This window comes from Semicossyphus pulcher, unplaced genomic scaffold, assembly GCF_022749685.1.
Source record: "Semicossyphus pulcher isolate SPU_LCO1_2020_fin unplaced genomic scaffold, fSemPul1.0.p SCAF_2, whole genome shotgun sequence".
Taxonomy (NCBI): Eukaryota; Metazoa; Chordata; class Actinopteri; order Labriformes; family Labridae; genus Semicossyphus; species Semicossyphus pulcher.
This window is the reverse complement of record NW_027211693.1, coordinates 2,621,573-2,765,751: the sequence shown is the minus strand read 5'-3', so window position 1 is coordinate 2,765,751 and position 144,179 is coordinate 2,621,573. Positions and strand designations below refer to the sequence as shown.

The window sequence follows — 144,179 nt, the reverse complement described above, 5'->3', positions numbered from 1 at the left end:
GAATTTTAAAAGTCCAGCTGGTGTTCTGAATGCTGTGTATGGGCGGCATGATTCCTCCAGTGGTACTTGCCAGTATCCTTTACACTGATCTAGCGTGGTGATGTATTTGGCCACTCTGATCTTCTTCAGCAAATCATCAATCCTGGGCATTGGGTAGGCGTCAAACTCTGATATGGAATTGAGCTTCCGGAAATCGATGCATATGCGATGTGACCCATCCTTTTTTAACACGATGACCACGGGACTGCACCACTCCGAGTTGGACCGCTCAATCATCCCAGCCTCAACATCTCCTCCACTTCCAGCTGCAGTTTTGCCACTAGCTGCTGTGTGACACGGAAGGAACGTTGGCGGATTGATCGTCCACCTTTCAGTCGAATGACATGCTCAACCACGGTGGTTTTCCCTGGGCTGGCAGCAAACAGAGAGGGAGCCTACTGGAAGACCCGGAGAAGTTGTGCAGCTTGTTCTGGGGTGAGATGTGTGGTAGATGAGGTCTACCAACCCTTTCTCAGCAGATCCAAGGGCCCCTGCACCTCCCTTCCTTGCCAGTGTCATCCAGAAATTTCCAAAGCATTTTCTACAGCGTCTGGTTGAACCTTTCCACCAGGCTGTCAGTCTGAGGGTGGTAAGGTGTGGTCTTAATTGCAGAGATGCCCAGTTGTTTGTACCAGGTTGTTCAACCTGGGGTGAAGTTGGTCCCTTGGTCCATGAGGATCTCATCTGGTATCCCCACCCTGGAGAACAGCTGTATCAACTCAAGCACCACAGCTGGAGCAGTAATGGTGCGAAGGGAAAAGGCCTCTGGAAACCTGGTCTGATCAAAAGATAAGAAACCAGGTGACCCTCGATAATGAGCCCTCCTTACCTGATCGGCACCTTGAGAAAGTGCCTCATTAAAATTTGTCTGGAATTTTTCTTCTGAAAAGTTGTAAGTGTGTCAAACGAAACTGAAAGGAATCAACCTTGGGGGCAGAGTGCCCGCAGGAGGTGACACAGGTCTGTCTTTAATGACACACTTTAACTAATCAGGCAGAGAAATGACAATGAGAAAAAGTGTGTCGAAGCCCAGCGAGGGAGGGGCTTCAGAGGCTAACCAGTGGTGAATATGTTTGCAGTCTCATCCAGATGGACTCGAGTTTATTTGTTTGTATTTATACAAGAATAAACTCTTTTTGCCACAGATTCTGCCAGTCTCCAGTGTCTGCTTGTCTGCTGAGCTTTTTTAAAGACTCTGACAATATTTTTAAGAATGCCCCTAAATACGTTGTGGCAGGGGGTTCTGGCCTCATCTGGCCCTTGGGTCCGGACTTTTATCACCAGGTCCACACAGCCTACTGGCACCAGACTGTGTTGAACCAGAGACATGAAGCTACCAGTGTCCAACAATGCAGTAGCCTGCTGTCCATTCACAGTAACAGTTTTATGTTGTGTTTTTACTTTCATCTCCCCTTCAGGTATGACATGGGAAACATTTTGCTTTTTTACATTGAAATTGAGAATTGCACAGTATGAAAATACGGAAAAATGATTGCACTGAATAATATACACCGCTCAAAAAAATGAAGGGAACACTTAAATCAAACATCAGATCTTGATGAACGTATAATTCAAGTTGAAAATCTTTACTGATGTACATTGTATAATTGTTTGATGTAACAACGGTCAATGGAAACCAAAATCATCAGCCCATCGAGGGTTGGATTCAAAATCAGAGTAAAACATTGAAATCACAGGCTGATCCAACTTCCGTGAATGTCATCATGGCAACTCATGATGTGACTCAGTAGTGTGTATGGCCCCCTCGTGCTCCCCCGTATACACACAACATCTGGGCATGCTCCTGATGAGTCGGGGGATGGTGTCCTGGGGGATCTCCTCCCAGACCTGGATCAGGGCATCAGTGAGCTCCTGGACAGTCTGTGGCGGTACTTGGCGGCGTCTGATGCACTGATACATAATGTCCCATAGGTGCTCAGTTGGATTTAGGTCAGGGGAACGAGAGGGCCAGTCAGTGGCAACAATGCCTTCGTCATCCAGGAACTGCCTACACACTCTGGCCACACAAGGCCGGGCCTTGTCCTGCACCAGGAGGAACCCAGGGCCCACTGCACCACCATGAGGTCTAACAAGTGCTTGGAGGATGTCATCTCGGTACCTAACAGCAGTCAGGGTACCATTGGCTATGACATGGAGGTCTGTGCGGCCCTCCAAGGAAATGTTACAGGCAGCATAACGTTCACCACGGCATCTCCAGACAACAGGAACAACAACAAGAAATACTAATGCACCATAATAACTAAGAATGAAACCACATCTTATGAACAGTTAATACTGTAACAACTGAAATAAAGGAAGAATGAAATGAGATCAATTATCATTTACTTTAGTCTGACACATACAACCAGCACATCAGCATAACAGTCACTGTGCATTCACTTCAGCTCTGTCTGCTTCAATAAACATAAATATATGAACTTGGTATTATCAAATAAAACTAAAAATATTGATTACTTGTTGTGATCGTGTAGTGTATCATTTTCTAGTACATTCTAGTGCATTATGAATATATTCAAACAGTATAATAGCATAAATCTGCATTGATATTACACAGCTGAAAACCCTTCAATAATCTGTTTTGTATTGATGTAATTCAGTTTCACAAAAATGGACATAAAATACTTCACATACGTGCACATCATGTGGCTAACCAACAAGCTGCTGCATTCAACCACAAGCTAGCCAACTAAGCTAGTTAGCTGAGACTGTTAGTCTGTTCCTGCCTGTGTTTGTTTGTGTGGCAGGCGTGGCTCATCACTCTCCAGTCCTGCCTCCTCGTTACCTGGTCAAGCCTCTCCACCTCCTCCTCTTCCACTCTTCACCAGGTCGTCTGCTGACCTACAGTGGTTGGTAGAGTCGGCCACTTGGATAGTGATTTCAAGTTTTGTTTATTCTGTGAAAAGTCTTTTTTGAAAGTCTAACACTTTAGTCTCTTTTTTGCTCTAGTGATTTTTGCCAGCCTGCCCGCCTGCCTCCACCTCTTCAGCTGGATGTTTCGAGTGCACAGATTGGGACATATTCAAAGACACTTCTGTGGATATTGATGAGCTGACTGATGTCCTCAGCAGCTATGCGACCTTCTGTGAAGACAATGTGATCCTTAAAAAGACTTTTAACATTTTTCCAAACAATAAGCCATGGGTTTCAAAATCACTGAAAACTCTATTGAGCAAAAAGAGAAAGGCATTGAGGGAGGGTAACCTCTCAGAGCTAAACTTTCTGAAAAGGGAGATAAAATGTGAAATCAGGAGAGCTAAACTGAAATATAAGGACAGGTTAGAAAGAGAACTCAGACAAAATAAGTTAGGTTCTGCTTGGGATGGTCTAAAGACCATCACTGGGGCAAAAAGGAGGAGCCACTCCAGGGTAGCGCTTAATGGTGCCATATCAGATAAACACTTGGCACAGGATCTAATTTTACCTGAGGTTTGATACCCATGATTTTAGCAATGAAATTTTAACTCTGAAAAATGAACTCCAGTGTACTGGCTCCCCACCTTTTGATGTACACTCTGCGGTTAAGTCCTTCAAAAAGACCAAAGTCAGGAAGAGCCCTGGACCCGACAATATCTGTGGCCGTTTGCTTGATTCAGGTGCAGAACAACTAGGCCCCATCTTCTTTGACACCTTCAAGATGTCAGTTAATCAGCAGAGGGTGCCAAGGAGCTGGGAAAACAGCATCATCATCCCAGTGGCTAAAAATAGATATCCAAAAGAATTAAATGACTTTAGGCCTGTTGCCTTGACCTCACTGGTTATGAAATCCTTGGAAAGATTAATGAAGAATGCACTTGTCCCTCACTTACAACCCCTGCTTGACACACTGCAGTTTGCTTATAGAGCTGGTGGAGGGGTGGAGGATGCTACTGCCACACTTTTAAACATGGTTTTTAAACATCTTGAAGGCAGCAGAACACATGCCCGACTGCTGTTTGTAGATTTCTCTTCAGCTTTTAACACTATTCAACCCCATATTTTAATAGACAAGCTTGTCAATCATTTTAGTTTGGACTTTAATGTTGTGCGTTGGATCCTTGACTTTTTAACCGACAGAACACAGAGAGTTAAGGTAAATGAGCACTTGGCAGATGTTTTAATCTCATCCACTGGCTCCCCTCAAGGCTGCGTCCTTTCACCACTCCTTTACATTTTGTACACTAACGACTGCCAGAGTCGCTATGACAACAGATTTATTTTAAAATTTGCTGATGATTCGGTTTTTGTAAGTCTCCTTTTAATTTAAGTGAGAACACTGATAAGCTGTGTAAGAAGGGTCAGCAATATTTGTTCTGCTTGCGGAAATTGTCATTCTTTCATGTGGACAGGTCCCTCATGACTAATTTTTATAAATCTTGTGTTGAATCTGTCCTGACATTCTCATTGATGTGCTGGTATGGGAACCTCAGCATCAAGGCAAAAAATTCACTCGCTAAAATAGTGAAGGTGTGCAGCAGGATTCTAGGTGTGCAGCAGAGCACACTCTCTGATCTGTTTGACAGACAGGTGGTGAGGACGGCTAATAGCATCAGGTCAGATGTTAGCCACCGCCTGTTTACAGAATTTCAGACCCTGCCCTCTGGCTCCAGGTTGAGGTTCCCCCCTGTTAAGAGCAACAGGTACAAACATTCTTTTAACCCCACAGCCATCTCCATTTTAAAATCAGGACAGAGGAGTCAGCAGGCTTTTACCTGCAGGCTTTTACCTGCAGGCTTTTACCTGACAGTGTTCTTTTTTTCTGTGGCCACAGTTTTAACTTATGTAATAGGCATATGGTCCTTTTAGCACTATGTATTTTATCCTTCACATATATTTATTGTATTTATTTTTCTCTTTTGTTGATTGCGGTTGATCTCCCGGTGTGGTGGACCTCTCGTATCATTGTACTCGGGTATGTGTTGTTATGTATTGTTGTTTTTGTTTTGCTGCAAAACAAATTGCCCCTTGGGGACAAATAAATAAAGTTGAAAGTTGAAGGATTATCCACCTGTTTTTCCTGCTTAGTTTTTTGGACAATTAAACCCCTTTAAACCTGCTCCTGTGTTTGGTGTGTTGCACTTGGGTCCAGCCTTCAATAATTGTAACAGTACGATCTGGCCTCCATGGACCCAGCACACTCCGACTCAACCCCTCACATGGACACAGACCTACTCCGCCAAGCCATCGCCTCTCAAGGAGCTATGGTAGGTCAGCATGACCAATTACTCCATTACTCCTGCTCAGCCAGTCAGCCAGCCAGCCACTGCAGCCACCTCAGTCCCCCCACCCCGTGAGTCTCATGTCCCTGACCCTAACGGCGATATTCTGGTGAGCTAGGATTATGTAAGGCTTTTTTGATGCAGTGTAATTCAGTGTTTGAGCAGCGGCCCTCCTTATTCCACTCACCGAGCTAAAATCTGTTACATCCTGGACTTGCTTAGTGGAAACTCCTTAGCTTGGGCATCTGCTGTGTGAGAAAATCATCCGGCTTTTAATTTATCTTATGTTGAGTTCACTGCAGAGATGAGGAAAGTTTTTGACCAGCCCGTTCGTGGTAGAGATACCTCTAAACGTCTCCTTCAGATTCACCAATGTCTCCATAGTGTGGCAGAATATTCAGTAGATTTCAGGATCATTGCAGCTGAGTCAGATGAGTTTTTCACAAGGGGCTTAATGATAACATCAAGGATGAGCTAACTGCTCGAGATGAGACCAACACTCTAAACTCCCTCATTTCCCTCGCTATCAAGATCGATAATCATCTCAGGGAGAGGCAGAGAGAGAGAGCGCTAGCGGGCTCAAGCCCACCCTGACCTCCTACCAGCCATCTCCTCCCTCTCAGAAAGCCCATGTAGCACTGCCATCTACATTTGCCCCTTCCACTTACCTCTCAACTGCAGTCTCACCTAGAGAGGAGCCCATGCAACTGGGCAGGGCTCACCTTACCTCCACAGAGCGTCTCTGCCACATGAGGGCTGGTGAGTGCCTGTATTGTGGCCAGACCGGCCATTTTCTTACCACCTGCTCTCTCCGGCCAAAAGGGGGGGCTCAAAAGCAGAGGTGGGAGTACTGGTGAGTCATTCTATTTCCTCTCCTTTCCTGCGTATGCAGTTTCAAGCCACTGTGTGTTGGAACCAGGAAAAACTGTCTCTGTTTGCTCTTGTTGATTCTGGTACTGATGAGAACTTTCTGGATGTAAATCTTGCTTTGCAGGCCGGAATAATCCTGGAACCCTTGGCTACCCCAGTAAATGCTAACGCTTTGGAGGGAAGGCTGTTAGCTTGTGTCACCCATCAGACTGTTCCGGTTCAGCTGATCATCATTGGTAACCACCGTGAGACCATCAGATTCCACCTCATCACCTCGCCCAGTGTACCCATCAGTCTTGGACAGCCTTGGCTCAGACTGCACAACCCCCATCTGACTTCTTCAATCGCTCAGTTTTTGTTTATCTTGATGATATCTTGATCTTCTTTCGCACTAAGGAAGAGCACACCCAACATGTCCGTAAGGTTCTCCACAGGCTGCTGGAGAACAAACTCTATGTCAAAGCAGAGACCAGAGGTTACCAGCACCACTCACCCGTCTCACCTCCTCAGCTATACCATTCACCTGGTCACCCTGAGCTCGCTGGAAGGATTACACTGCTCAAAAAAATTAAGGGAACACTTAATCGTCACATTGTTACACCAAGTCAGTTAAACTTCAGGGATATCAATCTGTCCATTCAGGAAGCACAAGTGATTGTGACAACAGGTGCAATGGAGAGGCAAAAGCAAGACAACCCCCAAAAAGGGAATGGTTTTGCATGTGGTGGCCACAGACAGCTGCTCTCTGATACTTCCTGACTGATTCTTCTTTAGTTTTGTGTTCTGCTCGTGTCCTTGTCTCTGCTGCTAGCATGAGGCGGTACCTGCAGCCCAATCAGGCTGCACAGGTAGTCCAGCTCCTCTAGGATGGCACATCCATGCGTACAAAATTACCTCCAGCAGGCTACTGGCCTGCATGTTGCTGACCAGTGTAATCCAGACTGGTGTCCAAGTTGGCAGATCTGGGACTTTCATCATCCATCTGCTGCTGGATCCTGGACTTCCTGAGGGGCCGTTCCCAGAGAGTGAGAGTCGGCCCCAACACCTCCTCAGCCCTCAGCCTCAGCACTGGGTCCCCATAGGGCTGTGTGCTTGAGACTCCTCAAGAAGAGCCAGTGTGTGTGGTTCTCTAGCTGCACAGCAGCTGACAGGAAAGCGCTCCAGAGGGTCGTCAACACGGCCCAGAACATCATCGGCTGCCCTCTTCCCTCCCTGGACGAGCTGTACAGCTCTCGCAACCTCCATAAAGCCCACAACATCCGCAGAGACCCCTCACACCCGGGTCAGCACCTGTTTGAACTGCTGCCTTCGGGCAGAAGATACAGGACAATTAAAACAAGGACAAACAGGTTAAAAAACAGTTTTTATCCAAAAGCAATAACGGCACTTAACTGCAAGTAATGCACTTTATTAGAACTGGAACATGCCCTGTGTGTGTGTGTGTTTTTATGTGATATATATATATTTTTATATACTGTTTTTTTTGTGTGTGTTTTATGTGTTCTTATCTGCACTAATAAGGATTGCACTCAATTTCATTGTACATGCACAATGACAATAGAGATATTCTATTCTATTCTATAAACTGTCAGAAACCGACTCCATGAGGGCGGCGTGAGGGCCTGACGTCCTCTAATGGGACCTGTGCTCACAGCCCAGCACCGTGCAGCTCCATTAGCATTTGCCAGAGAACACCAGAATTGGCAGGTCCGCCATTGGTGCCCATTTCTCTTCACAGATGAGAGCAGGTTCACACTGAGCACATGTGACAGACGTGAAAGAGTCTGGAGATGCCGTGGTGAACGTTATGCTGCCTGTAACATCATCCAGCATGACCGGTTTGGCGGTGGGTAAGTCTGAGGAGGCATTTCCTTGGAGGGCCGCACAGACCTCCATGTCATAGCCAATGGTACCCTGACTGCTGTTAGGTACCGAGATGACATCCTCCAAGCACTTGTTAGACCTCATGGTGGTGCAGTGGGCCCTGGGTTCCTCCTGGTGCAGGACAATGCCTGGCCTCATGTGGCCAGAGTGTGTAGGCAGTGCCTGGTTGATGAAGGCATTGATGCCATTGACTGGCCCTCTCGTTCCCCTGACCTAAATCCAACTGAGCACCTATGGGACATCATGTATCGGTCCATCAGACGCCACCAAGTACCGCCACAGACTGTCCAGGAGCTCACTGATGCCCTGATCCAGGTCTGGGAGGAGATCCCCCAGGACACCATCCCCTGACTCATCAGGAACATGCCCAGATGTTGTCGGGAGTGCATACAGGCACGTGGGGGCCATACACACTACTGAGTCACATCATGAGTTGCCATGACGACATTCACGCAAGTTGGATCAGCCTGTGATTTCAATGTTTTACTCTGATTTTGAATCCAACCCTCGATGGGCTGATGATTTTGGTTTCCATTGACCGTTGTTACATCATTTTATTCTAAACAAATTGTACAATGTACATTTTTTTTAAGATTTTCAACCTGAATTTTACGTTCATCATCGTTCATCTAACCTGGGAACACCTCAGAATCCCCCAGGAGGAACTGGAAAATGCTGCTGAGAAGAGGGACGTCTGGGTCACCTTGCTGAGCCTGCTGCAACCGCGACCCGGCCCCGGATAAGCAGAAGATAATGGATGGATATTTAGTGTACCAAGTATCATTAATTACACTTATGTTAAGTAAAGGTTAACTGAAGTGATGATAATCATTGCCGCGTTGACTATCTACTGACCTAAAACTGAATACGTAACTTTTCATACATGGTGGCTTGTGATAATCAGGTTTCACAGTTACAACTGTTACATCTGTTACACCCTAAATTGCTCCCGGTGGCATAGCCAACGGGTATGAATGTGACATCTGATTGACAGTTGGGCACTTCACGTAGCAGCATCTGCCATCAGTGTGTGAATGGGTGAATGTGACATGTAGTGTAAAAGCAGCTTTGAGTGGTCGCAAAGACTAGAAAAACGCTATATAAGTACAGTCCATCTACCATTTACATCTGTTTGAAGTGCGAATCCAGGCACCGTGAGGGTTGGTAACAACAATTCTGTCCTTTCTGATTTGAGGTACAATGAAGCATACATGTGAGACAGTGAATTTCAACAAGATGACAGAAAATCATCATTCTTGGTGATAATTTGTCGTTTTTTGGTCTTTTTCAAGGTGTTGTGTTATATTTCAAGAAACATTAGCAGCAAGCCCATAAATCTTATTTTGTTACATGGCCATAAATTTCAAGATACTCTGCCAAATTTCATAACCGCAAGACCATTTATGCAATTGTAGTACTTCCATATGTGCATTGATATCATGTAGCCAAAAGCATCTTTCAGCGTCAGGAGAGGTCATTTTCAAAGTATAGACTAAAAGAGAACACTGGGCCGGACCTGGCTCCGGGCCTATTACAGGTGTCACCCGAGTTCTTGGACTCACCTGTCTTATGATGACTTCACAGAAATCTACAGAAACAAAAGACTTTTATAGAATTCAATATAATTTATTTCTACTTTTACACATCTTATCAGGTAATAGAAAATAAAGTGATCGAGAAAAAACTGAAATATTTCAATTATGTACAAACAAACAATAAACAAACAATCAGTAAACAATCAGCGATGTCTTTAATTCAAACAGCTCTGACAGTCTGTTCCAGCAGCAAATTACTTCCTGATGTGATGATGTCACTGATGATGTCCAACAGCAGCTCAGTGTGTGATGATGTCAGAGCGATGTCAGACGTAGAGGGGGTGGTACTGGCGGTGGGTCAGTCTCTTCCTGCAGGTAGGACAGGTGTGTGAATATGTCAGAGTGTCTCTCAGACACTGGCTGCAGAACACGTGACCACATTCGGTGGAAACAACCAATCGGCCGCTCTCTATGATCTGTGAAGGAAACAACAGCCAATAAGAACGCACGATTCTGCCTGCTCTGTGTCCAACAGACATGCAACAGGTTCGAACTTGCGTTGAACAGGTGATAGGTGTGTTTGAGTCTCACCTCAGAGTATGAATCCAGACAGACCGGACAGCTGATGGTCCCCGGAGTGGACCTGAAACACACAGAGACATTACCCAGGGTTAGTTTTATGGGAGGGATCAGTCTATTACCTGGCTGTGACTTAAAGGGTCTTTATGTAACTTTCCGAAAATCCTCATTCCTAGCGACACGGTCGGCCGTTGAGGGAACTGCAGTCGACCTTCTTGTACGCGCTCACGCAGACACTCACACGCATGAACGAGCATCCGGGGTTTTTGCCGAAGACACACGACACTGAGCATGCTCAGTCTCTGAACTCATCGGCTCTGTTTACTTTTCACTGACGAGTCGTGCTCATTGAGCGGCATCATGTTGTCCAAAATCAACAGTTTGTCATCATACCTCAGTTAGTCTCATGTTAGCTGGTGAAGTTATGTGTCAAGCTAGACTGACAACACTGACATACACACTCAGGTAGTATTTTGGTTGTCATGACGTTAGCGAGCATGCTAAGATTAGCCAACTAGCTCCAACATAACTACACTGCAGGACTCTGGCATTGTGCTTCGTAACCAAATTACTCAATTACCAGATCAGCCCCGGGAGTCTGCGTGAGTTAGCTGATGTTATCGACGGTGTTTTGCTATGTTGCCTAACTGGCAAGTTGTCTGCGATAGCAGACAAGCTAACGGTAGCTTGTTGCCACCAGCTTACAGCTGGCTGGCTAACTTTAGCCCAGGCAGGTAATGCAACGATATTGGCTAATAGAAAACAATCGGTAGTTATACACATTTGCTTTGTTCTGCTACATAATTTACTAAACTTATTATTCTTACTAAACCAACACCATTTGTCATGTTAGCTGGTGAAGTTATGTGTCAAGCTAGACAACACTGACATACACACTCAGATAGTATTTTGGTAGTCACAACGTTAGCGAGCATGCTAAGGTTAGCCAACTAGCTCTAACATAAATACATTGCATGACTCTGTCATTGTCCTTCGTAACCAAACAGTAAATTACACCGGCAATCCAGCGAATCATCACGAACATTAGCGAACATTAGCCAGGCAGGGCGGGGCGACTGCTCTTGTGCTGTGAGAGAAAAAACGCTGCACGCGGTGAGAGAACGCTGCACGCGGGTTTTGTTTCTATGACAACAATAAGTTGTGGGTCTGTTTTGATCCCCAAAGCAATCGAAGGTCTCCATGAGTCACATGCCCTGCTGATGTTGACTCTAGTTTTCGCCCTGACGTCGGTCACTTCCTGTTTGGTCAGACGGCTTCACTAGATAAAACTTATTTTAGTTTTTATTCTCGTGTGTAGTTTGTGTTGGTGTTGTTGTTGGTGCTGTCGTTTGTTGGCATCCGTCTCCATTTCACAGCTTGCGTTGTCTCGTGTTGCTCACTGTTGACTGTAGTGGTGCAGAATGAGCTCTCGGCAGAGGTACTCGCGAACGCGCAGATACGTCACATCGTCTTGTTTCGCAGAAAAACCGTCCCGAGTGCTTTAACATAAAAATCAGCTCAGGTTGTTCGGACCAATGGAGGAAGTTGGGGAAGGTCTCAATTTATCAGTTCCTCTACTGTCCCTTCACACACTGGCAATAAAAAATGATATTTGATTGATGAATACATGTAAAATCTTACATATAGCCCCTTTAAAGATGTTAGTTCTATTAGAGGGATCAGTGTATTACCTGGAGGAGCCTTTGGCGTGTGGAAAGGACATTATTGCAGCGTTGAGGATGGGGGGCGTGTCCTCCTCTTCATCACTGCTGACAACATAACTCTCACTTGTAGCGATTCTCCTGTTCTGAGGACCTGATTGAGGACACACAGAGAACTGTTGGACTGTTCCTTTAATAAAACTAGGTAAACATGTTTTCATGTTTTAACTTCAACTTGTCAGACTTGTTCGCAGATTAAACTCGAGGAGAATCCTGAGTCAGATGATGTCAGAAATCGTGTAAAAAAAAAACTTGACACAACTTTATTAAATCTTAAATCATGACGCTACAGTCACAAACGCTTCATCTCAAACTTAAAAAAGAAAAAAGGTTTACCTTCATCCACCAGCTGAGACATCGCAGCAGACGAAGAAACAAACAGAAGAAGAAGAACAGTTACTTACATCGATTTTTCTTCATTAATTCTCTAAAACAGTGGACACAAAAAACACACAACTACACAGTATGTGTGTATTACTACTGAGCGCTGACACTGAGTACTAATGGGTACCAGTACTGAGTCGTTGTGGGTGGTCAGGTCCACCACAGCAGCCTCTGAGCCCTCGCGGGTGAGATCCACCACCTCCTCTACACCTGAACATACAAACAAACACTCAGTGACTGTTATGAGACCTGATGATGCTAATCAATACATATTGATCAGTACTGACTGTCCTCTGTGTTGTCCATCACATCAATGGTCTCTGTAGGGGGGGCAGGGTCACCAACAGACGGCATGCTAATGTTAGCTGTCCTGCTAGCAGTGCTGTTAGCAGTCCTGTTTGCTGCTCTGTTTGCTACTCTGTTAGCCGATCTGCTAGCTGCTCTGCTAGTGTTAGCTGTCCTCCTAGCGTTAGCCCCTCTGCTGGTCTTCATGATGGGTCTGGACACCAGAGAACTTCCTGTGGTCCTCCTTTTCCTCTGAGCCTACACACACACACACACACACACACACACACACACACACACACACACACACACACACACACACACACACACACACACACACACACACACACACACACACACACAGCCATGACATCACCACAGTGGGCGGGGCTTAAACCACCTGCACTGGTGACTAATTTTATCAATCCTTTACATATCATACCTGGAAGGTTTTGGTGCAAAGATTCTATTATTCAGACTCTTTAATAGATTCAGATCCAGAACCAGATCCAGCTGGTCTGATCCGGATCAAATTCAATGATGCGTTTTAGAAAAGAAGAAAACTTACTGAGCCGCTCATATCAGGGACGCTGAAGACCCTGCAGAGAAACAGACACACAGAGGGTTAAAGAGGGACAACCAGACCATATAAGACCACATCAGACCTCACGAGACCACGTCAGACCTCACGAGACCACGTCAGACCTCATGAGGTCAGTCAATCTTTAACCCTGTGTCTGTTTCTCTGCAGGGTCTTCAGTGTCCCTGATATGAGCGGCTCAGACCTTATGAGACCACATCAGACCTCATGAGACCACAGCAGACCTCATGAGAACACATCAGACCTCATGAGAACACATCAGACCTCATGAGACCACAGCAGACCTCCTCAGACCTCATGAGACCACAGCAGACCTCCTCAGACCTCATGAGACCACATCAGACCTCATGAGACCACAGCAGACCTCATGAGAACACATCAGACCTCATGAGACCACATCAGACCTCATGAGACCACATCAGACCACATCAGGAATCTATGAAACACTAACTAAGCTTAGATGTTCCAGTTAGTCTGACTAAAAACACATTAGCTTGTTTCCGCAGCTTTTAGCCTTCGCTTGGCTAGCAGCCGGCTGTAGCAGGTGTTATGTCAACATCTGTTCCCTTCGTTTCCCAAGCGCTGCTCTCCACACGTCAATGACGGGTCTTTGTACTAAGGTGAACTGTTACAGGTGACAGACAGAAAGTTGGAGATGATTTGTATCTTGGCGTTCAGCTGACGGTCCAAAGTTTCGACAGGAAAACACAGGAATTGACACAACACCGATCACAAAAGAGTTAGCAGTTAGCATCTAGCATCTAGTTAGCTGTGCTCACCGTCAGTGTGTTTAACTCCCGTCAGCAGTTAACTCTCGTGTAGCTCAGGAACTGTAGATATACTCAAACATTTAATCATCACAACTTCAGGACAAACTGGCAGATTTATCCCCGCCAAACAGCTGATGCTAATGTTAGCTTCTGCCCCCCTTATGGTGGAGCTTCTTCTTCTTCCCTAACGGAAGTTGGTAACCATAGTTTAGCAACATCGCCGCCACCTGCTGGCTGCTAGTGGGACGTCTGCCTGACCATTTAATCTGTCTGACTATATACAGCAGGGGTACTCAATTTAACTTGAAAGGTCCAGTTAGAGATTTTTTTTCTCAAGCAAAGGTCCGGAACATCATAATGTCTGACCGGCGTAATGATTCAGTAACATACATTTATACATTTTGAACGTCTGTCAAATCAAATGAAGAAAATACAATTAGGCTAAACCGTTTTTACAACAACGCCAATAACTTTAACAAAGAGCTCTCATAATTTAACAATAATAATAATAATAATGAATACTATACTGTGATGGAAGTGTCTTTATTTGTGAATGAAAACAAATAATATAATGTCTGGTACTACTGGTAGTATAATGTTGTCCATGCAGAAATCAAATGAAAGAGAGAGACAGCTTTACCGCTTCACTTAAGCTGCTGTCTCTCTGCCTCCGGACAGAATTATCAACATTTGACCATAACAGGGGGATTCACTTCATATTTTATTTCATGTTTGCCAAATTTTATTTTATGTTTTGCCGAAATGCAGTTGCATTAGACTTTTTCTCATGGTGAGTTTTAAAACAAGCAATGACTATGAAATAAATAACATTTAAACGCACTGTACACTGACGGACTGCTGGAGAGAGCGAGAGCGAGGGGAGAGAGAGAGGGCACATACCGATACGTATGAGAACAGAACTGCGGAAATGAGAGGAAAACTAGTCATGAGGATGAAGCCTGATGTAGCTCTGTGTAACTCTCAGGTTTATCAATGAACTGTTTGAACTAAACTGCAGCCTGGAGTCTCTGTTAACAGAGACAGACGGAGTGACAGTGTCAGACAATGTCCGCGTTTAATAATCGCCAAAGTCATGGAACATATACGAGTCTGTCCAGTCTTAAAAGCTCGGTTTAACAACGAATGCATGGGTCTGCGTGTTTCCTGGACCCCCAAATCACTACCGCAAAGACAAAAAAGTTGCGCAGGTTAAAATAGATGCACTTGTCAAAACTGTAAATAGGTCCGGGTCCGGAGACGACGGCAGTTGGGTCCCGATCCGGACCGTGGTCCGCCGTTTGGGGACGCTCACCGGCCACTTTATTAGGAACACCTGAAAAATGTAATGTAATCCAATACACCAGCTCAGCCATAAGATTTGCTTTCATGTTGCCTGTAATGTACGGGTACTCTGCCCCCTCATGTATGAAAATAGGGAGGACAAAATTAGAGACACATCTATATATTTAGTTCAGTACAACAGCACCTTTAACTGTGGCCTCAGTAATAAACATCATTGAATTTACTCACTTCAGACTCAACAAAACAAAATTCAACTTCTCACTAAAAACTAAACTTCATAAAAGCAGAATCTACGGCAGTGCTGTTGGATTGAACTGCATTAGATTGTACAGGTGTACCTAATGGAGTGGCCGCTGAGTGTGTATGTATGCATATATATATATATATATTTAATACAATATATAGTATGTTGATTATTGGTTTGTGATGGTGAGACAGAAAACAGTTCTGCTTATGTTGTTATGCACATGTTAACTCACAGAGACACACACTTCCTGTCTACCTGCACAGGTTAACTCACAGAGACTCCACCTGTTGCCCACCTGCACAGGTAAACTCAGAGAGCAACAGAGGTTGAGGGGAAAGCAGCGATGAATAAAATCAGGAAGTGGTTCAACAAACCAAAGAAGGTAAAAACTTTTTTGTTAAATTAAGATAAAAAATAAAATGATGGATTAAACTTTTAATCGTTAGAGATCATTTTTATTTTTTAATTGATCACTTCTGTTCTTCTGTCATTGATCAGCTGATCTATAAACTGAAATACATTTATCTAATACACTGGTTCTAATAACAATGATTATTATTATGTACTGTGTTCTTGTATATGATAACGTAGGTGTTATATATGACAATGCAGGTGTTATATATGATAATATGGTTGTTCTATATGATAACGTGGTTGTTATATATGATAATGTGGTTGTTCTATATGATAACGTGGTTGTTATATATGATAACGTAGGTGTTATATATGATAATGTGGTTGTTATATATGATAACGTAGGTGTTATATATGATAATGTGGTTGTTATATATGATAACGTAGGTGTTATATATGATAATGTGGTTGTTATATATGATAACGTAGGTGTTATATATGATAATGTGGTTGTTATATATGATAACGTAGGTGTTATATATGATAACGTGGATGTTATATATGATAACGTAGGTGTTATATATGATAACGTGGATGTTATATATGATAACGTAGGTGTTATATATGATAACGTGGATGTTACATATGACAATGCAGGTTTTTGGTTTTGTACAGCACTTTGGTCATCTGCAGCTGTTATTAAATGTTTTTTAAAAATAAATAAATAAATAAAATTAAAGGATAAAGATAATGCGGTTGCTATATATGATAATGTAGGTCTCACATGGACTGAAACAGAAATACTTCGGTGAAGTACAAGTACATCAGGTGCAGTTAAACGCAGCGAAACTGTGAGAGAACAGACTGTTAAACTGGGTTAACTGGGAGAGAGTGACTGGATACTGGTTTCTGAAGTTACAGTGATGAAGCTTTGTGTCCCTCCTCAGCTCCTCTCGCTCTCTGCCCTCAGGCGTTTTTTATGTATGAGACTCAGTCTGAATAGAAACCTTAAACCAGACACTTTGAGACCACAAAACACCAAGAGTCCACGTGAGACGACAAAACATCAAGAGTCCATGTGAGACCACAAAACATCAAGAGTCCACGTGAGACCACAAAACATCTAGAGTCCACGTGAGACCACAAACACCAAGAGTCCACGTGAGACCACAAAACATCAAGAGTCCACGTGAGACCACAAAACATCTAGAGTCCACGTGAGACCACAAAACACCAAGAGTCCACGTGAGACCACAAAACATCAAGAGTCCACGTGAGACCACAAAACACCAAGAGTCCACGTGAGACCACAAAACACCAAGAGTCCACGTGAGACCACAAAACACCAAGAGTCCACGTGAGACCACAAAACACCAAGAGTCCACGTGAGACCACAAAACACCAAGAGTCCACGTGAGACCACAAAACACTCAGCTTCTGCTTCAGACCATTCTTGGTTCTGGCCATAGGAGGACGGCGTCTCCACAGTCTTTTTGGGAAACAGCTTCTCCTGGTGGCCACTTATCTTAACAAATAATTCACTATTATGAACATCAATTTTATTATTTTTTATTATCGGATTTTAAATGCGATATTAGAAAACAGACATTTATCCATGAACAATATGAAATAATAAATATTGACGTAAAGATTTTATTCTGTTACACTCTTACTGTCTCTCTGTTTTCTCCCTCTCAAACAGGAAATAGAAAAGCCACTCATGATTCGACCTTTGACACCGGAGAGGACTCATAGAGCCCCTCATGACATCACTGTCATCATGGAGATGCTGAGCTCCTCCCCTCAGAGGCTTGCGGCTCTGCTATTGGACCTCAGGTGACAATGTTTGTAAACCTTTAATGAAATGATCATTCGTGGAGCTCAGGGAGTCCTGACCTCTGAGATCTGTCTGAATATATTTAAAACACTTAAGTGAGATTATTATGTATTATCCTCTCAGCTGTGAATTTATAATGTTATTAATGTTTTAATAATTTTATGTTTTAATATTTTACATACTGTCACTGTTTGCAGGGAAACAGGAAACAGACACAAACACAGAACAATGTTTCAGGAACAAATCCTGTATAAAAAGATGGCCGACATGCTCCCTAAAGTAAAGCCAAAACCTCTCTAGCTCCCCCTGCTGACTGGCTGCAGTATAGGTCATATAGCCCGCCTCCTCCATGTTATCAAATGGGACATGGGTCAAACTATAAAATCCAAATACATGGTTCTTTCCTGCATCATCGGACATCATTATGAGCTATACCTGTATGTACCTGTTTAAAAAAGAGTTTAAAACTTTTAAATCAGACTGATTAAAACCTTCTGTTAAAAAAAACAAAAGTAAAATAGTCAAAAATAAAACCGAACACTTCAGTCCAAAAAGTTTTTCCTCTCTTCACTCGGTCAAATGTTCCATGTCCAGACTGTGGCGCCCCCTGGAGGCTCAAAGATAGAAAAAACACCGCTGACTCAGGATCAAACTTGATTGAGGTGCTGGAGCTAAAAGTAGTAAATTAATGAAAAAGGCGTCCGCACACTCACATCTCTGCAAAAATCGTATTTAATTTGCAAGCTTTCAGTCAGAGACCTTCTTCAGGGCATGAACAGGTAAGGTTCATGGGCTGAAAATGATCCGTCAGTGTTTGGAATTGAGTCAGGTGACAGGTGTTTTCATTGTGGTTCTACTGGTCAAACTGGTGAACTTTGCTGTGATTCTGTTGTAGATATGTGGACGGAGGTTTGATCGGTCCCACCAGGAAGGACGGACCCAATCCAGATCTTATACTGACCACCCGACTGAGCATGCTCAGGTGAGACACAGGTAGACACATACACCCAGTTGATGATATAACTATCATTAGCTCTGGTATATAGTGAAGGAAATGGTCTAAATCAGAGGTACTGATTGGCCAAAAATGAGTGCTGTGAATCTGCACTCTCACGCTCTTCCTCATCGATCGTTTGTCTCAGTAAACTGAATTTTCAGATTCTCAATCCAGTTTCTACTGACACATATTTCTGCCCATAGACAGCAACATGTTCCACTTCCTGCTGAGGTCACAGGGGGCCTTTCTCAGACCACCCCCCCTACACCCTCTCCCCACACTTTCACTAGGTTAGCACACTCTGGTGGAGGCTCCGCCACATTGAGTGCCATCCAAACCTCTAAGCGTGGAGTGGGAGTGGGCTGTTAGTCCCTCCACCAGCGAGTCTGCACCGATGCTGACTTACTGACCAGGTGCAACGCTGTGTTATGTTTGTCATGAGATGAGAGACGTAAATTAAAGTTCCATGTTATGACCTGTGCAAAGAAACTGCTTTAATTAAGAGAAACATGAAATAATAAACTGATGTCAGCGTCTTAAAGTGAACGTTATATTCAGGATCTAATAAACCGTTGTCTTGTCTAGAAACAACACAGGTGAAAAGTTTTAAACGTTTTATATTAACAGGGACGGCTGTAAAAACTCAGCAGGTCATTGACATCAGATTAAAAATATATTTACAGATAACAAAAGGAAGCTCCAGGTTTATGTTCCACATGATGTGGAGTGATTTTAACAACTCTGCCTCTCTGGTATTTACGTAGCTTTTATTCTCTGTGTGACATGAAACCATGGTTACACACATTTCCTGTCTGTCCGGAGAGAGGGGAGGTCGTCTCAAAGCTCGACGCTGTATTTAACCCCTTCACCTAAAGGAAGGGTGCTCCGTTCAGCTGTGAGAGTGACGTCACACAGAGTTCACTCCGTGAGTGTGAGCGGGGAGGTTCTCGTTTGAGAAAGGCCCAGACTCGCTCCGGTCTCAGTTCCAGTGCTCGGCCCTTTGCTGCACCCCTCCCCCTCCCTCCCCACACTTCCTGTCTCTCTAGAGCTGACTGGGTCCAATAATAAAAAAACAGCAACAATCTGTTACCAAATATGGAATGATGACATCATCGGGTCACATGTTCATGTCAGGGAGTTAGTTCAGACTGAATTATTTTCAGGGTTGTGATGACACGCTCCTCTCAGAATGAACTCTACAGCGCCAACATCAGGTCAACACATTCCCATCAGCCTCAGCTGCACTCTGTGTTTACTTCTAATAAGCTAATGTTAGCATGCTGAAGTTGCCATGCTAGCAGAACAAACTGGACTTTCTAGAAGCCCTTCAAAATAAATCTCCATCCTTCACAGCAGTGATTGTTTGTTTGGTTGCCAGGGAGATGCTGCAGGGAGCGCGACGACAGGAGCCGGAAGTCTCTGATGTCCCTCGGACCTCTGCTCCACTTCCTGTATGGAATTCACTGTTACAGGTCAAACAACTGACAGGTAACAGGATGAAGGCGGAGCCTTCAAACACAGGAAGTTCTGACATTGTCAGTCACAGTCCTGCAGTGGGTGGAGCTACAAACACGTTAGCTACCACTCCTGGACTTCCTGTTCGATCTCTCCTAAAGGTGAGAGATGCCTGCTCCCTCCCATCCTCTCCTCATCTGGGGGGGAGGACGAGGCCGGCCTGCTCCCTGCCCTGCTCCCCTCTGCTTGGGGGGACACGCTGGAGGCCCTCCCCCTCCTCCCCCTCCAGGCTGTCCCGCTTCTGGGTGGAAGAAGCTCTGCAGAGAAGCAAAAACCCCCATCAGAGTGAACCCCGCCCCCCCCAGCAATGTCACACACAGGTGAGACAGGAGGGGGAGGAGGAGGGGGTGAGGAGCAGGCAAAGGGAGACAGAGGAGGAGGGGATGCAGGAGCAATGGAGTGATGAAGAGGAAGATCACCAGGTGAGGCCCGTGAGCACTGTGGGTATCAGGCTATCTGACACCGTCATCTTCAGGCCGACGACCGCGCCAAGCACCTGTGGGGGGGAGGAGGAAGACTCACAGCTGATGTGTGTGGACTGGGACATGTGGAGGTACTGCCTGCTGACGCCGTGTGTTTGTCTCAGGTATGAAAACCTTTTCATCTGTTTCAAACTCACTTCCTGCTGAGTCGACTTCTGAGACAAACTTTATTTTGTAAATGACTCATGTTTACACTATATAATGATTATTTACAATAAGAATATCAATGATAAGAACTAATATTAAAATAAATACATTAAAAAATAATGAAAAATAAATATAGAAATAGATAAAAAAGACAAAAATCCAACGTGTATTCCTACACTGACATGCACCATCATCTATTCTAGTTTACAGCAGCATAGAAGAGTGTGTGACAGAAAGCTTCTTCCATACATTGTTGAGGTTGGCTATGCTCGGATTAAAGACTGTAAATCAGATGGTATTTTGCTTGACGGAGCATTTAAAGGGGCAAGTGGGGAAAAAGTCCTACAGTGTTACAGTGCAGGTTTAGGGAGACCCAGACTTATAGCCTTCCTAACTTTATCGTTGGACGTTTTCTGTACATAAGAACATTTTGCAAATATGGTCAAACCTTTCAAAGTACTTCGAGGGTAGAGCAATAGGAAGACACTGAACCAAATACATTAGCCTTATACAGTTCATCTTAAGGTGACCATCTCTCTGTATGTAATGAAAGTAAAGGGTCCAAATTATTTTCAATTATTTTATTTATTTGTTTAAGGAAAAGGTATGTTATACCTTTAGAAGGCCACTGCATTACCCCTGCTTGAAACAGGGTTTGTGGGCAGAATGAGGTCAGTGAAAGAGCCTCAGACTCAAACCAGTTCACCTTATAACCAGATAACTTGAATTCAACATTATCTAGAAGTGCTGGGACAGATCTAACTGGGTCAGAGGCAAACCATGTGGACTCACCAGCTGTAATTCCCTGAATGTTTGGGTCCTTACAGATTGACAGCACCGCCCCCTGCTGGGTTCCTCCACCAAGTGTAAAATAGGATGAAATGAGACCATTGGTTTGCACTGCGGCCTCTGGGTCTTTATAAAGGATTTCTATCCATCTCATAAATGTGTGTGTGACACATACTGTGTATCTCCATTCTGTCCAATCAAACGCTTGCTCAGCGTCAAGAGACATAGATGCTGTTGGATTGTTGGAGTCCTGCACAGATCACATAATATTTATAAGGCGCTTCACAGAGTTTCTGTGCTTAATAAAACTCACTTGGTTCCGGATGGACAAGCAGGGTTGGGAGGGGTTACTTTAAAAATGTATTCCAAAAGTTTAATTACCTATTAAAAACGGGTAACCAGTCAAAAGGTTACTTCATCCTGCAGCATCTGGACTCAGCAGGAACCTATGCCAGGATCCTGTTTGTGGATTTCAGCTCTGCCTTCAGCACGATCATCCCGGCTCTGCTTCAGGACAAGCTCTCCCAGCTGAACGTGCCCGACTCCACCTGCAGGTGGATCACAGACTTCCTGTCTGACAGGAGGCAGCAGGTGAAGCTGGGGAAACACGTCTCTGACTCCAGGACCATCAGCACCGGCTCCCCTCAAGGCTGCGTTCTTTCCCCTCTGCTCTTCTCCCTGTACACCAACAGCTGCACCTCCAGTCATCAGTCCGTCAAGCTCCTGAAGCTCGCGGACGACACCCCCCTCATTGGACTCATCTCTGGTGGGGACGAGTCTGCCTACAGGTGGGAGATTGACCACCTGGTGACCTGGTGTGGTGAGAACAACCTGGAGCTTAATGCTCTGAGGACAGTGGAGATGGTTGTGGACTTTAGAAAGACAGCAGACACACCCGCCCCCATCGCCATCAGCGACTCCACTGTTTCCACTGTGGAGTCTTTCCGCTTCCTGGGGACCATCATCAGCCAGGACCAAGCAGCAACCTCCGGTGTTGAAAAATGAAGCCAATGCGGAAGTGCAAAAAACTGCAGTTCCTCGAGTGGCCACTTGAGGCTCCAGAAAACAAGAATTAACATTACAGCAGAAATAAACATGTTTACAGCCTGGTACAAAAAACGGTTTTGTTATAAATAGCTAATTTTATTGTTCATGATAACTGTACGGGGGGAATTCTTTATAATACACCCGTTTAATTATATTAAGCCTTTAATCATAGGGGCGTGGTCACTTGATTGACAGGTGGATCCTGCTGGCTGTCTGCTAGACGTCAACACAGACACTGAGCTTACCTTCACCTGTTTGTGTTGTTGGAGCCTTCAGAGGACAAATAATCTCTCTGTGTGTTTATGGAACTTTGTGTGCGTGCAGTCTGAGCTTTAAGTGAGTTAAATGTTCCTGTTATTGTGTTGATGTATTGTTAGCACTAAGTAGCAGGTAAACTGTGTTAGCCTGTTCAGTGTTTATCAAACATTTATTTAATTGTCGGTCAGTAAACAGGAGTCAGGAGTTGTTGGTGTTTCCCCGGAGAGATTACAGTGGACTGCAGTGATGAGCAGAGCGGTTATTTTAAGTTTCCCGTTACGTGTCGACTCGCCGCTCTCTCACCGGGCGAGCGAGCGGCGAGTCCGCTACTTCTTTAGTCTGATAACTAAACACCTGCAGTCAGTCACCGACAGAATCTCCTCCTGGCAAAGTCAAACTAGCTCATTCATTATTTATACAGTGTATGGCTAATAACCGTTAGCTACGCTGAGGAGCAAATAGCCTAGCTTCATAGCCGTAGCTGGCTGATTCATGCGCCCATAGAGCTCAGCCATAGGCTGTAGCTCGGGCGCGCTCCGCCTCTTTGCCCTTCTCTGGATTAGCCGGAGCTGGCATTTCCAATATGGTGACCCCCAGCAGCGGCGCAATTTGGGCTTCAAAACGCTTCTTCAGAAACCAATGGGTGACGTCACTGAGACTACGTCCATTATTTATACAGTCTGTGGCCAGGACTTCAAGTGGGAACTGAACATCGGCTCCCACTTGAAGATTGATTGATTGATTGATTGATTGATGTACTTCCTGCGGCAGCTGAAGAAGTTCAACCTGCCAAAGACAATGATGGTGCACTTCTACACCGCCATCGTTGAGTCCATCCTCACCTGCTCCATCACCGTCTGGTACGCCGCTGCCACTGCCAGGGACAAGGGCAGGCTGCAGCGTATCATCCGCTCTGCAGAGAGCGTGATCGGCTGCAATCTGCCATCTCTCCAGGACCCTAAGGCGTGCAGGTAAGATCGAGGCCGACCCCTCTCACCCCGGACACTGTCTCTTTGAGACCCTCCCCTCTGGCAAGAGGCTGCGCTCCATCAGCATCACCATCTGCATCTCCTCTGTTGCCTCCCGTAGGTGGAACGAGCTACTAAACTCCATTCAGTCCCTTTCACCTTAAAGAAGAAGCTAAAGACCCAGCTCTTTATCAACACCTCTGACCTTAATGATATTGATGACATTGAGGATGTTGTTGATGTTGATTAGGATATTCATGATGAAGATGATGATGACTATATTGACCTTGTTGATGTTGCTGATGATGATTATTATTAAAAAAACAAAAAAACCACCGTGTGCTCTGCCTGTCAGCACCAGTATCTCAACTTGAAGCTGTTTGTTGGCTCTCACTGACTCCGCCCCCTCCTGTCTCGATCGTTGCTTGTGTTGTATTCACTCTCAGATGTACGTCGCTTTGGACAAAAGCGTCTGACACATGAAACTGTAACACTGTTAAAGAATGTAATCGGTAACCTAATCCAAGTATCACAATTTTAAAGTAACATACTTTCAGTTACTTTTGGATAACTTTAATACTAAATCTGCAAATAAAGACATGAGAGAAGAAATGTCAATACTAATAATGGGCGAATGCACTTTTAATGCCCAGTGATGAGAACAGTTGATGTGTGCAGGAAAATAAGAGTGAGCATGCATGAGGGGAGTGTGAGCAGAATGGCATGAGATATGAACAATAGAACCAGCATGCACAATACAGTCTTCCTGACTGAACTCACGCTCGAGCTTCATGAGAAGATGACAGGTTAGCTCACGTTTTTAACTGGAATTCTGTTCAGCTGACGTTTGCAACTGGTGTTACCTGTGAATGTTTCTTTAAATCAGATGTCGAGTCCTCGGATAATGACAACATTTTCACATAACTTGTACATAACTGTACTGCGATATTTCTCCCATTTTCTCCTTTTAATGACAAAATGATGGCAAAATTTCCACCCAGCGAAAGCATTTTTTCACCACAGGTCATGGCAGCCACAGACTGTTGATGGCAACTTTGAGGAGTAGAGTTGTGAGACTTGTGTGTCGTTGTGTCGTAAAGTGTACGCGCAGGTGCATTGTAATATCAGAGGTGGTCAGACGGACGGTTTAGAAATGAGACGCCAGATGTTAAACAGCACTTGTGTCAAACTCAAGGCCCGATGCAATTATATCAGGCCTGCGAATATCATATGTATATTATAACTGGCTCACTGGTATACAAGCATACACACCGCTGATACTACAACTCCCAGAATGCACTGTAGCAGCAGGTGTGCCAATCAAGACTTGCGAGCACCAGCTGTGTGAGCATTTCTGTGTGACATAACGAAGCATCTCACTCCCCTAAACCTCCAGCTTCAGGAACAGCAGAGCTTAACAAGCCAAGCTGAGCCTGTGGGAGACTGCAGCAAGGAAACAATGACATACCAGGTCTCCACCACTGTGTTCCCAAATGCACAGTTTGCTGCTAAACTGAGCTCACAGTTCACACGGTGATTTGCCGACTTTGGAGCTCAGAAATTAAATGGAGCTGATAGAGCTCCGAAACAATGCCCCAAGCTTCGCCTACAAGCTGCTCGAATGCTCTGCATGCTTGGAAGCACATATCTGTGTAAGCAACTGATGTGCACATTCACTCCATCCTGAGTGTCCAGAGCTCAGAACCTGACCCCAAACATTAATGAACCTGCAGCCAAGAAAAGCTACGAAGCATCTGGCTCTGGCAAATAAGAGCAGAGTGCACTTAAATATGTTTTTTCTTTTTGCACTTTTCCCTGTAATCACAGGTAGACTGCTTATGGTTGAAATATTTGCACATTTTCACCAGAGTGATCACATTTAAAATATTCTTATTTTCTTACTGGTGTTGTAAATAAAAAAACAGAATATTTAAGATTCCTGGCTGTTTTTGATGTGTTGTACTTTTCCACCAAGGCAGTTTCAGGGCCGGTGCTCAATTGCGAACCAGTTTTTTGTGTTTCGACTGAAAATGAACCGGCTCCCGGCCAGGAAAACAGGTTCCAGAGCGGCCCAAACTCTTTGCTGGTCTAGAACCGCGAATCGCTTATGTCAGGGGCGAGGGGCGGCAAACCAAACCAAACGTTAGTGTCCGTTTTTCTACATTCAGCGACACAAAACAAGGAAGGTTATGGATACAAAGGCGAAGCAGTGGTCGTCCGAGGAGAGAAGCTGCCTCTTTGCAGTTTGGTGCCCGGTGACAGACCGGCGTGCTGACTCAGCGGGGCTTTAAACTCGGTGACGGTCAGGGAGTCGTTACACTTTCAGAGCTCTACTGATAAAGGTAAGTTTTTGTTTGCCCTGTTACCAGACTCATTGCTACTCATTTTCAAATCGATGTTACGTTGAACCCTGTAGTTATCTCTGGGTAATGTTAGCTCACCGACAGCTAGCTAGCTTGCTAGCGTTAGAATGCTACTAACGTGCTACATTTTGCCACTGGCTCATAAACTAACGTCACTTAACATTGACTCCTAGGCAAGCACTGTGTGCAGATGTTGCATTGGGTAAGCCGGCGGGCCACCGATCAGGTAATGTCCAACATCACAGCCGGAGATGGTCACTTTGTTTTGCCCCAGCAACTCCCCGTCACTGAGGGCATCCAGATGAGAGTGTTTCAGAACTCTGGCGTCGTGTACACTCCCTGGAAAACTTAGTAAGAGATTACTGATTTGTTTAATACCCCAGTTTAATCGATGCTAAATAACAAGCTAAATCGAGCTAGCAGGATAGCAGAGAGGCTAACGACATCTTACGTTCAGTATTGTTAAGAATAAAAATGGGTGGATCATTACCTTTCTTCTCATAAGAAGACAACAACGCCAAACGTGCCATGTAGTCCACCATCACGTACAGAGTGACGTCATGACGTGGCTCGTCCACGGGCTCCAGCAGGAGGAAAAACAAACTGGTTCAGAGTTGGTTCGCAAGTTGAACCAGCTCCGAACCAGCACGAGCACCAGCCCTGAACTAGAACCCGGTTCGCGTTGGTGGAAAAGGTGTAACAGAGAGGGAGACATGAACAGAGTAATGATGCTGATATGTCTTTTATTTTAAATTTGATCTCACTTTTTTTTGATACCCTTGGTTTCTTCTGAATTTTTCTCTGAAGATGTCTTTGGACTAGTTAAGACTCATCTGTCATAATGTCTCTGATAAACACCTCTGTGACATCCATGTTAAACCCCATGAAGATAACTGGAACTAAGAACTGTGTCAAAAAAACATTTAAGAACCAAACAATAATCCTCTTAGGTCCATGACTTACAGAGCAAGTCCAGCCTGAGCGCCCTATGCTTTGGGTGTACATATCCAGAAGTGTGTTTCGATCATTGGTTCTGGCCACATAAGTTCCATTAAATAATATCAACTGAAATTCCTTAAACAACATAAATAATACAAGATTACGAGGGTGGCATCTAAATCTATCCATTAACTCAATCATAACAGGGAAGAGTCACATCATTTATATCCCCCCACCTCATATACCATAGCCCCGTCAAAGAAGTGACGTGGTTTCCAGGATGCACAATAAAGCGTCAAACCTGTTTCACCTGTCAACCTTTGTAGCTCAGGTGTAGCAGCTGTGATTCTTGTCCCCATCTGCCCAGCAGTGGTGTCACTATTCTCTGCTCCCTCAAGTATCCCAATGAAGATGGGGTTACTGCGTCTGGACCTGTCTTCAGCTGCAGCAGTTGGAACATTTTTGAAACTTCATTATCAACATGAATGTGAAGTAAATCATATTCTGTGTGAAAAACGTGTATCCTGGTAAAAATGTGTCTAAGGATCAAATGCATTTTAAAATGGTAACAGAACACTATGAAATCTGATGATATGTTTTCTGACACCAAGTGTTGGTAGGGCAGCCTTGTAGCTGTGCCTGATATCACGTGTTGCACCTCACAAGGCCACGAGACAGAAGGCAGCCTTGGAAAACCACTAGCAACTGAGGTCATCCTTAGAACTGCTGAGTCAGCATTATGCAAATGAAGACGTACTTGAAATTTGAGACAAATACAATCCACATCTGTGTGACACCAATGATTCCAGGTTTAGGATTGGTTAGATTTCTTAAAGGGATGGAGGACCGAGTCAACATAGGGGGAGCTTCACAGGGTATAAAAACCCAAGTTTTAAACTGCATAGTTCGTAACTTTCCAGAGTGACTCAGAGTTTGTTGCTTGTTTAGAACGTCTGTACAGGAATAAACTCTCTTTGCATCACATCCGTCTCCATTGCCTGCTTGGCTTTTGAAGACTTTGACTATATTTTTAAGAATGCCGTTAATTACGTTGTGGCAGGGGGTCCTGGCTTTAATCTGGCCCTTATGGCCGGACCTTTTTGACACAACACAGCCAGCCTGTCTGTCAGAAGTTGTATGACTGTTATGTGGCTGCAGGATTAGCTTTCCTGCTGGCTTGTTTGTTTTCGAGCCAACTCACTTATTATTCTTTCAACTCTGTAATGCGAGAGATGAGAAAGGTTAGCTCTGAATCCACGGAGCATGAAGATTGTCGAATTTCTTTCAGATCTGCCGTTTCCTCCCAAATTTTACTTCCTTTAAATCAAACTGTGATAAAATTGAAATCAAATTCTGATTACATCATCCATTTCCGGATGATGAAGTCTTTGATTAATCACATTGTGGCAACAGAAAGGTTAAAGGTTCCTGTCGAGTTTGGTTCTCTGAGCAGTTTTTTCTTCAAGTCATTAAAATATTTATATTTAATCCTTTATTAATATTAATGCTCGTTTCAGGTGTCCAAGTGCTCCTCCGTATGAAGATGAACTCTTCTCAGTGGCAGAGTTTCAAACTGTTTCTTCATTCAGCTCTAAGGATGAAAAACAGTGTTTGATTCAGAGGACAGACGTCCAGAGGACAGATGGGGGCAGTGAGCTGAGTAAACCCAGAGACACAGCCTTACAGCTAGGGGAAAGTTCCTGCCTCTACCCCAGTCTGAGTCTGTGGAGGATCTCACCTGTCTGTCAGGTGAGACAACTCCTTATCAAACTTCACCTGAAAAATTCTTTCAATGTTTCTGTCTTTAAGTTTCAGCTGAGATCCTCCCATGTGACCTGGGAGCCGTCAGAACAGCTCAGATTCTGACATCTGCTGTTTGATTTTATCACCACACTTAAACTCACTGAGCCGACCTCCACTTCAACTGAACTCCACCACCGACACTTTAACTGATTTCATCTTCATTTAACTGATTTCATCTTCATTTAACTGATTTCATCGTTAACTGATTTAATCTTCATTTAACTGATTTCATCTTTAACTGATTTCATCTACATTTAACTGATTTCATCTTTAACTGTTTTAATCTTCATTTAACTGATTTCATCTTTAACTGATTTAATCTTCATGTAACTGATTTCATCTGTAACTGATTTCATCTTCATGTAACTGATTTCATCTGTAACTGATTTCATCTGTAACTGATTTCATCTTTAACTGATTTCATCTTCATTTAACTGATTTCATCGTTAACTGATTTCATCTTCATTTAACTGATTTCATCTTTAACTGATTTCATCGTAAACTGATTTCATCTTCATTTAACTGATTTCATTTTCATTCTTCATTTAACTGATTTCATCTTTAACTGATTTCATCTTTAACTGATTTCATCTTCATTTAACTGATTTCATCTTTAACTGATTTCATCGTTAACTGATTTCATCTTCATTTAACTGATTTCATTTTCATTCTTCATTTAACTGATTTCATCTTTAACTGATTTCATCTTTAACTGATTTCATCTTCATTTAACTGATTTCATCTTTAACTGATTTCATCTTTAACTGATTTCATTAACTGATATCATCTTTAACTGATTTCATCTTCATTTAACTGATTTCATCTGTAACTGATTTCATCTTCATGTAACTGATTTCATCTTTAACTGATTTCATCGTTAACTGATTTCATCTTCATTTAACTGATTTCATCTTTAACTGATTTCATCGTTAACTGATTTCATCTTCATTTAACTGATTTCATCTTTAACTGATTTCATCGTTAACTGATTTCATCTTCATTTAACTGATTTCATCTTTAACTGATTTCATCGTTAACTGATTTCATCTTAATTTAACTGATTTCATCGTTAACTGATTTCATCGTTAACTGATTTCATCTTCATTTAACTGATTTCATCTTTAACTGATTTCATCGTTAACTGATTTCATCTTCATTTAACTGATTTCATTTTCATTCTTCATTTAACTGATTTCATCTTTAACTGATTTCATCTTTAACTGATTTCATCTTCATTTAACTGATTTCATCTTTAACTGATTTCATCGTTAACTGATTTCATCTTCATTTAACTGATTTCATTTTCATTCTTCATTTAACTGATTTCATCTTTAACTGATTTCATCTTTAACTGATTTCATCTTCATTTAACTGATTTCATCTTTAACTGATTTCATCTTTAACTGATTTCATTAACTGATATCATCTTTAACTGATTTCATCTTCATTTAACTGATTTCATCTGTAACTGATTTCATCTTCATGTAACTGATTTCATCTTTAACTGATTTCATCGTTAACTGATTTCATCTTCATTTAACTGATTTCATCTTTAACTGATTTCATCGTTAACTGATTTCATCTTCATTTAACTGATTTCATCTTTAACTGATTTCATCGTTAACTGATTTCATCTTCATTTAACTGATTTCATCTTTAACTGATTTCATCGTTAACTGATTTCATCTTCATTTAACTGATTTCATTTTCATTCTTCATTTAACTGATTTCATCGTTAACTGATTTCATCTTCATTTAACTGATTTCATTTTCATTCTTCATTTAACTGATTTCATCTTTAACTGATTTAATCTTCATGTAACTGATTTCATCTGTAACTGATTTCATCTTCATGTAACTGATTTCATCTTTAACTGATTTCATCGTTAACTGATTTCATCTTCATTTAACTGATTTCATTTTCATTCTTCATTTAACTGATTTCATCTGTAACTGATTTCATCTTCATGTAACTGATTTCATCTTTAACTGATTTCATCTTCATTTAACTGATTTCATCTTTAACTGATTTCATTGTTAACTGATTTCATCTTCATTTAACTGATTTCATCGTTAACTGATTTCATCTTCATTTAACTGATTTCATCTTTAACTGATTTCATCTTCATGTAACTGATTTCATCTTTAACTGATTTCATCTTCATTTAACTGATTTCATCTTTAACTGATTTCATTGTTCACTGATTTCATCTTCATTTAACTGATTTCATCGTTAACTGATTTCATCTTCATTTAACTGATTTCATCTTTAACTGATTTCATCTTTAACTGATTTCATCTTCATTTAACTGATTTCATTTTCATTCTTTATTTAACTGATTTCATCTTTAACTGATTTAATCTTCATGTAACTGATTTCATCTTCATGTAACTGATTTCATCTTCATTTAACTGATTTCATCTTTAACTGATTTCATCTTCATTTAACTGATTTCATATTTAACTGATTTCATCGTTAACTGATTTCATCTTCATTTAACTGATTTCATCGTTAACTGATTTCATCTTCATTTAACTAATTTCATCTTTAACTGATTTCATCGTTAACTGATTTCATCTTCATTTAACTGATTTCATCTTTAACTGATTTCATCTTCATTTAACTGATTTCATTTTCATTCTTCATTTAACTGATTTCATCTTTAACTGATTTCATCTTCATTTAACTGATTTAATCTTTAACTGATTTCATCGTTAACTGATTTCATCTTCATTTAACTGATTTCATCTTTAACTGATTTCATCGTTAACTGATTTCATCTTCATTTAACTGATTTCATTTTCATTCTTCATTTAACTGATTTCATCTTTAACTGATTTCATCTACATTTAACTGATTTAATCTTTAACTGACTTCATCTTCATGTAAGTGATTTCATCTGTAACTGATTTCATCTTCATTTAACTGATTTCATCTTTAACTGATTTCATCGTTAACTGATTTCATCTTCATTTAACTGATTTCATCGTTAACTGATTTCATCTTCATTTAACTGATTTCATCGTTAACTGATTTCATCGTTAACTGATTTCATCTTTAACTGATTTCATCGTTAACTGATTTCATCGTTAACTGATTTCATCTTTAACTGATTTCATCTTCATTTAACTGATTTCATCGTTAACTGATTTCATCGTTAACTGATTTCATCTTCATTTAACTGATTTCATCGTTAACTGATTTCATCTTCATTTAACTGACTTCATCTTTAACTGATTTCATCGTTAACTGATTTCATCTTCATTTAACTGATTTCATTTTCATTCTTCATTTAACTGATTTCATCTTTAACTGATTTCATCGTTAACTGATTTCATCTTTAACTGATTTCATCGTTAACTGATTTCATCTTCATTTAACTGATTTCATCTTTAACTGATTTCATCGTTAACTGATTTCATCTTTAACTGATTTCATCGTTAACTGATTTCATCTTCATTTAACTGATTTCATCTTTAACTGATTTCATCGTTAACTGATTTCATCTTCATTTAACTGATTTCATCGTTAACTGATTTCATCTTCATTTAACTGATTTCATCTTTAACTGATTTCATCGTTAACTGATTTCATCTTCATTTAACTGATTTCATTTTCATTCTTCATTTAACTGATTTCATCTTTAACTGATTTCATCTTCATTTAACTGATTTCATCTACATTTAACTGATTTAATCTTTAACTGACTTCATCTTCATGTAAGTGATTTCATCTGTAACTGATTTCATCTTCATTTAACTGATTTCATCTTTAACTGATTTCATCGTTAACTGATTTCATCTTCATTTAACTGATTTCATCGTTAACTGATTTCATCTTCATTTAACTGATTTCATTGTTAACTGATTTCATCTTTATTTAACTGATTTCATCTGTAACTGATTTCATCTGTAACTGATTTCATCTTCATTTAACTGATTTCATCGTTAACTGATTTCATCTTCATTTAACTGATTTCATCTTTAACTGATTTCATCGTTAACTGATTTCATCTTTAACTGATTTCATCGTTAACTGATTTCATCTTCATTTAACTGATTTCATCTTTAACTGATTTCATCGTTAACTGATTTCATCTTTAACTGATTTCATCGTTAACTGATTTCATCTTCATTTAACTGATTTCATCTTTAACTGATTTCATCGTTAACTGATTTCATCTTCATTTAACTGATTTCATCGTTAACTGATTTCATCTTCATTTAACTGATTTCATCGTTAACTGATTTCATCTTCATTTAACTGATTTCATTTTCATTCTTCATTTAACTGATTTCATCTTTAACTGATTTCATCTTCATTTAACTGATTTCATCTACATTTAACTGATTTAATCTTTAACTGACTTCATCTTCATGTAAGTGATTTCATCTGTAACTGATTTCATCTTCATTTAACTGATTTCATCTTTAACTGATTTCATCTTCATTTAACTGATTTCATCGTTAACTGATTTCATCTTCATTTAACTGATTTCATTGTTAACTGATTTCATCTTTATTTAACTGATTTCATCTGTAACTGATTTCATCTGTAACTGATTTCATCTTCATTTAACTGATTTCATCTTTAACTGATTTCATCGTTAACTGATTTCATCGTTAACTGATTTCATCTTTAACTGATTTCATCTTCATTTAACTGATTTCATCGTTAACTGATTTCATCGTTAACTGATTTCATCGTTAACTGATTTCATCTTCATTTAACTGATTTCATCGTTAACTGATTTCATCTTCATTTAACTGACTTCATCTTTAACTGATTTCATCTTCATTTAACTGATTTCATTTTCATTCTTCATTTAACTGATTTCATCTTTAACTGATTTCATCGTTAACTGATTTCATCTTTAACTGATTTCATCGTTAACTGATTTCATCTTCATTTAACTGATTTCATCTTTAACTGATTTCATCGTTAACTGATTTCATCTTTAACTGATTTCATCGTTAACTGATTTCATCTTCATTTAACTGATTTCATCTTTAACTGATTTCATCGTTAACTGATTTCATCTTCATTTAACTGATTTCATCGTTAATTGATTTCATCTTCATTTAACTGATTTCATTTTCATTCTTCATTTAACTGATTTCATCTTTAACTGATTTCATCTTCATTTAACTGATTTCATCTACATTTAACTGATTTAATCTTTAACTGACTTCATCTTCATGTAAGTGATTTCATCTGTAACTGATTTCATCTTCATGTAACTGATTTCATCTTTAACTGATTTCATCGTTAACTGATTTCATCTTCATTTAACTGATTTCATCGTTAACTGATTTCATCTTCATTTAACTGATTTCATTGTTAACTGATTTCATCTTTATTTAACTGATTTCATCTGTAACTGATTTCATCGTTAACTGATTTCATCTTCATTTAACTGATTTCATCTTTAACTGATTTCATCGTTAACTGATTTCATCTTTAACTGATTTCATCTTCATTTAACTGATTTCATCGTTAACTGATTTCATCGTTAACTGATTTCATCTTCATTTAACTGATTTCATCGTTAACTGATTTCATCTTCATTTAACTGACTTCATCTTTAACTGATTTCATCGTTAACTGATTTCATCTTCATTTAACTGATTTCATCTTTAACTGATTTCATCGTTAACTGATTTCATCTTTAACTGATTTCATCTTCATTTAACTGATTTCATCTTTAACTGATTTCATCGTTAACTGATTTCATCTTCATTTAACTGATTTCATCGTTAACTGATTTCATCTTCATTTAACTGATTTCATCTTTAACTGATTTCATCGTTAACTGATTTCATCTTCATTTAACTGATTTCATTTTCATTCTTCATTTAACTGATTTCATCTTTAACTGATTTCATCTTCATTTAACTGATTTCATCTACATTTAACTGATTTAATCTTTAACTGACTTCATCTTCATGTAAGTGATTTCATCTGTAACTGATTTCATCTTCATTTAACTGATTTCATCTTTAACTGATTTCATCGTTAACTGATTTCATCTTCATTTAACTGATTTCATCGTTAACTGATTTCATCTTCATTTAACTGATTTCATCTTTAACTGATTTCATCGTTAACTGATTTCATCTTCATTTAACTGATTTCATTTTCATTCTTCATTTAACTGATTTCATCTTTAACTGATTTCATCTTCATTTAACTGATTTCATCTACATTTAACTGATTTAATCTTTAACTGACTTCATCTTCATGTAAGTGATTTCATCTGTAACTGATTTCATCTTCATTTAACTGATTTCATCTTTAACTGATTTCATCGTTAACTGATTTCATCTTCATTTAACTGATTTCATCGTTAACTGATTTCATCTTCATTTAACTGATTTCATCTTTAACTGATTTCATCTTCATTTAACTGATTTCATCTACATTTAACTGATTTAATCTTTAACTGATTTAATCTTCATGTAACTGATTTCATCTGTAACTGATTTCATCTTCATTTAACTGATTTCATCTTTAACTGATTTCATCGTTAACTGATTTCATCTTCATTTAACTGATTTCATCTTTAACTGATTTCATCGTTAACTGATTTCATCTTCATTTAACTGACTTCATCTTTAACTGATTTCATCGTTAACTGATTTCATCGTTAACTGATTTCATCTTCATTTAACTGATTTCATCGTTAACTGATTTCATCGTTAACTGATTTCATCTTCATTTAACTGATTTAATCTTCATGTAACTGATTTCATCTGTAACTGATTTCATCTTCATTTAACTGATTTCATCTTTAACTGATTTAATCTTCATGTAACTGATTTAATCTTCATTTAACTGATTTCATCTGTAACTGATTTCATCTTCATTTAACTGATTTCATCGTTAACTGATTTCATCTTCATTTAACTGATTTCATCTTTAACTGATTTCATCATTAACTGATTTCATCTTCATTTAACTGATTTCATTTTCATTCTTCATTTAACTGATTTCATCTTTAACTGATTTCATCTTCATTTAACTGATTTAATCTTTAACTGATTTCATCTGTAACTGATTTCATCTTCATTTAACTGATTTCATCTTTAACTGATTTCATCTTCATTTAACTGATTTAATCTTTAACTGATTTAATCTTCATGTAACTGATTTCATCTGTAACTGATTTCATCGTTAACTGATTTCATCTTCATTTAACTGATTTCATCGTTAACTGATTTCATCTTCATTTAACTGATTTCATCTTTAACTGATTTCATCGTTAACTGATTTCATCTTCATTTAACTGATTTCATTTTCATTCTTCATTTAACTGATTTCATCTTTAACTGATTTCATCTTCATTTAACTGATTTAATCTTTAACTGATTTAATCTTCATGTAACTGATTTCATCTGTAACTGATTTCATCTTTAACTGATTTCATCTTTAACTGATTTCATCTTCATTTAACTGATTTCATCTTTAACTGATTTCATCGTTAACTGATTTCATCTTCATTTAACTGATTTCATCGTTAACTGATTTCATCTTCATTTAACTGATTTCATCTTTAACTGATTTCATCGTTAACTGATTTCATCTTCATTTAACTGACTTCATCTTTAACTGATTTCATCGTTAACTGATTTCATCTTCATTTAACTGATTTCATCGTTAACTGATTTCATCTTCATTTAACTGATTTCATCTTCAACTGATTTCATCGTTTACTGATTTCATCTTCATTTAACTGATTTCATCTTTAACTGATTTCATCTTTAACTGATTTCATCTTCATTTAACTGATTTCATCTTCATTTAACTGATTTCATCTTCAACTGATTTCATCGTTTACTGATTTCATCTTCATTTAACTGATTTCATCTTTAACTGATTTCATCGTTAACTGATTTCATCTTCATTTAACTGATTTCATTTTCATTCTTCATTTAACTGATTTCATCTTTAACTGATTTCATCTTCATTTAACTGATTTCATCTACATTTAACTGATTTAATCTTTAACTGATTTAATCTTCATGTAACTGATTTCATCTGTAACTGATTTCATCTTCATGTAACTGATTTCATCTTTAACTGATTTCATCGTTAACTGATTTCATCTTCATTTAACTGATTTCATCTTTAACTGATTTCATCTGTAACTGATTTCATCTTCATTTAACTGATTTCATCTTTAACTGATTTAATCTTCATGTAACTGATTTAATCTTCATTTAACTGATTTCATCGTTAACTTAACTGATTTCATCTTTAACTGATTTAATCTTCATGTAACTGATTTAATCTTCATTTAACTGATTTCATCGTTAACTGATTTCATCTTCATTTAACTGATTTCATCTGTAACTGATTTCATCTGTAACTGATTTCATCTTCATTTAACTGATTTCATCGTTAACTGATTTCATCTTCATTTAACTGATTTCATCTGTAACTGATTTCATCTGTAACTGATTTCATCTTCATTTAACTGATTTCATCTGTAACTGATTTCATCGTTAACTGATTTCATCTTCATTTAACTGATTTCATTTTCATTCTTCATTTAACTGATTTCATCTTCATTTAACTGATTTCATCTGTAACTGATTTCATCGTTAACTGATTTCATCGTTAACTGATTTCATCTTCATTTAACTGATTTCATTTTCATTCTTCATTTAACTGATTTCATCTGTAACTGATTTCATCTTTAACTGATTTCATCGTTAACTGATTTCATCTTCATTTAACTGATTTCATTTTCATTCTTCATTTAACTGATTTCATCTTCATTTAACTAATTTCATCTGTAACTGATTTCATCGTTAACTGATTTCATCGTTAACTGATTTCATTTTCATTCTTCATTTAACTGATTTCATCTTTAACTGATTTCATCGTTAACTGATTTCATCTTCATTTAACTGATTTCATCGTTAACTGATTTCATCTTCATTTAACTGATTTCATCTTTAACTGATTTCATCGTTAACTGATTTCATCTTCATTTAACTGATTTCATCTTTAACTGATTTCATCTTCATTTAACTGATTTCATCTTTAACTGATTTCATCTTTAACTGATTTCATCTTCATTTAACTGATTTCATCTTTAACTGATTTCATCGTTAACTGATTTCATCTTCATTTAACTGATTTCATCGTTAACTGATTTCATCTTCATTTAACTGATTTCATTTTCATTCTTCATTTAACTGATTTCATCGTTAACTGATTTCATCTTCATTTAACTGATTTCATTTTCATTCTTCATTTAACTGATTTCATCTGTAACTGATTTCATCTTCATTTAACTGATTTCATCGTTAACTGATTTCATCTTCATTTAACTGATTTAATCTTTAACTGATTTCATCTTCATTTAACTGATTTCATCTTTAACTGATTTCATCTTTAACTGATTTCATCTTTAACTGATTTCATCGTTAACTGATTTCATCTTCATTTAACTGATTTCATCTTCATTTAACTGATTTCATTTTCATTCTTCATTTAACTGATTTCATCTTTAACTGATTTCATCTTCATTTAACTGATTTCATCTTCATTTAACTGATTCAACTGATTCATTTCAGACTGAGCTGGACAGGAAAGAGGAACAGGAAGTAATCTTCTTCGATTCCAGGCTTGACCCCAAACCCACTCAATCCAATTACCATGGCAACAACACTGATGACCACCTGCTGCGGCTCTGTAAGACAATCTCATGTGAGGAAGGATTGATACTGTCCTTCACCCATCCTGACCTGTCTCACCTTTGCATCATCTGTTTACGCTCATTACCACCCACCTCCATCTGTCCTTCAGCTGTTTCTACCTGTCCTTCCGCCATCCTTAGGCGTCTCACCTTTGCCTTACCTGTCTTTACCTGTCCAGGTGTAGCAGATGAACTGCAGACTCTTTGTTGTGTGGATTTGAGTTTCATCCTAAAGGTTTTTGACTCCACCACCTGCACTGAAAGAACAGGTGAGTCTCAATGTAACCAGACTTCACATTTCTTTCCAAACGCTTTATTCACCTGAGTCCAGGGCCCGTATTCACAAACATTGTGAGAACACTCTCAGGGAGCTCCTAGCTTAGCTAAAAAAACTTCTAGCAAGGAGTCCTAGCTTAGGAGTGATTTAGGAACACTCTCAGAGCAACTCTGAGCAGGAAGAGACAGAGACTTTTATCTTAGTGAGGAGGCGGGGCTGACCCTGTTGCTTGGTATGACACATTCTTTCAAAGGCTGTGATTGGTTGATCCAAAAAAAAGGGTCTCTTAGTGATGATGGGCAAAGAAGGACAGTGAAATCGATCGGCCTAATCATAGAATCTAGTCAGACATTGTGTCATCATGATCACTATTTTATGTAAATCTCTGTTGAATAAATTGCCAGCCACACTTTAAAGCAAACAGCCTACAACATGTTAAACACATGCTCAGTTGCGCAGTCGCCTCTTCACATGCTGATACTTATATTTATTTGATCATGTTTATTTGCCATGCTGGTAACTTTAGGACTTAATCTAATCGATATTAATGAGGAAAAATGGCTCCCGTTTCATCAGCTCTGTGAAGCTGGCCAGCCTTCACATAGGTTATAAGACGCTGCGTATGTTGGCATTAACAAGAAGAACCAGAAAACCCAACTGGACGGAGGAACAGCGTTTACTTGTAGCTCAAGTAGTCGATGAACGTAAAAAACATTTTAATACATACATTCCCAGTTTTACAGCTCAAACCAAGAGACAGGCATGGGAGAACACAGCGCGGCAGATAATGCATCTTTACCTCCGGTTGTTCGCATTATTGAGGAGCGCAAAAAGCATAACTTTTATCTTTACCTGGATCTGGTCTTAACCTTTAGGGGAAATTCTTAGAAAACGTCACAATTCTAAGAATTTTCTTAGAATTTCGTCACTAGGAGCAACTCTTTGCACGAAGAAGCTTTATAAGTACGGGCCCAGGTGTTTAGGTGAGCAGCAGGTGAGGTCATAAAGCTTTGACCTGTTGTGTTGTTTATGTTTCTGCAGTTTGTTCTGTTGAATCCTGCAGCTTCTGCTCAGACACACTCATGACACACCTCTGCAGAAACTGTGCCCAGGTAAACACTCACCTGTGCCCAGGTAGACACTCACCAATGAACAACTCTGATCTCAGATGAAAATGTGAGAAAAAAAGTTGAAAGAAAACCGAAACACTGAGGACAGGTAAATACTGAACACCTGTGTTTTCTGTGTTTCAGGTGTTCTGCAGCCGCTGTTTGTGTCTCTTCGTTTCTTTATATCAGATTCATCAGTTCAGTCAAACTGAAGTCTGAAGCTCAGGTTCAGGTTCAGGTTACTTTACTGATACCCAAGTCGAAACATCAAACACAGTTTGACAATCTAGACAAGACATAAAACCAACACATTTAAAATCGACAGAGTGCTGCAATCCATGAATTAAAAGCAAATAATTAAGATAGAAATTCCTACCAGACATAGGTTAAAAGAATAAAAACAGATCAATACAATAAAACAATGAGATAAAAATCAATCAATAACTAAAAAATAAGATACATGCTCCAAAGTGCCTCGTGCAGCTTTGGGTTCTACAGCTTGTTTACCAGTGTGATTGCAGCTGGAACAAAGCTGTTTCTGTAACGTTTCGTTCTACAGCGTGGGACTAAGAGCCTCCGACCCGAGGAAAGAAGCTGGAACTCACTGTGCAAAGGATGCGAACTGTCATTTTAAATGGTCGTGGCTATCCGCTGTAACTGCTTGTTATACAGGAAAGAGGGGTTCAGCTGGGACTCGCCGGTCAGCTAACTTGACCATATTACAATTTGATTTAAGGAGTTCTTGTTCTTCACAGAGAGGCTTCAAACCTTGACACCAAGGACAAGGATAAAATGGATTCAATAAAAGCATGATAAAATAAGGTCATCATGGTTTTGTCTACACGAAAATAGGACAATTTTCTCAGACAGTGCAAATGCTGTTGTCCTTTTCTACATACAGCCTCACCGTTTTCTGAAAGTTCAGTTTAAAATCTTTAATAGTCCCAAGGTATGTGTAGGATTCCTTACGTTCCACTGACTGACCTTTTATGGTTGTGGCATCGTGTGTGGGTTTGTTTGCTAAAATCAATCAGCATATCCTTTGTTTTGGATATATTAAGTTGAAGATGTGACTCTTCACACCGCTGCACAAGGTCACCCACTATAAGGTCATGGCCTCTTTCATTTTTCTGGAGCTGACTCACAGTAACAGAATCATCCGCATACTTAATAATTGTCCTGTTTTGATATTTGCTGTGGCACATGTTGTATAAAGGATGAACAGAAGCAGTGAAAGTACGCATCCTTGTGGGGAGCCTGTGGAGCTGTAAAGCTGACCAGACCGGACTTCATTCACCCTTACTCTCTGTGTCCTGTTAGTTAAGAAATCCAAAATCCAACCTACAAGATTAGACTTAAAATTAAATTGTTCTTAAAGGCGCTTGGCCAGAATGTGGGGTTGGATGGTAAAAGTAGACGGGTTACCTGTCTCACACAGGTGTTCACTTCTATCAGTAACATTAATAATCACTTACAAACATGTTTTCAAATGTTCAACAAGTTGTTACAGCCTTCACATAGTTCTCCAGCAGTGCAGTGAATCCATCAGCACGAGTGTATAAATATGTTTACATTAATGACATCACATCATGACAGAATGCTCGCGTCAGTCACAGGTCTGCTCTCCTCCTGATATTATCTGATAGAAGACTGATCGGCTTTTTAAGTCATGGTTTATTTATGATGAAGTGGGCCAGCACGGTGTTTGGGACTGATTAAATGGATATGTAATGATTGTGAGAGCAGTCACTGCTTCATTTGTAGACTTGACTCATTACACGATGTGCAGGTGTGCAGGTGGTGAGGACACTCCGGAGGAGGTGACAGATGATGCAGCCACTGCAAGTCACAGTCGTGATCATTGCAGTAAATTAAGTCACAATACCTTTATTAAAACTAAAAATACTACTTGTTGATATAAACATAGGGTTAGAAGATATGAATAAAAACTATTGACGCTGTGTTCTTCAACTCTGATGTTACTTTGGATTTCTAAATCCAACGATTCAGGAGACGGGCTCTCCTCTCGCTCCGGGGGGCTGTGAAGGTGACACAGTGCTGATCAAACATTAAGGACATTCATTTAAGATTTGCTTTTATCTTTTCAAATTGAAAGGTGCTCACGTCACGTACACTGCTGGTATGAATGTTTATGGTGACGTAGATCGCTCAATAACGTTTGATGTTTCGTGAAAATGTGTGAAAGGTGTCAATACACAACCTGGCTTCGGTCTACCACCTCACCATCTGCCTCGCTAATTTCTTCTGCCTCCAAAATGTTGGTACGCTTGGGTCCCAGTTTGCTTACAGGTGCTCATTTTCCCATCAAGTTTGTTTTTATAGATCACAGCTTTTGCACAGGAAGTGGTGAACGCCACTTTCAGGCCCTGTTTGTTTGTTTAAACAGACGTTATATGTTGGTGATGAAAAGCAGAAATAAATTAAAGATTACAGTTATAAATTATGATTTACTAATAATTTAAATAAATATTTTAATTACTTAATTTCCTGAGTAAAATAAAAGCACTGGTCTTTTCCTGTTTTCAAAATAAAAGCCTCATACTGGTGTCTCGACTTTTTTTTTTATTTCAGACATTTCGCAGACTCATCGATGACATCGTTGAAAAATAACTGCTTTTACATTTACCAGATCATAATCATTCATTACTTTGATGTTCATTTCAGTTTCCTGTCTGGTACTTCCTGTCCAGACGGATGCTAATTGGCATAACGCTAACAATGGTACTGTAGTTTTATTCTGTTCCTGCTCAACAAAGTCAACCTCAAACTAAATAAATAAAATAAACTGAACCAAAGGGACCAGTGGAGTCCAGCAGAGAGCCTGGGAGGACAGCTGACAGATGCATTGTGGGTACTTTAGTGCTGAGCTGTGAGCCGGTGCAGAGGGAGCGCTCGTTTCTTGGCAGGGGACATCCGGCCGGGCCCCGCAGAGTGTGCTTTAAGGCCAGACCTTCATGAAAGCCAACAGCTGAACGTCCCACTGAGCCGGGACACCTGAACACAGAACAGCTGAGGAGAGACACAGGTGAGGTCAGTTTACCTGTGTGCGTTATCTGTGTCTTTGTTTATCTGTGTTTATACAGTATGTTACCTGTGTATACATGTTACCTGTGCATTAGTTTAAGTGTATGAATATTTACCTGTATATTTGTTTACCTGTGTATCTCTATGAGGTGGAGAAGCTCCTGGGATCAGCCTGGTTGAGCTTCAGGTGATTGTCGAGGATCTGAAAGATTTCCTGGATGTTCGGAACGTAACCCGACTGAAGCTTCGACCACACGGGGACATCTGGGAGAGACCAAAAACTCTGTTACAGCTCCTCCTCTAGCTCCTCCTCTCCTTTACTTCCTCCTCATCGCCTACTCTAACTCCTCCTCCTCTTCTTCTCTAGCTCCTCCTCTCCTTTACTTCCTCCTCATCTCCTACTCTAGCTCCTCCTCCTCGCCTTCTCTAGCTCCTCCTCTCCTTTTCTGGTCAGTTTCTTCCCCTTTACAGCCAGCCTCATCAATAAGCAATAGGCTTGTTCGAGATGACTGCCAGCTCGCCTTGACAACAGGCGAGAGTAGCCTTAAAGGAGGAGTCATAAAGTCTGCTGGTCGCCTCGTCAAACACCTATGACACCAACACCTCACTGTAAATTGAAGTGAATAAAGTCTTCGTTTGTTGTTGTTGTTGTTGTTATTGTTTTAATTCGATTTAATATGAAGTTCTCATTATATTGTGTTCAGGTCTTTTGATAGTTATTTCGATATAAACATCATTGCATTTACGACAGCGTTCGTGAGGAATGAGTAAAGCATTATTGTGATGACAGTACTTTGATGAAACCGTTTGGTGTCTGTCGGAAACGTCATGAAGTTTAATGAATAATAAGACTCTTCACTTCCTTGTGGGAGGTGTCAAAGCTTTTTTCAAGTCGTTTCCCATCATGCATGGAGTTGTGCAGTCGGCTCCAGCGGGACTTCAAAGCCTCGTGCAGTCGAGTTGTTTCAGAACAAGTCGGACAACAATCTAACCTTCATGCAATGTGCTTGGCAAGGCGGCGATCAATTCTGCGCAGGCCTCGCTCATCTCGAACAAGCCTACTGTTATAAGTGATGTCATGTTTTGGACCAATCAGTGCTCACCGTTTAGTGTGACCTCGAAGGCTCCTGTAGACAGGAAGTGTGTCTCCACCATGTTGCAGAGGAAGAAGACCATCAGACACGAGAAGATCTGACGACACAGTAAAAGGGTTAGACCTGTTGTCACGGTGACAGGCTGAAGCATCTGTTACCATGGTGAAAGGTACCTTGTTGTCCTGACTCCAGGTCCAGGCTCTTGGAGCGTCAACGCCGACTGCAACGAAGAGGTTCTGACCACTGACGATGACGAGGATGAAGAGCAGCTTCAGGTAGGAGACCAGATTCCCCACAAACCTGAGGACAGGTGGGCTGTTAATAATACTGGTGACACTGGTTAGGCCTCCACACAGTTGTTACATGCATTAGATGTGTTTAAAGCTCCTTACATAAACTGTCATGGTGTGTTTTTGGCACCCCCTGTGGTACCTTGTGGGCCCCTGTGGTACCTTGTGGGCCCCTGTGGTACGTTGGGGGCCCCTGTGGTACCTTGGGGGCCCCTGTGGTACCTTGTGGGCCCCTGTGGTACCTTGGGGGCCCCTGTGGTACCTTGTGGGCCCCTGTGGACGTTTCACACACTGTGAATCTTAATGTCCCTGCAGCTGTTAATCTGCTCGTCTGACCAGGGCCGACACTAGGAAGCGAGTTCAACAGACATAGGGTCTCGTTTCCCGATCTGGCTTCACTTGACAAAGCCTGACAAAGGAGATCACGCTGAGCGGTCACACAACGCTGGTTATCAACTCGATAAGTCACCCCAAGGTTTCTATGAGCGCGTTCACATTAAAGGGGCGGGGTTTGGAGCAATCTAAATCGCCATATTTTACAAACTCAGAGCAAACTGTGATTTCAGAAAGAGACGAAGAAGTTTCACATAATCCAGACTGACATCACACATGGATGCAGGGAGGACAAACAGCTCAACCACAGACTGTGTAAATGTGCAGATATAATAACATCACTGCTCCATCATCAGAGCACCATTTATTATAACACTTGTGTGTTATAGCAGATTAATACGTTGCACAGATGTATTTTTGTTAGAGGCAGATTCAGACCTTCTTCTCTCAGCCGGATCAAACAGACCCATGAAGCAAATATAAAATAAACAGCCTATAAAAGCACAATTTAAAGCTGTACGAATGCTCGCTGTCATATCTTATAAGAACAAAAGCACTTCAGGCTTCAGTGTGTTTGTCAGTCTCTGTAGATGTACATCAGTAGAGCTCAATGAATATCCGTCATGGCTATATCTTAAAAACTCCTACGGTAAACAGGAAGTGTGTTACTGCTCTCTCTCCCTCCTCCATCTCACCATCAGCTCTCAGAGCTCCTAAATCAAGAGACCTGATTGGTCAGTAGGTGGTGATGAGTTCAGGTTGATCTCTTATCTCGGACATAACATGCCCCGGAGCAGGTCAGGTGTTCAGCATAAGTTACCATGGTGATCTACCCCGGTAAGAAGTGAACCACCTTCATAGTACTGAAAACTCAGAGTTAACCATGAAGTTACCTCGATAACGCCTGATCCTGCTCCGTGGTGTACCCCCCAGGTGTCAGCGCTTTAATAATCTGATTACTGATGATCTGTTTGTGTTTGTAGCTCATATAGAACCTCGTAAACACACCTAAACTTCTGCTACACTGTGACTACACCTGAGCTCACCTGCTGAAGGTGTGTTAGTGATGTCAGCGCTCACCTGCTGAAGGTGTGTTAGTGATGTCAGCGCTCACCTGCTGAAGGTGTGTTAGTGATGTCAGAGCTCACCTGCTGAAGGTGTGTTAGTGATATCAGAGCTTACCTGTTGAAGGGAGTTGGAGGGAAGTTGTCACCCTCGATGCGGATGTCAGGGTACAGTTGGCTGATGGCTCTGGAGTACTCCTGGAACACTTTACTGTAACCTCAGGAGATACTGAAATAGAGAGGACACACCGATCAGGTGAGATCAGCAGGTCAGGTGATGTCCCACAGGAGAGGTTCAGACGCTTTAAGTAAACATTTGAGTTAAGAATAAAACTGAGGAGCAGAAACAGATGAAATAAATCGCATTCAGGTTTGAAGTCATTTTAATCTTCTTGAACACGTTTCTGTTTCAATCTGAAGCGTCACCATCATGACAGAAAATACACACATTCATCCGAGTCAACAGTTGAAATCAGGGCTCGCTAATGACGTCAGGGGCTCAGTGTTTCTACAGTCCCGTCGATTAAAACCAGATTATTAGCTGCAGTGGAAATTATGTCACAACAGCACAAAAAAACGATTTTTTAAAATATCATGAATGAGTTTCTACATGTTTCACATTATCAACGTTTACTCTTATCTTGCTTTTAGAGATTATCCCATGATGCTAACTGTTAGCTCGCTGTTAGCCTGTAAACACAGTAATAGTAACCACAGACAGCAGCTAGCAGTTAGCCTCCGAGCTAACTCACCAGTACTGGAATCTGAGCACGGGCCCGGTGTACAGGGAGGACTTGGCGGGTTTGCCGGGCTCAGTGTCGTGCAGGATGCCCGGGGACAGGCCGGGGCTGTCGGCCTGCTGGTGTCCGCGCTGAGGGCTCGATCTACCGAGATAGACGTCCCGGACTGTGAGCGCCGTGAAGAGGAGCAGAGCCGCCAGGAGGCCCGCCTGGCTGTACTCCGCCATCGCTGCTGTCGGATGGGGAGGTTGGGGATCTGTCCGGAAACACCATTAAGCAGGACAGCACTTCCGGTTAAACTCTACACAACAAAATTGCAGAGGAACCGCCTGTGGAGGTTTTGTGCAGAGCTGAAAGAAACTAAATACATTTCCTCAATCACTTAGTTACTTTACCTGAGTGTTTTGCTTTTGTGGTACTTTGTACTCGTACTGCATGTGACACATTAACAGCTTTAGTTACTTTGCAGATTGTATTCAGTTTATAAATTATCGATTAAACTCCACAGCAGTACTAAAGGTATTTAAACCTCGACCAGCTAAAATGTAAAAGGATTCTTTCACTTGTATACATCATCCATGATTACAATCCAATATTACAGGCCTATATTAAAATATTCAGGGCAAACGACACAAATGACTCCGCCTAATTCTCCAAGCACACGCAGATGGATTAAAGGCAGCCCAAAGTGCGCTGCAGAGCAAACAGCATCTCTGTGCTCTGGTGCTGTTTGTGCGTATTTAAATGAGTCATTATGACGACATTCAGGGCAAATTTGACCCCTTTCTGTGTAAAGGAGCCTCGTGGCAAAAAGCACCTAATTCACAAACAGCAGCGTAAACAGCAGCGCGCAGTTAGAGTGAAAATATGACCGCCTGCAGAGAGCTGTGGCGCAGTATTGTAAGGGCTGTCACGCTCTGAGTTTACACTGATCATGTTCATGAATCATGACAATTCCCCTTTTGTGTTATCAGAAATGTATTTGTCTGTAAAAACAATCTGTTAATAATATATTGTCATTATTATTATGATGGGGAGACCAATCCGTCCGGGGCTGTGCGAGGCTCGACCCTGACACACGGGCACAGACACGGGCAGACGGTCTGGAGCCGTTACGCATGACCGGGATTATTATCTGGACAAGCTGCTGCTGATTTGACATATTGTTTAAATGTGTGTTTCGTTCCCCCTTTATTTGAACTACATATGGTTATGAAGAAAATAAACCATGTTAAATGGATCTGAAGTTTCCTGGCTGTTTTAATGCATTCTGACACGATGCCCATGGTGATAATCAACCCTTAAATTAAACCTACTGTTTAACAGTCAGTGTGGAGCTCAGTTAAAGCTTGAGAGCGCAGCACCGTGCAGCAGAGAGAGGAGCAAACTGCATGGATCTGCTAAACTTTACGCCCGTGTTTGTGCTTGAATATCATCAGTGCGATTTGCTTTGTGAATCGGACCTTGAGACAGAGCAGATAGCGAGGACAAATGATGCGCAATTTATGCCGCTATCAGCGACCGCAATTCATTCTTAGTGAATTCCCCCCTTATGGTGTAAGACCAGAGGCTTTTTTTTAAAAGCAGGATTTGCTGTTATCATGGTAACTTCAGGATTAACTCCAATGCTGTGTTCAAAATCCCAAACTATCCTAGCAGTACGTCCTGGTGTGGCCTAAATGTTGTCTGTAGTATGCAAACAAAAGCTAAATGTGCAGTATGCCAAAAATACCTGCATGTCGTACTGATTCGGAGAAAATCTCCAGTATGCATCGGACCAGTCTGCCTCGCCTACTGTATCCCACAATGCAAAGCGCTGGAACGTCACAGCAGCAGTTGAAATGACGGACGGCAAGAGGAGAGCAGAAGGGGGCGCTATAGCTAAAGAAGCGGTGGTTTGTTTTTAGCGGGCTATTAACTTCCACTTTCCAAAACCAGAAACTGGTGCCTGGCGTTACACTGCAAAATAAATTTGAAAAGCTCCGTACTACAGACTACCGCCGAACACAGTATGTAGTATGTAGTATCTGATTTCGAACACAGCACGAGTTTTCAGTACTACGACGGTGGTTCACTTCTGGGGTAGATCTCCATGGTAATTTATCTTGAAAACCTGACCTGCTCTAGGTTAGGATTAGGAGGTTAGGGTTAGGGTTAGCAGGTGATGTTGGAGTTAAGAGATCAACCTGAACTAAACACCACCCACTGATCAATCAGGTCTCTTGATTCAGGAGCTCTGAGATAAGATGGTGAGGAGGAGGAAGAGACACTTCCTGTTTACGTCAGATTTTATGAAATATATTCATGAAAGATGGAGCTTCACTGATAAACATCTGCAGCAGAGACTGATCACAGCACCTGATACCTGATGGACTTATAAGATATGAAAGTAATCTTTAAACCGCTTCAAATCTTACATTTATTTTATTTACTCTATAAGGCTGAGAGAATAAGTCTGTCATAAATACATATAATGTAACACACAGGTGATATTATAGTCAGTATGTGGTGCTGATGATGGAGCAGTGATGTTATAGTCAGTATGTGGTGGTGTCTGCAGTCATCTCTGCAGCGGTCTGCTGGGGAGGAGGGAGCACAGAGAGGGACAGGAAGAGACTGAACAGACCGGTCAGGAGGGCCAGTTCTGTCCTGGACTGTCCTCTGGACTCCATAGAGGAGGTGGGTGAGAGGAGCTGACATCTCTCATGGACACCCCCTCTCACCCCCTGCATGAGACTGTGAGGGCCTTAAGCAGCTTCTTTAGCAGCAGACTGAGACGCCCATGTTAGTGAGGGCTAAAGGACTGTATTAACTCTTGATTTACGGCTGGGCCTGATTTCCCACTTCGCTTCAGGTGTGTCTGTTAAACACGGATGCAGACAACTTCTCTCCTTTAAAGGCTTTGTTCGTGACCATCCAGACCTAAATTAGTCACAGAGAGGGGAATACAGGGATCTGTCTGACGCGCTGAATCCACGGAGGAAATATGAAGCCTTTACTGCAGTTGCGGTTGTTTATTTGACTTTCAATCAAACATACTTTCCGACACACATCAAATGTAGAGTGACTTGCAGGACTAGACTATATGGTGGAAAAAGGTATTAGCGGTCAACAGAAAATATAAGCACCCTGCCTCCTCTCTCCCGGTATCAAACAAATTCACAGGTAGATGCAGGTGATACTCATTAGCCCATCAGTCAGCCCCAGTGACACACACACACACACCACACACACACAGCTCCGCCCACACACACCCATTGTGTCAAGTGAGAAAACACATCCCGGCCTCTACATTCCGGCCCCTAATTATTATGACATAATAATTACCGATCAATAATAGCAGCATGGAATAATTCAATGCAAAATACATGCAAACAAGATGAACAATTCAATATCCCTTTTTTTTTTTTTTACAAATATGAGAATAGTTCATTTTCCATGTCCTTGAACGAGTGGGTTCTTCATATATCTTTAAGTGTCTCTAGGCCAGAGGTTCCAGAACTTACGGAGCCTAGATAGAATGTGGTCTGTGCCACAAGTCTCATGTTCACAGTCAAGTCATGTCAAAACAAGTCACGTCAACAAGTAATCCATCAGGTGTCCTCGGCTTCCTGAAGCAGACAAATCTTTGTGACAGGCCTGTCCAGACAGCTCGTCCTGGTTTGATCTTGACTTGTCTAACGAGTCCTCTCTTATCTTGAACAGCTTTGACAACTCTCCCTATGATCCAAGAGTTGCGGGGTGCACAGTCATCCACAATGAGCACAATGTCTCCAAGAATGAAATTGCGCTTGATTTTGTTCCATTTTTGGCGCTCCTGAAGCTGTGGTAAGTATTCCTTTGTCCATCTTTTCCAAAACAGATTGGACATGTACTGTATTTGTTTCCATCTACGTACAGCATACAAGTCCTCCTTTTGGAAAACACCGGGGGGAAAAGATGGCTGACCTTTGAGGAGGAGAAGATGGTTGGGAGTCAGAGCCTCTAGGTCATTAGGTTCTGTGGATGCTGTTGTTATTGGTCTGCTATTGAGAATAGCTTCGATTTCGCACAGCACAGTGTTGAGACCGTCATCATCCAGAGTTTGTACTCTTAAAGTAGAGTTGAGGACTTTCCTGATTGAACGAATTAATCTCTCCCAGGCTCCCCCATGATGGGAACCACTTGGAGGATTAAACTTCCACTTTATTCCTTTCTGTAGGAGTTCATCATGGATCTGAGACTGATTCCAACGTTCCAAAGATTTTTTCAACTCTCGGTCAGCACCGACAAAGTTGGTTCCGTTGTCTGAGCAGAGTTCTTTGACTTGGCCTCTTCTTGCTATAAAGCGACGTAGGGCGTTGATGAAGGAATCTGTCTCCAATGATACAGCTACTTCGATATGCACAGCTCTTAGAGCTAAGCAGGTGAATATCACTCCATATCTTTTCACTCTAGATCTTCCACGTTTCACTTCAAATGGACCAAAACAATCAACTCCAACTGAGGTGAATGGTGGTTCATCTGGAGAAATCCTGTTGAGTGGCAAGTTTGCCATCTGCTGGCTGGCTGGCACTGCCAGAACCCGTCGGCAAACAACACATTTGGCCAAGATCTTTCGTATAGCCACACTGGCCCCAGTAATCCAGTATTTCTGGCGTAGCTTTGCCAACATGTGGGTTCTTCCACCGTGACCAACTTCTTTGTGTACCTGTCTTAGGATGAGGTCAGAGATACATAGATCTTTGGTCAATATGACCGGATGCTTTGAATCTTCAGGCATTGCTGCCCTACTGAGCCTTCCACCGACTCTCAGAATGCCATTATCAAGCCTTGGATTTAGTTTGTATATATGGCTCATCTGTTTCACATTCTGATTCTTTAGGAGGCTGGAAAACTCCTCTGGGAATCTTTTCCTTTGGCATGATCCAATTATTTCCAGCTCCGCCTCTTCTACCTCCTCCACAGTGAGAGAAACATGGAACGAGTCTTTGACACTCTGCAGCTCTTTTTTCAGAACATCCATCTGCTCTCTCTCATCTCTCTTTGAGTGTGACAGCAGCACTTTGACCTCCTTCCTCTTCTTCCAGAGATTTAAGAGTCTATTTTTGAATCGTAAGACCCAACCCATCACTCTTTTCAGACGGTTCCAGGATGAGGTACGGTCAATCAACCTCAATGAGTCAACTTCTTCTTTAGCTGAAAGAACGTTAGCCAAAATGCTCATTCTGAACTCAGGATCATCTTGCTCTGATAGTTCTTCTGAGCTGTCTGGGTTTGTAGGCCATTGCTCCTCTGCTAGCAGAAATTGTGGGCCACACATCCATTGTTCATCCTTAAGGAATGACTTCACTCCAAGTCCCCTGGAAGCAATATCTGCTGGATTGGACAAGGTGCTAACATATCTCCACTGAGCTGCATGAGACGCTTTAAGGATCTCTGAGACCCTGTTGGCCACAAATGTTTTGAATCTTGAGGTTTCATTTTTGACGTACTTTAGCACTGAAGTGCTGTCAGTCCAAAAGACGGAGTCAAGCAATGTCATCTGCAGCTCCTTTCTCCACAACCTGTCCATACGTGCTGCTACTACTGCTGCTGTTAGCTCCAGTCTGGGAATGGTAATTGGTTTTAAGGGAGCCACCCTGGCTTTTCCCATGACGAGGATGCTGCACAGCTTTCCATCAGTGTTGCGCAACAGTAGGTAAGTAGCTGTTCTAATCCCACCTCACTTGCGTCTGCAAAATGATGCAACTGGACAGAAGCTACAGTGCCAAAGTCCACAGGCTTAAAACATCTGCTGATCTTGAAATCCTCAAGCAGGTGGAGCTCCTGTATCCAATTTGTCCACTCCAGCGCCATGGGCGAGGGTACGACCTCATCCCACCCAAGGCCTTTCCTACACAGATCCTGCAAAATTAGTTTGGCTTTTAGCACCACTGGCACAAGCACTCCAAGTGGATCGTAAATGGAACTGACCACAGACAAGATCCCTCTACGGGTCAAAGGTCGATCTTGGATTGAAATCTTGAACCTGAATGCATCTGACTGTACACACCATTGCACACCCAGTACTCTCTCAACAGGGAGTGTGTCATGGTCCAGTTCCATCTCCTTTACATCCACTGCCCTCTCCTCTTCAGGAATTGCAGCCAACACATTTCTACTATTGCTTATCCACTTCTTTAGCTGAAAGCCACCTCTGGCACAAATGGCTCGAAGGTCATGATAGAGAGCAATAGCCTCAGACTCGGAGGGTACTGAGACAAGACAGTCATCCACGTAGAAGCTGTGCATAATGGCATCCACCACCTGCTGACTGAAGGAGTTCCTGTTATCCTCCGCACACCTTCGCAGAGCAAAGTTCGCACAGCTCGGTGATGAAGTTGCCCCGAAGAGATGCACACACATCCTGTACTCCTCCATGGGTTGAGAGAAATCCCCACTGGGCCACCAGAGAAACCTTAGCAGGTTACAGTCTTCAGCTGGTACACGCACCTGGTGATACATGGCCTCAATATCTGCCATCAAAACGATGGGTTCTTTCCTGAATCTGGTTATGACTCCGATTAACGAGCTGGTAAGATCGGGTCCTTGCAGCAGCTGTTTGTTCAGTGACATACCTTGGAATGATGCAGCACAATCAAACACCACTCTGATCTTTTTCTTTTGAGGATGGTATACACCATGGTGTGGAATATACCAAGTTTTGCCATGGCTGCATGCCAACTCTTCAGCAGGCACCTTTTCAGCATAACTGCAGGAAATGATGTTGTGCATAAAGGCGGTGTAATCTGCATGAAATACAGCTTCTTTCTGGAACCTTCTTTTCAGACTCAAGGCACGTTGCTCTGCTACCTTGCGGTTATCAGGCATGCACACATTTTCTTTCTTTAAAGGCAAACCAATGGTGTAATGACCATCCACCAGCTCAACAGTGCTTTTCGCCATTTCCATAAACTGGCAATCTTCTCTTGATGGACCCAGTTGCTCTTCATGGCTGCATTCTGGGAAGTCTAGTTGAAACTGCTGCTTCCACAGTTCATCCAATTTTACCACAGAGATGCGGTTAGCAGTGACATTGGGTTGCTCCAAGTCTGCTTCACCAAACATTGGCCCATTAACAGTCCATCCCAACAACGTCTGAACAGCGTATGGCCCTCCATTTTCACTTGGAATCACCTTTATTGGTTCCAGGGCTCTAGGTGCATTCAAGCCGATCAAAAGCTCAATGTCTGCATCAATTTCAGGTAGGTGTACCCCTCGCAAATATGGCCACCTGACCAGATCCTGCTCCCGTGGTATGTTGCTCCTGCACACAGGCATTTTCTTCTGTGTAAAGACATCTGGTAAATCACAGTAGAGGTCACTTTCCAGGCCAGCTACCTCCAGATCCGGTACAATGCAACTTCCCACGAGCTTTTCCTGGCCCATAGTGCGTAAGAGAATTGAACAGCCAGCCAAAAGGAGCCAGAACTGCCTTGGTCCAAAAAGGCACAAGTTTCCACAATTTTGTGACCTCTTTTAGACTTGACCTTGACTGGCACGATGGAGAGCTTACAGTCATGGTCACCGGCCCCAGTGAGACCACTACTTTGTACCGCCACCAGAGAGCTGCCCATTGCTGTGTTTGTATCTGCTACACCTCCTTGATCTTTATTCTGGTCCTTGTTCTTTGGGTGAATATGAAGCATGCTAGGGTGACTAGCTCCACATGTTTTACATGACAGTCGCCTCCTGCAGTCCTTACTTATGTGCCCTATGCACAGACAGCCAAAGCAGACTCCATGCTTTTTCAGAAAAGTGATCTTTTCTTTATGCGCCCTCTTTCCCAATAGAGAACACAACTCCAATGCATGATCACCCTTACAGTATAAGCAGGTCCTTTTGTCCAGTGGGACACCTTCCTTTTTCACATGGGCCTTTCCATCAACTGATGCTACTGCAGTGGCAAAACTACTTCCTTGATTTCGTGTGCGACGCTGATAATTATCTTTGCTGCCATCTTTAATTTGCATTGTCTTTGGAGTGTCCTGTATATTGCCAAATACAGGGTCTGCTGCAATTCTTGCCTGGCGCTCAATGAAACCCACAATGTCAGGGAAAGTAGCTCTTCGATGACGGTTCTCTTGAATATCGCAAGCTACTGACCTCCATCTGTCTCTCAGCTTGTACGGCAACTTCTTGATCACCGTCAACATGTTTGTAGGCATGTTAAGCTCAGACATGTACTGTATGTCATCCATCGCGTTACAACATCCTCTTAAGAAGAGACCATAAGCTTGGAGAGACTTGGCATCCTCTGCTTTAACCACAGGCCATGAGAGTGCTTTGTCCAAATAAGCTGAAGCAATCTTTTGCTCATTCCCAAAATGCTCTTCCAACAAAGCCTTTGCCTTTTGGTATCCTCTGTCTGCAGGCATTTGTTGGCAGCTTCGAACAAGCTCTCGTGGTTCTCTTGTATACTGTGCCAGAAAGTGCAGACAGTCTCCAGTATCACCTGTCCTCTCTTCTACACTGTGCTCAAAGGCTCTTATAAAGGCTTGATAGTGAAGAGGATCTCCATCGAACACCTGGATCTCTCTTTTTGGCAAATGAGAGATGTTATGTTGTTGCGCCAGCAGAGCAGAAATTTCATTTTGCCTTGTCATTATGGATAGCAAGTTGCGACTGTCATCAATAACTGGCACCTGAGCATGTGGACTGACTGCAAACCGAGAAGCTGAAACATCACTCTTCACATTAGGAGCCAACAGGAACCCAGGCGGCCTCTGCTGGACTATTTGAGATCCAACATCAACAGTAAGTTTCCTTTCATTTACCTTTGTTAGATGAGACTTGGATGTAATTCGACTGTCATACACTTCTTGGCCACCAGGCACAAATGAATCAACCTCAGTATTAAGAGCAGCATGAGCCCCTCTGGCCATGTAGGATTCCATACCATCTGATTTTTTACATCTGCTGCCTTTCACACTGCTTCCTGAGACTCTTAGGACCTCCATCCTAGCCTGAGCAGCTGCTATCTCCAATTCAAGCTCAAATCTCTCTTTCCTTTTCTTTATTTCCTCCTCTTGCTGGTCCAGCTCTTGTTTTTGTTTGAGTAATTTCTGACGAGTGAGAAGAGCAGCCATTTCAGCCTCTGCTTTGACACGAGAAGAGGAAATAGAGGAGCTTGAAGTTCTTGAATTCCCAGTTTTTGATCCATATTTTCTGCTTCCAACATTTGAGATACTGTCGTTTGGCTGAATGTCATCCTGTTCCATGTCTGGGGACATTTTACTATCAAGATGTGGCTCATGCAGTGGCAAGCTTGGAGGATTTTCACATTCCTTGTTATTTGGTAGTCTCTCCACATTGTCATTTGTTGCATGGCTTGAGACTGGTCTCTTAGTTCCAGAGATCCACCATTTCACATCCTCAATAAATCCTTTGTTGTATTTATTGATGCTTGCAAACCACACCTTTTGTTTATCCTTTTCCACCTCAGGTATTATTTCCATCAGAGACCCATGCAGGGAAATTGCCTCACCATGCAATTGCGTCAAAATGTCCTGTTGAGTTTGCACCTGTGAAACATTATCATCATTCTCCATGAGCTCCTTTAAAGCACTGATGACAACTTTCAGTCTATTCACTCTTGCTTGGCGTTCCTTTTGAAGCTTCTCCATTTTACACACCAAAGCCTTTTCAGTGGGAATGATTTTCCTTTTGACAATTTCATTGTTATCAGTTTCATTTGCATTTGAACCAGCCTTTGACCCACTCATATTGACGTCCAGCAAAGTATGCACCACAAAAATTCAGAGAGCAAATGTCACAATCCACATCCACATCATCAATCCACATCCAACTTCGTTTTGGCACAAATCTGACTCCATACATGAACAATCCAATATTGTCTCCAAGTCCACAGTTCACACTCTAATTCAAGCTTGAGCATCAGCAGTAAATCCAACTTCACTCCTTTAATGCGCACAAACAAGCGATCCACTTTTTCCACAAGTTATCTCAATCTTGAGCAATATGGCAAGAACGACATCAAACAACAGCCACAGCATCCATGTGCATCCAATATGCAGTAGTAACCAGCATCAACTGTGTCCAGGCAAGTATAAACTTCACAGTATGAACAAACTGAGGTCAACATACCATGGGTTGCGCTGCGCTCTGTCACTTCATCCACATTTACTCACGGTCAACATCCAAAGTAGCTGAGTGGTCCTTTGTTTTACATGCACAAATCCAGCGAAGCATCAGAAGTGTCAAATCTGTAGCTCTATTTTCTGTTGACAATGTTCGTGACCATCCAGACCTAAATTAGTCACAGAGAGGGGAATACAGGGATCTGTCTGACGCGCTGAATCCACGGAGGAAATATGAAGCCTTTACTGCAGTTGCGGTTGTTTATTTGACTTTCAATCAAACATACTTTCCGACACACATCAAATGTAGAGTGACTTGCAGGACTAGACTATATGGTGGAAAAAGGTATTAGCGGTCAACAGAAAATATAAGCACCCTGCCTCCTCTCTCCCGGTATCAAACAAATTCACAGGTAGATGCAGGTGATACTCATTAGCCCATCAGTCAGCCCCAGTGACACACACACACACACACACCCACACACACACAGCTCCGCCCACACACACCCATTGTGTCAAGTGAGAAAACACATCCCGGCCTCTACAGGCTTTAATGAGCTTGAGGCACAGTACAGACACGGGCTGGTTCTGTAAAGAAATAAATAATATAAATCCAAATCATTACATATCCATATACACACCTACATATGCATTTCAACATGTACATATACACACATCCATCTACTGTATACATCCATAACAATCACGAACAGTCTGAAATAATAATGTCCTCAAAAAAACAAAAACGACAATGCTCATTAATGAGTTACTGCTAACAGACACATGCCTCTAATTAGCTAGCTAATTTACGAGCACAAGTCGCCCAGGTCACATGAGTGATTAACAATCTAACAGAACAAGAAACAGTAACTTAAAGTGTCCAAGTTACAGCTCTCAAGGACGTACGCACACGTCACTTCAGACCTGTACAAAACAACCGTCCGTCTCCTCTCTTCCACATGTAGCTCTCTGCACTCTGCTGCGCGTGCACGCTCCCGGTCTCAAACATGCTCGCGCTATACACATCCAGCGCGCGCAGTATGCTGTCACAGCTGATTGACGGTCTTTTGTACAGCCGCCCCCAAATAGCCCTGGCTATTTCCACCTACAAAGGCTGACTACTCTTGAAGGGGTGGGTTGGTGGGATGGTCCTCATCGTCTGGTATACCTGGGAGGACAACCAGGCGGGCTACTGGCCTAATGTAGAACTTATCCTTTATCTTCACGTCTGCAGACCTCACATGACCATCTGCACTAGTGTGCACCTTGATCACTAGTCAGAGGCCAGAGTGCTCTTGGAAGCTGGGGGTCTACCAGCATGACAACTTTGTCCTCGGTGAGGTTGTCCCTGATGACGTGCCACTTTTGGCGGGCTTGCAGACTGGGTAGGTAGTGTCTGATGAAGCTTGACCAGAAGTGATCCGTCATGATCTGAGAGTGCTTCCACCTGCGCTTGCTGAGGAGCTCTGTATCTGGGTAAACCACCTGAGGAAGGGATCCGTCAAGCCGCCCCATCAATAGGAGACTTGGGGTCACAGGGTCCGGATCTTCAAGGCTGGATGATACATAACCCAACGGTTTCTAATTCAAAAGGCCCTCCACTTCAACGAGCACTGTCCTGAGAACCTCTTCAGCCTGTGCCTGAGCACCCATGGTTGTGTAGAGTGCCTGTGTGACCGAGCGGATCTCCCTTTCCCAGACTCCCCCGAAGTGTGGAGCTGCAGGCGGGTTATAATGGAAGACTATCTTCTGCTTCGCCCAGCTCTGTTGCAATTCTGGGGACAGTGCTGCAAAGGCCTCTCGGAGCTCCTTATCCCCTCCCCTGAAATTTGTCCCTTGGTCTGAGAACAGCTCAGCAGGAGTCCCTCTGTGGGCAATGAACCTCCTCAGGGCCATCAGGAAGGAGTCCGTGTCAATGTTGGTGAGGAGGTCTAAGTGCACGGCTCGGGTGGTGAGGCACTTAAAGACTATCCCCCATCGCTTTTCAAGACGCCGCCCCACCTTGACCTTGAAAGGCCCAAAACAGTCCATGCCGGTGGAGTGGAAGGCTGGTTGGCTCGCTGAATCCATGTAGCGCCATGCACAGAGGTCTGTGAGCTCCTGGATTTCAGCCACTCTTGTACCGACAAAAACCTTAAAGCCGCATGACTCGGACTGTAGCCACATCAACACAGTTGTAGAGTCAGTCCACAGGATTATCTGACTGATCTTCAAGGTGAGCTCCTGTTGTATCACTGTGGCGATCTGGGCTCCTACAACAGCTCCACATAACTCCAGTCTTGGCATTGACAGTAAACGTTTGGGTGCCACTCGGGATCTCGCCATGAGAAATCCCAGGTAGGTCTTGCCCTGATTGTCCTCTGTGCGTAAGTATGCAACTGCCCCATAGGCCTGTTCAGAGGCGTCGCAGAATACGTGGACCTCATGCCTGACGTTGGCACCATCCACCTCTTTAGGGGTGTAGCAACGAGGCAGGCGGATAGAAGGTAGAACCTGTAGTTCCCTTGCCTACTCGTTCCATGCGTCCAAGAGCTCCTGTGGGAGGAGGGGGTCGTCCCATTCCCTGTTTTTGTCCCAGAGGCGCTGGACCAGGATCTTGGCTCTAGTGGTGTATGGCATTGGGGTCATACTGGCTTGCCAACACCTTGTAGATGTTCCGCATAGTTAGCAACCCGTATTCCACAGGCCGGTGTTTGATGCAGAGAAGCTCGTTCACGCCTTTGTCTCCTCCAGGCTCGACTACTGTAATGCACTTCTCAACGGCATCTCTAGAAAGAGCATCCAGAGGCTGCAATATATTCAGAACAGCGCTGCAAGGATCCGGTTAAGGGTCCGCAAATACGATCACATCACCCCCTTTCTAAAATCCCTTCACTGGCTCCCTGTCCCACTCAGAATTGAGTACAAGGTCTCCCTCCTCACTCATCAGTGCATTCACGGACACGCCCCCCAATACCTGAAAGAACTCCTCACCCTCCAGACCTCCTCATGCACCCGCCGTTATGCAACCAGGAACACCCTCCAAGTCCCCAGAACCAAGCTCCGCACTATGGGTGATCGGGCCTTTTCCTCTGCAGCTCCGAGGCTGTGGAACACCCTCCCCGACCAACTGAGGGTCCCACAGACTGCACATGTTTTTAAACGGGACCTAAAAACTTATCTTTTAAAGAAAACTTTTTGCTAAGTGCCTTTTAAAGGCTCTCCTTTTAACACATAAAAAATGTTTTGTTTTATCTTTCTTCTCTGTAGCACTTTGAGATTCCTTAAATATAAAGTGCAATACAAATAAAATGTATTATTATTATTATTGTTATTATTACCCTAAGGTGTCTGACTGGAAGTGCCAAGTGAGACCAAGGGTCGACTCTGCAGCATCTGCTCTTTCTTGGGTGAGCCAGAGCTCTAGGCTGTCTGATCTGGCTTCCTTTGGAAGATGATCAACGGTGGTGGGAACATTACTCGCCCACTGGCGCAGCTCAAACCCGCTGGAGGCTAGGAGGGTCTGTAGCCTGTCTACAAGCTGCCTGGCCTCCACTGGTATTGGCAAGCTCTGGAGTAGGTTGTCCACATAGAAACATCTCTCCACTGAGAACCGAACACTGTCTCCAGGCTCGCTGTGGTCCAAGATATGTTTCTGCAAGGCATATGTAGTGCAGCATGGGCTGCAAGTGGTGCCAAATGTTAGCACCTGCCACTCAAAAACGTCTGGAGCTTCTTCTCTCCTCAGACCACGCCACACAAACCGCAGAAGGGACCTGTCTCTAGGTAGGAGGCGGACCTGATGAAACATCCCTTTAATGTCTGCGCTAATTGCCACAGGATTCTCTCTGAAACGCAGCAGCACTCCGGGGAGAGATGCACCTAGGGTCGGTCCAGGCAGGAGGCACTCATTCAGGTTCAGGCCCTTATACTGGTATGATCAATTGAACACCACACGATTTTTTCCATTGTGGCTCACAATGTGGTGCGGAATGAACCACGATTCTCCATCTTGGGTGAGCACACTTGGCTGTAGCTTGAGCACAGATCCTATCCTGACTAGCTTCTCTATCTCTGCTTTGTAAGCCTTGGCCTGCTCAGGATCCTTGGCCAACCGCCACTCTGTACTTCGGAGGCTTGGCATTACTGCTTCTTTGGTAGCATGGAAGTAGGGCATGTCCTTCCTACGGAGTAGTGGTGTAGCATAGCGGAGTACTCCTTTTACCTCCACATGTATGGTGTTCTCCTCAAGCAGATGGATCGCTGCTTGGTCCTGTCTTGACCGGGTCACCACTTTCTCCTTTTGGTATGGTAATGCATCAAGCTGCCAAAGTCTTTCAATATTCCGGAAAAGATCTGCGCTGGAAGGGACCGTGGATGTCAGAAGGCACTGCTGTGGCCGTAGGTGTTCAATCAATCAATCAATCAATCAAATTGTATTTGTATAGCGCCAAATCATAACCAGAGTTATCTCGAGACACTTTACAGAAAGAGCAGGTCTAGACCGACTCTTTGTTCTGTTATTTAAAGAGAGGCCCAACATGAATCACCATGAGTAGCACTTAGCAACATTCGGCACATTGGCAGAAAAATTTCCTTTTAACAGGCAGAAACCTCGAGCAGAACCAGACTCATGTTGAACATCTGGAGAGACTGGATGGGCCGAAAGTGGGATAGAAGGAGATGCAGGATAGAGACAGGCAAAGAGAGCAACAACAACATATGTCCTTGTTACATGAACAACAACAGACACATACTTATGGTTACAATGCCAATAATAGTGGTAGACTAGGGTGAAGATTAGCAAAATAAATAAATAAATAAATTAGCGAGAGAAGCAGAGTAATGATAAAGGCTGAGGTAATCGTAATTGTAACAGTTGAAGTCAACAGGTCTACTATTTAGCATTAGCAGCAACAATAATGATACTATGGGGAAGGCTGATGTTAGTAGTTGTTGCAGTCGAGCAGGTCCACAGCAGCAGGTGGTCTGCAGCAACGATCCCCAGGAACCTTCAAGACAAGGGAGCACAAGAACTCCCAGGAAGATATGTGGTTAGTAATGTAATGTTGTAATGTTGCTCAACTATCCGTGCTGGGCCCTGTAGCATCCACTATAGTCTAGTCCGGATGGCGACTGGTCCACCTGGAGGACACAACCGTACTGGCTTGATGGGGTTGATCAGGTGTGGATGATCTGCACCAATGAGGACAAGTGGGCTGGCTTTCTCAAACTGCTGTAGGGGGAGACCAGCTAGATGCTTGTACCTCTTCTGCAGACTGGCGACTGGATAGGAGTGATCGGCTAACCCCAGGCTAGCTTCTGTGAAGGCTCCTTTGATGTGGAAACTCCTCTTGGGCTGTGATGCAGGAGAGACATTAAATGATACAGATGCCCCATGGAGAGTTTGGACATCCTGTCGGATGGTTCTAAGGGCAAGATCCTCTGCCGTTCCCTTTAATCCCAGTTTCTCTGCTGCATCCGACAGGAGCATTGTGCGCTCAGACCCATCATCCAGTATGGCGTAGGTGTCCAAAGTGTGCTTACCATGGCGCAGGATAACTCTGATGACCTTAAGCAGCACACGGTTACAGTCAGTAGGTCGATCGAGGTAGAGTACCTCGGTGGCTGTGTTTATGAAGCTACTCTTCTCGGTTAGGTGCTCCTCCTTATGTGCTCGGCTGTTGACCTCATGGAGTACTTGCAAATGTTTGCCTTGACAGAGGCCAAAGAGCTTCTTAAGGGTACACTATGCCGCAAGGTGGGACCTCCCACATCGCCAGCATTTATTGATGGACTGGATCCACCTAGTGACTTGGGCCTTAGTGAGCTGCTGGATGGCTGAACACTGGTTGAGGTAATGTGCATCATTGTCGCAGTAGGGACAAAATGCCTTTGCAGTAGTGTTCCTCTTCCCTGATATGGCAGATGGTGTAGCTCCCTTATCGTAGGCATCTTTAGTCCCATGAAGAACAGATGTTGTACGTTGTCCCTGACGTCCCTCTGTCCTCTGTCCCTTATTCTCCCTTTGCCCTTTGCTAGATGGCTGGCCATCATAGCCTTGACACCAACACTCATACTGGAGCCACTCTGTGAAGTCTTGGAGCGTGTACGTGGCATTTGGGCTGCGAAACATACAGCGCCGAAAGTCGGACCTCATCTCTGGGGGCAGCTTACTGAGCAGGCGTGCAACATGAGATCCACATCTCAGCTCACTTTCGCCTTCTGGACCCAGGGTCTTCAACAGTCCTACCAATGACTGGACCTGTAGGGCAAACCTCTCAAAGGCGGCAGTGTCACCACGGCGAATATCAGGTGAATCCATGACACTGGCTATCTTCGTCAGTGCAACCTGATGTGGCTGCCCAAACTTCTCGTTCAATGCTGCCATGGTATCTGTATATGGAGTCAGGGAGTCGAGGTATGAATCCGCTACTAAACATGCCTCTTCCACCTGTCTCTAGGTAGGAGGCGGACCTGATGAAACATCCCTTTAATGTCTGCGCTAATTGCCACAGGATTCTCTCTGAAACGCAGCAGCACTCCGGGGAGAGATGCACCTAGGGTCGATCCAGGCAGGAGGCACTCATTCAGGTTCAGGCCCTTATACTGGTATGATCAATTGAACACCACACGATTTTTTCCATTGTGGCTCACAATGTGGTGCGGAATAAACCACGATTCTCCATCTTGGGTGAGCACACTTGGCTGTAGCTTGAGCACAGATCCTATCCCGACTAGCTTCTCTATCTCTGCTTTGTAAGCCTTGGCCTGCTCAGGATCCTTGGCCAACCGCCACTCTGTACTTCGGAGGCTTGGCATTACTGCTTCTTTGGTAGCATGGAAGTAGGGCATGTCCTTCCTACAGAGTAGTGGTGTAGCATAGCGGAGTACTCCTTCTACCTCCACACGTATGGTGTTCTCCTCAAGCAGATGGATCGCTGCTTGGTCCTGTCTTGACCGGGTCACCACTTTCTCCTTTTGGTATGGTAATGCATCAAGCTGCCAAAGTCTTTCAACATTCCGGAAAAGCTCTGCGTTGGAAGGGACCGTGGATGTCAGAAGGCACTGCCGTGGCCGTAGGTGTTCAATCAATCAATCAATCAAATTGTATTTGTATAGCGCCAAATCATAACCAGAGTTATCTCGAGACACTTTACAGAAAGAGCAGGTCTAGACCGACTCTTTGTTCTGTTATTTAAAGAGAGGCCCAACATGAATCACCATGAGTAGCACTTAGCAACATTCGGCACATTGGCAGAAAAATTTCCTTTTACCATCATAGCCTTGACACCAACACTCATACTGGAGCCACTCTGTGAAGTCTTGGAGCGTGTACGTGGCATTTGGGCTGCGAAACATACAGCGCCGAAAGTCGGACCTCATCTCTGGGGGCAGCTTACTGAGCAGGCGTGCAACATGAGATCCACATCTCAGCTCACTTTCGCCTTCTGGACCCAGGGTCTTCAACAGTCCTACCAATGACTGGACCTGTAGGGCAAACCTCTCAAAGGCAGCAGTGTCACCACGGCGAATATCAGGTGAATCCATGACACTGGCTATCTTCGTCAGTGCAACCTGATGTGGCTGCCCAAACTTCTCATTCAATGCTGCCATGGTATCTGTATATGGAGTCAGGGAGTCGAGGTATGAATCCGCTACTAAACATGCCTCTTCCAGCTTGAGGTGATCTGTTAAGATCTGATATTTGAAGAGCTCTGTAGCATCAGCTGGCAACAGGTTCTCTAGAGCTATCTTCAGTCGGGCAAACTGACTTGGGTCTCGCTGGCTGAAGTCCGGGACAGTAGGCCCAGGTCCCCTATAGGCTGACTCTGCTTGAGGAGTTTCACTGTAGGACTGCTCTCCTGGCCTAGGCACCCAAGAACCTCGTCTGTTGACTGCTGGCTGAGGAGAGGCCCAGTGTAGAGTAGGTGTATGGGCCGGTGGACCTGGATAGTGATGGATGGGGTGGAGCTAGACTGTGGAGGACGAAGTTGAGGCTCCTCGTAACCTGGCTGTCTATGGGGTAGACCTACCCGGACTGGAGGCTCCCTGTGAGGAGGCAGAGCACTCTTGGCAGCTATTCTGCCTTGTGTCATAGTAGTGGACGTTGTCTGAAGCCTGATTTCCTAGAGCTCATGCATCACTTTGTCCAGGAGGTTGGTCACATTGTCCCTCTGTGTCTGCTCTTCAGACTCAGGCCAGGGTGGTGGTGGTTCAGGCCACTCATCCTCTTCATAGTCTTCCTCTTCTGCTGAGGGCATGGTCTGAACAGGTGGAGGTATGTAGTGTGACCACCCACCTGGAACTGGCCTTGTAAAGGTATGGCTAACTATAGCTGGCTTTGCTTCTTTGAGGCTGCATACAGTCTCCACAAGTGTCCTCATGTCTTCTCTGAGTAAGTGAAGCTGCTCAAAGTCCTTATGGATGGCTAGTTGGGATTGCTGAAACTTTGAGTTCTCCTCCCGTATCCTCTCCAACTCCTGATAAACGCTATAAGAGTCATACTGCTCATTCTGCTCTCCCTTACCTCGACATAAATAAGGGGTGGTCTGATGAGGAGTGAGAGAGATCATCTTAGCTGCTCCCTCCTGTGACTTATGCTCATCCTCTTCTTGCCCATGTTCGTACTGTACTGTGCTTGGATGATGTGCAGCTAAAGGTCTACAGCTTGGGTAGTCTACTTCATAGTCATCCAAATGACGTGGTGGATGCCTATCCCTCTTCGAACGGGCTCCACTGCTATACATCCTTTTCCTGAAGTAAAGCTTAGAGAATCCGGCTCGAAGGACCTCAATGTTAGTGAGGGCTAAAGGACTGTATTAACTCTTGATTTACGGCTGGGCCTGATTTCCCACTTCGCTTCAGGTGTGTCTGTTAAACACGGATGCAGACAACTTCTCTCCTTTAAAGGCTTTAATGAGCTTGAGGCACAGTACAGACACGGGCTGTTACGAAATGTGTGAGTGGTTCTGTAAAGAAATAAATAATATAAATCCAATCATATGCATGCATAGAACATTACATATCCATATACACACCTACATATGCATTTTAACATGTACATATACACACATCCATCTACTGTATACATCCATAACAATCACGAACAGTCTGAAATAAGAATGTCCTCAAAATACAAAAACGACAATGCTCATTAATGAGTTACTGCTAACAGACACATGCCTCTAATTAGCTAGCTAATTTACTAGCACAAGTCGCCCAGGTCACATGAGTTATTAACAATCTAACAGAACAAGAAACAGTAACTTAAAGTGTCCAAGTTACAGCTCTCAAGGACGCACGCACACGTCACTTCAGTCCGTTAACCTGTACAAAACAACCGTCCGTATCCTCTCCTCCACATGTCGCTCTCTGCACTCTGCTGCGCGTGCACGCTCCCGGTCTCAAACGTGCTCGCGCTATACACATCCAGCGCGCGCAGATGATTGATGGTCTTTTGTACAGCCCCACCCTGCGAGAAGGCGCACGACCACAGGTCCTTCATCCCACTGCAGTCAGACTCTATAACACCTCATCATAGTGCAATAACAGCACTGCAACTATCATCAACATTCATACTACAATTATACATATTCTACTTCCAATATTGCTTGTATCACATACAAAGTTCATAAATGCTGTGCAATAATCTTACACTGTGCAATATTACTGCAATATTCTTATCTTATTCTGGTTTTAATGATGCTACACACCGTGTGTTTTATCTTTAAATAAAAATAATCCCATGCATATCCATCAACAAGGAAAAATGTGTACATAGTGTGTATAGTTTTATCACTGTTATTTTTGTTACTTTTATTATTTATATTGTCATATTTTTTCAATCCTTTTATTGCCACCTGTCCTTTTTTTTATTTAATTTCTTTGTTTTGGTGAGTACATTTCCCCTGTCACTCAATAAAGGGATCAATAAAGCTTATCTTATCTTATCGAACTAATCAAAGAAAACAGAAATACAACTGACACAGACTTGTTCCTGTGTGTGATTGGTCAGATGCTGCAGACTCCGCCCCTTTTATGTAAGCACACTCATAGAAACCCTGGATTGATTTATAGGCCCCATCCCAGTCTCCACCCTGAAGCCTGAGCACTGAACCCTCACACACTCTTAAATCGTCAGGGCGTGCAGGGCTTGAGTCTGAGGGGTTTGGGAACTGCATAAACTATCATGGCGTCACATGTTGCCTGGGAACCAGATGGGCCATTACAAAATTAGAAAAAAAGCCAACCACCAGCATCTAACTGTGTGTCTTGCTACAGTGTATATTTTAACAAACTATCAAAAGTTATTTTTAGGGGGTTTTCTTTATCTCTAAAAACTTTGATAAATAAATAATAACTTCATGCATTTGGTGATTTGACAGTGGGCCAGCACTATACGCTGACACATCAGAAATATTGCATTTCAGAATCAGTTTTATTATGTTGTTTATTATTTACATTTATTTGATAAAACATGTATTTTGTTTTATAAAGCTAACATTTTGCTGAGGGAGAAATTTAATCCAGCAGAATTGGTCCAAAATAACAACCATGAAAAACACATTTTATTAACTGTCATGGTGATTCTGGTGGGTGAAATGGTGCGTTCAATTTACCTCAGAATTCCGAACTGAGAATGACATCACACCCGAGTCGACCGCGTTCCAGTACAACAAGTCGGAAAACCAAGTTGGACACCTCCAGTAAAACAGTTGTTGTGCTTGCTCTCTTGGAATACAGACAACTACAGAACAAACATGAGGTCCACAATATGTCCACAGGTAGAGGTTGGACAGTACTGTGACTGAGTCACTGAGACTCCAATAAGATAGAAGTATAATAATAATAATAAATAAAATGTAGCTATTTACATGGATAGCTCTAGAAAGGTAAGCCATTGTTAGCAATACCAGTGGATAACAACGCATTATTTGGTATTTTGCACATACACACACCATAACATGTGCACAGACAGAAGTCGGACAGTACTGTGGGTACGGCTGATTTAATGAGACACAAATAAGACAGAAGTGATAATAAAAAGTTAATACTACTGCTTTCATTTACTGTTGATGCTGAGATATGAGGTACTGGACTGGACTGGAAACTCGGAAATTCCGACTTCCGAGTACAAATGGGACGCACCAAAAGTCTCCGGTAACTCTTCGTCTATCAGCTGTTAAAACTTTATTTGACGTTGGCCTTATCAGACTTGCCTGATGGCAAGCCATGCCATCAGACTTTCATACATTCGGAGGCGCCGCTACCCCTCTCCAAAATGGCCGCCGCTTCGACGTATGTGGACAGCAGCGGCCAAGGTGGCATCTAGGTATTATTATTTTTTTAATACATTCCTTATTTCAAATTGTCAGCATACATAGTCACAGAACAAAGCAGATCACATACATCCAGAGGAGACATTGACAAAACAAACCAAAAGGTAGTGTCAAGTGTCAAAAGACAAATAAATCTTACATATTATATGATACATAAATAAAAGTGAAAACTTTGAAGATATTGCACACAACCATTGTTTTGATAGCTTTTTTGTTTTGTGAGGTAGAAATCACAGAAATGTTCCTTCATGAGAACAAAGACCTGAGCTTTCGTCTTTGTAAATTTACATTTGTGAATTTGGCAAGAAGTAAGATTGGACTAACAAGGAAAAAAGCATTCGCATCTTCGTCACTGTAATCACAGCAGCCGAATAGCATCTTTGTATATACGTTTTGTTGTTTGTTTTTATTGTGCGACATACAATACCATACATACAGAAAAAATCCCATACATATGTAACCCTCTTTCTCTGTGTGTCCGTCGGCTGGAGGTAACTCTCTACACACCCCTGGGACTCTGCGTTGTGTATTAATTGTGGATGAGTGGGTGATGTAGTGTAAAGAGAAGGAAGCGCTGGACGCAGGATTCAATTTGTGGTTGAGACGTGGACAGGTTTTATTCCCTTGCAGGTTCTCTAATGTCACAGTGGCTGCTGGCTTCATCACCTTCACAAGGTAGTGCAAACAAAGTCTGATTTAGAAGTTAATCGTTAACACAAACAATAATCTGACAAAGAATAATAATAATAATAAAATAAATATTACTGCCAGGCTAAATTAAACAAAATCAACACTAAAAATATAATAAATTGGCAACATAACAATAAATACCAAATTACATATTACTCCAACTTAAGTGCAAATGCTTCGCCCTGTTATGCTAGCCACCGATTTCCAACACGGCAAAGAAACATTTTTATTACATTGGTAAGAACAACACAAGTTAACATTACTAATGTCACAAATTGTAGCTCAACACCTTAATAAACTCTATGCATGAACACATTCACTGAATATGCTTTATTAAACATGTTTTTTTCATAATAATTTCGGCCGCCGTTAATACCACTTACCTTCACAAGGTAGTGCAAACAAAGTCTGAAAAACATGGCGACCTGTGCAGAACAATATCGCCAACTACGGTGTCCTGTAAAGGACAAATAGCTGGAGTTGCTAATTTCTGCCAGCAATAGATAGCGCAACAATGACACCTTGTGGCCAATTCAAGGCGACTACCTTACACATACTTGCAAACATACAGGGTTTGCAGGGATACTTCAAGATACAAAAAAAACAGGAGTAAAAAACCAAAAACTTTACAGATCACTTCCACAGAGTTTCTCCATAATAGAATAAGTTTTGGCAGCTTTTTATTTCTAATGTCCTTGATTGTGGCAGCATAGCGGTGCAGCTCTAGTCGGAAGAGTACGATGTTAGGTTTAGATTTGGCCCATTTGTTTTTGTGGATGTGAAATTTTCCCAAACTTATGATCAACTGACAGAAAAAGCACAGACCTTTGTCCTCCGTCCGGTCATCAAAATAAATGTTTTTTTCCTGGAAACTGATCGTCCTTCCTGTTTTCTCTTGAACAAAATGCTGAACATCTCTCCAAAACGTTCAACTGTCAGTACGTGGAAGTCCACAGAAATCGCAGATATTCATGTCCATTTTAAACCGTTCAAGTGTTTTCTTTGCGGGGTAGATTTGATGTAAAATTTTAAATGAGACTTCCTTTACCTTTTTATTAAGACAGAATTAACCAGCCACGCTTTCTGCCAGTCAACCTCTCCACATTGTGCAGTCCAGTAAATCTGACCTCTCGGCCGATCGTTGAATGTAAGCAGCTTCTCAAATATCTGTTGGAGCAGGATTTTTTTGTAATGTCCACATTGCCAACAAAAATCTCACAATTATAATTCTCTGCAACAGCAGTATTTCTTTCAGTCCCTTTAAGGAGCTGCAGCACACCCTGTGGTAGTGCAGCAAAAATCACAGCATAGCTTGTTTATGAAAGTTTGACAGTTTGACATCTGTTCTTCCAGATAAAGTTAAATACATTTTGATCTAGTTTCTCAGAAACTACAGCGGGCATTTCTAGTGCTAGAGACAAATATACAGACCTTGATCTTCCTTCAGCTTTAGATAACAGCGTTCGGCCATTTAAAGATAGATCCCTCATTAACCACATATTGAATTTTCTTTCTATTTGTTGTAATCCTATTTTTAACCCTTTAGCAAAGATGAGAGCGAAAAGTTTTGCATCCTTATTTAATAGACTAATCGGTCTCCAGTTTTCAATGCTTCACTTGTCTTTCTTTGGCTTTGGAATTCGTTTTATCAATCCCTGTCTCAGAGTGTGGGGCAGCTCCTCCTTTTGTAGAGCCTCTTCAAACTCATACGTCTACGTATATACGTTATATCTATGCGTCTTCTCTCAATGACGTCACATTTACTCGACACACAGCGCTGGACACAGTGACGCCATATTTGTGGGACTCTGTGGTGCTTATGGTTGGTGAGATGAAGGTGAAAGACGAATAAAATCTTAGTTTTAATGATTCTTTCTCCTTCTCTGTCACACGGACTGTTTACACACAGAGACCCGGATACAGGTCACCTACCGGCTAACGTCACACAGGTACGTTCACGGTTTATTTGGGCTGTGGGATTATCATCACTGAAGCCTCTTTCACACATGCACTGCACTCCTGAACCTTTCATGACGTTACCCGGCTGGGATGCATGTGTGAATGCAAACGGTCGAATTTTAGACCCCGACTTTACTCCGACTTCCTCCTGCCAGCGGCTTAGCATCCTGTCGGGAGAAAGACCGTGTCGGCCGATGTGTGAACGCAACAGGAAATACTCTATACAACAGGATTTCTTTATAACTGTGCTTCATTCGTCTCCACTCCGTATTAGTGTTTGATGATTACTAAAATACTTTAATCTGCTGACCTTGTTTCTCTTCAGTTATTTCCCCCCCACACCTTCACCTGCTGTACCTGTTGTTGTAAGGTGACTCTGGGTCGGTGCCGTAAAACATTTTATTACTGTCTAATGATTTAAAAAAAAACCCGTTATCAATAAAGTTCTGATTCCATGAGTCACCATGGCAACGGGAAATAAAACGGAGACAGAAACATGGAGGTCGAGACAGGCTGTTCATTCATTCATCATTAAACACACTGTTACTTATGTGAGTGAATTCAGCATGTTCAGTTTGTGTTCTCAGTTGAACTCCACATATATATCCATGTTATAAAGCTGCAGGTTTCCACAGCTCTGACTACACCGTCTGTCCTGATCGTCCTTTATTGGACTTCATTGTTTTTATTGGGACACTTAGAAGCGTAAACGTTTCCCAGGTTAATAAAGTTATTTGAATGGAATTGAATTTTTAGTTGAGTGATGGATGAAAGATAATTCAGTAATCACATGATAATAAATAATTGTGCATATGTGACCTCTGATAACCCCTCGCTTCATTCGGCTGAAACACCTGGACAGGCGACCGAAGTATCAAAGTGATCAGAAGTGATCAGTTCTGACATTCGAACAACATGAGCATGTGATCCTGACACACCAGTATATACAGCCGTGTGTGTGTGTGTGTGTGTGTGTGTGTGTGTGTGTGTGTGTGTGTGTGTGTCGGTCTCTAATCATCTGACTCTCCTCGTGCTCCGTGTCTCAGAGCGGGTCACCATGCTGACTGTTGGCGGGTTGGGGAGATCCGGTGTCTTGCAGCTCCGCCTTCTGCAACTTCCTGCACATGGAGTGTGTTATTCTCCATTCAACATGAAGTCAACTCCACCTAGTCACACCTGCTCTGCACCTCCGTTTGCGGGACTCCTTACAGTCAGGTGTCACACATTACCTGTCAGGAACACAGCAAGTGTCAGGAAAATGTCAGGAGTCTGGAAAGCGTCAGGAGTCTGGAACACGTCAGGAGTCAGGAGGTCCTCAGGTGGTGCTGCTGCTGATGAAGGTGCAGCGAGCTGGTACAGTGGCCTGTCGGACTCGGTTCCGGTTCACCTGTTTGAACACTTCCTAGTAAGCATGCAGCAGGTGAGCGGGCTGCCATGGTGGCTGAGCATCGTTGTGGCAACGCTGTCAGTCAGGACACTCATCACTTTGCCGCTAGCTGCCTACCAGATGGTCATTATTGCCAAGGTAACTGTGGGTAAATTGTTAAAGATCAATTAACTGATTGATTGGTGGATACATTGATTTGTTAACAGAGTCATTTTAAATCTGAGACATTAAGAACTAAATACTGGACGTTTGAATTTATGATTAAAAGTGTTATAATAAACTTTCCGTCTGTCAGCGAATCAGCAATTAAAGTTAAACTTTTTTTTCAGGTGTTTTTTCAGTAAACGCCCGTCAATGATCACTAATGTTCCTTCATCACCATGGACATACACAAACAAGTTCACCCCCCCCTTCCTCTCTCCAAAAACTTAAATAAAATGACTACAGTACTTCTGTCTCCATCATGGTAACCATTGTAACCTCCAGGTGTTTGCAGGTAGAGGCGCTGCAGGCGGAGATCTCCGAGCTGGCAAAGAGACTGCGATACGAAGTTTCAGTCCGAGCAAGAGAGAGAGGCTGGACTGAGAAACAGAGCCGGTAAACAAACACACAAAGAAAAAAATATAAACACAAACAAACACAACAACCAAAGAAAAAAATATAAACACAAACAAACACAACAACCAAAGAAAAAAATATAAACACAAACAAACACAACAACCAAAGAAAAAAATATAAACACAAACAAACACAACAACCATAGAAAAAAATATAAACAAACAAACAAACAAAGAAAAAAAATATAAACACAAACAAACAAAGAAAAAATATAAACACAAACAAACAAAGAAAAAATATAAACACAAACAAACAAAGAAAAAAATATAAACACAAACAAACAAAGAAGAAATATAAACACAAACAAACAAAGAAAAAAATATAAACACTTGTACAGGGACAGTTTTTTTTTTACATAATTTGGTTCCTGACATGTTGGTGGGTCGGCAGGCTCCATCCTAACACAGACCAGCAGGCTCTGTAAGGTCCAGGTTCTGAGCAGAACCAGATGACGGGTGTTTGTGTTCCTGCAGTGGATCCTTTGCTCTGTTTGTGTTCAGGTTCCAGTTCCAGAAGAATCTGCGGCGAATCGTTTCTCAGCTCTACATCAGGGACAACTGTCACCCCTTTAAAGCCAGTCTGCTGGTCTGGGTCCAGCTGCCCCTGTGGATCAGCCTGTCCCTGGCCCTCCGGAACTTGAGTCTGGACCAATCTGGTAAGCCCACAAAGAGGCTGGACCAGTTCAACCTTAGTCCAGTAAGCCCACAAAGACTCTGGGCCAGTCCGATAACCTTGGACTAGGCCAGTCCGGTAAGCCAACAAAGAGTCTGGGCCAGTCCAATAACCTTGGACTGGACTGGTCTAGTTTACCTACATTGACCCTGCTTAAGTTCTGGTTTCTCTAACAGTGAACTATTCTCTGCAGCACTGCAGTCCGGTCTGGCATCAGGGGGCGCTCTGTGGTTCCCTGACCTCACCTCACCCGACTCCACCTGGATCCTCCCGGTCTGTCTAGGACTCACAAACCTTCTCATTGTAGAGGTCAGTGTCTTAGGTTTGTGATGACCTAATCTCTATTTACAGAACCAGAACACGTGCTGTCCACGTGTTCTGGTTTCCATTTGTGGTATGCTTGTAGTCCTAGTAATATTGACCAATCGCGTATAAGCAGGATGCAACGTATGCAGGAGAAACAGTCCGTGTGGAGAGCAAAAGCAGGCGGAACGTATTCCTCCATAATGAAATCCCAGCTCCCATCAGCGGCTGTCTGACAATGATTTAGCTTCTTATTAATCTCTATTAACAGACTCTGCATGCTAACAGCTAACAATCAGTTCTAGATCTAAAATTCAACTTGAGATAAATTCCCTGACACTGTGTCACGAAAGCTGTTCAGCGTTGAGATTCACCGACGTCCTTGAATGCATCGGAAATGATCGATCCGACCTCCGTTCTACAAACGAGAATTTTAAAAGTAGTTTTCTTCTGCTCTTGAGGACAGACCTGACAAAGCTTCGTTTGTACTTTTTACTAATCTGCATCATGATGCAGATAATGCAGCACGTGAAAAAGGAAGTAGTTTATTGATAACTGCCGGCTACGTGTCCCGGCACGTTCACAGGTGTGCCCAGAGGCTATTTGTCGTCAGACTATTGCTGATGGGATCCGAGATTGGTGATGATCTGATGATGTCACCTGACCTGCCTCTTTTATTCTTCAGGTGTTTTCTCTCCAAAGAGTCGACCCGACTCGTTTTCAAAAGTTTGTCACAAACTTCATCCGAATGTTTTCAGTCCTGATGATCCCGATCGCTGCAACAGTCCCCTCAGTAAGTGCAACAGTCAGTTAATCAATCAAATCATTCAATCAATCAACACACCGAACAGGGCAGATCAGGAGAGCGAGAGGGAGAAGGAGAAGCCATTTCAATAGATTAAGCTAGCTGCTAAGCTAACTGCTAAGCGAGTATAAAGGTAAAGGGTTTAGCAGATAAGTTGCTAATGTAACAACAAGTGTGCTTGATGAAAACTAGTGTTTGTTTAAGTACACAGCGGCTAAATAACCACAGTGGTGACAATTACAGAAGGTTCATCGATTTAGCTCGAGCTTTAGCAACAGCTACAAACAGCACAGGACAAGAGACAAAACAGGAAGTGACGCAATACACTCGCCGTAGTACAAACAGTGATTACTATTTACAGTCAGTAAAGACAGTCAGTGAATACAGTCAGTGAATACAGTCAGTAAAGACAGTCAGTGAATACAGTGAGTAAAGACAGTCAGTGAATACAGTCAGTAAATACAGTCAGTGAATACAGTGAGTAAAGGCAGTGAGTAAAGACAGTCAGTGAATACAGTCAGTAAATACAGTCAGTAAAGACAGTCAGTGAATACAGTCAGTAAAGACAGTCAGTGAATACAGTCAGTAAATACAGTCAGTGAATACAGTGAGTAAAGGCAGTGAGTAAAGACAGTCAGTGAATACAGTCAGTAAAGACAGTCAGTGAATACAGTCAGTAAATACAGTCAGTGAATACAGTGAGTAAAGGCAGTGAGTAAAGACAGTCAGTGAATACAGTCAGTAAATACAGTCAGTAAAGACAGTCAGTGAATACAGTGAGTAAAGACAGTCAGTGAATACAGTCAGTAAATACAGTCAGTAAAGACAGTCAGTGAATACAGTGAGTAAAGACAGTCAGTGAATACAGTGAGTAAAGACAGTCAGTGAATACAGTCAGTAAATACAGTCAGTGAATACAGTGAGTAAAGGCAGTGAGTAAAGACAGTCAGTGAATACAGTCAGTAAATACAGTCAGTAAAGACAGTCAGTGAATACAGTGAGTAAATACAGTCAGTGAATACAGTGAGTAAAGACAGTGAGTAAAGACAGTCAGTAAATACAGTCAGTGAATACAGTGAGTAAAGACAGTGAGTAAAGACAGTCAGTGAATACAGTCAGTAAATACAGTCAGTAAAGACAGTCAGTGAATACAGTGAGTAAAGACAGTCAGTGAATACAGTCAGTGAATACAGTGAGTAAAGACAGTCAGTGAATACAGTGAGTAAAGACAGTCAGTGAGTAAAGGCAGTGAGTAAAGACAGTCAGTGAATACAGTCAGTAAATACAGTGAGTAAAGACAGTCAGTGAGTAAAGGCAGTGAGTAAAGACAGTCAGTGAATACAGTCAGTAAATACAGTGAGTAAAGACAGTCAGTGAATACAGTCAGTAAATACAGTCAGTGAATACAGTGAGTAAAGACAGTCAGTGAATACAGTGAGTACAGACAGTCAGTGAATACAGTCGGTAAAGACAGTCAGTGAATACAGTCAGTAAATACAGTCGGTAAAGACAGTCAGTGAATACAGTCAGTAAATACAGTCAGTAAAGACAGTCAGTGAATACAGTCAGTAAAGACGGTCAGTGAATACAGTCAGTAAATACGGTCAGTAAAGACAGTCAGTGAATACAGTCAGTAAAGACAGTCAGTGAAGACAGTTAATAAATACAGTCAGTAAAGACAGTGAGTAAAGACAGTCAGTAAATACGGTCAGTGAATACAGTCAGTAAAGACGGTCAGTAAAGACAGTGAGTAAAGACAGTCAGTGAATACAGTCAGTAAATACAGTCAGTGAATACAGTCAATGAATACAGTCAGTAAAGACAGTCAGTGAATACAGTCAGTGAATACGGTCAGTAAAGACAGTCAGTGAATACAGTCAGTAAATACGGTCAGTAAAGACAGTCAGTGAATACAGTCAGTAAAGACAGTCAGTAAATACAGTCAGTGAATACAGTTAATAAATACAGTCAGTAAAGACAGTCAGTAAAGACAGTGAGTAAATACGGTCAGTGAATACAGTCAGTGAATACAGTCAGTAAAGACGGTCAGTAAAGACAGTCAGTAAAGACAGTCAGTAAAGACGGTCAGTAAATACAGTCAGTAAAGACAGTCAGTGAATACAGTCAGTGAATACAGTCAGTAAAGACAGTCAGTGAATACAGTCAGTGAATACAGTCAATGAATACAGTCAGTAAAGACAGTCGGTAAAGACAGTCAGTGAATACAGTCAGTGAAGACGGTCAGTAAAGACAGTCAGTGAATACAGTCAGTGAATACAGTCAATGAATACAGTCAGTAAAGACAGTCGGTAAAGACAGTCGGTAAAGACAGTCAGTAAATACGGTCAGTAAAGACAGTCAGTGAATACAGTCAGTGAATACAGTGAGTAAAGACAGTCAGTGAATACAGTCAGTAAAGACAGTCAGTGAATACAGTGAGTAAAGACAGTGAGTGAATACAGTCAGTAAATACAGTCAGTAAAGACAGTCAGTGAATACAGTCAGTGAATACAGTCAGTAAAGACAGTCAGTGAATACAGTCAGTGAATACAGTCAGTAAAGACAGTCAGTAAAGACAGTCAGTGAATACAGTCAGTGAATACAGTCAATAAAGACAGTCGGTAAAGACAGTCAGTGAATACAGTCAGTGAATACAGTCAGTGAATACAGTCAATGAATACAGTCAGTAAAGACAGTCAGTGAATACAGTCAGTGAATACAGTCAATAAAGACAGTCGGTAAAGACAGTCAGTGAATACAGTCAGTGAAGACGGTCAGTAAAGACAGTCAGTGAATACAGTCAGTGAATACAGTCAATGAATACAGTCAGTAAAGACAGTCGGTAAAGACAGTCAGTGAATACAGTCAGTAAATACGGTCAGTAAAGACAGTCAGTGAATACAGTCAGTGAATACAGTGAGTAAAGACAGTCAGTGAATACAGTCAGTAAAGACAGTCAGTGAATACAGTGAGTAAAGACAGTCAGTGAATACAGTCAGTGAATACAGTCAGTAAATACAGTCAGTAAAGACAGTCAGTGAATACAGTCAGCAAAGACTGTCAGTAAATACAGTCAGTAAAGACAGCCAGTGAATACAGTCAGTGAATACAGTCAGTAAAGACAGTCAGTGAATACAGTCAGTGAATACAGTCAGTAAAGACAGTCAGTAAAGACAGTCAGTGAATACAGTCAGTGAATACAGTCAATAAAGACAGTCGGTAAAGACAGTCAGTGAATACAGTCAGTAAATACGGTCAGTGAATACAGTCAGTAAAGACAGTCAGTGAATACAGTCAGTAAAGACAGTCAGTGAATACAGTCAGTGAATACAGTGAGTAAAGACAGTCAGTGAATACAGTCGGTAAAGAAGGTCAGTGAATACGGTCAGTAAAGACAGTCAGTGAAGACAGTCAGTAAAGACAGTCAGTGAATACAGTCAGTAAAGACGGTCAGTGAATACAGTCAGTAAATACAGTCAGTAAAGACAGTCAGTGAATACGGTCAGTAAAGACAGTCAGTGAATACAGTCAGTGAATACAGTCAGTGAATACAGTCAGTAAAGACAGTCAGTGAATACAGTGAGTAAAGACAGTCAGTGAAGACAGTCAATAAATACGGTCAGTGAATACAGTCAGTAAAGACGGTCAGTAAATACAGTCAGTAAAGACAGTGAGTAAAGACAGTCAGTGAAGACAGTCAGTAAAGACAGTCAGTAAAGACAGTCAGTGAATACAGTCAGTAAAGACAGTCGGTAAAGACAGTCAGTGAATACAGTCAGTGAATACAGTCAGTAAATACGGTCAGTAAAGACAGTCAGTGAATACAGTCAGTGAATACAGTGAGTAAAGACAGTCAGTGAATACAGTCAGTAAAGACAGTCAGTGAATACAGTGAGTAAAGACAGTCAGTGAATACAGTCAGTGAATACAGTCAGTAAATACAGTCAGTAAAGACAGTCAGTGAATACAGTCAGTGAATACAGTCAGTAAAGACAGTCAGTGAATGCAGTCAGTGAATGCAGTCAGTGAATACAGTCAGTAAAGACAGTCGGTAAAGACAGTCAGTGAATACAGTCAGTAATACGGTCAGTAAAGACAGTCAGTGAATACAGTCAGTGAATACAGTCAATGAATACAGTCAGTAAAGACAGTCGGTAAAGACAGTCAGTGAATACAGTCAGTAAATACGGTCAGTAAAGACAGTCAGTGAATACAGTCAGTGAATACAGTGAGTAAAGACAGTCAGTGAATACAGTCAGTAAAGACAGTCAGTGAATACAGTGAGTAAAGACAGTCAGTGAATACAGTCAGTGAATACAGTCAGTAAAGACAGTCAGTGAATACAGTCAGTGAATACAGTCAGTGAATACAGTCAGTGAATACAGTCAGTAAAGACAGTCAGTAAAGACAGTCAGTGAATACAGTCAGTGAATACAGTCAATAAAGACAGTCGGTAAAGACAGTCAGTGAATACAGTCAGTAAATACGGTCAGTGAATACAGTCAGTAAAGACAGTCAGTGAATACAGTCAGTAAAGACAGTCAGTGAATACAGTCAGTGAATACAGTCAGTAAATACGGTCAGTGAATACAGTCAGTAAAGACAGTCAGTGAATACAGTCAGTAAAGACAGTCAGTGAATACAGTCAGTGAATACAGTGAGTAAAGACAGTCAGTGAATACAGTCGGTAAAGACAGTCAGTGAATACGGTCAGTAAAGACAGTCAGTGAAGACAGTCAGTGAAGACAGTCAGTAAAGACAGTCAGTGAATACAGTCAGTGAATACAGTCAGTAAAGACAGTCAGTGAATACAGTGAGTAAAGACAGTCAGTGAAGACAGTCAATAAATACAGTCAGTGAAGACAGTCAGTAAATACAGTCAGTAAAGACAGTCAGTGAATACAGTGAGTAAAGACAGTCAGTGAAGACAGTCAATAAATACAGTCAGTGAAGACAGTCAGTAAAGACAGTGAGTAAAGACAGTCAGTAAATACGGTCAGTGAATACAGTCAGTAAAGACGGTCAGTAAATACAGTCAGTAAAGACAGTGAGTAAAGACAGTCAGTGAATACAGTCAGTAAAGACAGTCAGTGAATACAGTGAGTAAAGACAGTCAGTGAAGACAGTCAATAAATACGGTCAGTGAAGACGGTCAGTGAATACAGTCAGTAAAGACAGTCGGTAAAGACAGTCAGTGAATACAGTCAGTGAATACGGTCAGTAAAGACAGTCAGTGAATACAGTCAATAAAGACAGTCGGTAAAGACAGTCAGTGAATACAGTCAGTAAATACGGTCAGTAAAGACAGTCAGTGAATACAGTCGGTAAAGACAGTCAGTGAATACAGTCAGTAAAGACAGTCAGTGAATACAGTGAGTAAAGACAGTCAGTGAATACAGTCAGTAAATACGGTCAGTAAAGACAGTAAGTAAAGACAGTCAGTGAATACAGTCAGTAAAGACAGTCAGTGAATAGTGAGTAAAGACAGTGAGTAAAGACAGTCAGTGAATACAGTCAGTAAAGACAGTGAGTAAAGACAGTCAGTAAAGACAGTCAGTAAATACAGTCAGTAAATACGGTCAGTAAATACAGTCAGTAAAGACAGTGAGTAAAGACAGTGAGTAAAGACAGTCAGTGAATACAGTCAGTAAATACAGTCAGTAAAGACAGTCAGTGAATACAGTGAGTAAAGACAGTCAGTGAAGACAGTCAATAAATACAGTCAGTAAATGCAGTCAGTAAAGACAGTCAGTGAAGACAGTCAATAAATACAGTCAGTGAAGACAGTCAGTGAAGACAGTCAGTAAATACAGTCAGTAAATACGGTCAGTGAATACGGTCAGTGAATACAGTCAGTAAAGACGGTCAGTAAATACAGTCAGTGATTACAGTCAGTAAAGACAGTCAGTGAATACAGTCAGTAAAGACAGTCAGTAAATACGGTCAATAAATACAGTCAGTAAATACAGTCAGTAAAGACAGTCAATAAATACAGTCAGTAAAGACAGTCAGTGAAGACAGTGAGTAAAGACAGTCAGTGAAGACAGTCAGTAAAGACAGTCGGTAAAGACAGTCAGTAAAGACAGTCGGTAAAGACAGTCAGTGAATACAGTCAGTGAATACGGTCAGTAAAGACAGTCAGTGAATACAGTCAATAAAGACAGTCGGTAAAGACAGTCAGTGAATACAGTCAGTAAATACGGTCAGTAAAGACAGTCAGTGAATACAGTCGGTAAAGACAGTCAGTGAATACAGTGAGTAAAGACAGTCAGTGAATACAGTCAGTAAATACGGTCAGTAAAGACAGTAAGTAAAGACAGTCAGTGAATACAGTCAGTAAAGACAGTCAGTGAATAGTGAGTAAAGACAGTCAGTGAATACAGTCAGTAAATACGGTCAGTGAATACAGTCAGTAAAGACAGTCAGTGAATACAGTCAGTAAATACGGTCAGTAAAGACAGTAAGTAAAGACAGTCAGTGAATACAGTCAGTAAATACGGTCAGTAAAGACAGTAAGTAAAGACAGTCAGTGAATACAGTCAGTAAAGACAGTCAGTGAATACAGTCAGTAAATACGGTCAGTAAAGACAGTCAGTAAAGACAGTCAGTGAATACAGTCAGTAAATACGGTCAGTAAAGACAGTAAGTAAAGACAGTCAGTGAATACAGTCAGTAAAGACAGTCAGTAAATAGTGAGTAAAGACAGTGAGTAAAGACAGTCAGTGAATACAGTCAGTAAATACGGTCAGTGAATACAGTCAGTAAAGACAGTCAGTGAATACAGTCAGTAAAGACAGTGAGTAAAGACAGTCAGTAAAGACAGTCAGTAAATACAGTCAGTAAATACGGTCAGTGAATACAGTCAGTAAATACAGTCAGTAAATACAGTCAGTAAAGACAGTGAGTAAAGACAGTGAGTAAAGACAGTCAGTGAATACAGTCAGTAAATACAGTCAGTAAAGACAGTCAGTGAATACAGTGAGTAAAGACAGTCAGTGAAGACAGTCAATAAATACAGTCAGTAAATGCAGTCAGTAAAGACAGTCAGTGAAGACAGTCAGTAAATACGGTCAGTGAATACGGTCAGTGAATACAGTCAGTAAAGACAGTCAGTGAATACAGTCAATAAATACAGTCAGTGAAGACAGTCAGTGAAGACAGTCAGTAAATACAGTCAGTAAATACGGTCAGTGAATACGGTCAGTGAATACAGTCAGTAAAGACGGTCAGTAAATACAGTCAGTAAAGACAGTCAGTGAATACAGTCAGTAAAGACAGTCAGTAAATACGGTCAATAAATACAGTCAGTAAATACAGTCAGTAAAGACAGTCAATAAATACAGTCAGTAAAGACAGTCAGTGAAGACAGTCAATAAATACAGTCAGTGAAGACAGTCAGTAAATACAGTCAGTAAATACGGTCAGTAAATACGGTCAGTGAATACAGCAAAGACTGTCTTTGATGGCTGTACAGTGAGGGATCAGATGTAAACCTGGTTCTGGTTCCGGCTCAGAGGGATCAGATGTAAACCTGGTTCTGGTTCTGGCTCAGAGGGATCAGATGTAAACCTGGTTCTGGTTCCGGCTCAGAGGGATCAGATGTAAACCTGGTTCTGGTTCTGGCTCAGAGGGATCAGATGTAAACCTGGTTCTGGTTCTGGCTCAGAGGGATCAGATGTAACCCTGGTTCTGGTTCCGGCTCAGAGGGATCAGATGTAACCCTGGTGAGGTTGTGGGTGTCTGCAGGTTTATTGTTTCGTGTTCAGTCGTGTTCTCTGAAACATGCTCAGGGCTGTCCAACATTCCTGTTTGTCGCGTGTTCATCAGATTAAACACATTCAGACATGTTTATCAGCCTGATCAGCACCTGAGCTCAAAACATGTTTCTGAGACCTGAACTAGGACCTGGACCTTAACCATGTCCCAAGAGGTCCTTAAGTGTTATTATTTTGTTATTTTTAAAACAGCTGACAGCAAACACACACACACACGTCCGTATGTTTGACATAGTTAATGATGTTAAACTTCACGTTAGGTGTCTCTGATTCTCTAACACCAGTTCTCCCTCCCCTCCCAGTCCATGGCTCTGTACTGGTTTGTTTCCAGTCTGGTGGGATTCAGTCACAACCTCGTCCTTCGATCTGCTGCTGTCCACAAACTCCTGAAACTTCAGACTCGTCGATCAGAGTCTCCGTACAGAGACCTGCTGTCTGCATTCATCAACAAGTACTGCAAATGAGTACATTGAGTATTTATAATGAGTACACAGAGTACTGCTAGTATCAGATACTGCAGTGATTTACAGTTGCCTCTTGAACTGATGGAAAGTTTCATGTTAAGTTTGTTTCTGTAAATACACAAATAAAGCTGTGTGTGTGTGTGTGTGTGTGTGTGTGTGTGTGTGTGTGTGTGTGTGTGTGTGTGTGTGTGTGTGACATCCTGCTCTTACAGTTTATACAAAAACAGGAAGAACGTGACCTCTGAAATATTTCCTGTTTGTTCGTTTCCCACCAACCAGCTGAAACATTTCAACAATAAAAAAACCTTTAAACATTTTAGTGTTTTACTTTGAGACTTTTTAGACACTTTTAACAACTTTAATGTTTAATTAAATTTATCAAAATCAAATTTTATTTGTATAGCGCCAAATCATAACCAGGGTTATCTCGAGACACTTTACAGATCTCGAGACACTTTACAGTTTAATATATTTTTAAACTTCTAATAACCTTTAAACAATGTTTTAACATTTAAAACCTTTTAATGTGTTTTAACGTCTTGATGGTGTTTTCAGTATTTTATTGACACTTCAACAATGTTTCAACATTTTCTAACTTTTAAATTTTTATATTAGGGTTAACCCTAACCATGACATTTTAACTTTTTACAGTGTTTTCAAATGTTACATTTCAATAACACTTTGTCTACATCAATCAACAAGTTTTAAACAAAGTGAAACACTTTACGAGTTAAACACTAATTTAATATTTAATATGTATATATTGTAAAACGTTAAGTCATTCTGAATAACGTCACAAGTTTGTGATCACAGGTGTTGTGTACTTATCGATCAATTAATTAAAATAGATTAAAATGAATACAAATAGGTTTAAACACTTTTTTAATGGTTTAATAAAAGTGTAAAAATCTTTGTTCTGACTGGTCGGAGCATTTTTTTCTTTTTTGACTTTAATTAGATTTAAGCTGTTTTTAATATTCAGGTTTTTACAGCTTTAATCATTAGTAATTATTATGTTATCTAAGTATTATTTTATATTGTTGCAGTTATTACAGTTTCTAAGTTTGATTTAAAATGGACTGTATTTGTATGTCTCTTTTCTACTCTTCTGACCACTCAAAGCCGCTTTTACACTACATGTCACATTCACACGTTCAAACACCGATGGCAGTCATCACATTCATACCTGATGGCTAGGCCACCGGGAGCAGTTTGGGGTTCAATGTCTTGCTCAAGGACACTTGTAGACTGAGGGAGCTGGGGATCGAACCACCAACCTTCTGATTGAAAAACGACTCTGCCAGCCACAGCTGCACCATTTAAAGACAACTAGAGAAACAAACCTTTTTAACCATGTCAACCTAGAAGCACCTCGACCGGTTATAACCTGCTATTAACCTGCTATTAACTTGTTATTAACATGTTAACATGTTATTAACCTGTTATTAACCTGTTTACCTGTTATTAGGGCTGGCTCTGGCTTGGACCAGCCCATAGTTATGCTGCTATAGGTTTAGACTGCCGGGGGATCTGACACACCGAGCTCCTGTCTCTCTCGCTCTCTGTCTCTCTCTCTCCCACTTTCTCTGTATGCATTAAAGTTATATTAATGCATTTTATTAACTATGTATCCTGTATTATTAATGTCATTACAGTATTTATTATCTGCATGTTATTCATGTATTATTAATGCTAGCACTTATTAATTAGCATCTATCAGTTAAATCTTTTCTTCAGATGTCTTTCAAACAGAAAAATGTTTTATTTTATAACAAGCGTTTCTTTTTTAATTTTTGGCTCTAAACATTGAAAATAAATTAATAAATTATTGTTGGAGCTTTGATCCTCTGACATCAGGTCCTCAGGAAATGGGCGGAGTCAGCAGCTTTAAAGCTAACAGTGTGCAGATCAGAGCTCAGTATGTTCAGACCAGGACAGACCTGCAGACTTCATTAGACTTCATCAGACCTCATCGAACCACCATGAAGACTTTTACCGTCTTTCTGGTTCTAGTTCCGGTTCTGGCGCTCCTCTCGGTCCGTGTCTCGGCGGGTCCGGGATGTGGACCGTGTGACCCGGCTCAATGCGCTCCTCTCCCGGCGGAGGGCTGTCCTGCGGGTTCTATGATGGACTCCTGCGGCTGCTGCTCCGTGTGCGCAGCCGCGGAGGGAGAGCTGTGCGGGGGCCGCCGCGCGGCAGCGCGCCGCTGCGGCTCCGGCCTGGAGTGCGTCAAAAGCCACGAGGACAAAAAGAACAAGCTGGGAGTCTGCGCCTGCAAGAGCAACTACGAGGTCTGCGGCACCGACGGAGTGACGTACAGGAGCGGCTGCGCACTGAAGAGTGCCAGCCTGACAGCCGAGACCGAGGGAAAAGAACCCATCACCGTGCAGAACAAAGGGCGCTGCGCTACAGGTGAGACACACAGGTGTCTGTGTGCGCGGCAGGTGATGACAAAGTTTCACAGAGATACATTTTTGTTGAGATTTTTGTTAAAATACAAACATGTGAAACAAAGATAATAATAATAACAATAATAATAAGCGTTGCTAAAATATCAAATTTAACGGTTCGACAGACGATCATTTGTTTTAATCTCATCAAAGACTTTTTAAATGCAGACAGGAAAAACTTCAGAGACCACTGCATCAATCTGTTTTTCTCTGCTTCTACTGTTTACAAGTTTGTGTTTGTGTAAAATGAACTTAAGTTTTATTGTAAACGTTTCTCTCTACTTCAGAATCGTTCAGCATCATTCTCATTGAGGTCTTTTATTTGCAAAAAGTGACGAGAAACCAAAGGATGTTTTTCAGACCTGGAATAATGCAAATTGCTGTTGGGTGACGTTTGGCCGCTCTTGGTGCAGCTCGCCTTTGCTCGATGGATTGTGACCGTCCATCTTCCTCTTGATCACATTCAGGAGGTTTTAATGGGTCAGATCTCGATTGGGCTGGCCGTGACATGAAGAGGGAGATGCTGATTTAAGTAGCTTTTGGAGTTGTAGCTAATTTTTTTCTAAAGCTGTATATATGTGTGTGTGTGTGTGTGTGTGTGTGTGTGTGAGGGGTGAGGGGTGAGGGGGGTATGAGGGGTCCTGCGCTGACAGACTGCTTGGGTTTAGTTTAAACAGATGAAGCTCACACACTCTGACAGGAACAGACAGTGAGTGATGTTAATCCTCCTTCATCCCTATGAACACACTGAATTCTTTCTGCATGAAGACACTCACTGAGCGCGCTCAGAACAAACTGAATTCCTCTGAGGTCAACCAGGATTTTCTGTCTCTGACGGATTCCTGCGACCTGTTTCATCCTGTTTCAGGCTCCTGTGGAAACTTCTCCCCAACCAAACCTCATGTTAATTATGCATGATTTTACTGACTGTCACGAACATGTCTGTCTGTCTGTCTGTCTAACTGTCTGTCTGTCTGTCTCTCTCTCTCTCTGTCTGTCTGTCTGTCTGTCTGTCTAACTGTCTGTCTCTCTCTCTCTGTCTGTCTGTCTGTCTGTCTAACTGTCTGTCTCTCTGTCTAACTGTCTCTCTGTCTGTCTGTCTGTCTAACTGTCTCTCTCTCTTTCTGTCTGTCTAACGGTCTGTCTCTCTCTCTGTCTGTCTGTCTAACTGTTTGTCTCTCTCTCTCTTTCTGTCTGTCTGTCGGTCTCTCTGTCTAACTGTCTCTCTGTCTAACTGTCTCTCTCTCTTTCTGTCTGTCTAACGGTCTGTCTCTCTCTCTCTCTTTCTATCTTTCTAACTGTCTGTCTCTCTGTCTGTCTGTCTAACGGTCTGTCTATCTGTCTGTCTCTCTCTCTGTCTGTCTAACTGTTTGTCTCTCTCTCTCTTTCTGTCTGTCTAACTGTCTGTCTCTCTCTCTCTGTCTGTCTGTCTGTCTAACTGTCTGTCTCTCTCTCTCTGTCTGTCTGTCTGTCTAACTGTCTGTCTCTCTGTCCAACTGTCTCTCTGTCTGTCTGTCTGTCTGTCTAACTGTCTGTCTCTCTCTCTCTCTCTGTCTGTCTGTCTAACTGTCTGTCTCTCTCTCTCTCTGTCTGTCTTACTGTAGCTCCGGTCATCGTCACTCCTCCAGGTGAGGTGTACAACGTGAGCGGCTCTCAGGTGTACCTGAGCTGTGAGGCAGTAGGCGTGCCCACACCTGTGCTCACCTGGAAGAAGGTGAGTTTTTTTCATTTCTTGTGTTCAGTGTTCAGACAGGTAAGACAAACATGAAACTATTTAGAATCCACAGGTGAACATTCAGGTAAAAGTGATAAATTTACATTCAATGTTTGTGAAACAAACGCTAAGTGGAGCCGCTCAGTGCTGAGAGACATTAATAAACACAGTGTGTGTGACAGGTGGGCAGGTATAAACAGGTAAGAGGGTTTGATGTTATAAACTAAATTAAAGGGATTTCTGAGCTGCAGCGACGCCCCACTTCCTGTTTCAAGTCACTTCCTGTTTCCTGCTGCTAAAACAATAAGAGTCTGCAGAGCTCCACCTGAAAGTTTGAACAGGAAATACAGTTTAACTGTTGAGAAACTGAAGAACAAAGGAAACGCTAATAAACCTGGAACAAACCGACCAATCAGAGGCTGCAGCATCTCCATCAGACAAACTCCTTTAATTATAAAACAAATTAACGTTTTAAATATAAAATGTTTCATACAAAGAAATAAAGATGGTAAAAGATCAAAGATCATAAGAGATCAAATTTTAGAGATTTGATTTTTTTATAGTTTAAATAAATGAAGGTGAAGCTGTTACTGATACATCCGACGATGATGATGATGATGAATCGAGGGCATCTTCCTTCAGGTCCTCAGTGGGAAGAAGAGGATGGAGCTTCTTCCTGGAGACCGAGACAATCTGGCGATTCAGACGAGAGGAGGACCTGAGAAACACGAAGTGACCGGCTGGGTGCTGGTGAGTACAGAAACACACACACACACACACACACACACACACACACACAGTAAGGGATGTCATACACAAGTAAATGTATTACTGTTGTTGAAGGTTGTCTGTCGAATGTTTTGTCTTGTTTTGTTTGTATGGACCCCAGGAAGAATACTTGTTACCGCGGTAACAACTATGGGGATCCTAAATAAATAAAATAAAGTCTGTTGGACCAATGAGAAGCTTTGATATTGTTTGTGTACAGATCTCTCCTCTGACCAAAGAAGAAGAAGGTTCGTACGAATGTCACGCCACCAACGCTAAAGGAGAAGCTTCAGCTGTGGGAACTATACACCTGGTCGAGTCCATTGATGACATCATTGTCAAGAAAGGTAACCACCACTGTGACAACATCAAGGACAGATAACACAAAAACAAACTCAACAAAGAACACACATGTTCTCAGGTGTTATCAGCTGAAAATCTGACTGATGTCATTTCCTTTCAGTGATGAAGGAAGATGAGCTGTGATCAGCTGATCAGAGATCGATGGAGACGATCGTCAGCAGCTGAAGACGATTTTTTTTTCTGCAGTTTGAATATAGTTTTTAGTTCTTTTTTTGTTTAAAGATTTTAATCCTCTTCATAATTAAACTTTTAAATAGTCTTTTATTTTGTTATTGTTGTACACCTGAACGCACCAGAGATTTTAATGTTCATGCTAACAAGTGTTAGCCCTCAGGGGCCACATGTTCTCTGTGTTGGCCCTAATGAGGGGCCACGCGGCTGTAAGCCGTAGGAAATGTTTTTGTAAAATGTTTTTCCAAAAGAATCAGTAATCATCTGATCAGGTCTGAATTTTAAACTTTGATTTCTGTTTAACATTCAAACTTTTTTCTGAGTTTTGTTCAAATTATTTTGTTTCTGTGAACAAAATAAAATCTTAACTGTAAAACAAAGAGAGTTTGTGTTAAACTGATCAATAATCAATATTTGCGAGGTTTCTCTGCTGATTAAACCCACGACTTCAAAGTTTCCATGTTTCTGTAAAAGGAGAATTTATTTTATTTTAAACATGAAAGGGTCTTTATGTAACTTTCAGAAAATCCTCATTCCTAGCGACACGGTCGGCCGTTGAGGGAACTGCAGTCGACCTTCTTGTACGCGCTCACGCAGACACTCACACGCATGAACGAGCATCCGGGGTTTTTGCCGAAGACACACGACACTGAGCATGCTCAGTCTCTGAACTCACCGGCTCTGTTTACTTTTCACTGACGAGTCGTGCTCATTGAGCGGCATCATGTTGTCCAAAATCAACAGTTTGTCATCATACCTCAGTTAGTCTCATGTTAGCTGGTGAAGTTATGTGTCAAGCTAGACTGACAACACTGACATACACACTCAGGTAGTATTTTGGTTGTCATGACGTTAGCGAGCATGCTAAGGTTAGCCAACTAGCTCTATAATAAATACACTGCAGGACTCCGGCATTGTGCTTCGTAATCAAACGGCAAATTACACCGGCGAAGCAGCAAATCATCACGAACATTAGCCAGGCAGGGGGGGGGGCTGCTCTTGTGCTGTGAGAGAAAAAACACTGCACCCGGTGAGAAAACGCTGCACGCGGGTTTTGTTTCTATGACAACAATAAGTCGTGGGTCTGTTTTGATCCCCAAAGCAATCGAAGGTCTCCATGAGTCACATGCCCTGCTGATGTTGACTCTAGTTTTCGCCCTGACGTCGGTCACTTCCTGTTTGGTCAGACGGCTTCACTAGATAAAACTTATTTTAGTTTTTATTCTCGTGTGTAGTTTGTGTTGGTGTTGTTGTTGGTGCTGTCGTTTGTTGGCATCCGTCTCCATTTCACAGCTTGCGTTGTCTCGTGTTGCTCACTGTTGACTGTAGTGGTGCAGAATGAGCTCTCGGCAGAGGTACTCGTGAACGTGCAGATACGTCACATCGTCTTGTTTCTCACCTGCCTTATCATTATTATTATCATCATCATTAATCAAGTCAACTTTATTTATAGAGCACATTTTAAAACAACTCATGTTGACCAAATTGCTGAATATACAAGAGAATCCACATACACCAGGGATTCCTGAAGTGTGGTGCGTGCACCTCTAGTGCGAGCTACCTCTAGGGGGTGCGCGCGAGGAAAAATTTAATGGTGGTGTAATGGTGTATTAATTAGACCAAGTGGGATTTTTCACTTAAAAATCCTCAGATGGATACATTTTTTTGCTTTTTGGGGCGGCTGTGGCTCAGTGGTAGAGTCGGTCGTCTTCCAATCGGAAGGTCGGAGGTTCGATCCCCAGCTCCCTCAGGCTACGTGTCGAAGTGTCCTTGGGCAACACACTGAACCCCAAATTGCTCCCGGTGGCATAGCCAACGGGTATGAATGTGATGACTGATTGACAGTTGGGCAGTTTACGTAGCAGCCTCTGCCATCAGTGTGTGAATGGGTGAATGTGACATGCAGTGTAAAAGCAGCTTTGAATGGTCGCAAAGACGAGAAAGGAGACGTGTAAGTACAGTCCATTTACCATTTACTTTTTGATCCACCATGTGATCTGTTTCTGAGCCTCTGCATGTTTCAATCTAATTTTTCTATACTTGGTGGATCGTGTGGAACTTTATTGCAGTTTGATTCAAATTAGGCTGCTAATGTTCTAATTTCTATAACCGCTATGTTATATTATGTTTGGTAATTGTAATTTAAAATATGACGTCTTCTCTCATGATCTGCCCGTGCGTTTCTCTTCGCCCTTACTCATCTTCTTTGCTCTTTAAAAGTGAGGACTTGTGCGTAAGTTTGTTACAGTGAATTTTTAAGTTTCGAATGTGCACATTGTTGTCCATCTGTTGATATTTTGAATATCTTCATTGTTTGCAGAATTAAACTTGATGCTTTTGATGCGTCTTTAAATGCACCGTTGTGTTTTTTGTAAGTGCCGGGGGTTGGGGTTCGGGAGAGGGTATGTGGCATAAAACGTTTGGGAACCACTGACAGACACAATATTATACAAATACTAAAATAAATAAAATAGAAGAATAAAATAGATAAGAGCAAAGATAAAACCGAAAAACTGAATAAGTATAAAAGAATTGCTGGACAGTTTAAGATAAAATGGGAAGAGTCGAGCTCCACTGGAATTGAAGGCAGGAGGCAGAGCTGTAGTCCTACACACTCCTCTGAGCTTCCCTGTGAGCAGTTTCCCAGCCACAATGTTAATGTTATAGAGACTGTGTCTGCCCCCCCCAACCCAGGCCTGTTATTACAGTTAATTCAAACTCAAATAAAAAAGGAGTAAATCAAAAAAATTTAATAAAAATTAAAACAACAACCAAAGTTATGCCAAAAAATATGAGAATTAAATGTGGTGTGTTAAATATCAGATCCCTGTCATCTAAAGCTCTATTAGTGAACGATCTGATATCAGATGATCATATTGATTTACTCTCTTTAACTGAGACTTGGCTGTGTCAGGAAGAATATGTCAGCTTAAATGAATCCACTCCTCCCAGTCATCTTAATACTCATACTCCTCGAGACACTGGTCGAATCAAATTTTATTTGTATAGCGCCAAATCATAACCAGAGTTATCTCAGACACTTTACAGAAAGAGCAGGTCTAGACCGACTCTTTGTTCTGTTATTTAAAGAGAGGCCCAACATGAATCACCATGAGTAGCACTTAGCAACATTCGGCACATTGGCAGAAAAACTTCCTTTAACAGGCAGAAACCTCGAGCAGAACCAGACTCATGTTGAACATCTGAAGAGACTGGACGGGCCGAACATGGGAGAGAAGGAGATGCAGGATAGAGACAGGCAGAGAGAGCAACAACAACATATGTCCTTGTAACAACAACAACAGACACATACTGATGGTTACAATGCCAATAATAGTGGTAGACTAGGGTGAAGATTAGCAAAATAAATAAATAAATAAATAAATAAATAAATTAGCGAGAGAAGCAGAGTAATGATAAAGGCTGAGGTAATCGTAATTGTAACAGTTGAAGTCAACAGGTCTACTATTAGCATTAGCAGCAACAATAATGATACTATGGAGAAGGCTGATGTTAGTAGTTGTTGCAGTCGAGCAGGTCCACAGCAGCAGGTGGTCTGCAGCAACGATCCTCAGGAACCTTCAAGACAAGGGAGCACAAGAACTCCCGGGAAGATATGTGGTTAGTAATGTTAATGGGACCAGAAGATACAGAGTTAATGAGCTGCATTAATATGAGAGAGAGAGAGAGGGAGAGAGAGAGAGAGAGAGAGAGAGAGAGAGAGAGAGAGAAACACACAGAGAGAGAGAGAGAGAGAGAGAGAGAGAGAGAGAGAGAGAGAGAAAGAAACACACAGAGAGAGAGAGGAGCTAAACCTATAGCAGCATAACTCTGGGCTGGTCCCAGCCTGAGCCAGGCCTAACTATAAGCTTTATCAAAGAGGAAAGTTTGAACTCTTAAAAGAAGAGAGGGTGTCTGCCTCCCGGACCCTGACTGGTAGATTGTTCCAGAGGAGGGGGGCCTGGTAATTGAAGGCTCTACCTCCAACACTACTCTTAGAGACTTTAGGTACCACAAGCAGGCCTGCATCCTGGGAGCGCAATGTTCTAGAGGGGTAATATGGCACTATGAGCTCTTTCAGATATGATGGTGCCTGACCATTAAGAGCTTTGTAAGTAAGAAGAAGGATTTTAAATTCTATTCTAGATTTTACAGGAAGCCAGTGCAGAGAGGCTAATACAGGAGAGATGTGATCTCTCTTCCTAGTTCTTGTCAGCACACGTGCTGAGATAAAAGGAAGGTTAGATATAGGTCTATAGTTAACTAAGGTGCCTGAATCATGGGTAGGCTTTTTAAGAAGTGGCTTAATTACAGCTAGTTTAAAAGGCTGGGGTACATAGCCCGTCGATAAAGACATATTGATCATATCTAGTAAAGAAGTGCTAATTGAGGGAAAGACTTCCTGAAGCAGCTTGGTTGGAATCGGGTCTAAAAGACAGGTTGATGGTTTAGACGAAGATATCAGAGAATTTAGCTCAGGAAGGTCAACTGGAGAAAAACAGTGTAAACATCAGGTGTGTGAGCAGTTTCCAAAGATACATCTGCACCAGGTAACGGCAGGAGGTTACAGAGTCTCTAATCTTTAGGATTTTGTCCTTTAAGAAGCTCATGAAATCGTCACTGCTGAGGCCTATAGGAATACTTGGCTCAGTGGAGCTGTGACTCTCTGTCAGCCTGGCTACAGTGCTGTGAGGCATGACTCAAACCATTTGAGGACGGTACCTTTGATGCCTACACACTGCTCAAGGCATATAGACTGTGAACCACCGTGTCGAAGGCAGCAGTCACGTCTAACAGCACCAGAACAGCACTCTGTGCCCAGCCAGTCTGTAAACAGCTGTTAGGTTTGGTACGAAATAATTCTGATACAAATGCTGTTTAATTAATTAACTTATAATGATCAACAGCGCTTACAGTGTTCATGTTTGTATCTTTTAATAAATGACAACATATAGAAAAAAATAACTGTTGTACGCTGTCACATGCTCAGACTCCTCTTACTTATTAATAAGAGGTTTTTGAACTGCCACTGTCACAACCGTCCCTGCCTTCTCTCCCAATATAAGCTCCTGTACTCACATGAAATGTCCTCGTATTCCAGCTCTGCTCGCGATTTGGGACTTTTACAGTGCTTAATTATCGTCCCCACTCCCGTGGACCCGCAAGTGTGATGCTTTGTCTCTGACCAGCGGCTCAGAGGAGGAGAGGACCACCACGGTGCAATTTAAGTTTTAATCTAGTAACCAGCGAAGCTGCCTGTTTCATTGAGCCCATAAACGTTTTGGGAAAACTTTTGCAATTCTTCCTCTTGTCTTCAATTATTTTGCTGATGTCTATAAAACGCTGAAGTCTGCTCTCAGGACCTCTTTTTTCTTCTTCACTCATGGTCAAACGTCTGCTGACCAGAGATCAGCTCTCACGGCCTCAGTCCTACCTTTACTAACTGCAAACTGGCGGATCAGCTGAGTTGTCGTCATTGATTGATCAGCATTTGTCCTGCCTTATTATGTTGATTAACTTGACCAACTACCTATCAGATCTGGTTGGCCAATAAGATTTCCTCCTAAAATCGCCATTGCTGGCTCTGACAGTGGTTTAGTGCATTTAGTCCTTAACGCGGCAACAGAGTCCAAGATATTAATGCAAGTTAAATTACAATGGGTAATCATAATAAACATTATCATTATAATAATCATTATCATTATTTTATCATCATTATCACTAAAGGCAGAATGAGTCCTCATGTTTCTGCCGGTATTCTATTATTTTTATGTTATTTAAATTTAATGTTGGTTGAAATGAGTTTGAGTAAACATCAAGTTTGATTTGATTGATTTAGATTCTAACAAGACGTCTGAACTTTGACCTGAATGACCTCTGTTCCTCCACGCCTCATGTCTCTTAAATTGCATCCATGCTTCCTTCACTTGCGTCTTAGTCCCTCCCACTAGAGATGCTTGGAGAGGAGAGAGGAAACCAAGAGAGGAGAGAGGAAACCAGGAGAGGAGAGAGGAAACCAAGAGAGGAGACAGGAAACCAGGAGAGGAAACCAGGAAATGTTTTTTAAGAGACATCAGACGTTCCTTTCCTCTGAAGCATCTCGTGCAGCGACGTCCGTTTGTGATGTGTCCGTCGGGTCAGCTGATCACCGTGGGGTCAGCTGATCACCGTCGGGTCAGCTGATCACATGTGCTCTGTATTACTTATAAATCACAGTAACAGTGTTTCCTCTCTGTGACCTGTTACCTGTGTAACAAACACCTGCACATGAAGAACAGGCTGCTCTCTGTGTTACCGGCACTATGTCTTTATATTATCTGTTTATTATTTACATTTATAATTATTGATTATCTCACATGGATTAATTATTTACAAATACTGTCTGTTCATGACCTATGAACATTATTGATTAGGCTAACAGTTTCAGGTCCCGCTGATCAAACCCGACCTCATTGATGATCAGTCTCACACTGACTGAATAAAAAGTTACCTGCTGACAGAGCGACTCTCCTGCTCCCTCTGAATTCATTCATTCATCCGTAATAAAAGTTAGCAGGGGAATCACTGATCATGACGAGAGGTCTTTGTTTAAATTCAGTTTCATAGAAATGAATCTGTTTTTGCTACTTTAGATTTTTAGACAATTAACAGATTTTTATATAAATGATGACTCATAAAACAAGTCATATCTGCAGTTATTCACTCTCCTGTGTTAGTTTTATGATCAATATTTCCTTATAAACGATCACAGGTTGTTAAATACCGACTCTTTATGCCGGCGTTGTTTGTAGTCGGTTTCAAGGCGCCCTGTAAAGTCTGTTTTAAGGTCCGCTTTTCCTCTCTGCGATATAAAACAAGTTTCACATCAGTCCGGTCTGCTGCAGCGTCCAAGCACTGCCTGATCTCTAATAAGGGGGCGTGTCCACCAGTAAAAGACTTCCGAGGAGGCTGCTCTCGTGTGTCCTCGCCTATCGCTCCTCTGAATTTCCTCCTCCCTCCTCCCTCCTCGATCCTCGATCCTCGCTCCTCCGAGCAGCGATAACAGCTTTGAGACGGGCCTCAATATGGCGGCTCTGGAACTACTTTCGGGGCCGTTGGTACGAGCCATCCGGTTGCTGTACGACCAAAGTGAGAGCTGTGTCCGCATCCGCGGCACAAAGTCAAACACGTTCCCGGTGCGTGTTGGCCTGCGCTAAGATTGTCCCTTGTCACCGATGCTGTTTGTGATTTTCATGGACAGGATCTCAAGGTGCAGCCTGGGGGAGGAGGGTTTCCAGTTTGAGGACCTCTGAATTTCATCTCTGCTTTTTGCAGATGATGTTGACCTGTTGGCTTCATCAAGCTGGGACCTCCAGCAGGCATTGGGGCGGTTTGCAGCCAGGTGTGACGCAGTTGGGATGAGAGTCAGCACCTCCAAGTCTGAGGCCATGGTTCTCTGCCGGAAACCGGTGGATTGCCCCCTGCGGGTGGGGAGTGAGTCTTTGCCTCAAGCGAAGGAGTTCAAGTATCTCGGGGTCTTGTTCACAGTGAGGGTAAAATGGATCGTGAGATTGACAGGCGGATCGGTGCAGCATCAGCAGTAATGCGGGCGTTGTACCGGACTGTGGTGGTGAAGAGGGAGCTGAGCCTGAAGGCAAAGTTTTCGATTTACCAGTCGATCTACGTTACAACCCTCACCTGTGGTCACGAGCTTTGGGTCGTGACCGAAAGAATGAGATCGCGGATACAAGCGGCAGAAATGAGTTTCCTTCAGAGGGTGTCTGGGCTCAGCCTTAGAGAGAGGGTACAGAGCTCGGAGATCCGGGGGAAGCTCGGAGTAGAACCCTTCTCCTTCGCATCGAAAGGAGCTGGTTGAGGAGGAGGCATCTGGTTAGGAGCAAAATGTTGCTAGTGAGAGGGACGTCTGGGTCACCTTGCTGAGCCTTCTGCCATCATGATCCGGCCCAGGATAAGTGGAAAAAGTGGATGGATGGATGGATGGATAAAATGTCCGAAAAATAAATAAAATGTACATAAAAAACTGGTAAAGACCTTTATGCTGATCTGATATTCAAAAGATACCTGAGGGGTATACTACGAAGCAAGTTCAACATACCCAGGCTTTCTTTGGGTAAGCTTGCTCAACAAAGCCTCAAGCTTCAGTCAGAGATAGCAGGTATCACAAAGGTGGTTATGAACTTTCTCTGTTAACGCAGGCTTTCTGCTTCAGGCTCTGTGCACACTCACCGAAAAAGGGGTGTTTTACGTGTTATTTGACGCTTCTTCCGCACTAATAGGAGCGATCATCGGCTGCCTGCCTCAGTCAAACTGTTTAAATAATTATTACGATAAAAACCAACAATGCTGCTGCAAATAAGGCAAGAGAGGAATGCTGCAGAAATGTATTGTGTTAATACGTAAATTAATGTAGCTGTATTAATTTCTAATGTAACAACTACACACAGCACAACTCTTACACTGTAACAACGATACACGATTTCAGTAGTAAAGTCAAGAAACTGCAGTTACGTCAGATACGTTCACTTCGTGAAAAAAGCAAGGAAATAACTTTAGCATTTGTCTAAATAGAATAAAATTAATCAATTAATATGATTTAATCTGTGATAAATACCTACAGACATCAATTTTATCATCTGCAAAATCAGTCGTGTAAAATGGACTAGCTGCTGTGTCCTCATAGTTCTTTTATTGTTTGGATGATCTGCTGGAATTTAAAGTGTTAATTTTACCCGAAGCAAAAAAAACGGGAGGGGACATTATTAATGACAGGACGGCACAGAGTATGTTACCATGGTGATTTAGCCAGGTTAAAGGAGAGCCAGCTTTGGACACTGAAAACCCTGGGTTTAGGCTCAACAGACACAGCTAATCCCCTAATCTTGCTTCGTAGTACACCCCTCTGATCAAGTGAACCGTTTGTTTGGTCACATGATGTGTTTTAACCAATAAGAACTGAGAAAAAAAAAACCTGACAACAATCGTACAAAGAACATATTTTTATTGGACAAAAACAAAGTAAAACGGGATGAAACTAAAAACAAGAAAGGATCTTTAACTTCCTAATGTCACATCTGAAGTCTGCAGGGAGACGTCTGATTGGCTGAGCTGCTCTATGATGTCATCATACGAGGAGCAATGCTCATAGACATCAACTCCTGGAAGAGAAGCTTACAGGCGTATGGCATCCGGACGAGAGAGATCTGAGAGACAGACAGGCAGAGACAGGGTCATGGGTGGTTATTGATAAAGGTTACCTGAGTCTTGTGTTTACAGGTGAGTAATCGTGGTTATGGTTACCTGAGTCTTGTTGCGGCATCCTCGACACTCGTAGGTGTGTGTGCGTGTGTTGGCGATGGCCATCAGTCCGCACAGGTTACACACGTGCACCTGGTACGGATCAGACGCCTCGAAGAGACGCTCTCTGAGGAACTGAGCCGCTCCATGAGCGATCTGACAGTCACGCTCCATCTCCCCGAACCTCAGGCCGCCATCCCTAATAGACAGGTGAGAGACAGATGAGAGAAAGACAGGTGAGAGTCAATCAATCAATCAATTTGTATTTACACTGCTCAAAAAAATTAAGGGAACACTTGATCGTCACAGCATAACACCAAGTCAGTTCAACTTCAGGGATATCAATCTGACCATTTAGGAAGCAGTGATTGTGAATCAATTTCACCTGCTGTGGTTCAAATTAATGAGACAACAGGTGCAAGGGAGAAGCAACAGCAGGACAACCCCCACAAAGGGAATGGTTTAACATGTGGTGGCCACAGACAGCTGCTCTCTCCTGATACTGACTGACTGATTCTTCTTTAGTTTTGTGTTCTGCTCGTGTCCTTGTCACTACTGGTCGCATGAGGCGGTGCCTGCAGCCCAATCAGGTTGCACAGGTAGTCCAGCTCCTCCAGGATGGCACATCCATACGTGCTGTTTCTCCCAGCACAGTCTCAAGAGCGTGGAGGAGGTACCAGGAGACCGGTTGTTACACGAGGAGAGCTGGACAGGGCCGTAGCAGGGCATCAACCCAGCAGCGGGACCGATATTTGCTACTTTGTGCGCGGAGGAACAAGAGGAGCACTGCCAGAGCCCTACAACATGACCTCCAGCAGGCGACTGGCTGGCATGTTTCTGACCAAACTGTCAGAAACCGACTCCATGAGGGCGGCGTGAGGGCCTGACGTCCTCTAATGGGACCTGTGCTCACAGCCCAGCACCGTGCAGCTCCATTAGCATTTGCCAGAGAACACCAGAATTGGCAGGTCCGCCATTGGTGCCCATTTCTCTTCACAGATGAGAGCAGGTTCACACTGAGCACATGTGACAGACGTGAAAGAGTCTGGAGATGCTGTGGTGAACGTTATGCTGCCTGTAACATCATCCAGCATGACCGGTTTGGCGGTGGGTCAGTGATGGTCTGGGGAGGCATTTCCTTGGAGGGCCGCACAGACCTCCATGTCATAGCCAATGGTACCCTGACTGCTGTTAGGTACCGAGATGACATCCTCCAAGCACTTGTTAGACCTCATGGTGGTGCAGTGGGCCCTGGGTTCCTCCTGGTGCAGGACAATGCCCGGCCTCATGTGGCCAGAGTGTGTAGGCGGTTCCTGGTTGATGAAGGCATTGATGCCACTGACTGGCCCTCTCGTTCCCCCGACCTAAATCCAACTGAGCACCTATGGGACATCATGTATCGGTGCATCAGACGCCGCCAAGTACCGCCACAGACTGTCCAGGAGCTCACTGATGCCCTGATCCAGGTCTGGGAGGAGATCCCCCAGGACACCATCCCCTGACTCATCAGGAACATGCCCAGATGTTGTCGGGAGTGCATACAGGCACGTGGGGGCCATACACACTACTGAGTCACATCATGAGTTGCCATGACGACATTCACGCAAGTTGGATCAGCCTGTGATTTCAATTTTTTAGTCTTGATGTACTCATCATACTGAGGACTTTGGTTTCCATTGACCGTTGTTACATCAAACAATTATACAATGTACACGAGTAAAGATTTTCAACTTGAATTATAAGTTCATCAAGATCTGATGTTTGATTCAAGTGTTCCCTTAATTTTTTTGAGCAGTGCATATTTGTCCAAATCCGAGCAGTTATCTGAGGACACAAACAGAGCAGGTATAGAGCCACTCTGTTATTTCCAGAGACCCAACATGAATCCACCATGAGCAACATTTGGAAACAGTGGCAAGGACAAACGAGCCAGACAGGTGGTACAGGTGTGTCTCACCTGGATCGTCCCTCCATCGGCTGTCTGTTGAGGATCTGGACGGGGCCTCGGGCCCTCGAGTGGATCTTATCGTCAACCATGTGCTTCAGACGCTGATAATACGTTGGACCTATGAAGATCTGAGACGTCAGCTTCCTCCCAGTGAACCCGTTATACAGAACCTGATCAACAATCAACAACCAATAATTAATCATTAATCATCATTAATCATTACTAGTAAATGATGAATGAATGATGAATACTGAACCGGATGACAGATCAATAAACAATCAAAGATTTAAGTCTGTTAAAAGGAACTGATCAGTAATTAATAACCACTAATCTCAAGGCCGTTCTCATTTCTCCATTTTGTACTTCCTCGTCTCCTCGCTCCTCGTACCTGTGATATGGAAATCGATCTCAGTGCGCCATCTTTAAGGATGTCTCAATTCATAAAATGCATCTCGAGGATCGAGGAGGTTTGCCGGAGGAGCTATGAGCGAGGATACACCGGTGTATCCTTTGCGGAAATGTTTTCGGCACTGTGACGTAAAAAGAGGCGTGAAACACAGCTGGAGTATACAAACCACGCCGGGAGCAGGACGACACAAATGTTAGTGTTGTCTTTTTTAAAGGGGCTATATGAAAGATTTTACATGTATTCATCAATCAAATATCATTTTTTATTGCCAGTGTGTGAAGGGACAGTAGAGGAACTGATCAATTGAGACCTTCCCCAACTTCCTCCATTGGTCCGAACAACCTGAGCTGATTTTTATGTAAAGCACTCGGGGCGGTTTTTCTGCGAAACAAGACGATGTGACGTATCTGCGCGTTCGCGAGTACCTCTGCCGAGAGCTCATTCTGCACCACTACAGTCAACAGTGAGCAACACGAGACAACGCAAGCTGTGAAATGGAGACGGATAATGTTAACAAACGACAGCACCAACAACAACACCAACACAAACTACACACGAGAATAAAAACTAAAATAAGTTTTATCTAGTGAAGCCGTCTGACCAAACAGGAAGTGACCGATGTCAGGGAGAAAACTAGAGTCGACATCGCAGGGCATGTGACTCATGGAGACCTTCGATTGCTTTTGACCCACAACTTATTGTTGTCATAGAAACAAAACCAGTGTGCAGCGTTCTCTCACCGGGTGCAGTGTTTGTTCTCTCACAGCACAAGAGCAGTCGCCCCGCCCTGCCTGGCTAATGTTCGCTAATGTTCGTGATGATTTGCTGCTTCGCCGGTGTAATTTGCCGTTTGATTACGAAGCACAATGCCGGAGTCCTGCAGTGTATTTATTATAGAGCTAGTTGGCTAACCTTAGCATGCTCGCTAACGTTATGACTACCAAAATGATCTGAGGGTGTATGTCAGTTATCTAGCTTGACACATAACTTCACCAGCTAACATGACAAATGGTGTTGGTTTAGTAAATTATGTAGCAGATCAAAGCAAATGTGTATAAACTTTGTGTTTTCTATTAGCCAATATCACTGCATTACCTGCCTGGGCTAAAGTTAGCCAGCCAGCTGTAAGCTGCTGGCAACAAGCCACTGTTAGCTTGTCTGCTATAGCAGACAACTTGCCAGTTAGGTAACGTAGCAAAACACTGTCGAGTAGATAACACCAGCTAACACGCAGACTCCCGGGGCTGATCTGGTAATTGAGTAATTTGCCGTTTGGTTAAGAAGCAAAAACCCCGGATGCTAGTTCATGCGTGCAAGTGGCCGCGCGAGCGTGTACAAGAAGGTCGAATGCAGTTCCCTCAACGGCCGACCGTGTCGCTAGGAATGGGGATTTTCTGAAAGTTACATAAAGACCCTTTAATATACATATAAACGAGCAGTTAAACAGTAAAAAAACAAAACAAAACCAAAGCTTTGTTGCATGTCTCTGTTCCTGGGACATCTGTTCTGTCTGACCAGCAGATAGACAGATGATGTCTCATGTTGTTAGATGTCTGTTGCCTCAACTCCTCTCTCCTCGTGTCTCTTCCTCGCCTCCTCAGCTCACATCACTGGTGGGAGGGACTAAGATGCGAGGAGAGGAGTCATGGAAAGGACTCAAGGACGTACAAACTGAGAAATGAGAAGAGCCTTCAGGCTTCATGTGTGAACAGGATGTGAAAACAGTGAGTGACCTCATTTCCTCTCAGGTGATATCCGTACTCAGACAGCAGGTTTGACACTTTCTGCACGTTGACCGCATCGTTGAACGGCGTGGCGTCGCCGATCTCACCTTTGTTTGCAGAAACCTGAAAAACAAACACAAAATGTATTTACAAAATGTAAACACACCTGTAAACACACCAGAGGGGCGTACAACGAAGCTTGATCAGAGGGTAAGGACGGTCTGTTGAGCCTAAACTCAAGAGTTTTCCATGTCACAAAGCTGGTTCTCCTTTAACCTCTCTAGATCACCATGGTAACTAACTCTGCAAAGCTCACCTGGTCAGGACCAGGTTATGTTCAGAGTTCGGGCTTTAAATCGTCTGTAAAGCACAGTCCTGTCATTAATAACGTCCTGACGATGTTCTCTGTGGGTAATATAGCTCCTCAGCTGAAGTTATGTGTATAAGGAAACTTCTGGAACGTAACGTTACACATGTAAAGACACAGAACGAAGCAGTGCAGGAACAGTAGCACGTACTGTATGCATCGCATCACAGAGTTTATGCATTCAGTTAGTGATGAATATAACATGACCCCCCTTCCAGTCTCCCTTTCTCGTTTTAACTGTTTGCTTCGGGTAAAATTAACACCTTAAATTTCAGCAGATCATCCAAACAGTAAAAGAACGATGAGGACACACCAGCTAAAGACACTGGATCACCTTTTTATGTTTGGTTCTGATTTCCTGCCAAGTCCGTTTTACACGTTTAAAACACAGATAATAAAACTTATCAGTCTGTAGGTATTTATCAGAGATTAAATCTCATCAGAACATTAATTTCAAATATCCAAATATAAATAAATCACTCCTTTTAGTGCGTAAGCAGCGTCAAATGATGCGTAAAACATCCCTTTTTCTGTGAGCGTGCACAGAACCTGAAGCAGAAAGCCTGTGTTAACAGATACATCATCTGTCATCTCTAACTGTCATCTCTGTCATCTCTAACTGTCATCTCTCTCATCTCTAACTGTCATCTCTGTAACCTCAAACTGCCATCTCTAACTGTCATCTCTGTCATCTCTAACTGTCATCTCTCTCATCTCTAACTGTCATCTCTGTAACCTCAAACTGCCATCTCTAACTGTCACCTCAAACTGCCATCTCTGTAACCTCAAACTGCCATCTCTAACTGTCATCTCTGTCATCTCTAACTGTCATCTCTCTCATCTCTAACTGTCATCTCTGTAACCTCAAACTGCCATCTCTAACTGTCACCTCAAACTGCCATCTCTGTAACCTCAAACTGTCATCTCTAACTGTCATCTCTGTAACCTCAAACTGCCATCTCTAACCGTCACCTCTAACTGCCATCTCTGTAACCTCAAACTGCCATCTCTAACTGTCATCTCTAACCGTCACCTCTAACTGTCATCTTTGTCATCTCTAACCGTCACCTCTAACTGTCATCTCTAACTGTCACCTCTAACTGTCACCTCTAACTGTAATCTCTAACTGTCATCTCTAACTGTCACATCTAACTGTCATCTCTAACTGTCATCTCTAACTGTCATCTCTAACTGTCACCTCTAACTGTCATCTTTGTCATCTCTAACCGTCACCTCTAACTGTCATCTCTAACTGTCACCTCTAACTGTCACCTCTAACTGTAATCTCTAACCGTCACCTCTGTCACCTCTAACTGTCACCTCTAACTGTCATCTTTGTCATCTCTAACCGTCACCTCTAACTGTCATCTCTAACTGTCACCTCTAACTGTCATCTCTAACTGTATTCTCTGTCACCTCTAACTGTAACCTCTATTTGTCACCTCAGTTTGTCACCTCTAATTGTCACCTCTAACTGTCATCTCTCACTGTAACCTCTTTCATCTCTGTAACCTCTAACTGTCCCCTCTAACTGTCACCTCTAACCGTCATCTCTGTCATCTCTAACTGTCACCTCTAACCGTCATCTCTGTCATCTCTAACTGTCACCTCTAACTGTCACCTCTGTCCCCTCTAACTGTAATCTCTGTCACCTCTAACTGTAATCTCTGTCACCTCTAACCGTCATCTCTGTCATCTCTAACTGTCACCTCTAACTGTCACCTCTAACTGTCACCTCTGTCCCCTCTAACTTTCACCTCTGTCCCCTCTAACTTTCACCTCTGTCCCCTCTAACTTTCACCTCTAACCGTCATCTCTGTCACCTCTAACTGTAATCTCTGTCACCTCTAACTGTAATCTCTGTCGCCTCTAACTGTAATCTCTGTCACCTCTAACTGTCACCTCTGTCATCTCTAACTGTCACCTCTAACTGTCACCTCTGTCCCCTCTAACTGTAATCTCTGTCACCTCTAACTGTAATCTCTGTCACCTCTAACCGTCATCTCTGTCATCTCTAACTGTCACCTCTAACTGTCACCTCTAACTGTCATCTTTGTCATCTCTAACCGTCACCTCTAACTGTCACCTCTAACTGTCATCTCTAACTGTCATCTCTAACTGTCATCTCTAACCGTCACCTCTAACTGTCATCTCTAACTGTCATCTCTAACTGTCACCTCTAACTGTCACCTCTAACTGTAATCTCTGTCACCTCTAACTGTCACCTCTAACTGTCATCTCTGTCACCTCTAACTGTCACCTCTAACTGTATTCTCTGTCACCTCTAACTGTAACCTCTATTTGTCACCTCAGTTTGTCACCTGTTTGTCACCTCTAATTGTCACCTCTAACTGTCATCTCTCACTGTAACCTCTTTCATCTCTGTAACCTCTAACTGTCCCCTCTAACTGTCCCCTCTAACTGTCACCTCTAACCGTCATCTCTGTCATCTCTAACTGTCACCTCTAACCGTCATCTCTGTCATCTCTAACTGTCACCTCTAACTGTCACCTCTAACTGTCACCTCTGTCCCCTCTAACTGTAATCTCTGTCACCTCTAACTGTAATCTCTGTCACCTCTAACCGTCATCTCTGTCATCTCTAACTGTCACCTCTAACTGTCACCTCTAACTGTCACCTCTGTCCCCTCTAACTTTCACCTCTGTCCCCTCTAACTGTAATCTCTGTCACCTCTAACTGTAATCTCTGTCACCTCTAACCGTCATCTCTGTCATCTCTAACTGTCACCTCTAACTGTCACCTCTAACTGTCACCTCTGTCCCCTCTAACTTTCACCTCTGTCCCCTCTAACTTTCACCTCTGTCCCCTCTAACTTTCACCTCTAACCGTCATCTCTGTCACCTCTAACTGTAATCTCTGTCACCTCTAACTGTAATCTCTGTCGCCTCTAACTGTAATCTCTGTCACCTCTAACTGTCACCTCTGTCATCTCTAACTGTCACCTCTAACTGTCACCTCTGTCCCCTCTAACTGTAATCTCTGTCACCTCTAACTGTAATCTCTGTCACCTCTAACCGTCATCTCTGTCATCTCTAACTGTCACCTCTAACTGTCATCTCTAACTGTCACCTCTAACTGTCACCTCTAACTGTAATCTCTGTCACCTCTAACTGTCACCTCTAACTGTCATCTCTGTCACCTCTAACTGTCACCTCTAACTGTATTCTCTGTCACCTCTAACTGTAACCTCTATTTGTCACCTCAGTTTGTCACCTGTTTGTCACCTCTAATTGTCACCTCTAACTGTCATCTCTCACTGTAACCTCTTTCATCTCTGTAACCTCTAACTGTCCCCTCTAACTGTCCCCTCTAACTGTCACCTCTAACCGTCATCTCTGTCATCTCTAACTGTCACCTCTAACCGTCATCTCTGTCATCTCTAACTGTCACCTCTAACTGTCACCTCTAACTGTCACCTCTGTCCCCTCTAACTGTAATCTCTGTCACCTCTAACTGTAATCTCTGTCACCTCTAACCGTCATCTCTGTCATCTCTAACTGTCACCTCTAACTGTCACCTCTGTCCCCTCTAACTTTCACCTCTGTCCCCTCTAACTTTCACCTCTAACCGTCATCTCTGTCACCTCTAACTGTCATCTCTGTCACCTCTAACTGTAATCTCTGTCGCCTCTAACTGTAATCTCTGTCACCTCTAACTGTCACCTCTGTCATCTCTAACTGTCACCTCTAACTGTCACCTCTAACTGTCATCTTTGTCATCTCTAACCGTCACCTCTAACCGTCACCTCTAACTGTCACCTCTAACTGTCATCTCTAACTGTCATCTCTAACTGTCACCTCTAACTGTCATCTCTAACTGTCATCTCTAACTGTCACCTCTAACTGTCATCTCTAACTGTCATCTCTAACTGTCACCTCTAACTGTCACCTCTAACTGTAATCTCTGTCACCTCTAACTGTCACCTCTAACTGTCATCTCTGTCACCTCTAACTGTCACCTCTAACTGTATTCTCTGTCACCTCTAACTGTAACCTCTATTTGTCACCTCAGTTTGTCACCTGTTTGTCACCTCTAATTGTCACCTCTAACTGTCATCTCTCACTGTAACCTCTTTCATCTCTGTAACCTCTAACTGTCCCCTCTAACTGTCCCCTCTAACTGTCACCTCTAACCGTCATCTCTGTCATCTCTAACTGTCACCTCTAACCGTCATCTCTGTCATCTCTAACTGTCACCTCTAACTGTCACCTCTGTCCCCTCTAACTGTAATCTCTGTCACCTCTAACTGTAATCTCTGTCACCTCTAACCGTCATCTCTGTCATCTCTAACTGTCACCTCTAACCGTCATCTCTGTCATCTCTAACTTTCACCTCTAACTGTCACCTCTGTCCCCTCTAACTGTAATCTCTGTCACCTCTAACTGTAATCTCTGTCACCTCTAACCGTCATCTCTGTCATCTCTAACTGTCACCTCTAACTGTCACCTCTAACTGTCACCTCTAACTTTCACCTCTGTCCCCTCTAACTTTCACCTCTAACTGTCACCTCTAACTGTCACCTCTAACTGTCACCTCTGTCCCCTCTAACTTTCACCTCTGTCCCCTCTAACTGTCACCTCTGTCCCCTCTAACTTTCACCTCTGTCCCCTCTAACTTTCACCTCTGTCCCCTCTAACTGTCACCTCTAACTGTCACCTCTGTCCCCTCTAACTTTCACCTCTGTCCCCTCTAACTTTCACCTCTGTCCCCTCTAACTGTCACCTCTAACTGTCACCTCTAACTGTCACCTCTGTCCCCTCTAACTTTCACCTCTGTCCCCTCTAACTGTCACCTCTGTCCCCTCTAACTTTCACCTCTGTCCCCTCTAACTTTCACCTCTAACCGTCATCTCTGTCACCTCTAACTGTAATCTCTGTCACCTCTAACTGTCATCTCTCACTGTAACCTCTTTCATCTCTGTAACCTCTAACTGTCCCCTCTAACTGTCACCTCTAACCGTCATCTCTGTCATCTCTAACTGTCACCTCTAACCGTCATCTCTGTCATCTCTAACTGTCACCTCTAACTGTCACCTCTGTCCCCTCTAACTGTAATCTCTGTCACCTCTAACTGTAATCTCTGTCACCTCTAACCGTCATCTCTGTCATCTCTAACTGTCACCTCTAACTGTCACCTCTAACTGTCACCTCTGTCCCCTCTAACTTTCACCTCTGTCCCCTCTAACTTTCACCTCTGTCCCCTCTAACTTTCACCTCTGTCCCCTCTAACTTTCACCTCTAACCGTCATCTCTGTCACCTCTAACTGTAATCTCTGTCACCTCTAACTGTAATCTCTGTCGCCTCTAACTGTAATCTCTGTCACCTCTAACTGTCACCTCTGTCATCTCTAACTGTCACCTCTAACTGTCACCTCTGTCCCCTCTAACTGTAATCTCTGTCACCTCTAACTGTAATCTCTGTCACCTCTAACCGTCATCTCTGTCATCTCTAACTGTCACCTCTAACTGTCACCTCTAACTGTCATCTTTGTCATCTCTAACCGTCACCTCTAACTGTCACCTCTAACTGTCATCTCTAACTGTCATCTCTAACTGTCACCTCTAACTGTCATCTCTAACTGTCACCTCTAACTGTCATCTCTAACTGTCATCTCTAACTGTCACCTCTAACTGTCACCTCTAACTGTAATCTCTGTCACCTCTAACTGTCACCTCTAACTGTCATCTCTGTCACCTCTAACTGTCACCTCTAACTGTATTCTCTGTCACCTCTAACTGTAACCTCTATTTGTCACCTCAGTTTGTCACCTGTTTGTCACCTCTAATTGTCACCTCTAACTGTCATCTCTCACTGTAACCTCTTTCATCTCTGTAACCTCTAACTGTCCCCTCTAACTGTCCCCTCTAACTGTCACCTCTAACCGTCATCTCTGTCATCTCTAACTGTCACCTCTAACCGTCATCTCTGTCATCTCTAACTGTCACCTCTAACTGTCACCTCTAACTGTCACCTCTGTCCCCTCTAACTGTAATCTCTGTCACCTCTAACTGTAATCTCTGTCACCTCTAACCGTCATCTCTGTCATCTCTAACTGTCACCTCTAACTGTCACCTCTAACTGTCACCTCTGTCCCCTCTAACTTTCACCTCTGTCCCCTCTAACTGTAATCTCTGTCACCTCTAACTGTAATCTCTGTCACCTCTAACCGTCATCTCTGTCATCTCTAACTGTCACCTCTAACTGTCATCTCTAACTGTCACCTCTAACTGTCACCTCTAACTGTCACCTCTAACTGTCACCTCTGTCCCCTCTAACTTTCACCTCTGTCCCCTCTAACTTTCACCTCTGTCCCCTCTAACTTTCACCTCTAACCGTCATCTCTGTCACCTCTAACTGTAATCTCTGTCACCTCTAACTGTAATCTCTGTCGCCTCTAACTGTAATCTCTGTCACCTCTAACTGTCACCTCTGTCATCTCTAACTGTCACCTCTAACTGTCACCTCTGTCCCCTCTAACTGTAATCTCTGTCACCTCTAACTGTAATCTCTGTCACCTCTAACCGTCATCTCTGTCATCTCTAACTGTCACCTCTAACTGTCATCTCTAACTGTCACCTCTAACTGTCACCTCTAACTGTAATCTCTGTCACCTCTAACTGTCACCTCTAACTGTCATCTCTGTCACCTCTAACTGTCACCTCTAACTGTATTCTCTGTCACCTCTAACTGTAACCTCTATTTGTCACCTCAGTTTGTCACCTGTTTGTCACCTCTAATTGTCACCTCTAACTGTCATCTCTCACTGTAACCTCTTTCATCTCTGTAACCTCTAACTGTCCCCTCTAACTGTCCCCTCTAACTGTCACCTCTAACCGTCATCTCTGTCATCTCTAACTGTCACCTCTAACCGTCATCTCTGTCATCTCTAACTGTCACCTCTAACTGTCACCTCTAACTGTCACCTCTGTCCCCTCTAACTGTAATCTCTGTCACCTCTAACTGTAATCTCTGTCACCTCTAACCGTCATCTCTGTCATCTCTAACTGTCACCTCTAACTGTCACCTCTAACTGTCACCTCTGTCCCCTCTAACTTTCACCTCTGTCCCCTCTAACTTTCACCTCTAACCGTCATCTCTGTCACCTCTAACTGTCATCTCTGTCACCTCTAACTGTAATCTCTGTCGCCTCTAACTGTAATCTCTGTCACCTCTAACTGTCACCTCTGTCATCTCTAACTGTCACCTCTAACTGTCACCTCTAACTGTCATCTTTGTCATCTCTAACCGTCACCTCTAACCGTCACCTCTAACTGTCACCTCTAACTGTCATCTCTAACTGTCATCTCTAACTGTCACCTCTAACTGTCATCTCTAACTGTCATCTCTAACTGTCACCTCTAACTGTCATCTCTAACTGTCATCTCTAACTGTCACCTCTAACTGTCACCTCTAACTGTAATCTCTGTCACCTCTAACTGTCACCTCTAACTGTCATCTCTGTCACCTCTAACTGTCACCTCTAACTGTATTCTCTGTCACCTCTAACTGTAACCTCTATTTGTCACCTCAGTTTGTCACCTGTTTGTCACCTCTAATTGTCACCTCTAACTGTCATCTCTCACTGTAACCTCTTTCATCTCTGTAACCTCTAACTGTCCCCTCTAACTGTCCCCTCTAACTGTCACCTCTAACCGTCATCTCTGTCATCTCTAACTGTCACCTCTAACCGTCATCTCTGTCATCTCTAACTGTCACCTCTAACTGTCACCTCTGTCCCCTCTAACTGTAATCTCTGTCACCTCTAACTGTAATCTCTGTCACCTCTAACCGTCATCTCTGTCATCTCTAACTGTCACCTCTAACCGTCATCTCTGTCATCTCTAACTTTCACCTCTAACTGTCACCTCTGTCCCCTCTAACTGTAATCTCTGTCACCTCTAACTGTAATCTCTGTCACCTCTAACCGTCATCTCTGTCATCTCTAACTGTCACCTCTAACTGTCACCTCTAACTGTCACCTCTGTCCCCTCTAACTTTCACCTCTGTCCCCTCTAACTTTCACCTCTGTCCCCTCTAACTTTCACCTCTAACTGTCACCTCTAACTGTCACCTCTAACTGTCACCTCTGTCCCCTCTAACTTTCACCTCTGTCCCCTCTAACTGTCACCTCTGTCCCCTCTAACTTTCACCTCTGTCCCCTCTAACTTTCACCTCTGTCCCCTCTAACTGTCACCTCTAACTGTCACCTCTAACTGTCACCTCTGTCCCCTCTAACTTTCACCTCTGTCCCCTCTAACTGTCACCTCTGTCCCCTCTAACTTTCACCTCTGTCCCCTCTAACTTTCACCTCTAACCGTCATCTCTGTCACCTCTAACTGTAATCTCTGTCACCTCTAACCGTCATCTCTGTCATCTCTAACTGTCACCTCTGTCCCCTCTAACTTTCACCTCTAACCGTCATCTCTGTCACCTCTAACTGTAATCTCTGTCACCTCTAACTGTAATCTCTGTCGCCTCTAACTGTCACCTCTGTCAGCTCTAACTGTCATCTCTAACTGTCACCTGTAACTGTACCCTCTGTCATCTCTGCCACCTTTAACTGTCACCTCTAACTGTACCCTCTGTCATCTCTGCCACCTCTCACTGTCACCTCTAACTGTACCCTCTGTCATCTCTGCCACCTCTCACTGTCACCTCTAACTGTACCCTCTGTCATCTCTGCCACCTCTAACTGTACCCTCTGTCATCTCTGCCACCTTTAACTGTCACCTCTAACTGTACCCTCTGTCATCTCTGCCACCTCTCACTGTCACCTCTAACTGTACCCTCTGTCATCTCTGCCACCTCTCACTGTCACCTCTAACTGTACCCTCTGTCATCTCTGCCACCTCTCACTGTCACCTCTAACTGTACCCTCTGTCATCTCTGCCACCTAACTGTAACCTGTAACTGTACCCTCTGTCATCTCTGTCACCTCTAACTGTCACCTCTCACTGTAACATCTAACTGTCATCTCTGTCATCTCTAACTGTCACTGTCTCTAACTGTAACATCTAACTGTCATCTCTGTTATCTCTGGCTGGTATCTCTGACTGGAGGCTCAGGCTTTGAGCTAGCTTACCTAAAGAAAGCCTGGGTATGTTGAACTGGCTTCATAGCATAGCATAGCCCTCTGTAAATACAACAAAAACAAAATGCATTTACAACATGTAAACACCTGTAAAAAAACCCTGCGAGTCAACAGGAAGGGTGATTATAATTACCTGTATGTGTCCGATTATCATTACCTACATGTTTCTGATTATTATTACCTGTTAGTTTCGGATTATTATTACCTTGTAGCGGGTTTGACTATATATAAAAAAGATGCAGGGTGCCAGTCAGAGTCGAGTCTGACAAATAATAATAATAAAGAACAAAAATAGTTTTGTCAAACCATACAAACAATAAATAAGCAAACAGTAATTAAATGCATTCCTGAAAAGCAAGAAGCCAAAAGAAAGAGCACAACCCAAAACAGCTTTCAAAATGTATTTACACCAGCGAACAAACAACACAGCAATAAATGTGAGCGGATGATGTGTGTAAATGTTCCACAGTCTCAGACTTTGATCCACTCCGGTGAAAGTCTGTTACGGGGTTTCCCACAAGCCCCACACTTCAGTCCAAACCGGTAACACATAACCAAAAACACAACTCAAACAATCCAGTCCGGCTTTTACCGCAGATACTCAGTCCAAAACAAGTAAGGAAATAAGCAACTGAAATAATAGCATCTCTCTTCACCGATCAACGAAAAAACTGTACGGTTTTCATTTCAGACTGTGCGGTGTTTTGGAAAGGTACGATTGGGTTATTGAATGATTGTGGGTGTTGCCTGTGGGAGACATGAATGAACAAAAGGAATAGTGGGCGGTGATGTTATTCGGACCAGATGGTTACAACCATGTTTCTGATTATTATTACCTCTATGTTATTATTGATTATCAGTATGTTTCTGATTATCATTACCTGTATGTTATTATTGATCATTATTACCTGTATATTATTAACAATTGATTAATTATCACCTTGCCCTGCAGGCACTCGATCAGATGGCCGACTGTCATTCTGGACGGGATGGCGTGAGGATTGATGATGATGTCAGGTGTTATTCCCTCGCAGGTGAAAGGCATGTCCTACAACACAGAACAGACGGACGTCTGATTATTAGGACAGAACCATCATTAACAGAGACGCTCAGCGTAGCACAGATTAGTGAACTTTACCATAAATGTACCAAAATGCCATTTTGATCGTCTTCCTCTCCCAGCAACATACTGAGATACAAACACATTAACCTGTTTACCTTTAAGGAGTAGTAGTAAGTGTGAGTTTACTACCTGAGGGGTGTAATACAAAGCTTGATCAGAGGGTAAGGACGGTCTGTTGAGCCTAAACTCAAGAGTTTTCCATGTCACAAAGCTGTCTCTCCTTTAACCTCTCTAGATCACCATGGTAACTTACTCGGCAAAGCTCACCTGGTCAGGACCAGGTTATGTTCAGAGTTCGGGCTTTAAATCGTCTGTAAAGCACAGTCCTGTCATTAATAACGTCCTGACGATGTTCTCTGTGGGTAATATAGCTCCTCAGCTGAAGTTATGTGTATAAGGAAACTTCTGGAACGTAACGTTACACATGTAGAGACACAGTACGAAGCAGTGCAGGAAAAGGTAGCACGTACTGTATGCATCGCATCACAGAGTTTATGCATTCAGTTAGTGATGAATATAACATGACCCCCCCTCCAGTCTCTCCCTTCTCGTTTTAACTGCTTCGGGTAAAATTAACACTTTAAATTTCAGCAGATCATTTTCGTTTAAGACACAGATAATGAAACTGCTGAGGTAGGTATTCATCACAGATTAAATCACATCAGTAAATTAATTTTAGGGCTATTTAGCCAAATACTAAATTTCCTTAATATTTTCATGAAGTGAAAGTACTCGACCTAGCTGTAAGTCCAGACTTTACTACTGAAATCATGTGTATCATTGTTACAGTGAGAGTTGTGCTGTGTGTAGTTGTTACATTACATTAGAACACACATTTGTCACATGACGCATAAAACGCCCCTTTTTCTGTGAGCGTGCTCAGAGCCTGAAGCAGAAAGTCTGCGTTAACAGAAACAGTTCATAACCACCTTCATGTAACCTCTTACCTCTAACGGTTATCTCTAACTGGTGCTTCAGGCTTTATAGAGCCAGCTTACGTAAAGAAAGCCAGGGTCTGTTGAAGTTGCTTAGTAGTATACCCCCTTTTACCTCCTGTGTGTTTACTTCCTGTTTACCTCTTGTCTGTATTGTATCCCACAGGTTCCTTTCTGTCCATGTCGGCTGGCAAATTTGTCCCCAATCTGAGGAATCCTGACTGAGCGCACCTGCAGGAAAGAGGAAGCAAAAAACAAAAAATAACAATCTTGTGTGTAACTTGCACTCTCAGGTGTCACCTTATCTAAGGTGTTCTGTCAGGTGTGGCGTGGCGTCCTCTCACCCTGATCTTGCAGAACTTGTAGCCCTCCTGGTTGAGTGTCACCATCACCTGGTCCACGATACCTGTCTCACTGGTTCTGAGAAAGGTGCTGCAGTCTCTCTTGGTGTAGCGTCGGTTGGTGCTGTCCAGCTCATCGTCGTTCTCCGGCAGCGTCACAGTCTTCCCGATGATCACGTCCTCGCCTGAGACCCGAACGCCAGGTGCTATGAGCCCGTCGTCATCCAGCTTGTCGTAGATGGCGTGTCTCATACCTGAGGAAGATTTTAATTTGTTCTCAATCTGTGATGTAAAATTAGCCCCTCCCACCACTGATGTCCAACTACTGTGATTTACTGATATTACACCTGAGATGACAGGTATTTCCATGCTGGAAAAAGCCCGGTAAAAGAACTGATAAGACTTTTCTGTTTGATATTCATGTTATTGTTTATTTTCCTACCCTGACAGGTTTCACGTGTTGGCTTCTCAAAGATTTCCTCCTGATCGAAACCTTTCTTAGACTCCTGCTCTTTGTAGGATCGATAGAACACCGACCTGCATGGAGACAGATAACTCAGGTTACATCTGCAACTAATAAACAGGCTCCATTAGTCACTAACATTTACCGTAAGATCTGGAATATAAGTCGCATCGGAACATAAGACAGTCTGTTTGCTAAAGCCATTTATTAATAAAAATGTAAGTTCCTTCAACACTTTCAATTTATTTTCATTTCAAACACATTCAAAACACACAAATCATACAGTAGCCTTCCATTTATTTTCACATGTTGAGTTTGCAATCCTGTTAGCTATCGGTCCAGTAGTTGAGCTCAGCCTACGGTAACATTGACTGTTGTGAGGATGACGGCTGCACTGGCGATCATGACGGTGCATGACTGTGACGAAGCTTTAGCTAGATTACAGCGCCATGGTCTGGGTAAAATACCATAACACAAGAAAATACCATTCTCTGCATTTTATACTGTTATATTGGTCGTACCGGTTTATAGGACGCAGCACACTTTTGAGATGAAAAATATTTGTATGTATGTTACTAAGTCTGGTTAAATCATTAACTAACTAACCAAGTAACTGGTAACCAGGTAGGAGTTCAAAACTAACCTGAAGAAACCGCGATCGACAGCTGACCGGTTCATGATCACAGAGTCCTCCTGGTTGTAGCCGGTGTACGAGGCGATGGCTACGATTGAGTTAATACCTGATGAACACAGGGAGTAGTTAGAGAACAGTTCTGCCTGACAGACCGCGAGCAGGGCAAAATACAACACGTAAACACCTCTGAGATCAGGTGAGTGTTTGTGTTTAGTCTAACAATACAGACTCACCTGAAAGATTCTGTGAGAAAAAAAAAAACCTGCTTAATCCTTCATATGCAAAATACAAACACCTGTGGAGCTCCAGTTTTACCTGTGTGTTACCTGTGAGAGTCATCAGTGTGTACAGGTGTATGTGATGCTGCGTTCCAGACAACTGGGAACTCGAGAACTTCCCAGCACCACCAAATGTAAATACAAAACATGGCCGACAGTGACGAACTGATGTTTCTTTACATCAATTTAACTCGTTTTTTTTGCATTTTTAACGTTTTCCAGGAAAAGTTTAGAGAAGAGGGAAAAAAGGAGATTATTTAAAGTAACCAGCTACTTTATCACATGCGGAACATGTTACTTGATGATAGTAGTTGTTTTTCAGTTAAATGCAGGCAAATATATATAACATTGCTTTTCAGTTGATAGTTTACCATAACGATGTGCCTCTCCTGGGTGCAGCCATTGTTGTGTGAGGTCAGAAATCTGATTCTCGTGAAGCTGGGGTAGATGAATCTGCTCCGAGTTCACAAGCAGGAACTCTGACTTTGAATGGCATTCCAGTGCAATCTTTCTAGTCGGAGGTCAGTAAAAACTCGACTTCCGAGTTGTCTGGAACGCAGCATTAGCCAAGTACAGGAGTAGTGCGGACAGGTGTGTGTTCCCTGTGAGAGTCATCAGTGTGTACAGGTGTGTGTTAGCCAAGTTCAGGAGTGTGGTGGACAGGTTCGTGGAGTGGTGTGGACTAAACCACCTTCAACTTAACGTCACAAAGACACACAGTTGGTGGTGGTGGACTTTAGGAGACGAAGGACCTACACCATGTGCACCTTCTGATAACACGTTGTATGATGTTCACCATGTGCAATAATACCTTTCTATATCTGGCTATATTATGTTCATTATGTACAATATTACTTTCCTGGCCATCTGCTTATTTATTCGTACCATGTGCAGCATCAGGAGCAATGTAATCTTTTCTTAATCATTGTGTATAATTACATTCTATATCATGTACTATCTTTAAATTCATAAACTTGTGCAATTGAAGCTCTTACTACGTAATAACTGTCAATTTAACTGCCACCATCACTTCCTGCCTACTTCTGTAAATAACTATTGTAATATAGTTTTTCTATCAGGCACTGTCTCTTTTGCATTAACCCATACACTTTATATTTTCACTTATATTTGAGTTGTTTTTTGTATTTCTCTGTTTTTCTTATAATTTCTTTTGGAAAGTTCAGTCTTATCTTACCTGCGAGAGTCATCAGTGTATACAGGTACGTTACCTGCGGGCAGCTCTCTGAAGCGTAGGTACTCCATTGACCGGGTGGTGACGAGTGGTTTCTGAGGGTAGTACAACACGTGAGCGAGCGTGTCCATCCGAACATGGAAGTTTGTGATGTAGACGCCCATGGCCTGTTTACCCATCGCAGACTGATAGGTATTCCTGGGAGACTGAACACAACAACAGGTGTAAACAGAGATAAGTACAGGTGTGTACAGATGTACATAGAATGTAAACAGATGAAAAAGAGTAAACAGGCATGTGCAGGTGTAAATAGTGACAGATGTTAGGTGTGGGTAATAAAACGTACACCTGTCTCTGATAGGTGATCTTCATTAACGTGTTTCTACGTTAGTTTTTATTATCTGGTTTTGAACCAGAAAACAGATTGTTTTTATTTTTTCTGGTTCCTGTTGATGCATTTTTAACCTGTCAGGTGAAGCATCACCTGTGATGTTTTATTTAGTTTGTACCTGGTTGTGGTCAGGGAAGGGGATGATGGACGCACACACTCCAAGGATCATGGATGGGTGGATCTCACAATGTGTGTAGGTGGAGCAGTAGGCCACGCCCTTCTCCTGGAGGTCATCAGGGGTCATGGCGAGCATCACCGTCTCCTCCTCCAGAGTGTCGATGTACTCCACCACACCGCTCGCCACCAAGTCCTGCCAGCTAACCACGCAAAAATACAAACAAACAAAAACAAAGAAAAAAACAAACAAACAAAAACATACACAGACATTAAAGATGTAAAAAACCCTAACCCTAACAACAAAGACTTCAATCAATTGTTTCATTTGCAGGTGACAAATATTTAGTGCTCAGGTAAAAGTTTGGAACAGCGTCTGGAGACGGTGGAGAGTGAACTGAATCTACGACAGATGTGGTTTGATGGTAAGTAATTATTGAATTAAAAAAAGTCAAGTCAAACTGAAGATTAACTATGTTGAAATAGAGAGGGTGTATGAAAATAAATTCTGGGTGATAATCGATCATAAACTTTGTTGGAAGCCATGTACAGATTATGTTAAATGTCAAATGTTAAACTTTATTTCCATATTATGTTAAACCAAGGAAATCCTAAATCAGAAGTCATTACACACACTGTTCACTTACAGCTCTGTGTATGATGCACAGTGTGGAGGTCTAACACTTACAAAACATACACTATTTCTATGTTCCAGTAATTGTAAATCAAACTACGATGAACCAACCAATGATTTATTTATTAAGTTCTAAGATCTCTCTCTAAGATTAAGTTGCACAAATAATTTACAAAGCACAAAATAACATCGGTGTCTGAATGGGCCTAGATCTGATTAGAGATTGGCACTTAGGCCTTTGCCATCAGTGTGTGTGAATGTGACACGTAGTGTAGTGATTTATATTTAAAGCAGAATCTGTCGAAGGGGTGAACCTGTGGAAGGTGACAAAAATGTATATAATTGATTGTTTTCTTTTTCTTTCTGTGAAATATTTTGGAAGTTCAGTTTTTTTTCTTTTTTGTAACAAATGTTTGAAACTTTGTTCTGGTGTTACTAAAACTTGGTTCAATGGTCTCCCAACAGAGGGGAGGCATCTACATCATGCATCTCACCTGTTCCTGTGTCTCACCTGTATCTGTGTCTCAGTTATTGTACCTGTCTCACCTGTAGTAGTTGTACTCAGTTACAGGTGAGATACAGGAATAACCACAGGTGAGACAGTGTCTCACCTGTGGTTATTGTTTATTTTAAAGTTTCCCCAAATCAATATGTATGAAGGGGTTTTCAAAGAAAATTAACAAATGGACAGAACAAATAAAGCCTGCAGGCACTAGGCTATCGTTGGGAAAGCAACATTCTTGCACGACTGTTACTAAACGGGCCTGATGCAGGTAATCTAGTTGAAAAAATAATTTTGTTATTTCCCCAAACTAGGATTCAGGAATGTCAAAACAATCAAAATAGACAAAAGAGCTAAGGAAACCCATATGGGCCTAAAAAGACCAGACCAGCATGCTTGGCTGATAATATATGCTGCTTTAGCAAGTCAAGAAAGGATCAGAATTAACCTGGGGAGTGCAATTCGACCTCTTTTAAAATCTAAAGAAAGGGCGTCGTCCCACCCTGATTGGCTATGAGGAGAATGCACCAAGCTGCTCTCAGTTGATCAGGAGCCAGCCCCCCACACCCCGAGCAACAGGTAAACTGAAGAACCCTCTAATCAACTTAGTAACTCAGCCAAAATTAAGTGGGAAAATGGAAACGATAGCAAGCACCAGAAAATGGGTGACCTATACCTCACCTGTACCTGTGTCTCACCTGTAGTTGTTGTACTCGCGCTCCTTCAGCTGGTCAATGTGTCGTCTCTTCAGCAGCAATTTTTGTTTCTCGACGATCAGCAGCGGTCGGCAGATTCGTCCGGCGTCTGTGTAGATTCTGATCTCTCGCTCTCTTATGTCTCTGATCATCGACACCTGAAACATTCAGACCCCCGAGTTCAGGTATCTCTCAGGTATATTGTTTAGGCTGGAGGTGTGTTAAGATTTGCTCCTCCCTGTGAGCTCTTTAAATCTTTAAAGAAACTTCTTCAGCAGTAGTTGAAATGTTTTTATAAAAACTCTGCTCAGTGTTGATTTTATGTTTAATTTTTCAGCTATTTTTCTCTCTTTGTTTGTTTGTTAGATAGAAAAACATCGGGCTCTTCGTTACCTCGGACACGATGATGTCCATCTGTCTGCGGAGTTTCCTCAGAGTGTTCATCAGCTGTTCAGGATCTTTGTGGATTCCGACCCAGCAGCCATTCACAAATATCTTTGTGGCACTAAAACATCAAAGTGAAAAGCAGAACTAAATATGAAGTCAGAGAATTGAGTTAAATAATTGATTAATGAATACTGGTGACATTTAACACCCAGTTTAAGTCTAAAAGAAAACAGTCTTTTTTTCTGGAGGCTTGGTTGAGCTGTTTTTGATTCAGGAAGTGATGCTGCCCCCTGCAGGTCAGTTTAAGAGATAACACAAAGAATGGACTTCAACAAAGAAAAACATTTGCCTGAGACAGAGATAAAAATGCTTTTTTCTGGTAAATGTTAAACTAAAGACAGTTTTTTCTGTGAAATGAAAAAGAGAAAGACAGACTCTGCGATGGCAGCAGGTGAGATCTCCTCCAGGTTCTCCATACTCCACTCCTCCAGAAACTCTAGGATGGGAGACGGCTGAGAGCCCACAGAGATGTAGGCCATGAGGGCCAAGTTCTTCACCAGACCCACAGCGTGGCCCTATGACACACAAACACATCAGCTGTTTGTTAACCGTGAATCAATATAAAGTTTAGTTTTAGATCATTTAGTGTTGAACATCCTGCAGACTTTACACTGAGACTCGTCTCGTTAATTGAACTGGATTCAGACTCTTAATTGTGATTTCAGATATTTTGTTTGTGTTTTAAAGTTTCTCAGCTCATCTGACGTTTTTACCTCGGGCGTCTCGGCCGGACACACCATCCCCCACAGCGTGTTGTGCAGCTGTCTGGGTTTAGCCAGTTTGCCGTCTCTGCCGATAGGAGAGTTGACTCGACGGAGGTGAGACAGAGTGGAAGCAAAGGTCAGACGGTTCAACACCTGAAAGCAGACGAATGGAAGACGCTGAACTCAGATCATCCTGAGGATCAACACAGCTAAAGAAAAGGTGAAAAACGTGCAGACTTAAGACTCAAACTGTTTCACCAACAAGATCAGCTTAATAGGTACTTTATCTGTGATCATCTGTGTTAAATATTTAGTCAGCTGTCCTTAATCACATTAAGCTGTTTTGAGCTTGTGAACATTAGCAGACCAACACAGCTTTAACTACACATAACTACAGCCTGACAGTTACCTCTACAGTTAGCCTGACAGTTAGCTTGACAGTTCCCTCGACAGTTAGCCTGACAGTTAGCCTGACAGTAACCTCTACAGTTACCTCTACAGTTAGCCTGACAGTTACCTCTATAGTTAACCTGACAGTTACCTCTACAGTTGGCCTGACAGTTACCTCTAAGGTTAGCCTGGCAGTTACCTCTATAGTTAACCTGACAGTTACCTCTACAGTTAGCCTGACAGTTACCTCTAAGGTTAGCCTGGCAGTTACCTCTACAGTTGGCCTGACAGTTACCTCTACAGTTGGCCTGACAGTTAGCCTGACAGTAACCTCTACAGTTACCTCTACAGTTAGCCTGACAGTTAGCCTGACAGTTAGCTCTATAGTTAACCTGACAGTTACCTCTACAGTTGGCCTGACAGTTACCTCTAAGGTTAGCCTGGCAGTTACCTCTACAGTTGGCCTGACAGTTACCTCTAAGGTTAGCCTGGCAGTTACCTCTATAGTTAGCCTGACAGTAACCTCTACAGTTAGCCTGACAGTAACCTCTACAGTTACATCTACAGTTAGCCTGACAGGCCAACTGTAGAGGTAACTGTCAGGCTAACTGACAGTTACCTCTAAGGTTAGCCTGGCAGTTACCTCTATAGTTAGCCTGACAGTAACCTCTACAGTTACCTCTACAGTTAGCCTGACAGTTAACCTGACAGTAACCTCTACAGTTACCTCCAAGGTTAGCCTGACAGTTACCTCTACAGTTAGCCTGACAGTAACCTCTACAGTTACCTCTACAGTTACCTCTAAGGTTAGCCTGGTAGTTACCTCTATAGTTAGCCTGACAGTAACCTCTACAGTTACCTCTACAGTTAGCCTGACAGTTAACCTGACAGTAACCTCTACAGTTACCTCTAAGGTTAGCCTGGCAGTTACCTCTATAGTTAGCCTGACAGTAACCTCTACAGTTACCTCTACAGTTAGCCTGACAGTTAACCTGACAGTAACCTCTACAGTTACCTCCAAGGTTAGCCTGACAGTTACCTCTACAGTTAGCCTGACAGTTACCTCTACAGTTGGCCTGACAGTTACCTCTAAGGTTAGCCTGGCAGTTACCTCTATAGTTAGCCTGACAGTAACCTCTACAGTTACCTCTACAGTTAGCCTGACAGTTACCTCTATAGTTAGCCTGACAGTTAACCTGACAGTAACCTCTACAGTTACCTCCAAGGTTAGCCTGACAGTTACCTCTACAGTTAGCCTGACAGTAACCTCTACAGTTACCTCTACAGTTAACCTGACAGTTACCTCTACAGTTGGCCTGACAGTTAGCCTGACAGTAACCTCTACAGTTACCTCTAAGGTTAGCCTGGCAGTTAGCCTGACAGTTACCTCTATAGTTAGCCTGACAGTTAACCTGACAGTAACCTCTACAGTTACCTCTAAGGTTAGCCTGACAGTTACCTCTACAGTTAGCCTGACAGTTACCTCTATAGTTAACCTGACAGTTACCTCTACAGTTGGCCTGACAGTTAGCCTGACAGTAACCTCTACAGTTACCTCTACAGTTAGCCTGACAGTTAACCCGACAGTTAGCCTGACAGTTACCTCTAAGGTTAGCCTGGCAGTTACCTCTATAGTTAACCTGACAGTTACCTCTACAGTTAGCCTGACAGTTAGCCTGACAGTAACCTCTACAGTTACCTCTGCAGTTAGCCTGACAGTTACCTCTATAGTTAACCTGACAGTTACCTCTACAGTTAGCCTGACAGTTAGCCTGACAGTAACCTCTACAGTTACCTCTGCAGTTAGCCTGACAGTTACCTCTATAGTTAACCTGACAGTTACCTCTACAGTTAGCCTGACAGTTAGCCTGACAGTAATGTCTACAGTTACCTCTGCAGTTAGCCTGACAGTTACCTCTACAGTTAGCCTGACGGTTACCTCTATAGTTAGCCGACAGTTACCTCTACAGTCAGCCTGAGAGTTACCTCTACAGTTAGCCTGACACGGAGCAGGGTAGTTCTTTGATACAAGTTACCATGGTAAGGTCACTGGAGGCAGGTGTTGTTCTCACCTGTGACACTCCGGCTCGGGCCTGGTGAGCCTTCTTCACGTCGCCCCAGTTCCCGGTGGCGAGCGAGTACTTGAGTCCGTCTGAGATGATTCTGGTTTTGATGGCAAGCTCGAGGTTGAAGTCTTTTCCCCTGTCAATGAACTTCTGAGCGTAAATCCGGATCTCCTTCAGCAGATTCTTAAACATGCTGAACACAGAACACAAACTGGATCATACAGTGTTTTGATTTTCATTTACACATGCATTTGCAATTTTAATTAAAACCTGGTTGAACCTGTTTAAACTTTACTTAAACGGATTTAAACTTTATTTAAACCAATGACTGTATATATATATATATATATATATATATATATATATATATATATATATATATATATATATATATATATATATATATATATATATATATATATATATATACACAGTATATAGATGGACGACACATATCCATCTGCTCTCATTGTACAAAATTGATGCCAAAACAGCCCCTGTGATAGGCGCTGCCATCTTGCGATGGTGACGTCATTTGGAGCCAGAGTTGCGCAGTACACATCGGCGGGTGGCGCCACCGTAGTTACTTCTGCTAGCTAAAACTCAGGAACAGAACGCGGCAGGAGCCCCATATGTCAACGGAGCTGTCAATCATGACGTCACACCCTCTTTTTATAGCATCAAATAACAAAGTGAAAAATGAACACTTGGACATAAATCAGCATGATAAGAACTAACTATAATGACAGAAACCATGTTTGAGAAAAATGTATTTGAAGTGTATTTTCATTTTATAGTTTGACTCATGTCCCATCTGTTAACATGGAGGAGGCGGGCTTTATGAGCTATACTGCAGCCAGTCAGCAGGGGGCGATAGAGAGGGTTTGGCTTCACTTTTAGGGAGCTGTCATGTCAGCCATCTTTTTATACAGTCTTTGGTTTAAACCTGATTTAAACTTTATTCAAACTGGATTTAAACCTGAATAAATGTGAACTTTAATTAGTTTAACATTATGTTAATTATTATAATATATTAGTGTCTCATTGTTAATGTTTGTGTGTACTGATGGTGTTTGATGTCAGAGGTCATGACAAGCCCCACCCTCTGAACAGGAAGGCCAATAATGGCCCAGCGAGGTCCAGCCTCTTGTTGCCGTAGTGATCTCTGTCGTCCAGCTCTCTTCTGCCAAGCGCTGCCAGCAGCAACCTGTGGACCATGTACCTGTACACACACACAAACACACACACAAATATCAAGGTTATGTATACTGTAAGACATGGTTATATCAACAGAACAGTTAATTCACAGGTGTTTCTCTGGAAGATGCACCTGTACAGGTGTCTACTACTCCTCCCTCATAGAAGAACATAAAAACAATCCCAGGTACCTTTTCAGCACTGTAGCCAGGCTGACAGAGAGTCACAGCTCCACTGAGCCAAGTATTCCTATAGGCCTCAGCAGTGACGATTTCATGAGCTTCTTTAATGACAAAATCCTAAAGATTAGAGACTCTGTAACCTCCTGCCGTTACCTGGTGCAGATGTATCTTTGGAAACTGCTCACACACCTGATGTTTACACTGTTTTTCTCCAATTGACCTTCCTGAGCTAAATTCTCTGATATCTTCGTCTAAACCATCAACCTGTCTTTGAGACCCGATTCCAACCAAGCTGCTTCAGGAAGTCTTTCCCTCAATTAGCACTTCTTTACTAGATATGATCAATATGTCTTTATCGACGGGCTATGTACCCCAGTCTTTTAAACTAGCTGTAATTAAGCCACTTCTTAAAAAGCCTACCCTAGATTCAGGCACCTTAGCTAACTATAGACCTATATCTAACCTTCCTTTTATCTCAAAGATCCTTGAGAAAGCAGTCGCTAATCAATTATGTGACTTTCTTCACAACAACAGTTTATTTGAGGACTTTCAGTCAGGATTTAGAGTCCACCACAGCACTGAGACAGCACTGAGAGTTTCAAATGATCTACTTCCTGCTTCAGACAGAGGACTTCTCTCTGTACTCGTCCTGTTAGATCTTAGTGCCGCTTTCGACACGATAGACCATCACATCCTGTTACAGAGACTAGAACAGTTAATGTTCATTACAGGACCTGCATTAAGTTGGTTTAAATCTTATTGATCAGATCGATCTCAGTTTGTTAATGTTCATGATGTGTCCTCTATGCAAACCAAAGTTAGTCATGGAGTTCCACAAGGTTCTGTGCTCGGACCGATTCTTTTTACCTTATATATGCTTCCTCTGGGTAATATCATGAGGAAACACTCCATTAATGTTCATTGTTATGCAGATGATACTCAATTATACTTATCTATGAAGCCAGACGAAACCAATCAGCTATCTAAACTAGAAGCATGCCTTAAGGACATAAAGATCTGGATGACTAGAAACTTTCTGCTACTTAATTCAGACAAACTGAAGTTATTGTGCTCGGCCCAAAACACCTTAGAGACTCTTTCTCTAATGATATAGCTGCCCTAGATGGCATCAGCCTGGCATCCAGCACTACTGTTAGGAATCTGGGAGTTCTGTTTGATCAGGATATGTCCTTCATCTCCCACATAAAACAAATATCAAGGACAGCCTTCTTTCATCTTCACAACAAACATCAGACACATCTTGTCTCAACACGATGCAGAAAAACTAGTCCATGCATTCGTTACTTCCAGGTTGGATTATTGTAACTCGTTACTATCAGGCTGCCCTAATAAGTCACTAAAAACTCTGCAGCTGGTACAAAATGCTGCAGCACGTGTGCTGACAAGAACTAGGAAGAGAGATCACATCTCTCCTGTATTAGCCTCTCTGCACTGGCTTCCTGTAAAATCTAGAATAGAATTTAAAATCCTTCTTCTTACTTACAAAGCTCTTAATGGTCAGGCACCATCATATCTGAAAGAGCTCATAGTGCCATATTACCCCTCTAGAACATTGCGCTCCCAGGATGCAGGCCTGCTTGTGGTACCTAAAGTCTCTAAGAGTAGTGTTGGAGGTAGAGCCTTCAATTACCAGGCCCCCCTCCTCTGGAACAATCTACCAGTCAGGGTCCGGGAGGCAGACACCCTCTCTTCTTTTAAGAGTTCAAACTTTCCTCTTTGATAAAGCTTATAGCTAGGCCTGGCTCAGGCTGGGACCAGCCCAGAGTTATGCTGCTATAGGTTTAGACTGCCGGGGGATCTGACACACCAAGCTTCTCTCTCTCTCTCTCTCTCTCTCTCTCCCTCTCTCTCTCTGACTCTCCCTCTCTCTCTCCCTCTCTCTCTCTCTCTCTCTCTTTCTCTCTCTGTCATATTAATGCAGCTCATTAACTCTGTATCTTCTGGTCCCATTAACATTACTAACCACATATCTTCCCGGGAGTTCTCATGCTCCCTTGTCTTGAAGGTTCCTGAGGATCGTTGCTGCAGACCACCTGCTGCTGTGGACCTGCTCGACTGCAACAACTACTAACATCAGCCTTCCCCATAGTATCATTATTGTTGCTGCTAATGCTAATAGTAGACCTGTTGACTTCAACTGTTACAATTACGATTACCTCAGCCTTTATCATTACTCTGCTTCTCTCGCTAATTTATTTATTCATTTATTTTGCCAATCTTCACCCTAGTCTACCACTTTTATTGGCATTGTAACCATCAGTATGTGTCTGTTGTTGTTGTTACAAGAACATATGTTGTTGTTGCTCTCTCTGCCTGTCTCTATCCTGCATCTCCTTCTCTCCCATGTTCGGCCCGTCCAGTCTCTTCAGATGTTCAACATGAGTCTGGTTCTGCTCGAGGTTTCTGCCTGTTAAAAGGAAGTTTTTCTGCCAATGTGCCGAATGTTGCTAAGTGCTACTCATGGTGATTCATGTTGGGCCTCTCTTTAAATAACTTAACAAAGAGTCGGTCTAGACCTGCTCTTTCTGTAAAGTGTCTCGAGATAACCCTGGTTATGATTTGGCGCTATACAAATAAAATTTGATTGATTGATTGATTGACATTAGGTAGACTCACCCTAAGAAATAGGCCTTCTTGGTCTCACAGAAGTCACTGACTCCGACGTGTGGCAGCATCTCTTTCTGCAGGACTTCTTTGGCATATTTGATTCGTCGCTCCTTCGTCACGCCGGGTTTCGCTCCGCGGGAGCCGATGAAGTTTAACGCCACGTTTTGCTCCTGGATCACGAACGCTTCGTCCAGAGATGGCTTCACCTGGAAACAAGGTGACATCACAAGTGACATCACGGGGCTGTGAGCGGGGCTAAGAGAGACTCCACCTGTCTGTCAGTTTTCTTTTAAAAATAAGGGAATTTATTCTTCACACATATGGATATATAGACGACCCCCCCCCGCCCAATCACACACACGCCCCGTCATTCACTCCATGATCAATGATCACACTGACCATCTCCATCATCTCTGGGTCGTCGAAGTCGTAGATGATGTGTTCCAGGATGTCTCTGTCCGACACGAAGCCCAGCGCCCGGAACACGATGATGATGGGCACTTCCTGTCTGATGTACGGCAGCGTGGACACGATCCTCTGACCAATCGCACTCTTCTTCACTCCCTGAGAGAGACGATCAACACGTAATCAGTTAGCTCACTGATCACTGTCTCTTGAGTGATCTGTGTTAAACACATGATTTGTTGTTTAATGATGTCACATTAAGTTATTACCTTTACAATCATGTTATTATAATGTCAATTAACTTTATAATCCAGGTGTGCTCACCTGTCCTCCTCGGGCCATCATGCTGACCCAGATGGTGCTGGTGGGGCGGGACGAGTTCTCCAGACAGGATCGGCACTCGCCCGTGTAGGCGTACTTTGAGTCCTTCTTGGCGAACACGTACACAGTGTTGGTGGCCATCTTCTCCTGAGCGATCAGCACCTGAGAACCAGAAGGAAACCAATTTAACCAGTTAGACCGTTTTTTTTCATCAATAGGTGAAAACAGAAATCTATCAGACAGAACAGAAATGTTTATATTTATTTATTTTATATTTATATATGCAAGTTTATATTTCTGATCATCTTAAAGACACAGTCAATGTGAGCTAGCTTAGCTTAGCATATAGGTGCTCTGTGATATCACATGGTGATGTCAAAGTATACCTTCTCTGAGCCGTTGATGATGAAATAACCTCCGGGGTCGAGTGGACACTCGTTGAGCTCGCACAGGTCTCGGTCCGTCAGCCCGCTCAGCAGACAGTAGGTGGAGCGAAGCATGATGGGAATTTTACCGATGAAGGTCTTCTGGTGCTGAGTCTGTAGCTGGTCCTCGCCCTCCTTTATGATCGTCTTTGTGATGTCCACGTACAGGGGGGCAGAGTACCTGGGGACAGGTGAGAGAGAACAGACCAGGTGAGGACAAGTGAGGACAAGTGAGGACAGGTGAGAGAGAACAGACCAGGTGAGATAGACCAGACCAGGTGAGGACCTACGTGAGGTTTCGAAGTCGGGCTTCGTTAGGCATCATGGGGGACGGAGCTCCATCTCTCTCCCAGTGGGTGGGCTTGGACAGATAGATCTGCTCAAACTTCAGCAGGTAACGAGGCTGAAACACAGGTCACAGTGATGTCACAGTGATGTCTTCATCTATAACCAGGACCTTCCTACACAGACCCTGAAGATAACCCCCCACACCAGCACCAGGTCCTGGTCCAGGTAGGTTCCTCACCGGCTCCTCCACCTCTCCAGAGGTGTGCTGAGCTTCAGCCTGCAGGTCGATGGGCGGAGCATCCTCAACGATCCTCTGAACAGACATCTGAATGAACTCATCGAACGAGTCCAGCTGCTGACGCACCAGACCCTTCTCGTCAAAATAAGAGCTGCAGGAAGAAACAGATCCACTCATCAAAATAATTCATATAATATTAATAATTCAATCATATTATATTCATCTCTAACTGAATGCATAGGCTCTGTGATGCGATGCATACAGTACGTGCTACTGTACCTGCACGGCTTCGTTCTGTGTCTTTACATGTGTAACGTTACGTTCCAGGAAACGTTCCTTATAGGGCTGCAACAACTAATCGATTAAAATAATCGATTATTAAAATAGTTGTCAACAAATTTCATCAACGATTAGTTGGGACCATGTTATGATGCACGGCATGCGCTGTAAAAATGTCCCTGCGGGCAGCCAGCCAATGCCGTGGCTTGTGTAGCTCACGTGATGAATTACAGGAAGTTACAACGTCTCCGGTCTCCTCTGGGATAAACATGAATTATTTTTCAATGAGGAGTATCCGTTTGTTGTGCAGTGCTGATGATGTATCCGCCTCCGGTAGATTAGTGTCCGTTTACACGGACAAATGCACAATTACAGTATTTAACGTTCATTTAAAAACAAACGTAGCAGGCTGAAACTGTCTGTTTCCTCTCCTCTCCGTTGTGTGATCTGCCGATGTGGCAGTGGGGGAAAGTATACCGTGGTAGTAAAGCTGTTAATAAGCTAACGCCACTGGTAAAGCTAATTTCACGTTAATTCTTGATAAAGCTAATGCCCGGCTTCATTAAACGTCACAACTCTCACTCTCTGTCTCTGTCTCTGTCTCTCTCACACGCTCACTCTGTCTCTCTCTCGCTGTCTCACACGCGCACACTCTCTGTCTCTCTCTCGCTGTCTCCGATGCGCACACTCTCTGTCTCTCTCACTCTGTCTCACATGCGCTCACTCTCTGTCTCCTTCTCGCTGTCTCACACACACTCACTCTCTCTGTCTCTCTCTCTCTCTCACACACATGCTCACTCTCTCTGTCTCTCTCTCTCTCTCTCTCTCTCTCACACACATGCTCACTCTCTCTGTCTCTCTCTCTCTCTCACACACATGCTCACTCTCTCTGTCTCTCTCTCTCTCTCTCACACACATGCTCACTCTCTCTGTCTCTCTCTCTCTCTCTCTCACACACATGCTCACTCTCTCTGTCTCTCTCTCTCTCTCTCTCACACACATGCTCACTCTCTCTGTCTCTCTCTCTCTCTCACACACATGCTCACTCTCTCTGTCTCTCTCTCTCTCTCTCTCACACACATGCTCACTCTCTCTGTCTCTCTCTCTCTCTCTCTCTCACACACATGCTCACTCTCTCTGTCTCTCTCTCTCTCTCTCTCACACACATGCTCACTCTCTCTGTCTCTCTCTCTCTCTCTCTCTCTCTCTCACACACATGCTCACTCTCTCTGTCTCATTGAGTGTGAAAAACAACAACAAAAGGCGTCTATCTGTTTTTCTAAATATAATGACATCATTGTTTGATGCAGGCATGTGCAGGATAGGTATTTATGAAAAGTCAGGGCAGGAGGTAAACTTGTCACACATGACGGAATAATTAATATTTTTCTACCACTACGCCAAATGACGTCGTCCCTGGCAGCTCTAGTGTTAATTGGATTAACTATTAAGTTCTCATTATATTGTATTCAGGGGTTTTGATAGTTATTTCGATATAAACACCATTGCGGATGTTTATTAAGACAGGATTTATGAGGAATGTGTAAAGCATTCAATTGTGACTGACAGTATTTTGATAAACCCGTTTGGTGTCCGTCTGACACTTCATAAGGTTTAATGAATAATGATGACTAAGACAGACGTCTCTGTAGCGAGGACAGAGGTGGACCTCACTAGTGTGGCAATACTGACCCTAGCCCAATACTTAACCCTAACCATTTGTTGGCGAGTGTTAACTCAACAGCATTCCCTTCCAATTGATGGACCTTAGGATCAACACTGGGAAGGATGTTTACATCCTGGAGCCTTCTCAGTGGCTTTTGCACTCAAAGTCATAAAGATGACAAAAGTAACATTTCCCAGCGGACTATCAGGACACCTCAAGAAACCACCTTTCAGGAGATAAAGGGGTCAATCAATGACAACCCTCATACCTCTCTGGTCACGCCTGGGTGGGATTGACTTTGTTTCACAATTAAGGGATTAACATATAAACACCCTTATGAAAGACTGTTGAGTTAGGACAGAGGTGGGCAACCCTGCTCCTGCAGGGCTACCTTCCTGCATGTTTTAGGTTTCTCCGCACTCTAACACACCTGATTCGAATGTTTCACTCGTTACCAATCCCCTGAGACGCTTCAGTTGGTTGATAACGAGCAGATCATTCAAGTCAGGTGTGTCAACTTTACCTGATGACGATCCAGCAAGCTTCCTGCCACAGATCTGGAGTGATTTCATCGTCGTCCTCATCGTACTGATTATCTGACAAATGACACGAATACACATTAGTGATGTCATGACTCATCAGTATTTTATTTCCACTGGTTTATTTATACACACATATGGATAAATACACATATATATGTATATGTATACGAGTGTGTGTGTGTGCGTGTGTGTGCACATATATATATATATATATATACACACACACACACACACACACACACACACAGTATTTTATGTATTTATACATATATATGTATTTGTATGTATATACATACAGGACTGTGCAAAAGTTTTAGGAAGGTGTGACAAAATGCTTTAAACTCAGAATGCTTTCAAACATGGAAGTGTTAATATTTTCTTTCCATCAATGAACAAAATGCAGTGAATGAACAGAAGAGAAATCTAAATCTAATCCGACTCCATTTGCAGAAATGCAGCCCCAAAACTTGCAAGGAACCTCCAGCATGCTTCACTGTTGCCTGCAGACACTCATTATCATAGCGCTCTCCAGCCCTTCGGCGAACAAACTGCCTTCTGCTGCAGCCAAATATTTCACATTCTGACTCATCAGTCCAGAGCACCTGCTGCCATTTCTCTGCAGCCCAGTTCCTATGTTTCTGTGCATCGTTGAGTGGCTTGGCCTTGTTTCCATGTCGGAGGCTTTTAGGCTGCAGCTCTTCCATGAAGACCACTTGTGGCCAGACTTCTCCAGACAGTAGATGGGTGTACCTGGGTCCCACTGGTTTCTGCCAGTTCTGAGCTGATGGCTCTGCTGGACATCTTCCCATTTGGAAGGGAAATAAGCTCGATGTGTTTTTCACCTGCTGCACTAAGTTTCCTCGGCCGACCACTGCGTCTACGATCCTCAACGTCGCCCGTTTCTTTGTGCTTCTTCCAAAGAGCTTGAACAGCACATCTTGAAACCCCAGTGTGCTTTGAAATCTTTGCCTGGGAGAGACCTTGCTGATGCAGTATAACTACCTTGTGTCTTGTTGCTGTGTATAATTGGTTGATCATACACCTGACTAAAATCCTACAACATCCCTGACTGTGTGCAGGTGTACCTGTAAGAATTGATGCTGGTTTGAAAGCAAAGCGTAGTAACAGCAAATATTGATTTGATTTAGATTTTTCTTTTGTTCGCTCACTGATCGTTTTGTAAATTGATAAAAAATAAACAATTATTTATATTTTTGAAAGCATTCTTAAGTTTACAGCATTTTTTCACACCTGCCTAAAACTTTTGCACAGTACTGTGTGTGTGTATATGTATGTATATATATATATATATATATATATGTTTAATTCTGAAGTTTTGAAGCCTTTGGGATGAAAATACTTTAACTAGGTCCAGTCTCCTTTTGGATTGAATTTTGAACTGTGACCCTCACCCCCTTCAATCACAAACAGCAGCTGAGTAAGATCGTTTGTATTTTTCTTTTTTATTCATCACAACATCCTCTGATTAGCCTGTTAGCTGCTACCTGAAACAAAGTACCGCGCCATTAGCATGAGCTGCTGTTAGCACGTCGATCAGTGGAGGTTTATGTTTTCAGATGTAGCTAACGTTAGCCTAAGTGTTAATAACGGTTTCCAGAAGTTAATATTAGCTAACCGGTGGTAACATGTATGTTCACTCAGTAACTCAGCCGTTCGATGTTTTAAGATCATGCTAACTTACGCTAGCAGCTTACTTGTTACGGAGGTTTATGTTTTCAGATGAAGCTAAGTTCAGTTACCGTTATGTTAACAAAGTTTAACCAGCCTGTGTGTTAATGAAGTTTCTAAAGGATAACAGACAGCAGCTCACCTTCGTCTTGGTCGTACATGTTTATCTCGACAAAATATTAAAATCAAACAAAATGTAAACCCCGCACGACGTTGTGATCAGCAGCGCCCCGGAAGATATCTGTCACTTCCGGTATTTCTTATTCTTCTTCTTCTTGTTTTATGGCAGTTGGCATCCAGCTTAATTTGTGTATTACCGCCACCTTCTGCTCTGGAGTGTGGACCAGATTGTAGACTTATATTTTAATTCCTTAACAAACCCCCCCCCCTAACTCTACACTAAACTCCCTATGTATCCATCATATCCTATAACACAGTGGTTCGCAACCTGGGGTCCGGGCCCCCCATAGGGGGGAAGCGAATGATCGCTTAGAGGTGCGTGAGGCTTTGTCTGCACTGAGATTGTCAAGAGTAATGTTAAATATAATCATTAAAAAAGCACTTACTTGATCAAAAGTTCAACTATTAAAAAATATATTCATCCCTACAGACACACATGTATACACACAGATATATTTTTTGACATATATTCATACATGCATTCAGACATGCCTACATCCACATATTTAAATTTAACTAAAAGGGGTGTTTTGTTATAATAACTAAAGATAACTTTGATAAACTAAAACGACAAAGAACTATCTGCTGATTGGTGTTCATTTTTGCCAATAAAGATTTGGAATGAATCACTTATTGTTTGGATGTACATGTGTGCAGCTGTGGCGGTTCTCGGGGGGGGGCAACAGGGGCCAGTGTCCCTGTAACACTGAGTCTGGACCCCCCTGTGGCCCCCCCTCCGTACAAAGATTATACAGTAATGATATTGCGCCGACGCAAAAGGCGGAACTTATGCGTGTGGCTTAACATTCTAGTCGGATCCAAAAAGACGAGCGCGAAGCTACCATCCACCCAACAATAGGCAGTCAGAAGCAAGAAACGATATCCACGACGAACAATATTGTATTGCTACAAGGTAAGACTTCTGGTAAAGAAATGTTGTTGGCTAACTTTATGAATTATAAAAGCAGCCTGCCAGACCAGGCGTTAATGTCAGCTTGAGTTGATTGCATACTTCTAGCTAACGTTAGTTAACCTTACCACAACACAAAACCAAGCAAGCCCGCAACAGTAGCCTATTATAATAGATGTTATTTATATACTGGGTTGCTGAAGTATTGTGTATTCCTCTCCATTGCTTTTTGTCTATAGTTCAAAATGAAGAGAAAAAATGACATTACGTCCTATTTCTGCACCAAAAAGACGAATAACAATGAGGCAGGCATTGAGACAGAGCCAGATGATGGTGTTGAGAGAGCTGAAGAGAAGCAAGTTGAGAGCGCCACAGGGAGAGAGCCAGAGGACTTGGGAGACACTGGTTTTCAGAGAGAGGGCACAGAGCAGGAAAGAGAGACAGCTGAAGATCCTGAGAGTGAGGAAGCTGAGAGTGAGATACAAGCGGAGTGAGAGACACAGACAGAGAATATATGTGCATCCACAAGCACTGGACCATCAGGTTTGTGATGTTGAAAAGAACATTTGCCTGCTTAATGTGTGTGTGTGTGTGTGTGTGTGTGTGTTACTTTTTTTTTTAATGTTTATTTAACAGGGACGATACATACAACGTTGCCTTAAAAAAATGGGAAAATGTGATGCATATAAGACATCTAGCTTCAGCTAATTTACAGTCTTAGTCCCTGGTCAGGCTTTAGAATACAATGAAAGAATGTACTGAATACAATAAAAATACAATTAATTAATACAATTAATAAATAGCATTAATAAATAAATACAGTGAAGCATTTTAGACAAGTGTGTGTGTGTGTGTGTGTGTGTGCTTTAGCAGTGTCAGTGTAATGCAGTTTATATGCTGTGTCCATGCAGAATATATGTTTACATATATTCGGTTTGTCTTTTTCCACAGACATCAGCAAATGTAAAGAAGACCCACCGATGCAGCCGGACCTAAAGTCGTTTCCAAGGACCTTGATGGGGGACAGGAGGAGGAGCTTCAAGGCAGTCTGGTACCACATCCACCCCTGCCTTGAATATTCACAACAGTTGGACTCTGCGTATTGTTACGCTTGCAGACATTTTAGCCCTCCCAATAGCCCAGACACAGTCTTTGACTCGCCAGTTGGTTTCAAAAACTGGAAGAAAGCATCTTACAAAGTGGGGGAGTTTGCATTGCATTCAAGGTCTGAGCGGCACAAACAAGCCATGGTTACATGGAGGGACTATCAGAGAGCTGCAGCAGCTAATGCAACACTGGTCCATATCTTAAACAAGGAGCACAACAGACAGGTCAAAGAAAATCGGGAATACATAAAAACAATATTGGAAGTGCTTTTACTTACTGCCACTCAAAACATGGCTCAAAGAGGTCACGATGAGGCTGCAGACTCAGATAATAAAGGGAACTTCAAGGCAATTCTCGACACAATCGCTAACCACGACGAAGCTGTTAAAAAAAGGTTGACTTCCATTAATAATGCAAAGTACACAAGCAAAATCATTCAGAATGAGGTTCTGGATTGTTTAGCAGACATAGTTTGAACTGAAATTACAGAAGAAGTGAAAAACAGTGAAGTCTCCAGCATCATAGCAGACGAAACAAAAGATGTAAAGAAAAAGGAACAGATCTCTCTCGTACTAAGGTACTACTACATTGTAGCTATGCAGGAAAGTTTTCTCCGTTTTGAATCCACAGAGAAGCTCGATGCAGCAGGGCTTAGTGTGAAAATAATCCACATACTGGAAAATCATTGTCTAGAGTACAAAAAGAACCTCGTAGGCCAAGCTTATGATGGGGCTTCTGTCATGAGGGGTAAGCATTCCGGGGTACAGGCGAGAATCAAAGAGGAAGCAAAATATGCCTTTTACATCCATTGCACCGCCCACTGTCTAAATCTAGTTTTAGTAGATACAGTCAAAGCTGTCCCGGAGGTAGAGGTGTTCTTCTACTTACTAGAAAAACTATATGTGTTCACATCTGGATCAGCTGTCCATCCTAAATGGCTAGCTATACAAAGAGAGATGTACGAAGGTGCACCAAGAGAGCTCCAGCGTTTAAGTGACACTCGTTGGGCATGTCGATTTATAGCTCTACGTAACATCATGGATCGACTGCCTGCCCTTAAGCGACTACTGCAAGAGATAGTCCAAGAATGTAAAGGTGAAAGATCTGTTGAGGCTCGAGGCTCTTGAGGTCTGCTGGCACAGATCGATTTTGAATTCATAGTGTATCTTGTTACACTCCATAAAGTGTTTGGAGAAACAAAACTTCTCTCTGATATGCTACAGTCTTCAACACTTGACATTTCAAAAGCTGTAGATTTAGTTGAAGCTTTAGTTCAGACATTGAACGATTTCAGGCAGGAGTCGTTTTTTGATGATGTGTGGGATGAAGTGTTGAATGTTTTTGGGCAGTGTGATCCAACACCACCAGCTGCAAAACGACAAAAAACGCTAAGCTCTAAACTCAGCGAGCACTGTGTACTGACCACTGTTGGGCAGAGAGAGTCAGAACGAGATAAAGACGGGTTTCGTACAAACTTTTTCTACCCTGTCATTGATCTAATGCTCAGTGAGCTTGAAAGACGATTTTCTAGGAGAAACTGTGACATAATGAATCGCATCCAGGCTCTAAATCCCCCAAAAGATGCATTCCTGAAAGAGACAGCTCTGTTTTCATTTGCTCGATTGCATGATTCAAATATTGATGACCTGGGGCATGAACTACATCAGTTCAGAAGGATCTTAGACAGGAAAATACAGACTGGGATGCAGAGACCCTCCAGTACAGTAGAGCTAGTACAGTTCATTGAGCCATATAAAGAAGTGTTTTTTGACCCCACAGACTCTGTAAAATAGCAGTTGCGATCCCAGTGAGTACTGCTTCTTGTGAACAGAGTTTTTCTACTTTAAAGCTTGTGAAAGCATACCTCAGATCCACCATGAACGACGAGAGATTAAGCAATCTGGGTGTACTGAGCATCGAGTCTAGGAGGGCAAAGGCATTGAGTCTTAACTCATTTGTTGATCGGTTCGCCAGAAATCACCAAAACCGCAGAATACAGTTGCTGTAATAGTAGGGCAGCCAATGTATGTATATAATTTTGGACTGAGAAACTGAACCAAGGCTGCACCTAACAGTTATTTTCATTATCAATTCATCTGCTGATTATTTTCTCCAGTCAATACAGTCTGTAAAATCATTTTTTAAATATTTGTGTCTCAAATGTGATATTTTGAACCATTCACTTTGGTTACAATGGTTTATCACTAGTTTTATGAAAATAAAAATAAATCAAATAAGATTTCGAATCTTTGTCTTTTTTGCCCCGGGTTGAATGTGCCCCTCTGACAAAACCCCTGGCCCCAGCCAGGCCCCCTCATTAAAATTGGTCTAGAACCGCCACTGATGTGCAGGCTAGGGGGGCTCAGCCTTTCTTAGATACAAGCAGGGGGACTCCAAGGAAAAAACATTGGGAACCACTGCTATAATACACCACAGTGTCCCTTAGGAAAGCTAACAGTACCCTGAGCTGTGCCCTTTCACTAATAGTACGTAGTCCCTTTAATGTTAGTTTCTGCATCTCTAATTCCCTCAAATTGTCCCCCATCTTCTCTCTCTCTGTTCTATAACACCTACAGCTAAGCAACACACGTTCCACTGACTGCTATTCCTGACACTCCTCACACAGCCCTGTCTGGTGTTTCCCTATCATTTTCATTGTTTTGTTTGGTGCACAGTGCCCCTACCTTACCTTTCTTGCCATATTTGTGTGATTTTCCATCTGATTAAAACTTTTGACCTCTGTTTTACTTATACTTATTTGCATTTCTATATTAGTTTTCTTTAAAGAACTCTTCAGTAACTGGTCAATTTAGCTATTTTCATTCATTTAAAGTTGTTTAATTTGCATTAGTTCAACATCATCAGAGGGCAACACCAGGTGTGAGTAAGGCTCCCATGAGGGAGAACCAGCCAGTATACACTCCAACAAAACAGTCTAGCAAAGTTTCCATTCGTTACCTGTGTGGACAGGAAGGTCACACTAAACCAAGGTGCCCAAAGAACCCTCTTGAGCTCACACAAATGTGTTTTGTGCCTCGTCAGAATGACCATACATCTAAAAATCAATCCATAAATGACAACTGTTAAAATTAATGGTAAAGCTCTGAAGGCTCTTATTGACACTAGTAGTGATCAGACCCTGGTGCACAGGCAGTACGTACCAGCTAATGTTATCTATACTCTAGAGACTATTCCCATCTGCTGTGTGCACGGGGATCGGAAGCCTTACCCCACTGCTGATATATACATTGAAGTCCAAGGGCAACCCTACCTTGTGAACATTGGAGTTGCTGACAATCTTCCTTTTCCAGTGGTGTTGGGTAGTGATCTGCCAGTTTTGTTTGATTTGCTACACCAACCTCAAAGCTGTAATGTTGCAGTAACGAGAGCCCAAGCTAAGCTAGTGAATGAGCCCTCTGTAACCCTCAGTGCCCTGCCTTTTAATGACACAGACCGAGACATCCAGCCAGGGAAGTCTCAGAAGTCACGCAGACAAAGGAGGCAGGAGAAATTCCAGCACACAGTTGTAAAACCAGCAAGTGAAGAGGCTCCAGATTTGCCACTGGGTTTCAAGGTACCTTCAAACGTGCATCAGATGCAACAAGATGACCGCAGTTTAGTCACCTTTTTGCAGACGGCTAAAGAGAGAGAGATGGAGAGCGAGCTTGAGTACAGTTCAGGAGAGGAGTATTTCATGCAGAAGGGTATTCTCTTCCATCAGCATGGACCAGTGAAGCAGCTAGTGGTTCCCAAGAGTGCCTGAGACACAGTAATTCTTTTGGGCCACTCTGTTCCCTGGGCTGGCCACTTGGGGAAACACAAAACCCTAGCCCGCATTGGACGCCACGTTCACTGACTTAGGTTACAGGCAGATGTTGCCCAGTTTTGTAGGACTTGCCCTCAATGCCAGAAGACATCAGTGCTCCCTTGTCTTGTAGGCTCCTGGGGATTGTTGCTGCAGACCACCTGCTGCTGTGGACCTGCTCGACTGCAACAACTACTAACATCAGTCTTCCCCATAGTATCATTATTGTTGCTGCTAATGCTAATAGTAGACCTGTTGACTTCAACTGTTACAATAACGATTACTACAGCCTTTATCATTACTCTGCTTCTCTCGCTAATTTATTTTTTTGCTAATCTTCACCCTAGTGTACCACTATTATTGGCATTGTAACCATAAGTATGTATTACCTGTTGTTGTTGATGTAACAAGGACATATGTTGTTGTTGCTCTCTTTGCCTGTCTCTATCCTGCATCTCCTTCTCTCCCATGTTCGGCCCATCCAGTCTCTTCAGATGGCTGTTCAACATGAGTCTGGTTCTGCTCGAGGTTTCTGCCTGTTAAAGGAAGTTTTTCTTCCAATGTGCCGAATATTGTTAAGTGCTACTCATGGTGATTCATGTTATGCCTCTCTTTCAAGAACTGAAGATTAAATCAGTTAAAGATGAAATCAGTTAAATGAAGAATGAAAATGAAATCAGTTAAATGAAGATGAAATCAGTTAAATGAAGATGAAATCAGTTAACGATGAAATCAGTTAAATGAAGATGAAATCAGTTAAAGATGAAATCAGTTAAATGAAGATGAAATCAGTTAACGATGAAATCAGTTAAATGAAGATGAAATCAGTTAACGATGAAATCAGTTAAAGATGAAATCAGTTAAAGATGAAATCAGTTAAATGAAGATGAAATCAGTTAACGATGAAATCAGTTAAATGAAGATGAAATCAGTTAAAGAGGGTTAGGGTTAACTGATTTCATCTTCATTTAACTGATTTCATCTTCATTTAACTGATTTCATTTTCATTTAACTGATTTCATCTTTAACTGATTTCATCGTTAACTGATTTCATCTTCATTTAACTGATTTCATTTTCATTCTTCATTTAACTGATTTCATCTTTAACTGATTTCATCTTCATTTAACAGATTTCATCTGTAACTGATTTCATCTTCATGTAACTGATTTCATCTTTAACTGATTTCATCTTCATTTAACTGATTTCATCGTTAACTGATTTCATCTTCATTTAACTGATTTCATTTTCATTCTTCATTTAACTGATTTCACCTTTAACTGATTTCATCTTCATTTAACTGATTTCATCTTTAACTGATTTAATCTTCATGTAACTGATTTCATCTGTAACTGATTTCATCTTCATGTAACTGATTTCATCTTTAACTGATTTCATCATTAACTGATTTCATCTTCATTTAACTGATTTCATTTTCATTCTTCATTTAACTGATTTCATCTTTAACTGATTTCATCTTCATTTAACTGATTTCATCTTTAACTGATTTAATCTTCATGTAACTGATTTCATCTGTAACTGATTTCATCTTCATGTAACTGATTTCATCTTTAACTGATTTCATCGTTAACTGATTTCATCTTCATTTAACTGATTTCATCTTTAACTGATTTCATCTTCATTTAACTGATTTCATCTTTAACTGATTTCATCTGTAACTGATTTCATCTTTAACTGATTTCATCTTCATTTAACTGATTTCATCGTTAACTGATTTCATCTTCATTTAACTGATTTCATCTTTAACTGATTTCATCGTTAACTGATTTCATCTTCATTTAACTGATTTCATCGTTAACTGATTTCATCTTCATTTAACTGATTTCATTTTCATTCTTCATTTAACTGATTTCATCTTTAACTGATTTCATCTACATTTAACTGATTTAATCTTTAACTGATTTAATCTTCATGTAACTGATTTCATCTGTAACTGATTTCATCTGTAACTGATTTCATCTTCATTTAACTGATTTCATCGTTAACTGATTTCATCTTCATTTAACTGATTTCATCTTCATTTAACTGATTTCATCTTTAACTGATTTCATCGTTAACTGATTTCATCTTCATTTAACTGATTTCATCGTTAACTGATTTCATCTTCATTTAACTGATTTCATCTTTAACTGATTTCATCGTTAACTGATTTCATCTTCATTTATCTGATTTCATTTTCATTCTTCATTTAACTGATTTCATCTTTAACTGATTTCATCTACATTTAACTGATTTAATCTTTAACTGATTTCATCTTCATGTAACTGATTTCATCTGTAACTGATTTCATTTGAACTGATTTCATCTTTAACTGATTTCATCTTCATTTAACTGATTTCATCTTTAACTGATTTCATCGTTAACTGATTTCATCTTCATTTAACTGATTTCATTTTCATTCTTCATTTAACTGATTTCATCTTTAACTGATTTCATCTTCATTTAACTGATTTCATCTGTAACTGATTTCATCTTTAACTGATTTCATCTTCATTTAACTGATTTCATTTTCATTCTTCATTCAACTGATTTCATCTTTAACTGATTTCATCTACATTTAACTGATTTCATCTTTAACTGATTTAATCTTCATGTAACTGATTTCATCTGTAACTGATTTCATCTGTAACTGATTTCATCTTCATTTAACTGATTTCATCGTTAACTGATTTCATCTTCATTTAACTGATTTCATCTTCATTTAACTGATTTCATCTTTAACTGATTTCATCTTTAACTGATTTCATCGTTAACTGATTTCATTTTCATTTAACTGATTTCATCGTTAACTGATTTCATCTTCATTTAACTGATTTCATCTTTAACTGATTTCATCGTTAACTGATTTCATCTTCATTTAACTGATTTCATTTTCATTCTTCATTTAACTGATTTCATCTTTAACTGATTTAATCTACATTTAACTGATTTAATCTTTAACTGATTTCATCTTCATTTAACTGATTTCATCTTTAACTGATTTAATCTTCATGTAACTGATTTCATCTTTAACTGATTTAATCTTCATGTAACTGATTTCATCTGTAACTGATTTCATCTTCATTTAACTGATTTCATCTTTAACTGATTTCATCTTCATTTAACTGATTTCATCTTCATTTAACTGATTTCATCTTCATTTAACTGATTTCATTTTCATTTAACTGATTTCATCTTTAACTGATTTCATCGTTAACTGATTTCATCTTCATTTAACTGATTTCATCTTCATTTAACTGATTTAATCTTTAACTGATTTAATCTTCATTTAACTGATTTCATCTGTAACTGATTTCATCTTCATGTAACTGATTTCATCTTTAACTGAATTCATCGTTAACTGATTTCATCTTCATTTAACTGATTTCATCGTTAACTGATTTCATCTTCATTTAACTGATTTCATCTTTAACTGATTTCATCGTTAACTGATTTCATCTTCATTTAACTGATTTCATTTTCATTCTTCATTTAACTGATTTCATCTTTAACTGATTTCATCTTCATTTAACTGATTTCATCTTTAACTGATTTCATCGTTAACTGATTTCATCTTCATTTAACTGATTTCATTTTCATTCTTCATTTAACTGATTTCATCTTTAACTGATTTCATCTTCATTTAACTGATTTAATCTTTAACTGATTTAATCTTCATGTAACTGATTTCATCTGTAACTGATTTCATCTTCATGTAACTGATTTCATCTTTAACTGATTTCATCGTTAACTGATTTCATCTTCATTTAACTGATTTCATCTTTCACTGATTTCATCGTTAACTGATTTCATCTTCATTTAACTGATTTCATTTTCATTCTTCATTTAACTGATTTCATCTTTAACTGATTTCATCTTTAACTGATTTAATCTTCATGTAACTGATTTCATCTTTAACTGATTTAATCTTCATGTAACTGATTTCATTTTCATTCTTCATTTAACTGATTTCATCTTTAACTGATTTCATCTTCATTTAACTGATTTCATCTTTAACTGATTTCATCGTTAACTGATTTCATCGTTAACTGATTTCATCTTCATTTAACTGATTTCATTTTCATTCTTCATTTAACTGATTTCATCTTTAACTGATTTCATCTTCATTTAACTGATTTAATCTTTAACTGATTTAATCTTCATGTAACTGATTTCATCTGTAACTGATTTCATCTTCATGTAACTGATTTCATCTTTAACTGATTTCATCTTCATGTAACTGATTTCATCGTTAACTGATTTCATCTTCATTTAACTGATTTCATCGTTAACTGATTTCATCTTCATTTAACTGATTTCATTTTCATTCTTCATTTAACTGATTTCATCTTTAACTGATTTCATCTACATTTAACTGATTTAATCTTTAACTGATTTAATCTTCATGTAACTGATTTCATCTGTAACTGATTTCATCTGTAACTGATTTCATCTTCATTTAACTGATTTCATCGTTAACTGATTTCATCTTCATTTAACTGATTTCATCTTCATTTAACTGATTTCATCTTTAACTGATTTCATCGTTAACTGATTTCATCTTCATTTAACTGATTTCATCGTTAACTGATTTCATCTTCATTTAACTGATTTCATCTTTAACTGATTTCATCGTTAACTGATTTCATCTTCATTTATCTGATTTCATTTTCATTCTTCATTTAACTGATTTCATCTTTAACTGATTTCATCTACATTTAACTGATTTAATCTTTAACTGATTTCATCTTCATGTAACTGATTTCATCTGTAACTGATTTCATTTGAACTGATTTCATCTTTAACTGATTTCATCTTCATTTAACTGATTTCATCTTTAACTGATTTCATCGTTAACTGATTTCATCTTCATTTAACTGATTTCATTTTCATTCTTCATTTAACTGATTTCATCTTTAACTGATTTCATCTTCATTTAACTGATTTCATCTGTAACTGATTTCATCTTTAACTGATTTCATCTTCATTTAACTGATTTCATTTTCATTCTTCATTCAACTGATTTCATCTTTAACTGATTTCATCTACATTTAACTGATTTCATCTTTAACTGATTTAATCTTCATGTAACTGATTTCATCTGTAACTGATTTCATCTGTAACTGATTTCATCTTCATTTAACTGATTTCATCGTTAACTGATTTCATCTTCATTTAACTGATTTCATCTTCATTTAACTGATTTCATCTTTAACTGATTTCATCTTTAACTGATTTCATCGTTAACTGATTTCATTTTCATTTAACTGATTTCATCGTTAACTGATTTCATCTTCATTTAACTGATTTCATCTTTAACTGATTTCATCGTTAACTGATTTCATCTTCATTTAACTGATTTCATTTTCATTCTTCATTTAACTGATTTCATCTTTAACTGATTTAATCTACATTTAACTGATTTAATCTTTAACTGATTTCATCTTCATTTAACTGATTTCATCTTTAACTGATTTAATCTTCATGTAACTGATTTCATCTTTAACTGATTTAATCTTCATGTAACTGATTTCATCTGTAACTGATTTCATCTTCATTTAACTGATTTCATCTTTAACTGATTTCATCTTCATTTAACTGATTTCATCTTCATTTAACTGATTTCATCTTCATTTAACTGATTTCATTTTCATTTAACTGATTTCATCTTTAACTGATTTCATCGTTAACTGATTTCATCTTCATTTAACTGATTTCATCTTCATTTAACTGATTTAATCTTTAACTGATTTAATCTTCATTTAACTGATTTCATCTGTAACTGATTTCATCTTCATGTAACTGATTTCATCTTTAACTGAATTCATCGTTAACTGATTTCATCTTCATTTAACTGATTTCATCGTTAACTGATTTCATCTTCATTTAACTGATTTCATCTTTAACTGATTTCATCGTTAACTGATTTCATCTTCATTTAACTGATTTCATTTTCATTCTTCATTTAACTGATTTCATCTTTAACTGATTTCATCTTCATTTAACTGATTTCATCTTTAACTGATTTCATCGTTAACTGATTTCATCTTCATTTAACTGATTTCATTTTCATTCTTCATTTAACTGATTTCATCTTTAACTGATTTCATCTTCATTTAACTGATTTAATCTTTAACTGATTTAATCTTCATGTAACTGATTTCATCTGTAACTGATTTCATCTTCATGTAACTGATTTCATCTTTAACTGATTTCATCGTTAACTGATTTCATCTTCATTTAACTGATTTCATCTTTCACTGATTTCATCGTTAACTGATTTCATCTTCATTTAACTGATTTCATTTTCATTCTTCATTTAACTGATTTCATCTTTAACTGATTTCATCTTTAACTGATTTAATCTTCATGTAACTGATTTCA

The 144,179-nt window shown here is 41.8% G+C and overlaps 5 protein-coding genes across 6 annotated transcripts; 2 read left to right on the top strand and 3 right to left on the bottom strand.

The window, feature by feature from the left end:
* Positions 1-9,646: 9,646 nt before the first annotated feature.
* Positions 9,647-14,072, bottom strand: rnf4 (ring finger protein 4). 2 transcript variants are annotated; one of them, XM_069669813.1, is made up of 8 exons: positions 13,894-14,072; positions 13,082-13,112; positions 12,516-12,771; positions 12,356-12,438; positions 12,181-12,193; positions 11,815-11,938; positions 10,136-10,187; positions 9,647-10,020 (listed from the first exon to the last, which is right to left on the bottom strand). In XM_069669813.1, the coding sequence occupies exons 2-8, from the start codon at positions 13,091-13,093 to the stop codon at positions 9,871-9,873; spliced, it is 690 nt and encodes a 229-aa protein (XP_069525914.1). In that variant the 5' UTR covers positions 13,094-13,112; positions 13,894-14,072; the 3' UTR covers positions 9,647-9,870. The 2 variants fall into 2 exon arrangements, with proteins under 2 accessions (XP_069525914.1, XP_069525915.1); XM_069669814.1 differs by lacking the exon at positions 13,082-13,112.
* Positions 14,073-42,557: 28,485 nt separating this feature from the next.
* On the bottom strand, positions 42,558-46,844 carry selenot2 (selenoprotein T, 2). The gene is made up of 6 exons (XM_069669938.1): positions 46,604-46,844; positions 45,970-46,080; positions 44,338-44,464; positions 44,174-44,261; positions 43,203-43,334; positions 42,558-43,055 (listed from the first exon to the last, which is right to left on the bottom strand). Exons 1-5 carry the CDS (start codon positions 46,816-46,818, stop codon positions 43,213-43,215), a joined length of 663 nt encoding a protein of 220 aa, XP_069526039.1. The 5' UTR covers positions 46,819-46,844; the 3' UTR covers positions 42,558-43,055; positions 43,203-43,212.
* A 23,677-nt stretch (positions 46,845-70,521) lies between these two features.
* cox18 (cytochrome c oxidase assembly factor COX18) lies at positions 70,522-83,120 on the top strand. The gene is made up of 7 exons (XM_069669838.1): positions 70,522-70,672; positions 71,729-72,207; positions 72,566-72,666; positions 73,188-73,342; positions 73,553-73,668; positions 74,348-74,455; positions 82,545-83,120. The coding sequence occupies exons 2-7, from the start codon at positions 71,740-71,742 to the stop codon at positions 82,704-82,706; spliced, it is 1,110 nt and encodes a 369-aa protein (XP_069525939.1). The 5' UTR covers positions 70,522-70,672; positions 71,729-71,739; the 3' UTR covers positions 82,707-83,120.
* A 1,501-nt stretch (positions 83,121-84,621) lies between these two features.
* Positions 84,622-88,552, top strand: igfbp7 (insulin-like growth factor binding protein 7). The gene is made up of 5 exons (XM_069670568.1): positions 84,622-85,118; positions 86,761-86,870; positions 87,513-87,620; positions 87,859-87,985; positions 88,102-88,552. Exons 1-5 carry the CDS (start codon positions 84,689-84,691, stop codon positions 88,122-88,124), a joined length of 798 nt encoding a protein of 265 aa, XP_069526669.1. The 5' UTR covers positions 84,622-84,688; the 3' UTR covers positions 88,125-88,552.
* An 8,601-nt stretch (positions 88,553-97,153) lies between these two features.
* On the bottom strand, positions 97,154-132,022 carry polr2b (RNA polymerase II subunit B). Its single transcript, XM_069669442.1, has 25 exons — positions 131,938-132,022; positions 130,088-130,160; positions 127,620-127,770; positions 127,384-127,496; positions 127,055-127,274; positions 126,672-126,830; positions 126,342-126,506; positions 125,952-126,148; positions 123,038-123,157; positions 121,942-122,128; positions 119,489-119,632; positions 119,151-119,290; positions 118,722-118,833; positions 118,332-118,486; positions 116,502-116,700; positions 116,030-116,198; positions 114,532-114,628; positions 113,868-113,962; positions 113,429-113,679; positions 113,226-113,315; positions 111,967-112,074; positions 101,557-101,670; positions 99,424-99,584; positions 97,470-97,665; positions 97,154-97,372 (listed from the first exon to the last, which is right to left on the bottom strand). Exons 1-25 carry the CDS (start codon positions 131,954-131,956, stop codon positions 97,283-97,285), a joined length of 3,525 nt encoding a protein of 1,174 aa, XP_069525543.1. The 5' UTR covers positions 131,957-132,022; the 3' UTR covers positions 97,154-97,282.
* Between the last annotated feature and the right edge of the window lie 12,157 nt (positions 132,023-144,179).

Bases quoted from the DNA above. Each gene is read 5' to 3' on its own strand.
- igfbp7 (XM_069670568.1), top strand. From the start codon at position 84,689: ATGAAGACTTTTACCGTCTTTCTGGTTCTAGTTCCGGTTCTGGCGCTC. The intron at 85,119-86,760 runs GTGAGACACACA...GTCTTACTGTAG, and splicing joins CAAAGGGCGCTGCGCTACAG to CTCCGGTCATCGTCACTCCT. The intron at 87,986-88,101 runs GTAACCACCACT...ATTTCCTTTCAG, and splicing joins TGACATCATTGTCAAGAAAG to TGATGAAGGAAGATGAGCTG.
- cox18 (XM_069669838.1), top strand. From the start codon at position 71,740: ATGCTGACTGTTGGCGGGTTGGGGAGATCCGGTGTCTTGCAGCTCCGC. The intron at 73,343-73,552 runs GTAAGCCCACAA...TATTCTCTGCAG, and splicing joins CTTGAGTCTGGACCAATCTG to CACTGCAGTCCGGTCTGGCA. The intron at 74,456-82,544 runs GTAAGTGCAACA...CTCCCCTCCCAG, and splicing joins TCGCTGCAACAGTCCCCTCA to TCCATGGCTCTGTACTGGTT.
- polr2b (XM_069669442.1), bottom strand. The intron at 116,701-118,331 runs GTGAGACACAGG...TTGCGTGGTTAG, and splicing joins CGCGAGTACAACAACTACAG to CTGGCAGGACTTGGTGGCGA. The intron at 113,680-113,867 runs GTAGGAAAATAA...AATCTTCCTCAG, and splicing joins AACACGTGAAACCTGTCAGG to GTATGAGACACGCCATCTAC.
- rnf4 (XM_069669813.1), bottom strand. The intron at 12,439-12,515 runs GTCAGTACTGAT...TTGTATGTTCAG, and splicing joins GATGGACAACACAGAGGACA to GTGTAGAGGAGGTGGTGGAT. The intron at 10,188-11,814 runs GTAATACACTGA...TGTGTGTTTCAG, and splicing joins CACGCCAAAGGCTCCTCCAG to GTCCACTCCGGGGACCATCA.